At 43.1% G+C, this 141,458-nt stretch overlaps 11 protein-coding genes, 1 long non-coding RNA gene and 1 other non-coding gene across 17 annotated transcripts; 10 read left to right on the top strand and 3 right to left on the bottom strand.

The window, feature by feature from the left end:
• The first annotated feature begins 13,530 nt into the window (after positions 1-13,530).
• On the top strand, positions 13,531-20,018 carry LOC117594905 (scavenger receptor cysteine-rich type 1 protein M130-like). The gene is made up of 7 exons (XM_034294434.1): positions 13,531-13,708; positions 17,411-17,497; positions 17,971-18,276; positions 18,358-18,645; positions 19,188-19,286; positions 19,390-19,478; positions 19,836-20,018. The coding sequence occupies exons 1-7, from the start codon at positions 13,531-13,533 to the stop codon at positions 19,974-19,976; spliced, it is 1,188 nt and encodes a 395-aa protein (XP_034150325.1). The 3' UTR covers positions 19,977-20,018.
• Positions 20,019-39,439: 19,421 nt separating this feature from the next.
• LOC117594904 (CD5 antigen-like) lies at positions 39,440-46,017 on the top strand. The gene is made up of 8 exons (XM_034294433.1): positions 39,440-39,503; positions 40,646-40,675; positions 40,821-41,138; positions 43,778-44,083; positions 44,186-44,473; positions 44,900-45,226; positions 45,330-45,418; positions 45,877-46,017. The coding sequence occupies exons 1-8, from the start codon at positions 39,458-39,460 to the stop codon at positions 46,015-46,017; spliced, it is 1,545 nt and encodes a 514-aa protein (XP_034150324.1). The 5' UTR covers positions 39,440-39,457.
• Positions 46,018-55,065: 9,048 nt separating this feature from the next.
• On the top strand, positions 55,066-59,688 carry LOC117594903. Its single transcript, XM_034294432.1, has 8 exons — positions 55,066-55,087; positions 56,289-56,318; positions 56,543-56,629; positions 57,533-57,691; positions 58,388-58,417; positions 58,505-58,831; positions 58,935-59,023; positions 59,305-59,688. Exons 1-8 carry the CDS (start codon positions 55,066-55,068, stop codon positions 59,443-59,445), a joined length of 885 nt encoding a protein of 294 aa, XP_034150323.1. The 3' UTR covers positions 59,446-59,688.
• Positions 59,689-61,987: 2,299 nt separating this feature from the next.
• On the top strand, positions 61,988-73,460 carry LOC114839845 (scavenger receptor cysteine-rich type 1 protein M130-like). Its single transcript, XM_034294431.1, has 6 exons — positions 61,988-62,165; positions 71,490-71,795; positions 71,876-72,163; positions 72,706-72,804; positions 72,908-72,996; positions 73,278-73,460. The coding sequence occupies exons 1-6, from the start codon at positions 61,988-61,990 to the stop codon at positions 73,416-73,418; spliced, it is 1,101 nt and encodes a 366-aa protein (XP_034150322.1). The 3' UTR covers positions 73,419-73,460.
• A 2,071-nt stretch (positions 73,461-75,531) lies between these two features.
• On the top strand, positions 75,532-80,359 carry LOC105009207 (zinc finger protein 239-like). 2 transcript variants are annotated; one of them, XM_020044949.2, is made up of 3 exons: positions 75,532-75,661; positions 75,879-76,103; positions 79,177-80,359. In XM_020044949.2, exons 2-3 carry the CDS (start codon positions 75,926-75,928, stop codon positions 80,181-80,183), a joined length of 1,185 nt encoding a protein of 394 aa, XP_019900508.1. In that variant the 5' UTR covers positions 75,532-75,661; positions 75,879-75,925; the 3' UTR covers positions 80,184-80,359. The 2 variants fall into 2 exon arrangements, with proteins under 2 accessions (XP_019900508.1, XP_019900506.1); XM_020044947.2 differs by lacking the exon at positions 75,532-75,661 and having other exon boundaries at positions 75,711-76,103.
• A 1,296-nt stretch (positions 80,360-81,655) lies between these two features.
• On the top strand, positions 81,656-85,323 carry LOC106023788 (zinc finger protein 239-like). Its single transcript, XM_013131573.4, has 2 exons — positions 81,656-82,079; positions 84,496-85,323. The coding sequence occupies exons 1-2, from the start codon at positions 81,860-81,862 to the stop codon at positions 85,158-85,160; spliced, it is 885 nt and encodes a 294-aa protein (XP_012987027.2). The 5' UTR covers positions 81,656-81,859; the 3' UTR covers positions 85,161-85,323.
• A 451-nt stretch (positions 85,324-85,774) lies between these two features.
• LOC117594849 lies at positions 85,775-87,235 on the bottom strand. The gene is made up of 2 exons (XR_004576109.1): positions 87,120-87,235; positions 85,775-86,892 (listed from the first exon to the last, which is right to left on the bottom strand). It is a non-coding gene; the product is annotated as an uncharacterized LOC117594849 (long non-coding RNA).
• LOC105009203 (zinc finger protein 883-like) lies at positions 86,903-90,186 on the top strand. Of its 2 annotated transcripts, none has more exons than XM_029122135.2 (2): positions 86,903-87,410; positions 88,530-90,186. In XM_029122135.2, the coding sequence occupies exons 1-2, from the start codon at positions 87,098-87,100 to the stop codon at positions 89,447-89,449; spliced, it is 1,233 nt and encodes a 410-aa protein (XP_028977968.1). In that variant the 5' UTR covers positions 86,903-87,097; the 3' UTR covers positions 89,450-90,186. The 2 variants fall into 2 exon arrangements, with proteins under 2 accessions (XP_028977968.1, XP_010866927.1); XM_010868625.3 differs by having other exon boundaries at positions 88,527-90,186.
• Positions 90,187-92,642: 2,456 nt separating this feature from the next.
• Positions 92,643-94,131, top strand: LOC105009206 (zinc finger and SCAN domain-containing protein 21-like). Its single transcript, XM_034294053.1, has 2 exons — positions 92,643-93,327; positions 93,539-94,131. The coding sequence occupies exons 1-2, from the start codon at positions 93,012-93,014 to the stop codon at positions 94,102-94,104; spliced, it is 882 nt and encodes a 293-aa protein (XP_034149944.1). The 5' UTR covers positions 92,643-93,011; the 3' UTR covers positions 94,105-94,131.
• Positions 94,132-95,137: 1,006 nt separating this feature from the next.
• LOC117594848 (gastrula zinc finger protein XlCGF7.1-like) lies at positions 95,138-97,635 on the top strand. Of its 2 annotated transcripts, none has more exons than XM_034294054.1 (2): positions 95,138-95,787; positions 96,996-97,635. In XM_034294054.1, the coding sequence occupies exons 1-2, from the start codon at positions 95,487-95,489 to the stop codon at positions 97,550-97,552; spliced, it is 858 nt and encodes a 285-aa protein (XP_034149945.1). In that variant the 5' UTR covers positions 95,138-95,486; the 3' UTR covers positions 97,553-97,635. The 2 variants fall into 2 exon arrangements, with proteins under 2 accessions (XP_034149945.1, XP_034149946.1); XM_034294055.1 differs by lacking the exon at positions 96,996-97,635 and adding an exon at positions 96,117-96,380.
• Positions 97,636-105,683: 8,048 nt separating this feature from the next.
• Positions 105,684-105,755, top strand: trnam-cau. The gene has a single exon. It is a non-coding gene; the product is annotated as a tRNA-Met (tRNA).
• Positions 105,756-107,013: 1,258 nt separating this feature from the next.
• On the bottom strand, positions 107,014-125,082 carry LOC105009208 (E3 ubiquitin-protein ligase RBBP6). The gene is made up of 17 exons (XM_034294430.1): positions 123,987-125,082; positions 123,235-123,334; positions 123,017-123,053; positions 120,406-120,447; positions 120,021-120,109; positions 119,639-119,735; positions 119,380-119,516; positions 119,011-119,183; positions 118,067-118,170; positions 114,940-115,586; positions 114,763-114,832; positions 114,417-114,532; positions 113,839-114,195; positions 113,154-113,249; positions 111,521-113,051; positions 110,358-111,478; positions 107,014-108,629 (listed from the first exon to the last, which is right to left on the bottom strand). The coding sequence occupies exons 1-17, from the start codon at positions 124,150-124,152 to the stop codon at positions 107,627-107,629; spliced, it is 5,886 nt and encodes a 1,961-aa protein (XP_034150321.1). The 5' UTR covers positions 124,153-125,082; the 3' UTR covers positions 107,014-107,626.
• A 1,197-nt stretch (positions 125,083-126,279) lies between these two features.
• Positions 126,280-131,946, bottom strand: LOC105010309 (voltage-dependent calcium channel gamma-3 subunit-like). 2 transcript variants are annotated; one of them, XM_020044944.3, is made up of 5 exons: positions 131,018-131,946; positions 130,617-130,685; positions 130,035-130,118; positions 129,244-129,384; positions 126,280-129,122 (listed from the first exon to the last, which is right to left on the bottom strand). In XM_020044944.3, exons 1-5 carry the CDS (start codon positions 131,229-131,231, stop codon positions 128,548-128,550), a joined length of 1,083 nt encoding a protein of 360 aa, XP_019900503.2. In that variant the 5' UTR covers positions 131,232-131,946; the 3' UTR covers positions 126,280-128,547. The 2 variants fall into 2 exon arrangements, with proteins under 2 accessions (XP_019900503.2, XP_019900504.2); XM_020044945.3 differs by lacking the exon at positions 130,617-130,685.
• Positions 131,947-141,458: the final 9,512 nt, after the last annotated feature.

The following is a 141,458-nucleotide window of genomic DNA, read 5'->3' as shown; positions in this document are numbered from 1 at the left end:
GTTTTCCTCTCTACTGTTTACAGATGAACTCTCAGTCAGACTGGTGAATGGGACCAGTTCCTGTTCTGGGACAGTGGAAGTCTTTCATAATGAACAGTGGTCAGCTGTGTGTGAATGGGAGTATAGGGTTTACAGAGGGTGGAAGATGATTAATACTTATCAAGTGTGTAGAGAGCTGGGCTGTGGGAATGTTTTTATTGTATTAACAACACCTTGGTCTGGAGAAAGAAGAGGAGTCATAGTCGTTGGTTGCACTGGAGACAAATCTTCTCTTAGAATGTGTATGACAGGACGTTCTAGTGACTGTGATGGTGGACATTATTATCATGTGACCTGTTCAGGTAAGATGCTAAAAATACTGTTGGATTATAGGAGGAAGTGAATGGGGGTAGACTGGTAATACTGTTGGATTATAGGAGGAGGTGTATGGGGGTAGACTGGTAATACTGTTGGATTATAGGAGGAGGTTTATGGGGGTAGACTGGTAATACTGTTGGATTATAGGAGGAGGTGTATGGGGGTAGACTGGTAAAACTGTTGGATTATAGGAGGAGGTGTATGGGGGTAGACTGGTAATACTGTTGGATTATAGGAGGAGGTGTATGGGGGTAGACTGGTAATACTGTTGGATTATAGGAGGAGGTGTATGGGGGTAGACTGGTAATACTGTTGGATTATAGGAGGAGGTGTATGGGGGTAGACTGGTAATACTGTTGGATTATATGAGGAGGTGTATGGGGGTAGACTGGTAATACTGTTGGATTATAGGAGGAGGGGTATGGGGGTAGACTGGTAATACTGTTGGATTGTAGGAGGAGGTGTATGGGGGTAGACTGGTAATACTGTTGGATTATAGGAGGAGGTGTATGGGGGTAGACTGGTAATACTGTTGGATTATAGGAGGAGGTGTTTGGGGGTAGACTGGTAATACTGTTGGTTTATAGGAGGAGGTGTATGGGGGTAGACTGTTAATACTGTTGGATTATAGGAGGAGGTGTATGGGGGTAGACTGGTAATACTGTTGGATTATAGGAGGAGGTGTATGGGGGTAGACTGGTAATACTGTTGGATTATAGGAGGAGGTGTATGGGGGTAGACTGGTAATACTGTTGGATTGTAGGAGGAGGTGTATGGGGGTAGACTGGTAATACTGTTGGATTATAGGAGGAGGTGTATGGGGTAGACTGGTAATACTGTTGGATTATAGGAGGAGGTGTATGGGGGTAGACTGGTAATACTGTTGGATTATAGGAGGAGGTGTATGGGGGTAGACTGGTAATACTGTTGGATTATAGGAGGAGGTGTATGGGGGTAGACTGGTAATACTGTTGGATTATAGGAGGAGGTGTATGGGGGTAGACTGGTAATACTGTTGGATTGTAGGAGGTGTATGGGGGTAGACTGGTAATACTGTTGGATTATAGGAGGAGGTGTATGGGGGTAGACTGGTAATACTGTTGGATTATAGGAGGAGGTGTATGGGGGTAGACTGGTAATAACCTTTCATGTGGGCTTCCCGGGTTCGAAACTCGGGATGGGCTACAGGACAATAGGCAAGCAGCATGGTGAGAAGGAAACAAACAGTCTCCAACCTCTCCACAATGACCAAGACCAGAGAGCTGTGTAAGGACATCAGGTATAAAATTGTAGACCTGCACAAGGCTGGGATGGGCTACAGGACAATAGGCAAGCAGCTTGGTGAGAAGGTAACAACTGTTGGCATAATTATTAGAAAATGGAAGAAGTTCTAGATGACAGTTCTCTCACCTCGTGGGGCATCAATGATCATGAGGAAGGTGACGGATCAGCCCAGAACTACACAGCAAGACCTGGTCAATGATTTGAAGAGAGCTGGGACCACAGTCTCAAAGAAAACCATTAGTAACACACTACGGCGTCATGGATTAAAATCCTGCAGCGCACGTAAGGTCCCCCTGCTCAAGCCAGCGCATGTCCAGGCCTGTCTGAAGTTTGCCAATGACCATCTGGATGATCCAGAGGAGTAATGGGAGACAAAAATAGATCTTTTTGGTCTAAACTCCACTTGTTTGGAGGAAGAAGAAGGATGAGTACAAACCCAAGAACACCATCCCAACCGTGAAGCATGGAGGTGGAAACATCATCCTTTGGGGATGCTTTTCTGCAAAGGGGACAGGACGACTGCACCGTATTGAGGGGAGGATGGATGAGGCCATGTATCGTGAGATCTTGGCCAACAACCTCCTAATAGAAAATCTGAAAGTCTGTATTGCCCAGCGACAGCCCCAAAACCTGAAGAACCTGGAGAAGGTCTGTATGGAGGAGTGGGCCAAAATCCCTGCTGCAGTGTGTGCAAACCTGGTCAAGAACTACAGGAAACGTATGATCTCTGTAATTGCAAACAAAGCTTTCTGTACCAAATATTAAGTTCTGCTTTTCTGATGTATCAAATACTTATGTCATGCAATAAAATGCAAATTAATTATAAAAAAATTATACAATGTGATTTTCTGGATTTTTGTTTTAGATTCTGTCTCTCAATGTTGAAGTGTACCTAGGATAAAAATGACAGACTTCTACATGCTTTGTAAGTAGGAAAACCTGCAAAATCGGCAGTGTATCAAATACTTGTTCTCCCCACTGTATATATGTGTGTGTGTGTGTGTTTATATATGTGTATAGATTCCACTGATCCTAGATCAGGAGTAAACCTCACTTGTCCTCATCCCTCTAAGGTTTCTTATCCTCCTTTCTCCTTTCTCCTTCTCTCCTTTTACCTCCATCCTATTCCTCCTCACTTAATGTTTGAAGTGAACTGGAATAAGTTCCAGTTTTGGGTTTTAACAGGCCTTTCTTTGCGAGGTTGATTAATATCTTGCATATTTAATGTTGTCAAGTCAGTGGCATCCTGTAGAGATCAGTTTGCTGTAAATAGCCAGCTCTAAACACAGATTCAAGATTATGTTGCTAGGATGTTTAAATCTCACATCATATCAGTAAGGAAGTAATGAGATAGAAGTGATATAGCCTAGCAGTATTTTCCACTCATCAGTCCACTCTTCATGACAGTAGATTTGTTCAGTTCAGTGGATCTCCAGTTAGAGACAGATATGAAACCTACAGTGATACTGATGATGGTTCTTCTCTGGAACACAGGTATGATGATGTTATACTGATATACACTTGTGTTAGTGACATATAATTTAAAATGGATGGACAGTACTGTCCAACAAACTAGCATAAGGTTAATGTATTCGTACCGACCAACAATCCAAACAATGTTTGTTCTTGAGTTGCGAGAGTATACAAACTACTGGCATGTCTTAACCTCAATATTGGGTCAAAAATGGCAAACAAAAGAATCAGTTTTCTCTAGAAACTCGGCAGTTAATCATTGTTTTAAGGAATGAAGGCTGTTTAAGACATTGCCAAAAAACTAAAGATTTAATACAGAGTTGTACACTACAGTCTTCCAAGACAAAGAACAACTGGATCTAACAAGGACAGAAAGACATGTGGAAGTCCCAGATGTACAACAACACAAGAAGACAAGTACATCAGTACATCTCTAGTTTGAGAAATATACACCTCATTAAAGACAGGACTCAGGGTGCAGTGCCTTGTGGGAAGAAAAAGCCACTTTTGAAATAAGTGGGCAAAGAAACACAGACATTACACAGCAGATAATTGGAAAAGGGTGTTATGAAACATTTGAGCTTTTGTGGGATCCGCTAGACTGTAAGGTGCGTGAGAAGTGCTTGACAAGCATTCCATATTAATGCCAAGTGCTTCAGGAAGTGGGGTGAAATGTCACCTGAGTTTCTGGACAAACTGACAGCTAGATTTTCCAAAAGAGCAAAATCTGTACATTATTCCAAACTTTTGGCCGCAAGTGTAGTTTCATAAACGAAGAGAGGGAGGGGGTGAGGAGGCAAAGGGGGTGAGGAGGGAACGAAAAGGTAAAGAGGAGGGAGAGGGGGTGAAGAGGGAGGGGAGGGGGAGAGGAGGGAGGGAAGAGTAAATAAACTACTTAACCCTGACGTATAGCAAGTAAATAACCCACTGAACCCTGACATATAGCAAGTAAATAAACCACTGAACCCTGACATATAGCAAGTAAATAAACCACTGAACCCTGAAATACAGCAAGTAAATAAACCACTGAACCCTGACATATAGCAAGTAAATAAACCACTGAACCCTGACATATAACAAGTAAATAAACCACTGAACCCTGACATATAGCAAGTAAATAAACCACTGAACCCTGACATATAGCAAGTAAATAAACCACTGAACCCTGACATATAGCAAGTAAATAAACCACTGAACCATGACATACAGCAGGTAAGTAAACCATTAAAATAAAAACGAATGGTAGCAAATGTATGTCATTTGAGTACACTATTTCCATTGAATGCGTGTTCACCTCGTGAAAGGTCTTGTTGTTCACATTTGTCACTTCCCTCTCTTTTCTCTTTGACTGACGTTCATATCTCTCTTCTCTCTCTGTCACCTCTTTCTCCTCAGATCTCCAGGGTCAAAGTGTGGACCCACCAGGTTGGTAGAGTATAAATGTACCTTGATTATAGCAGTTCAATATTAGTCATCTTTATTATTCCACACGGAGGGCTGACTGGACCCGTTACATACCTAACTACATTAACCAGAACTGTTTTATAACTACTGATACCTCTGGACCGCACATTTTTACAGCTGTTAGAATAACAGACACACTGTCATATCTGTCCTCACCACTGTGTTTTCCTCTCTCCTGTTTACAGATGAATACTCAGTCAGACTGGTGAATGGGACCAGTTCCTGTTCTGGGAAACTGGAAGTCTTGGAGGAAGGAGTGTGGTCAGGTCAATGTAATTGGATGTCTGATGAGTTTTATGCTATAAGGGCGTTTTCTCGAAGATTGGGGTTTAGTTTGTTTAGTGAATGGAGATTGATAGAGTCTAATGTGGTGTGTAGACAGCTTGACTGTGGGAATGTTGTAACTACATCTAGAAGACCTCTGACTGAAGAGAGCAGACAAAGCGTTCAATATAAATGTGGAGGATCGGAGTCATCTATTAGAGAGTGTAACATCAAAAAGAGTCCTGCTTTCTGCAAAAAGAAATATTATACTGATGTGACCTGTTCAGGTAAGAGACTGGTAATATTATTAAATTAATGTTTACATTACATACCCCTCCAAGAACTGCCACCTTAACGTGGTGGAGGGGTTTGAGTACCCGAGTGACCCTAGGAGCTATGTTGTCTGGGGCTATATGCCCCTGGTAGGGTCTCCCAAGGCAAACAGGTCTTAGGCGACGGGTCAGACTAAGAGCGGTTCAAAAACCCCTTAATGATGATTAAAATTATGTGTACCGTGACGTCGCCCGGTATGGCGCAGCCGGGGCCCCACCCTGGAGCCAGGCCCGGGGTTGGGGCTCGTATGCGAGCGCCTGGTGGCCGGGCCTTCCCCCATGGGGCCCGGCCGGGCGACGTGGGGCCGCCCTCCCGTGGGCTCACCACCCACAGGAGGGACCATAAGGGGCCGGTGCGAAGAGGATCGGGCGGCAGTCGAAGGCAGGGGCCTAGACAACCCGATCTCTGGACACGGAAACTAGCTCTAGGGACGTGGAATGTCACCTCGCTGGCGGGGAAGGAGCCTGAGTTAGTGCGTGAGGTTGAGAGGTTCCGATTAGAGGTAATCGGGATCACCTCTACGCACGGCTTGGGCTCTGGAACCACACTCCTTGAGAGAGGATGGACTCTTCACCACTCTGGAGTTGCCCATGGTGAGAGGCGGCGGGCTGGTGTGGGTTTGCTTATAGCTCCCCAGCTCTGCCGCCATGTGTTGGAGTTTACCCCGGTGAACGAGAGGGTCGTTTCCCTGCGCCTACGGGTCGGGGATAGGTCTCTCACTGTTGTTTGTGCCTACGGGCCGAACGGCAGTGCAGAGTACCCGACCTTCTTGGAGTCTCTGGGAGGGGTGCTGGAAAGTGCTCCGACTGGGGACTCTATTGTTCTACTGGGGGACTTCAACGCCCACGTGGGCAACGACAGTGAAACCTGGAGGGGCGTGATTGGGAGGAACGGCCCCCCTGATCTGAACCCGAGTGGTGTTCAGTTATTGGACTTCTGTGCTAGTCACAGTTTGTCCATAACGAACACCATGTTCAAGCATAAGGGTGTCCATCAGTGCACGTGGCACCAGGACACCCTAGGCCGCAGGTCCATGATCGACTTTGTTGTCGTCTCATCTGACCTGCGGTCGTATGTCTTGGACACTCGGGTGAAGAGAGGGGCGGAGCTGTCAACTGATCACCACCTGGTGGTGAGTTGGATCCGATGGCGGGGGAAGAAGCTGGACAGACTCGGCAGGCCCAAGCGTACTGTAAGGGTCTGCTGGGAACGTCTGGCCGAGTCTCCTGTCAGAGAGATCTTCAACTCCCACCTCCGGCAGAGCTTCGACTGGATCCCGAGGGAGGCTGGAGATATTGAGTCCGAGTGGACCATGTTCTCCACCGCCATTGTCGAAGCGGCCGCTCGGAGCTGTGGCCGTAAGGTCTCCGGTGCCTGTCGAGGCGGCAATCCCCGAACCCGGTGGTGGACACCGGAAGTAAGGGATGCCGTCAAGCTGAAGAAGGAATCCTATCAGGCCTGGTTGGCTTGTGGGACTCCTGACGCAGCTGACGGGTACCGACAGGCCAAGCAGGCTGCAGCCCGGGTGGTTGTGGAGGCAAAAACTCGGGCCTGGGAGGAGTTCGGTGAGGCCATGGAGAAGGACTATCGGCTGGCCTCGAAGAGATTCTGGCAAACCATCCGGCGCCTCAGGAGAGGGAAACAGTGCCCTACCAACGCTGTTTACAGTAGAGGTGGGCAGCTGTTGACCTCAACTGAGGATGTCGTCGGGCGGTGGAAGGAGTACTTCGAGGATCTCCTCAATCCCGCTGTCACTTCTTCCATTGAGGAAGCAGAGGATGAGGTATCAGAGGTGGACTCGTCCATCACCCGGGCTGAAGTCACTGAGGTGGTCAAGAAACTCCTCGGTGGCAAGGCACCGGGGGTGGATGAGATCCGCCCTGAGTACCTCAAGTCTCTGGATGTTGTGGGGCTGTCTTGGTTGACACGCCTGTGCAACATCGCGTGGCAGTCGGGGACAGTGCCTCTGGGATGGCAGACTGGGGTGGTGGTCCCTCTTTATAAGAAGGGGGACCGGAGGGTGTGTTCCAACTATAGGGGGATCACACTTCTCAGCCTCCCCGGGAAAGTCTATGCCAGGGTTCTGGAGAGGAGAATACGGCCGATAGTAGAACCTCGGATTCAGGAGGAACAGTGTGGTTTTCGTCCGGGCCGTGGAACACTGGACCAGCTCTATACCCTCTACAGGGTGTTGGAGGGTTCATGGGAGTTTGCCCAACCAATCCACATGTGTTTTGTGGATTTGGAGAAGGCATTCGACTGTGTCCCTCGCGGCATCTTGTGGAGGGTGCTTGGGGAATATGGGGTCCTGGGTCCTTTGCTAAGGGCTGTCAGGTCCCTGTACAACCGAAGCAGGAGCTTGGTCCGCATTGCCGGCAGTAAGTCAGACTTGTTCCCAGTGCATGTTGGACTCCGGCAGGGCTGCCCTTTGTCACCGGTTCTGTTCGTAATTTTTATGGACAGAATTTCTAGGCGCAGCCAGGGGCCGGAGGGTGTCAGGTTTGGGGACCACACAATTTCGTCTCTGCTCTTTGCAGATGATGTTGTCGTGTTGGCCCCTTCTAACCAGGACCTTCAGCATGCGCTGGGACGGTTTGCAGCCGAGTGTGAAGCGGTGGGGATGAAAATCAGTACCTCCAAATCCGAGGCCATGGTCCTCAGTCGGAAAAGGGTGGCTTGCCCACTTCAGGTTGGTGGAGAGTGCCTGCCTCAAGTGGAGGAGTTTAAGTATCTAGGGGTCTTGTTCACGAGTGAGGGAAGGATGGAACGGGAGATTGACAGACGGATCGGTGCAGCTTCTGCAGTAATGCAGTCGATGTATCGGTCTGTCGTGGTGAAGAAAGAGCTGAGCCGCAAGGCGAAGCTCTCGATTTACCAGTCAATCTACGTTCCTACTCTCACCTATGGTCATGAGCTTTGGGTCATGACCGAAAGGACAAGATCCCGGATACAGGCGGCCGAAATGAGCTTTCTCCGCAGGGTGGCCGGGCGATCCCTTAGAGATAGGGTGAGAAGCTCGGTCACCCGGGAGGAGCTCAGAGTAGAGCCGCTGCTCCTCCACATCGAGAGGGGTCAGCTGAGGTGGCTTGGGCATCTTTTTCGGATGCCTCCGGAACGCCTTCCTGGGAAGGTGTTCCGGTCCCGTCCCACCGGGAGGAGACCCCGGGGAAGACCTAGGACACGCTGGAGGGACTATGTCTCCCGGCGGGCCTGGGAACGCCTCGGTGTCCCCCCGGAAGAGCTGGAGGAAGTATCTGGGGAGAGGGAAGTCTGGGCATCCCTGCTTAGACTGCTGCCCCCGCGACCCGGCCCCGGATAAGCGGAAGAAGATGGTATGGTATGGTATGATGTTAATATAAATATGATGGTCATGTGACCTGTTCAGGTTAGAGACTGGTAATATTATTTAATTATTATTTACATGATGTTAATATAAATATGATGGTCATGTGACCTGTTCATGTAAGAGACTGGTAATATTAGCTTGTTATGAGTTCAGTACCAGCATTGTTGTTGTTTTGACTCCCTCTGTCTGTCTCTCTGATCTGTCTGTCTCTCCACCTGCCTCTGTCTGTCTCTCCTCTGTCTTTCTCTCTGCTATGTTTAGCTTCGTTTGTCAATTTTCATTCAACTCAAATGGGCTTATTTGGCAAACAAAAGCAAAGAAATCTGATATTCTTAATAATTGCATACAGACATCTCTTCAAATTTATAATGAATGTTTTTAAATGATATAACATTAGTTATGGACAGTGTTGTAACAACATGGAATTGTTCATGTCACCTTCCAGTATTATTTTCCACCTTTTCCTGAGTGACAGAATGCCACAATATCTACAAACTCTTTTTCTCCAGAATCTGTGCGTCTTGTTGATGAAGCTCATCTCTGCTCTGGGAGATTGGAGGTGAAGTCCAGTCAGACCTGGGTCTCAGTGTGTGAATCTGACTTTGACCAGCAGGATGCAGAGGTGGTCTGTAGGGAGATTGGCTGTGGGGCTCCTGTAGTTCTACAAGGGGGGCTCTATGGAGAAGGTGAGGGTCAGATCTGGGATAAAGAGTTCCAGTGTAAAGGAAAAGAGACCCGCCTTCTGGACTGTGAAACCTCAGACAGAAAAAACAACACCTGTCTACCTGGTCATTCTATTGGAATCACCTGTTCGGGTAAAACAATTTATTGTCATTCAATCAAAATGTTAAGTCTGATTTTAGGAGAAAATATTATATAACTGTGTCTTTTGTCAGAGCCTGATAATGTGAGGCTGGTGGGAGAAGCCAGTCGCTGTGCTGGTGGAGTGGAGTTATACTACCAGGAAGAGTGGAGGATTGTGGGAATTGTGAGAAGTTACGATTATTGGGAGGATGCAGCTACAGTCGTGTGTAGACAGTTGGGTTGTGGCTCCAGTGTTTCAGTAATACCTGGAAACACCACTAGAGGAACGGTTCTTTACTGCAAAGGATCTGAGGCTGGATTGAGAGAATGTGCAACTTGGATGAATGCTAGATCAGCTTTATTCACAGTGATCTGTTCAGGTAATAACAAAACATCATAATTACATCCGTAGTCAAACTAAGTTCTCAGCACTTCTCATGATGTCTGTTTGAATTGTAAAGTTCAGTAGGAATCAAATACAACCTAAAAATCCCAGAATACTTCATGTTGTAGTGTTTGTTCTCAGTGAGCATCTCTATGTGTTATTATTATTTAAATGTTGTTTCTGTGACTGTAGGTCCAGTACTCATGTTCCCCTGTGAGGGAGGTCAGATAGCACTGTAACATGATGATGATATTGTCATCTATAGGAAACTAGTAGAAGATATTTTATTGTTGTATTTTATTGTTCCAGATCTCCTGGTCCAGCCTGATATTTACCTGACTGACTCAATGGGAGGGGTCTTCAGGAGCCACCAGGGACCTGAGATGTTCAAGGGCTACAACTTCACCATCACCTGCTCCACTCAGCCACAGTACCCAGGAGGCTCCTTCCTCTTCACGTTCACCGGCTCCAACAGAACCCAGACCCAGACCCAGCCAGCTGTCAATCACTCAGCTGTCTTCCTCTTCCCTGCTGCAGACGACTCCCACCAAGGGAACTACAGATGTGTTTATAACAATGATGTTTTCTCTCATAACTTCTCCTCTGAGAGTCAGCTCCTCTTCCTCACCATCACAGGTAATTGAACATGAACCAGACTTGTAACTTAATCATTGACAGTTTTCCTACAGATCTATCTGATGATGATCAGTTCCCTGATGAAATGTGTTTCTGTTTCCAGCCTCTCCTCATCCAGCCTTCATCATCAGACACGTCATAGTGCTGCTCATTCTACTGACAGTCATCATCACCTCCTGCTTAAACTACAAGGTAAAGACATTTATTTAGATGTGACTATTCATGGCAACAAAATGGTTTTATTTGTTGTTGAGGTGCCAATTTACCCCTAATCTTCATTTTTTTGTTTAATGACAGACTGTATTCATTTGTAAATTAGTATGTATCTTTGGGTTTATGTAATGTTGTGGATGTATTTTCTTGACAGAGACAGAGAGAAAGAGAGAGTTAGGGGAAAGAGAGTGAGGTTAGGGGAAAGAGAGGGGAAGACAGAGATCTGTAAATGTGTAACTCTTAGTGTTGTATCTCTCTAGTCCACCAGGGGGCAGAAGAGAGTGAACAGGGTGACCAGCATGGATCTTCATGTCAGTACCAATGTCATAGAGATGGTCTCTCTGGACTCCAGAACTGATGCCGGGCCGGGAGAGGAGACAGCAGTCCAGGAGACAGAGTAGGAGTATGAGGAGTACCAGCTGATGTTGGTCAGTTTTGTGTTTAAAAACAATCTACAGCCCAGCACTGCTGGATAAGATGTAGTTGCCTCTAATTCTAATGAAACAACTTCAGAAATCTCTGTTCTATAATCTCAGAAAGAACCCATGAAGAGTTCAACCACCAGTATCTCTTTCTGGAGTGTTTGTTCTCAACACCACAGGGTTTAGATTATAGAGACATTAACTAATTTCAAGGTTTTGCATTCCAACATTTATATATTTTTTTTCTTTGTCTTCCATTCGTTTGAATTATTTTGTATATTAGATGATTTTCTTTACACAAATAGCCATTTACCATCTGTTCATCCTTTGGCTTCAATCTCCATCATTTACAGTGAATGTGACAGAAGGATTATAGCTGTTTCAAGTAAAGATGTTGACAATCCGTTACACAACAGAATGAAGTGCAGCTTTTCAAAATCGTTGTTGCATGATGTTGTTCTCATCAAATGCTGTTATTGATTTCAGATAGTTTTGTAATGGTTATTATCTGATAATTGTATTTTTGTCATGTTATAACTAGTATATAGAGATAATGTAGATGTACAGTTGCGCTCATAAGTTTGCATACCCTGGCAGAAACTGTGACATTAAGGCATTGATTTTGAAAATGTGACTGATCAGGCAACAAAAATGTATTTTAATATAATTTGCATTTTTATGCACAAGAGCTGCGCATGGGACCCTCTTGGACTTTCCAGCATGACAATGACCCTAAGCACAAGGCCAAGTTGACCCTCCAGTGGTTACAGCAGAAAAAGGTGAAGGTTCTGGAGTGGCCATCACAGTCTCATGACCTTAATATCATCGAGCCACTCTGGGGAGACCTCAAACCTGTGGTTCATGCAAGACGACCAAAGACTTTGCATGACTTGGAAGCATTTTGCCAAGACGAATGGGCAGCTATACCACATGCAAGAATTTGGGGCCTCATAAACAACTATTATAAAAGACAATACAATACACAGTATTTAGAACTAAGGGTATGCATACTTTTGGACAGGGGTTATGATTTTTTTTATTTTTATTTGTTGCCATGTTTTGTTTCATGATTGTGCCATTCTGTGATGACCTATAGTTGAATATGAATCCCATCAGCAATAAAAGAAGTATTTTGCCTGCTCACTCATGCTTTCTTTACAAATGCTACATATATTACCAATTCTCCAAGGGTTCACCAACTCTACAACTGTATAAACAGTGCTTCAACACTGTTGTTGTTTGCTCCTCAATTTTGGGACCGCAAAGACTGGAATAGTTCATTATCATTTTGGTTGCTCATGTTGATCACCTGACTGTACCACAAAAGTATTTCACTCTAGTCACATTTCGACAGACAGGAAAATGGCCTTGCCGAATCCCCCCACAAAAAGTAGGGGGGATGTTTTCTGCACAACACCGGGATAAAGCACCAGTGGAAATGTGGCATTAGAGAGGACTCGCCATGTCTGACACATTCAGATGGCAGGTATCAGTTAAAGAGTAGGACAAACTCATGGTTAGTTGAATAAAACCAGCTAACAGGTTAACTTCACGGAGTATGTTGAGTAATAGTAAATATAGGTAACAGTAACTGACTCAGAGAAACACTGAACTGGTTCTTTGAAACCGTAAACCCAGAGTTTCCATAAACTCTCGAGTCAAAGTTTTCACTACCCCGCTTTCTGAAATACCCCCCATGAGTTCAATGAACATCCTCCCTTCTGGGAAAGAAGATTTCTGCTGGACAGAGAAAGTGGCTGAACAGAAGAAAAGGACGTGGCCGCAAATAAAAGCGTAGCGGGTGGGGCTTTTACAGTGAAAAAATAAACAGGTATTGTGAAAGAAGAGGAGGATCCGTTTTTGGACTGAAGGAGGGGGAGATAAAGGTCACGTTCCACTCACCAGAACCCAACAGAGAACCACTGGGACGTTATGTACTACTTGGGACGCCAAGTATTGCCACAGACTGTCCAGGAGCTCACTAGATGCCCCGAACCAGGTCTGGGAGGAGATCCCCCAGGACACCACCCACCGTCTCATCAGGAGCATGCCCAGATGTTGTCGGGAGTTCATACAGGCACGTGGGGGCCTTACACACTACTGAACTGTAATGTGAGTCACATTATTAGTAGCCATGATGAAAAGCACGCAAATTGGAACAGCCCGTGATTTTAATTGTTTACTTGGATTTTCTGTGAACCCGGAGTTTGAATCCAGTTCGGTTGGTGACGGTTAAAAATCGCTTCCCTCACCTTCGTTACCCACGCCAGTCAGGAGATGGCGATGTAAGTCTTTCAGATGATGACGTATAATCTAGTGGTCGAGATACTTCTAAAACATCAGCACCCACCTCTGCAGCTCGTCTACTACATTGATAAAACATTGACTTTACGACTTTTTTGTTTGTTTATAATATCCCGTTTTTGAACACACTTATGTCGCATTGTCTTGGCAAAGCATTTCGTATTTACGTTTCTGTTAATCAAGGTGATTTCTGTTTAGCCGTCCTCTTGTTAATTCAAGCTAACTACTCGCCAAATTCACCGACCATGAGCTCACTGAGTTACTCCACCCCTGATGAAGATAAGGTCACCTGGACAGAGAAGGAGGGCCTGTGGCTCAACATAGTGGTGAAAGAGGAGGACGAAGAAGAAGACGTTTTTGGAGCGGAGGAGGAGATCACTGTAATATTAAAAGAGGAGAAGACCGGAGATCTAATTAACACCAGTGAGTGTAGAAAACTAAATCTGCGGTTGTTGACATCCCTTCCCGTGTCAATTCAAGCCTGTTTTAGCACCTGAACAGCGTTATTATTCGCCAGCATACTGCTGCTGACATTCACCTAACATGTTTAATTTAGATTTGGAGGGAGAGGTGTCTCAGTTCGATTTCATTTAATACTTCGTGCTCTTCTCGATAATTTATAGCGACAAATTTCATTGATTAGTTCATTAAATAAAATGTCATTACATCACAGAGAGAAGGATGACAACACCACATCATTAAATCACAGAGAGAAGGATGACAACACCACATCATTAAATCACAGAGAGAAGGATGACAACACCACATCATGACATCACAGAGAGAAGGATGACAACACCACATCATTAAATCACAGAGAGAAGGATCACAACACCACATCATGACATCACAGAGAGAAGGGCAATGTTACATTACCATGTCAACAATAAATATGACACATGACCTTCCACCTGGTCGTCTGGACGTGTAAAGAACAATATGTCCTTAAAGGTCAAGTACCCTTATCAGATCCATTCAGAGCCTGGCTCCTATCAAGTTTTCCTCCTCGGTTCCAACACAGAATTTTCCACTCTTCAGTCCTCTCTAGATCTCCAGTTAGAGACAGATATGAAACCTACAGTGATACGGATGAAGGATCTTTTCTGGAACACAGGTAGGATGATGTATTCTCTAATCATCCTTCTCTCTCCTCCCTCCACTCTCGTTCTACCTCCTCCTGTTCCTACTTTCTGTCACATGGCCACTCCCTCCATCTCTGTCAGTTGGCAGGTCCCTCCTACTCAATGTCAGATGGCCAGTCCCTCCCACTTTGTTTGTTGGCCACTCCCTCCTTCTCTGCGAGTTGGCAGGTCCCTCCTACTCTATATCAGTTGGCCAGTCCCTCTTACTCTGTCAGTTGGCCACTCCCTCCTTCTCTGCGAGTTGGCAGGTCCCTCCTACTCTATATCAGTTGGCCAGTCCCTCTTACTCTGTCAGTTGGCCACTCCCTCCTTCTCTGTCAGTTGGCCACTCCCTCCATCTCTGTCAGTTGGCCACTCCCTCCTTCTCTGTCTGTTGGCAGGTCCCTCCTACTCTATGCCAGTTGGCAGGTCCCTCCTACTCTATGTCAGATGGCAGGTCCCTCCTACTTTGTCAGATGGCCACTCCCTCCTTCTCTGTCTATTGACCAGTCCTTCCTTTCTCAGTGAACTGGACTGAAATAGGGGAATTTACTAATGTTCCATCTTAACAGGCCAATCTAGTTTCTTACAGTATTATAACACAGACAATGTCAAAGTTTGTTGTCATGACAGTGGTTTCCTGTAGAGCTTTTTAAATACAGATTAGTTTGCTGATGCATCAAAATCACTGATGTAAGTTAAGATATTAGGATGTTTAATTCACACCACAGAAATCAGGAAGTAACAAGATAGAAGTGATATAGCCTAGCAGTATTTTCCACTCTTCAGTCCACTCATAATGACAGTAGATTTGTTCAGTTCAGTGGATCTCCAGTTAGAGACAGATATGAAACCTACAGTGATACTGATGATGGTTCTTCTCTGGAACACAGGTATGATGATGTTATACTGATATACACTTGTGTTAGTGACTATTTTGAGGATTTGGAAAGACTGTATAATTTAGCTGGTCTTTAAAAGGTTGTGGCCATCAAGGGGGCATCGATCAGAATGCAGACAAGATGTTCCCTTTAGATGATTTATTAGTATAAACATTTCAACGGGTATTGGTGGGTGTGGTTTTAAAACAAAGATACAGATAGAAATCAGTAAATGAAGACTACATAAATGCCAAATAGCCATTACATGCCTAGCTGGTATATAATAAACAAACACACAATCAAGAGATTAAATTAGAGTTTCGTTATATAACTTAAATGCAGTAGTACACTTTCTGCCTGTTCAGAGGTTAAGTGCTGCAAATTCACTCAACAATACCCAACATTCTAAATAGCTAAAACATAAATATAAGATTCAGAATTCCTCCTTAATGTAAACAATGTTACACATGGTGCAAGAACAACCTAAATATTTCAAATGTAGATATATATAAGGCTTGTAAAGCAACACCTCCATTAATATACATGCTGCGGTCTAAACAATTAAACATGTGGGCAGTGCGAGGCTCCGCCATTATACAATAAGGAACAGCAGCGTGCTGCGACCTCGTTACAGCACAATGAACAAAGCACCACTTTATAAGGTAAACGAACAACAACATCTGTTTTACTTACTGGTAGTGGCACGCACACAATTGTAAGGACTTCGATATAATGACAGTAACACTATATAATAATAACTATAAATCAACCGCACGGTCTTCCAGCGTCAGCTCCCTCTTCCTGGTTTTCTTGAAACTGAACTTAAAACCATCTTCCTCAGCGAAAGGCCGAGCGCAGTGGCGCTCCTGATTGGCCGATTCTCAAACAGCCAATGTACCTGCCTACCAGGGTCATCCTTCGTAACAGTGACATACAACTGGATGTGGACAGTAAAAATATATAGGCCAGTAAAGTTTAACTGCACTTTACTGTAGCCTATATGTTCAACTAAGGACAGGAATTAGGTTGAAATGTAATGGTGTTGTAGTATAAAACGATTTCTGCTTAGTATATCCTGAGGAGATGTGTAGGAAATTGTTTGTAAATATCCATTATCATAGGTAACCATAACATACACTTCAGATTAAATAAAGTAAGCATGTCTTTACTTCAAAACCAAGACATATAATGGACATATAGTCAGGGTCAAAACAATTACCCAGATATTATAATGGACATGTGGTCCAGGCCCTAGCAACTACCCAGATATTATAATGGACATGTGGTCTGGGCCAAAACAACTACCCAGATTCTATAATGGACATGTGGTCTGGGCCAAAACAATTACCCATATATATAATTGTGTCATCAGTAGGTCCACCTCACCTTGGCCACCACAATGAAAACAAAGAAACCAACATTCACACAAGTATTCAATTAGCCCCATCCAGAGCTAGACATCTGTAGTATGTCTCTTATAAACAGGATGGTTTGTATCCTGAATGTGGATTGGCTGTTAGCCGTGGTATATAAACCATTCACATCACAGGTATGACATCACTTAACGTTTTACTGCTCTAATTACTGGTCTATCTCGTTCTATCTTTCTCTCTCTCTTTTCCCCTGCCTCCCTGATCTGTCCTCTGTCTCTCTCTTTCTCCTCAGATCTTCAGGGTCAAAGTGTCAGCCCACCAGGTTGGTAGAATATACATCTACAATGATTATAACAGTTGAATATTGGTCAACGTTATTATCCCACATGGAGAACTGAACTCTTAGAATTACAGAAACACTGTCATAATCTGTCCTCACCACTGTGTTTTCCTCTCTACTGTTTACAGATGAATACTCAGTCAGACTGGTGAATGGGACCAGTTCCTGTTCTGGGAAACTGGAAGTCTTTGAGGAATGAGTGTGGACAGGTCGATGTTATTGGATGTCTAATAAGAATAATTTTAGAGGGGCGTTGTCTCAAAGGTTTAGGGTGATGAGTGTGTTTAGTGAATGGACCTTGATAGAGACTAATGTGGCGTGTAGACAGCTTGACTGTGGGAATGTTGTAACTACATCCAGAAGACGTCTGACAGAAGACAGCAGACAAAGCGTTCTATATAAATGTGGAGGATCGGAGTCATCTATTAGAGAGTGTAACATCAAAAAGAGTCCTTATTTCTGCAATAAGAAATATTATACTGATGTGACCTGTTCAGGTAAGAGACTGGTAATATTATTAAATTAATGTTTACATGATGTTAATATAAATAATATGGTCATGTGACCTGTTCAGGTTAGAGACTGGTAATTTTAGCTTGTTAGGAGTTCAGTACCAGCATTGTTGTTGTTTTGACTCCCTCTGTCTGTCTCTCTGATCTGTCTGTCTCTCCACCTGTCTCTGTCTGTCTGTCTCTCCTCTGTCTTTCTCTCTGCTATGTTTAGCTTTGTTTGTCAATTTTCATTCAACTTGAATGGATTTTTTGGCAAACAAAAGCAAAGAAATCTGATATTCTTAATAATTGCATACAGACATCTTTTCAAATTTATAATGAATGATTTTAAATGATATAACAATAGTTATGGACAGTGTTGTAACAACATGGAATTGTTCATGTCACCTTCCAGTATTATGTTCCACCTTTTCCTCAGTGACAGAATGCCACAATATCTACAAACTATTTTTCTCCAGAATCTATACAGCTTGTTGATGGAGCTGGTTTCTGCTCTGGGAGGTTGGAGGTGAAGTCCAGTCAGACCTGGGTCTCAGTGTGTGAATCTGACTTTGACCAGCAGGATGCAGAGGTGGTCTGTAGGGAGATTGGCTGTGGGGCTCCTGTAGTTCTACAGGGGGGGCTCTTTGTAAAAGGTAAGGGTCAGACCTGGGATAAAGAGTTCCAGTGTAAAGGAAATGAGACCCGCCTTCTGGACTGTAACACCTCAGACAGAAAAAACAACACCTGTCTACCTGGTCATTCTGTTGGAATCACCTGTTCGGGTAAAACAATAAATTGTCATTCAATAAAAATGTTAAGTCTGATTTTAGGAGAAAATATTATATAACTGTGTCTTTTGTCAGAGCCTCATAATGTGAGGCTGGTGGGAGAAGCCAGTCGCTGTGCTGGTAGAGTGGAGTTGTACTACCAGGAAGAGTGGAGGATTGTGGGAGTTGAAAGAAGATACAAATATTGGGAGGATGCAGCTACAGTCGTGTGTAGACAGTTGGGTTGTGGCTCCAGTGTTTCAGTAATACCTGGAAACACCATTAGAGGAACGGTTCTTTACTGCAAAGGATCTGAGGCTGGATTGAGAGAATGTGCAACTTGGATGAATGCTGAATCATATTTAATCACAGTGATCTGTTCAGGTAATAACAAAACATCATAATTACATCCGTAGTCAAACTAAGTTCTCAGCACTTCTCATGATGTCTGTTTGAATTGTAAAGTTCAGTAAGAATCAAATACAACCTAAAAATCCCAGAATACTTCATGTTGTGGTGTTTGTTGTTAGTGAGCATCTCTATGTGTTATTATTATTTAAATGTTGTCTCTGTGACTGTAGGTCCAGTACTCATGTTCCCCTGTGAGGGAGGTCAGATAGCACTGTAACATGATGATGATATTGTCATCTATAGGAAACTATTTGAAGATATTCTATTGTTGTATTTTATTGTTCCAGATCTCCTGGTCCAGCCTGATATCCACCTGACTGACTCAATGGGAGGGGTCTTCAGGAGCCATCAGGGACCTGAGATTTTCATGGGCTCCAACTTCACCATCACCTGCTCCACTCAGCCACAGTACCCAGGAGGCTCCTTCCTCCTCACGTTCACCGGCTCCAACAGAACCCAGACCCAGACCCAGCCAGCTGTCAATCACTCAGCTGTCTTCCTCTTCTCTGCTGCAGACGACTCCCACCAAGGAAACTACAGATGTGTTTATAACAATTATGTTTTCTCTCATAACTTCTCCTCTGAGGGTCAGCTCCTCTTCCTCACCATCACAGGTAACAGAACAAGAATCAGACTTGTAACTTTATCATTGACAGTTTTCCTACAGATCTATCTGATGATGATCAGTTCCCTGATGAAAGGTGTTTCTGTTTCCAGCCTCTCCTCATCCAGCCTTCATCATCAGACACGTCATAGTGCTGCTCATTCTACTGACAGTCATCATCACCTCCTGCTTGAACTACAAGGTAAAGACATTTATTTAGATGTGACTAGTCATGGCAACAAAATGGTTTTATTTGTTGTTGAGGCGCCAATTTACCCCTAATCTTCATTGTTTTGTTTAATGACAGACTGTATTCATTCGTAAATTAGTATGTATCTTTAGGTTTATGTAATGTTGTGGATGTTTTTTCTTGACAGAGACAGAGAGAAAGAGAGAGGTTAGGGGAAAGAGAGAGAGGTTGGGGAAAGAGAGAGAGGTTAGGGGAAAGAGAGAGAGGTTAGGGGAAAGAGAGAGAGGTTAGGGGAAAGAGAGAGAGGTTAGGGGAAAGAGAGGGGAAGACAGTTCTGTATATGTGTAACTCTTAGTGTTGTATCTCTAGTCCACCAGGGGGCAGAAGAGAGTGAACAGGGTGACCAGCATGGATCTTCATGTCAGTACCAATGTCATAGAGATGGTCTCTCTGGACTCCAGAACTGATGCCGGGCCGGGAGAGGAGACAGCAGTCCAGGAGACAGAGTAGGAGTATGAGGAGTACCAGCTGATGTTGGTCAGTTTTGTGTTTAAAAACAATCAACAGCCCAGCACTGCTGGATAAGATGTAGTTGCCTCTAATTCTAATTAACAACTTCAGAAATCTCTGTTCTATAATCTCAGAAAGAACCCATGAAGAGTTCAACCACCAGTATTTCTTTCTGGAGTGTTTGTTCTCAACACCACAGGGTTTAGATTATAGAGACATTAACTCATTTCAATGTTTTGCATTCCAGATAAAGTTTTTTTTACTTTGTCTTCCATTCATTTTAATTACTTTGTATATTAGATCATTTTCTTTTCAAAAATGACCTTATACCATCTGTTCATCCTTTGGCTTTATCCTTTGGCAATAACATGATTGACTTTGATCTTGGTTTTGTCATGAAAACCCATGTGTATTGTGAGCCCATATTATTTTACTGTTATTTTGTATTCCCTGTCCAGATAAACATGTGTTGCTCTTTAAACTGCCATGTAATAATTGTATGCTTTTAATAAACTCAGAGGCTGACACTCTTGTGTGATGTCAGTTCTTTATTTTACAACAGTCCAGTGATTACTGATGGTGAATGATTCCATCAGGGACACCAGATAACAACAGAACAGAGATCGTCCAGGGGCCTGTTGCACAAAACCAGGATAAGGGATTAAGCCGGGATATCCAAGTTATCCTGGATTAATTTTGCTTTGACTTGGTTGCACAAAAGCAGGCTGAATTAAACCCAGCCAAGTAACCATGGAGATGTATTCTTTGCAGCTAGCCTGCTCCAGAGCAGGCTAACAGCCAGGCTAAGATTAATCCTGGAGTCGTATGTGTTAAATCAGCTGCCGCTCTGATCCGAAATAAACGTATTTAACAGTCGTTCCGTTGTCTTCTGAATGTTTTCTACTTTATTGTTAACATGCATTACTTGTCACTATTGCTGTGACGAGTTTGATTTAAATCCTACTATTGCAGTTTAGATGGTTTGTAATGGTTGATGAATTTGCAACGGGGATTTCAATGAAGTCAGTGATGAGGGCAATATATGAAGTCCCATTCACCTGTGTTTCTCCCTGCACCATGGCATGCCCATTTCTGAATGACGTTTTGGATGAAGAAGCGCTGATATTTAGACGTGCTTTCAAACGTGAGAGGGTGTTTCGGGACAGATCAGACCCTTTAGCTTTTCCCGACGAATACCTGCATGAGAGGTATCGATTTCCTGGAGATGGAATCCGTTATTGTGTGGCACTGCATTTTTTTAGAAGCGGCATGTTTTTATATGCCGTGGGACATGCCGAAATTCTAAATAAAGGCACTATTTGCCGTTGTGTCAGAAGTGAGTTTGGCACTGAAATCCTTGGCACACATCTTTATTACCTTCGCAGGCCACAGAAGAATGTGCTTCATCAAAGAGATTTCTACAAGATTGCAGGTAACATGAATTACAGATTACAAAAACGTGTTACAAAAGTCACAGGATATACTCAGACTATTTTGTGTTACAGCTTTCCCTAATGTCATTGGTGCGCTGGACTGCACACAGATCCGCATTAAACGCCCCTCAGGGGCCCACAAGGGAGATTATGTCAACAGAAAATCCTTCCACAGTATCAATGTTCAGGTAAAAATTATTTAATTACTGTCAACTAGGCCAAATGTATTCTGTGCATGACATGTATACTGAATAGGAAACATTGCATTGTTTCAGATGATCTGTGATGCTGCCTGCATCATTACCAATGTGGTGGCAAAGTGGCCTGGGTCCGTCCATGACTCCCGAGTTTTTAGGTCCAGTACCATTTCCCAGCGACTATCACAAGGTAGGCCACACACATTTCACTGATAAACACAATTGTGTCAAAAGGTTTTACTTGTGTAGTTGTAATGATTACATTTTGTATTCTCAGGTGAATTCTCTGGCGTTCTGCTGGGAGACAAGGGTTATGCCTGTGAGACATACCTTCTCACTCCCCTTGCAGACCCTCAGACAGCAGCACAGCAAGGATACAATCTTGACCGTGCAAGAACAAGGGCCTGAATTGAGATGGCATTTGGCCTTCTCAAGTCACGATTTCAGTGTCTCCACCACCTGAGGGTCACCCCAGACAGGGCCTGTGACATTACTGTAGCCTGCACGGTCCTACACAATATTGCCTGTCTGAGAAAGGAAAGGGGTCCAGCAGTGGCACCGGAGATTGAGTGGGACAATGCAGCTATATTCCCAGATGACATTAATGGCAGGCTGGTCAGAGACCAATACATTAATTATTTCAGATGAGTGATTTCATTGTCTTGTCCTTCTCTAATAAAGGATTGTTTGTGTTACTCCTTAATTAGGCCTAATGTTTTATTCGATATTATAGTAGCTTACTTTGGTTTCATAACCTCAATTTTCGTCTCACCTCACTGAACCAATAACTTTGCATAGTGTAGTGTACATTCATCACACAGGGAACACCACAATGCTTCTTAAGCTTTTTATTTTAGTGCTGTCACTTGTCAGTTTGGAGCTTGGGAGAGAGAAAGAAAAACATGATTAATACATTGTTTTACAGATGAGCTAACAGTGGGGATTGAAATCACTTATTTTTCTAGTTTCTGGATTTTCCTCAGTGTTCTATTCTTGATTTCTATACCAAGGTCCAGATCCTGGAGAGTCCTTTTACTCACAGCAATATGTGCATCTGCCAGCTCTATTTGCTTGTTCAGATGTCATGTATACAGACATCTTACGGTTTGTGAATTCTGTAAACCACCCATTGATTAGCACAGCAGGAATTGTGCATAATTCAGATTTCCATTAGCCCATACTTACTATGTTGCCAGGCTGGCTGTCATACTGTACTGCGTCTGGATCCTGTTACATACAGATCCTTCCATCACAGGCCTTCCTTGGTTCAAATCTAGGGCCATTTCCTCAGCTGGGGTGAAGTCTGGAGCTGGCGGCCCCAACCCAGTGCCAGACAAATGAGTCTTCTTAACAGCTAAAATACGTTTAGATAAAATATGTGAGCAGGAATCTTGTAAGTAGTTTCTACATACCATTTGCGCACTGTTAAGAATTAAGGCACTTATCAGCTTGCAAAATGTTTTTATATTTGATCTTGACTTGTTGCCAGGTTCTTTTTTGCCCAGTCACATTTGTTCTGTATGAACATTAATTGTAGGAAGATATTTAGACTTAGAAATAGCTTCTAGAGATTTGTGCACATGGTTGTAAAACATTCTCGCATGAGAGTTTGAAATTAAGCCTTTAGGGTAAATTTCCTGAGGAACATTAATTCCCTCTGCTCACTTTTATGGCAAAGTAGGCTAAATAATATAATGTTATTTATATTGTGCTTTACATGTTAGGCTACTCAAAGACACCTACAGTACAACCAGCACATTTAGCACACAACAAGATGCAGCACTGAGACCAACACATAAAACAAGCTTTTCAAAAGCAATTAAAACAGTGTACAACTTTTCTAGAAAGTAGATATTTTTAAATCCTTACGCATTCAGTCGGTCCGCTAATGTCTGCCAGGCTTTTTCTCTCCATTTAATAACAGCCACCGTATTTCCTTTTCTGCATATTATATGCTTTACCTCCTCATAACTTTCCATAATGAGTTGCTGCTCCTCGGGTGAAAAATATGCTGCACGTGTCTTCTCCATCAGTGAATCTGTGATCGATAATGTGGTCTATTTCAGAAAGCCGTGGACGTGCACTTATCCCGACTATCTACACCTGGCTTGACATAGCTTCACCTTCTCATCCTGGCTCGGCAAACGTGCAACCGATTAAGCCGCGATGAGCGGATCACGCTAAGTCAAGCTGCGCTTTTTCAGTTATCCTGGATTTCTTCATTCTACTTTTGTGCAATAGGCCCCAGGAGTCAACAATTACAGAAATAGATGTATCTGAACTGTGATCTAAACTACAACACCCAGTAAATATATACAAACCTGTTCAACCATCCAAGCAACTCTCATATTACAAATATAAAAAACAGCTGCAGGGAATCTGGGATTTCCTCAACTGACCACTAGAGGGAGGAAGAGGAGCACCATGTCTGAAGAGGTCATGACCACAGAAAGACAGATGACTACACCACATTATTTACATCACAGAGAGAAGGATGACAACAACACATCATGACATCACATAGAAAAGGTTAATGTTTCATTACCTTGTCAACAATAAACATGATACAAGAGTTTCCACCTGGTCATCTGGACGTGTAATGAACAATGTGTCCTTAAAGGTCAAGTAGCCTTATAAGATCCATTCAGAGCCTGGCTCCTCTCTAGGTTTCCTCCTTGGTTCCAATCCTATCAGGGAGTTAGTCCATGCCACTGTGCCTTATCATTCTATTGCCTGGTTCCTCTCTAGGTTTCATCCTCGGTTCCAACCCTATCAGGTTGTTGTTCCATGCCAATGTGCCTTATCATCGTATTGCCTGGCTCCTCTCTAGGTTTCTTCCTCAGTTCTAATCGTACCAGTGTGTTGTTCCAAGCCACTGTGCCTTATCATCTTATTCCCTGGTTCCTCTATAGGTTTCCTCCTTGGTACTAACTATACCAGGGTGTTGTTCCAAGCCACTGTGCCTTATCATCGTATTGCCTGGCTCCTCTCTAGGTTTCTTCCTATGTTCGAACCCGACCAGGGTGTTGTTCCAAGCCACTGTGCCTTATCATCGTATTGCTCTTTAGATTTGATTGATATTTGACACATTTCTATGTCTCTCTGTCTCCGTTCCCCTACACTTTCTACTGCCTCTAGTCCCTCTTTCCAACTCCCCCCGTGTCCCTCTCTCCCTTCTCTCCCCTTTTCCTCCATCTACCACCCTTTTTCACTTCTCCCTCACACCTTGACAATATTCAACTGTTCACCTCTACTCCCCTCTGCTCCCCTCTCTCCTCCTTTCCCCTCCTTCTTTCTCCCTCTCTCCTCCTTTCTCCTCCTTATTTCTCCCTCTCTCCTCCTTTCCCCTCTTTCTTTCTCCCTCTCTCCTCCTTCCTACTTTTCCATTCTTTTTAAATTCTTCCTGTTCTTTCACCCTCTATTCTCTATTCTCTCTTCATGCTTGAAAAGCACTGAAATAGGAACCAATTCAGATTCTTCCTACTTTGTTACAATTTTATGGCAAATGATCTATAACATATGATATGCTGTTGTCATGACAGCAGTTTCCTGATGTTCTTTTTCACAAGATCAGTTTCCTGTAGGTTGTTTAGTTAAAATACTGACGAAAGATAAGTTAAAGACACATTTAATTCATGTCATATGAGTCAGGAAGTAATGAGATTGAAGTGATATAGCCTAACAGAATTTTCCACTCTTCAGTCCTCTCTCGATCTCCAGTTAGAGACAGATATGAAACCTACAGTGATACTGATGATGGTTCTTTTCTGGAACACAGGTAGGATGATGTTATATTGATATACACTTGTGTTAGTGACATACAACTGGAAATAAACAGTAAATAATACTTTAACTGATTAGTACACCTGCATATAATTAATTATAAATGTAGATTATTTCAGAGATCATGATCCTGGACTGACAGTTTTTAATTCTATGAACACTTGGAAATCATCAAGGAGAAGAAGAGTGTAAAGTAATTCTATTGTGATTAATGATCCCAAACCACATGTATGTTTGTTCTTCTATCGTAGATCCCAAACTAATACTTTTTCTATGTGTATTGATTGCTTAACATATATCCTGGTGCTCATTTATTACCCAGTGAAACTATGAAAGTGTTAATGAAACCAGAAGTTTGACCCACAAGTTCCACAGAGCCAGTCAGAAACCAGACCCCCCCCCCCCCCACTCTAACTGTAACTGGGATTGGTGAGTGGTGGTCTGTTTTAGTCAGTGGTTGTCTGTTTCAGTTTGAAATGACTGTAACAGGAATTGGTGAGTGGTGGTCTGTTATAGTCAGTGGTTGTCTGTTTCAATTTGAAATCACTGTAACAGGAATTGATGAGTGGTGGTCTGTTATAGTCAGTGGTTGTCTGTTTTCATCAGTGGTGGCCAGTTTGGGTCAGTGATGGTCTCTGTTGTCAGTGGTCGTATGTTTTAGTCAGTTTTGTTTGAAAAGGTTATAAGAAGGCCTGTCTTTAATATATCGTTGAAGACATCACAGCTAACAGGAGTTTGTAGTGTTTAAGTCATTATCATTGCCAGCCTGACACCTACTGTTGTAAAACACACATCTCTGGTTTTAGACATTATTCTTCCTGACATTATCATCATTACTGAAGGGAGGGAGGCGTAGAGGGAGGATGGAGAGGACTGACACACAGACTGACAAAAACGTATCATTGACTTTTAACCAGTGATGTCATTAACCTTTTCCACTCTCACTGTTGTCCCACCCAGGCTTACTGGGCAAATGATTGGGAAGGAAATTCATTAAATTACATCTGAATATTAAACATAACCATTTCTATTGAACGTTTTTACACCTGAATATTGTGAAATACCAACAACAAGGCTATGAATCTCATCACGTTTGGCTGGGTCAGTATTCAGAGAGCTCATTCTTATTTACAACATCAACCTGAGAGCAGTTAGGGTGTTGGACCTGTAAACAGAAGGTTGCTGGTTCTAACCCCAAGCTGTATTTCTCTGGGACAGAATGACAAGGTTTGTCAAGGTTCTGTATCCTTATCGGATTGAACTGTCTGGACAACTAGGCTACCCTGCCTCCCTACTTCCTGGAAGGTCATGTTGATGTCTGCAATAACCAAATCATCCATCAATCAGTTAATAAACAAACACCTCTTTCTCTCCTCTGTCTCCTCAGGCCTCCTGGCTCAAAGGTTCAACCCACCAGGTTGGTATAGTGTTAATCTACAGTGATTATTGCAATTCAATAAACTGAATGGGCCCATACATTCCATTCTAAACTAAATAAACCAGTACTGTTTTATAAGAATACTACAAATACCTCTTGACTAAAAAGTACAATGCGTTTTAACCCCAACTGATGCAGTGAGTAGCTTCTCATTTCTTAAACAACCATGTCAGAAGGCGTATCCCGTGGTTGTGGAGAATATGTTGCTGTGTTTCAGAAGGGAAACATTATTGGCTTGCATCAAGTAAAGAAAACAACTAAGGAGATGGCTGAAATTACTGGAATTGGGTTAAGAACTGTCCAATGCATTATTAAAACCCAGAAAGCCAAAGGTATACTTTGGTGTTCCTCAAGGCTCGACTCTGGGCCCATTATTGTTCTCACCTCATATGCTGCCTCTGGGCGTTGTAATCCGAAATCACAATGTATATCTTCACTGTTATGCTGATGACACACAGTTATATACATATCCATGAAGCATGGAGAAGCCCCAAAATTAGCTACTTTGGAAGCATGCGTTTCAGATATTAGGAAGTGGATGACAGAGAACTTCTTGCTCTTAAACTCAAGAAAAACAGAAATGCTTGTTTTAGGACCCAAGAAAAACAAAGAGTGTTGTTAGCAGATCTCACTGTGAACCTCGACGGCTGCATGGTCGTATCCCAAAAAACTGTAAGAAACCTCGGCGTTACCCTTGACCCTGACCTCTCCTTTGATGAACATATAAAAGAGCTGCTTATTTTCATCTTCGAAACATTGCAAATATCAAAAACTGATGCAGAAAAACTAATTCATGCTTTCGTTACTTCTAGATTAGATTACTGCAATGCTCTTCTTTTCCCTGACAAATCAATAAATAAACTTCAATTAGTGCTGCACACGGCTGCTAGAATCCTAACTAGAACAAATAATGTTGAACACATTACTCCTGTCCTAGCGTCCTTACACTGGCTGCCTGTTAGGGTTAGGGCTGATTTTAAGGTTTTACTCTTAAGCCATAAATCAATAATGGACTTGCTCCTACTTACCTTGCTGAAATGATCCAGCCATACCTACACGTAACCTTGGATCGCAAGTTGCAGGCCTTTTAATTGTACCTAGAATCTCTAAACAAACAGCCGGAGGCAGGGCCTTTTCTCATAGAGCTCCACTACTGTGGAATGATCTGCCAATTAAATGCAAACTCAGTGCAAACTGTCAAGTGTCTACTAAAAACTAATTTCTACAGCACGGTTTCTAATTAGGTGTAGTCTGGCCCGGGGGCGTGAAGGTGAACAGAAGGCTTGATTCTGTCCACCCTTGCTGTCTTTCCAGGTGGGCTCTCGTCGCCACTGGGATGTATCACTGTAGCCATTCAGGGGAAGAGTCACTGGCTTGTTGTCTCTCTGTTGCGCAATTGGGCTGTACTCTGCTGGAAATACTGGCTGGGCCCTCATTCAGGGTGGTTGCGGTTGCTGGGTGTCCCTTTGGTTGATGCCTGACAATGTGGGTGGATTGATTTCCTACCTGTTGGGCCCTGTCCGGGGCCTCCCCCAGGTAGGGCCACAGTGTCGCCGGACCCCACCTGTCTCAGTCCCAAGGTCTTACGCTGCTATACTATTGTGCTGGGGGATTGGGTCAGTTCTCCTTCCCCACTAAGTTCTCCTTCTCCACTATAAATCGTTGTTGATATGAGGAATGCATTTTCTGAATTCTCCCAGTCTCCTCCCGTTTTAAACTTTAGGAGGACATGAGGTCCTGGTCCACACCTGCAGAGTACCTGGTTTGGGGGGCCCATTGCTGTCCCTGTCCTTGTCCATTTGGTCATACTTCTGACCTACTCTAAATTTAAATAGACTCTGGATTTAGCCCACATGCATTTATAAATTATTCCAATTGGACTTAATGTCTCACCCGGCACGGCCAGAAGAGGACTGGTCACCCCTCTGAGCCTGGATCCTCTCTAGGTTTCTTCCTAAATTTCGTCCTTCTTAGGGAGTTTTTTCTAGCCACTGAAATTCAACACTACTGTTGTTTGCTCTTTGGGGTTTAAGGCCGGGTGTCTCTGTAAAGCACTTTGTGACAACTGCTGTTGTAAAAAGGGCTTAATAAATACATTTGATAGATTGATTGATCTGGAGGCAGTGTCATGATCTGGGGTTGCTTCAGTTCAATCTGTCCTCACCACTGTGTTTTCCTCTCTCCTGTTACAGATGAACTCTCAGTCAGACTGGTGAATGGGACCAGTTCCTGTTCTGGGACAGTGGAAGTCTTTTATGGAGGAGGGTGGTCAGGTGTATGTTACTCAGGTCTTAGTGGGTATTGGGGGTGGAGAATATTAGAGGCTAAGGTTGTATGCAGAGAGCTGAACTGTGGGAATGTTCTAGCTACATATAGAGGGCCTCCGTTTGGAAAAACAAGTCGTGTCTCATTCAGTGGTTACTGCTGGGGATGGGAGACTTCTTTGGTGAAGTGTGGAATGCACTTTCAAGAACCTGATTCCTGTGATGGAAAATATTATGGTCATGTGACCTGCTCAGGTAAGAGACTGGTAACGCTGTCAGATTCGTTCTTAATAGGGCTGTGAAAGTTAGTGTTAACACGCACGATTAATAAAAAATGCTTATTGACGTAATTGTTTCTGTCGTTAACACATTTTTTATTTTTGCGCCTCAGAGCCATCCATAGTTAGAGGACTATAGTGGGAGCTGCAGGGTCACTCACACTTATTGTTTGCCAGTAACCTTTTTGTTTACCTTAACCTTATTGTTTACCGGTAACCTTATTGTTTACCGGTAACCTTATTGTTTACTGGTAACCTTATTGTTTACCGGTAACTTTATTGTTTACCGGTAACCTTATTGTTTACTGGTAACCTTATTGTTTACCGGTAACTTTATTGTTTACTGGTAACCTTATTGTTTACTGGTAACTTTATTGTTTACTGGTAACCTTATTGTTTACCGGTAACTTTATTGTTTACTGGTATCCTTATTGGCGGTTGACTGACCTGCGAGCTTCACAGGCATCTTTTCAATACATCATTGAAGAGTAGACGTTCGCGTCGTGAGATCGTTACTCGGCTCTAGTTTAACAACAGCCTGAAAAACGTGTTAGTTAGTTAGTACACATTACTTAGTAAACCTTTCAAACTGCAAACTACAACCTTATATTTAAAAATGTGTGTTGAGTGTTTGACATTGTTTATCAACAAAAATGATTGAATATTGAACCAACTCTTTTTTTTCTCCAGAATCTGTGCGTCTTGTAGCTGGAGATGGTCTCTGCTCTGGGAGGTTGGAGGTGAAGTCCAGTCAGTCCTGGGTCTCAGTGTGTGAATCTGACTTTGACCAGCAGGATGCAGAGGTGGTCTGTAGGGAGCTTGGCTGTGGGGCTCCTGTAGTTCTACAGGGGGGGCTCTTTGTAAAAGGTAAGGGTCAGACCTGGGATAAAGAGTTCCACTGTAAAGGAAATGAGACCCGCCTTCTGGACTGTGACACCTCAGACAGAAAAAACAGAACCTGTCTACCTGGTAAAACTGTTGGACTCAACTGCTCAGGTCAGAAACATTTTGTCACTAACTCCATATTGTTTCTTATCTGGAGTAAAGAATATGGGGGTATTTCAGAAAGCAGGGTTAACATAATCTGAGTTGAAACCACCACTCTGGGTTGACTGACTGTGAGCTGTCAAACTCAAAGTTGACAGAGTTCGATTCTGTCAATTTTTGATCCATTAATAAAATGTATGAAACCAGAAGTCAGGGGAGAGCCATCATTTTCAGCATGAGGCTACAATGTTAATCTTCTTTCTTTCATTTTTCTCTGTCTAATGATTACAAGTTAACACAGTCCTCTATTATCCTCCAATCAGAAAGGTTTATCCTACATGATAAGCTTGTATGGTATGTTCCAACCTCCCCTATGGTCCATGGGTCTATTGATAGAATCTATGACAGTCATATGGACAGTTCCTGGCAGGAGGTGTGGTCAGGGTGTGTGGGCCTATCAGTACTGGCCACCACATCTTATCTTTTGTCCGTTGTTCAGTGTTAGTCAGCACTTATGTGTTGTGTTAAGTCTCTCATGCCCATTTCCTCTCAACGGTTTCAGAGCAGGTGATAACAATTAGTTCAGTCAACTTTGAGTTAAGTTAACCCTGAGGAAATGCACGTGCACAAGGAAACAAAAAGCCCTAGTCAATGGGATGCAGATAACATGATTCATCATGGACCCCGTACTTCTCCCAAGTGGAGTTCGATATATTAATGAATGCACATACAGAATATCAGTATAAAAACAAGAGAGAAGCAAAACAGTAGCGCGGCAGAAAATTGCTGACCGAGACAAAGCGGCAGTATCAAGTCACATCTCGAGTGTTCCACTCAAACATTTATATAATGTGTGTGTGTTAAATTAAACACCTTTCAGTGGCTACCTTCAACATATATTTAACATATAATTGTGATGTTGTTTAGCCTCCCCAACATATTTAACTGATTGGTGCTTCAAGTCTCATAGCTTCATACTAAATAAACTGATTATTGCTTAGAGATTGCTAAGATAAATTACTGCTTTGACTGCAATTATGTGGAATTTTTGATGAGTCTTCTGGGTCTGTGACTTGGGGACACAAGAAAAGTGTACAGAAAACATTTCAGTGCAAGAGTCACATCTCTGACAGCCCAACAGAGACAGTTGCCTTGGACATATGCTGAGAGTCACCGATGTTATACAGAAAACTGCAACACAAAGAATTTGTTCTGAACTGAGGGCACGCCCACCATGTATCATAGGAACGATATGAGGGCTGAGAGTATTGTACAGATAAATGAGTGATTCTGCAGAAAAACGGTAAGGCTCAAACAGATTATCATTAGGGAATGATAAAACATCCAAGAGGGGTCTGATCACTCTCTCCCGACAGAGATTTCTGTGGCGTATTTATCCTTCAATATCAACTGGCTCTTCTAGAAAAGGACATGCCCTGTCTGACACATTCAGATGGCAGTTTTTCAGTTAAAGAGTAGGACAAACTCAGGGTTAGTTGGACAAAACCTGCTAGTGAGAAGGTTAACTTCAAGGATTATTTTGCCGTAGTAACTGACTCAGAAAAACGCTGAACTGACTCTGAAATCGTAAACCCAGAGATTCCATCAACTCTTAGTCAACTAACACAAAGTTTTCACTAAATCCGCTTTCTGAAATATCACCAATTAGATCAAATAGGGTAGTTTTGCAAGATCATATTAGGTTAAATGAATATATATATATTGCAATCTCTATTTTTTCTTGTCTCAGAGCCTGGTGATGTGAGGCTGGTTGGAGAAGGCAGTCGCTGTGCAGGTGGAGTGGAGTGGTTCGAGCAGGGAGAGTGGAGAACTGTGGTGACTTTTGACGATACATTGAACAGGGACGCTGTAGCAGCAGTAATGTGTAGACAGTTGGGTTGTGGCTCCAATGTTACAACGCTACCTGGAAAGAAAACCACCAACGGAATTGGATTTCACTGTAGACATTTTGAGTCTGCGCTCAGGGAGTGTGCTGGTTGGGAATATGCTGATCCCCGTTCAATCACAGTGTTCTGCTTAGGTAATAATAAGACATTCTAATTAGTTCAACTGTTTTTCTTAATTCACTCAACCTCCTCTGCACGACTGTTTAGCTTCTACAGTAAATCACTCAGTTCAGTTGAAATCAAATCCAGCTTAATTACAGATCTCCTGGTCCAGCCTGATATCCACCTGACTGACTCATTGGGAGGGGTCTTTAGGGGCCACCAGGGACCTGAGATGTTCAAGGGCTACAACTTCACCATCACCTGCTCCACTCAGCCACAGTACCCAGGAGGCTCCTTCCTCTTCACGTTCACCGGCTCCAACAGAACCCAGACCCAGACCCAGCCAGCTGTCAATCACTCAGCTGTCTTCCTCTTCCCTGCTGCAGACGACTCCCACCAAGGAAACTACAGATGTGTTTATTACAATTATGTTTTCTCTCATAACTTCTCCTCTGAGAGTCAGCTCCTCTTCCTCACCATCACAGGTAACTGAACATGAACCAGACTTGTAACTTTATCATTGACAGTTTTCCTACAGATCTATCTGATGATGATCAGTTCCCTGATGAAAGGTGTTTCTGTTTCCAGCCTCTCCTCTTCCAGCCTTCATCATCAGACACGTCATAGTGCTGCTCATTCTACTGACAGTCATCATCACCTCCTGCCTGAACTACAAGGTAAAGACATTTATTTAGATGTGACTAGTCATGGCAACAAAATGGTTTTATTTGTTGTTCAAGTGCCAATTTACCCCTAAACCTCATTGTTTTGTTTAATGACAGACTGTATTCATTCGTAAATTAGTATGTATCTTAGGGTTTATGTAATGTTGTGGATGTTTTTTCTTGACAGAGACAGAGAAAAAGAGAGAGGTTAGGGAAAAGAGCAGAGATGGGGACAAGTCACACATGGTCAAGTCCAAGCAAGTCTCAAGTCACAGTTCAGATAAATCAAGCAAGTCAAGTCAAGTCACAGTACTAAAGAGATGAACACACACACACTGGCCCTCATTTATCAAAAGTGCGTACACCAAATTTCCAGCGTACACCTGGCGTACACCCAAAACCACGGTGACTTTGAGATTTATCAATATGGTCGTTGGCGTACGGCACTCTCAAATCCTACGCCAGCTCAGGAGGTGGTGTACGCACGTTTTGAGTTAGTGCGGAAATGCGCATGTTGAGTTATATGTTCTCATAATTTATGTTATATTATGTTGTTTAATTATGATACTGACTGTTGTATACCCAAAATTGTGCAAGAGTTAATTGTGCGCATGTGTGAAGAGACGGGACTTTTATTTTGACCTGTCTCAAGTAAAAAATGTGTAGCCGTATACTCAGCCCCTGCTGCAGTTCCCTCGTGCACTGATGTTATGCCAGTGCAGAGATGTAAACTGAAAATGAAACAGTATTAATAGTTATATTTGGAGTGATCTTTGGTGGATGGATGACAACAAAATATTGCACATGGACATGGCGGAGAGAAATGAAACCTTAACAGCGCAGAAAAGAAAATCCTAACGCACTGACAAACTAAAAGATGTGATATATTATGACCTACTGTAAAAAAACAACAACATAATTACAAACTTCAGTGTTTATTTTTGTGCAACATGGACTTCAAGGTTTCATTTGTGTGACTTTACCAAAGCATTTGACTTATATGTATTCCTTCAGATGCGAGTCTGTGCGCTTTACATGACGTTTCAGGGTTAGGCCCGGCAGTTGCACACGGACTGGGTTCAGTAATAAAAGGCTTTGAATTACCAAAATATAATTCAGACTGACAAAATAATAAAAATGACATTCTTCTTCTTTTAGACAATAATAGAAATAATAATAATAACGACATTCTTCTTCTAAATAACAATAAACGTCATTGATAAATATCATGAAATAATAAGACGAATATTACAAATTGTCATGTAGTTATTAATGTGAATGAATGGTACTCCACATCACATCATCATCTTTTATTCCGCTTTTTAAACTGCCAAATGAAACAATTTTATTTATTTCTACCTCCCTGGTGATCGTCTCAATCTCCACGTCAGAGAAGTTTCTCTTTTTTGCCGTCTTCCGTGTGTCCATGGCGTAAAATGAGGGCGTGGGGGAAGCGGAGGCTTGAATATATAGGGGCGTGTTATTCTAATGACGATCGTTTTCATCCGCGGCATTTATCAAGGGAAGGTATTGCGTACACCTGGATTTTAAAGGTACGCACAGCTTCATAAATCAGGCGGTGAGAGGTGTTTATGCAAAATCTTACGCCAACATATACGCCCGTTTCTACGCAAGAATGATAAATGAGGGCCACTGTCCTCTGTTTCTGACGTGCGCTCGGTGCGAAGCTCGATTTCAAAATCAAATATTTTTCTCCTCCGCGGTACAATTTTTTGGGGGGACGAAGCGGAGGCATCTTGAATCAGCCTGAAGGGGTTGTATTCGCTATAACAACCACCTCGCTATACCTTATCCCGCTTATTACATGGCTACCTACCAAATAAATCTATAATTTGACACAAAATATTGATTTCAAAAGGAATTTATTGATTTAAAAACGATTGTATTGCTTCCTCTAAAGAAAATAGTCGCGCAGTCCACAAACACTTGAAAATGCGCACATTTAATACAGACATTATAGCCTACGTGTAATAATATACATGCCCGCTCATTTTAAGATGCCCATCCACATTAAAATTCAGGCTATACCACTGTTACAGTCAAATTCCCTTACATCTATTTACCAGATGTATTCTTTAATGATAATGGTCACATTTCTAACAAGAAAAAAAAAGCAATATGCAACCAAGGCAAAATTATGACAAACAAAAGATGAATTCATTACATTAGTAACTTAATCATTATAGATCTTAGTGAAACTGAATATAAAGAGATTACTTTCTTACCTTTCCTTGTGGTTCTTAAAATGACGAATGAAATTTGACGTTGTTGCATATTTTGCATCTGGCAAATCTTTTTTTATTCACACGGTCCAGTTCAAAGTCCTTGTATCCAAACGATACTATTTCTGGAGCTCGACTAACGTTACTGTCTGCCGTGTTTGGCGCGGTTTGAATTGTGCAGCGTTAAAGGCACATACGCTTATTAGTGGTGCTGATGTCACAACATATAAAATAATTTTATTGCTGTTTGTTTATTATAAATTCAAGTCATTGTCGAGTCTTCCACTTCAAGTCAAGTCAAGTCTCAAGTAACTTGTTCTCAAGTCAAAGTCAAGTCAAGTCATTTTCATACTTTAATCAAGCAAGTCACAAGTCCTGAATATTGTGACTCGAGTCCCCCACCTCTGGAAAAGAGAGGGGAAGAAAGATCTGTAAATGTGTAACTCTTAGTGTTGTATCTCTAGTCCACCAGGGGGCAGAAGAGAGTGAACAGGGTGACCAGCATGGATCTTCATGTCAGTACCAATGTCATAGAGATGGTCTCTCTGGACTCCAGAACTGATGCCGGGCCGGGAGAGGAGACAGCAGTCCAGGAGACAGAGTAGGAGTATGAGGAGTACCAGCTGATGTTGGTCAGTTTTGTGTTTAAAAACAATCTACAGCCCAGCACTGCTGGATAAGATGTAGTTGCCTCTAATTCTAATGATACAACTTCAGAAATCTCTGTTCTATAATCTCAGAAAGAACCCATGAAGAGTTCAACCACCAGTATTTCTTTCTGGAGTGTTTGTTCTCAACACCACAGGGTTTAGATTATAGAGACATTAACTCATTTCAATGTTTTGCATTCCAACATTTATTATTTTTTTACTTTGTCTTCCATTCGTTTTAATTATTTTGTATATTAGATGATTTTCTTTGAACAAACGACCTTTTACCATCTGTTCATCTTTTGGCTTCATACGTTGGCAATAATATGATTGACTTTGATCTTAGTTATGTCATGAAAACCCATGTGTGTTGTGAGCCCAGATTATTTTACTGTAATTTTGTATTCCCTGTCCAGATAAACATGTGTTGCTCTTTAAACTGCCATGTAATCATTGTATTCTTTTAATAAACTCAGAGGCTGACACTCAGTTCCAAGGTGTTACGCTGCTATTTTATTGGGCTGGGGGATATGAGGAATGCACTTCTAACTTTTCTCAGTTTCCTCCAGTTTTACATTTTAGGAGGAGATGAGGTCCTGGTCCACACCTGCAGATTACCTGGTTTGGGGGGCCCGTTGCTGTCCCTGTCCTTGCCCACCTGGTCATACTTCTGACCTAGTCTAAAATCAAATAGCCTCTGGATTAAGCCCAGAGAAATGTATTAATTATTCCAATTGGACTCTTAATATCTCACCCGGCACAGCCAGAAGAGGACTGGTCACCCCTCTGAGCCTGGGTCCTCTCTAGGTTTCTTCCTAAAATTCAGCCTTCTTAAGGAGTATTTCCTAGCCACTGAAATTCAACACTACTGTTGTTTGCTCCTTGGGGTTTAAGGCCGGGTGTCTCTGTAAAGCACTTTGTGACAACTTCTGTTGTAAAAAGGGCTTTATAAAGAAATTTGATTGAAATTGATTGACTCTTGTGTGATATCAGTTCTCTATTTTACAACAGTCCAGTGATTACTGATGGTGAACGATTCCACATTGAAACAACTGTCATATTACAAAGATATAAAAACAGGTGCAGGAAATCCTGCTTTTCCTCAACTGACCACTAGAGGGAGTAAGAGGAGAACCATGTCTGAAGAAGTCATGGTCACAGAGGAGGCCAACACCACATCATTACATCACAGAGAGAAGGATGACAACACCACATCATTACATCACAGAGAGAAGGATGACAACACCACATCATTACATCACAAAGAGAAGGATGACAACACCACATCATTACATCACAGAGAGAAGGATGACAACACCACATCATTACATCACAGAGAGAAGGATGACAACACCACATCATTACATCACAGAGAGAAGGATGACAACACCACATCATTTCATCACAGAGAGAAGGATGACAACACCACATCATTACATCACAGAGAGAAGGGTAATGTTACATTACCATGTCAACAATAAACATGACACATGACCTTTCACCTGGTCGTCTGGACGTGTAATGAACAATGTCCTTAAAGGTCAAGTACCCTTATAAGATCCATTCAGAGCCTGGTTCCTCTCTAGGTTTCTTTCTCGGTTGGAACCGGACCAGGGTGTTGTTCCAAGCCACTGTGCCTTATCATTGTATTGCCTGGCTCCTCTCTAGGTTTCTTCTTCGGTTCTAACCGGACCAGGGTGTTGTTCCAAGCCACTGTGCCTTATCATCGTATTGCTCTTTAGATTTGATAGATATTTGACACATTTCTATGTTTCTCTGTCTCCGTTCCCCTACACTTTCTACTGCCTCTAGTCCCTCTTTCCAACTCCCCCTGTGTCCCTCTCTCCCTTCTCTCCCCTTTTCCTCCATCTACCTCCCTTTTTCAATTCTCCCTCACACCTTGTCTCTCCTCCCCCCTCTCTTTCCATCAAGGTCTCAGAGACAATATTCAACTCTTCACCTCTGCTCCCCTCTCTCCTCCTTTCCCCTCCTTCTTTCTTCCTCTCTCCTCCTTTCCCCTCCTTCTTTCTTCCTCTCTCCTCCTTTCCCCTCCTTCTTTCTCCCTCAGTGCTCCTTTCTACGTTTCCATTCTTTAAAATGTTTTCCTGTTCTTTCACTCTTTGTTCTCTATTCTCTATTCATGCTTGAAACAATTTTTTTTTTATGGCAAATGATATATAGCATATGGTATGTGGTTGTCATGACAGCAGTTTCCTGATGTTCTTTTTCACGAGATCAAAAAATAAGTTAAAGACACATTTAATTCATGTCATATGAGTCCAGAAGTAATGAGATGAGTGATACAGCCTAACAGAATTGTCCACTCTTCAGTCTATAAATATGAAACCTACAGTGATACTGATGATGGACCTTTTCTGGAACAGAGGTAGGATGATGTAATCTGAGATTGCAATTCCATCGATCGACACTCTTAAAGGAGTAAGAAAAGAGACAAAACTCTCTTGGCACAATTTAACCATTTATTAATATTTGCAAAATACTTACAAACATAATCGTCCGAGGAGTCTCTAACATAATACAGGTTAATCAACAGTATTTAAAGAGAGAAAAGGGGTGTGGTAAAATCCTTCACAACTGCCCCAACTCAACAGGACACATTCCCTTTGTTCTATTACAACCTAAGCTTCACACAAAGGACAAACTGTCCTTCCCCCCATAGGTAACTTCTTAAATTCTAAGAGTTCCAACCGAACCCGGACAGACAATAGATGCCCTGATGAGTCATACAGATGAGGAAATTAATGAGTACCCTTATAACCAGCTGATACCAGTCAATGATGCCCCCTAGGCAAATACCTGATCCCCCACATTCCTTTTCTAATGTGAATAAGGGGCTCTCAGTCCTTTAATCAGTGAGAATACATTGAGACTAATTTCCACAACAACTCTCTTATCATCCTTCTCTCTCCTTGCTCCACTATCCTTCTGCCTCCTCCTGTTCCTACTTTCTGTCAGATAGCCACTCCCTCCTACTCTATGCCAGTTGGCAGGTCCCTCCTACTCTATGTCAGATGGCAGGTCCCTCCTACTCTATGCCAGTTGGCAGGTCCGTCCTACTTTGTCAGATGGCCACTCCCTCCTTCTCAGTCAGTTGGCAGGTCCCTCCTACTCTATGCCAGTTGGCAGGTCCCTCCTACTTTGTCAGTTGGCCACTCCCTCCTTCTCTGTCAGTTGACCAGTCCTTCCTTTCTCAGTGAACTGGACTGAAATAGGGGAATTTACTAATGTTCCATCTTAACAGGCCAATCTAGTTTCTTACAGTATTATAACACAGACAATGTCAAAGTTTGTCATGACAGTGGTTTCCTGTAGGGCTTTTTAAATACAGATTAGTTTGCTGAAGCATCAAAATCACTGATGTAAGTTAAGATATTAGGACCTTTAATTGACACCACAGAAGTCAGGAAGTAAAAAGATAGAAGTGATATAGCCTAGCAGTATTTTCCACTCTTCAGTCCACTCTTCATGACAGTAGACTTGTTTAGTTCAGTGGATCTCCAGTTAGAGACAGATATGAAACCTACAGTGATACTGATGATGGTTCTTCTCTGGAACACAGGTAGGATGATGTTATACTGATATACACTTGTGTTAGTGACCTACAACTGGATGTGGACAGTAAAAATATATAGGCCAGTAAAGTTTAACTGCACTTTACTGTAGCCTATATGTTCAACTAAGGACAGGAATTAGGTTGAAATGTAATGGTGTTGTAGTATAAAACGTTTCTGCTTAGTATATCCTGAGGAGATGTGTAGGAAATTGTTAGTAAATATCCATTATCATAGGTAACCATAACATACACTTCAGATTAAATAAAGTAAGCATGTCTTTACTTCATTGAGTAAATGAATAGAAGTGAACGAAACGTGACCCAGCTCTTTGGGCATACAGAGACAATTACACACAAAGACAGGGGGAGCAGAGGGAACATATATACTGGGGTGAATGATGAGGATGAGGAACAGGTGCGCTAAACAGGACACAGGTGACAAGCATGATGAGATGGGCGATGGTGTCAGAAGGCCGGTGACGTCAAACGCTGGAGCCTGTCTGCTGCAGGGGGAGGTGAAGCAGCAGAGGGCGCAGTTGTCACAGGACATGTGGTCCAGGCCCTAGCAATTACCTAGATATTATAATGGACATGTGGTCCGGGCCCAAACAATTACCCAGATATTATAATGGACATGTGGTCCGGGCCCAAACAATTACCCATATATTATAATGGACATGTGGTCCAGGCCCTAGCAATTACCCAGATATTATAATGGACATGTGGTCCGGGCCCAAACAATTACCCATATATTATAATGGACATGTGGTCCGGGCCCAAACAATTACCCAGATATTATAATGGACATGTGGTCCGGGCCCAAACAATTACCCAGATATTATAATTGTGTCATCAGTAGGTCCACCTCACCTTGGCCACCACAATGAAAACAAAGAAACCAACATTCACACAAGTATTCAATTAGCCCCATCCAGAGCTAGACATCTGTAGTATGTCTCTTATAAACAGGATAGTTTGTATCCTGAATGCGGATTGGCTGTTAGCCGTGGGATATAAGACCATACACATCACAGGTATGACATCACTTAACGTTTTACTGCTCTAATTGCTGGTCTATCTCGTTCTATCTTTCTCTCTCCCTTCCCCTGCCTCCCTGATCTGTCCTCTGTCTCTCTCTTTCTCCTCAGATCTTCAGGGTCAAAGTGTCAGCCCACCAGGTTGGTAGAGAATAAATCTACAGTGATTATAACAGTTGAATATTGGTCAACGTTATAATCCCACATGGAGAACTGAACTCTTAGAATTACAGAAACACTGTCATTATCTGTCCTCACCACTGTGTTTTCCTGTCTCCTGTTACAGATGAACTCTCAGTCAGACTGGTGAATGGGACCAGTTCCTGTTCTGGGACAGTGGAAGTCTTTCATAATGAACAGTGGTCAGCTGTGTGTAAATGGGAGTATGGGGGTTACACAGGGTGGAAGATGATCAATGCTTATCAAGTGTGTAGAGAGCTGGGCTGTGGGAATGTTTTTACTGTATTAACAACACCTTGGTCTGGAGAGAGAAGAGGAGTCATAGTCGGTGGTTGCACTGGAGACGAATCTTCTCTTAGAAAGTGTATGACAGGACGTTCTAGTGACTGTGATGGTGGACATTATTATCATGTGACCTGTTCAGGTAAAATGCTAGTAATACTGTTGGATTATAGGAGGAGGTGTATGGGGGTAGACTGGTAATACTGTTGGATTATAGGAGGAGGTGTACGGGGGTAGACTGGTAATACTGTTGGATTATAGGAGGGGGTGTATGGGGGTAGACTGGTAATACTGTTGGATTATAGGAGGAGGTGTTTAGGGGAAAGTCTCCCCGGGAAAGTCTATGCCAGGGTTCTGGAGAGGAGAATACGGCCGATAGTAGAACCTCGGATTCAGGAGGAACAGTGTGGTTTTCGTCCGGGCCGTGGAACACTGGACCAGCTCTATACCCTCTACAGGGTGTTGGAGGGTTCATGGGAGTTTGCCCAACCAATCCACATGTGTTTTGTGGATTTGGAGAAGGCATTCGACTGTGTCCCTCGCGGCATCTTGTGGAGGGTGCTTGGGGAATATGGGGTCCTGGGTCCTTTGCTAAGGGCTGTCAGGTCCCTGTACAACCGAAGCAGGAGCTTGGTCCGCATTGCCGGCAGTAAGTCAGACTTGTTCCCAGTGCATGTTGGACTCCGGCAGGGCTGCCCTTTGTCACCGGTTCTGTTCGTAATTTTTATGGACAGAATTTCTAGGCGCAGCCAGGGGCCGGAGGGTGTCAGGTTTGGGGACCACACAATTTCGTCTCTGCTCTTTGCAGATGATGTTGTCGTGTTGGCCCCTTCTAACCAGGACCTTCAGCATGCGCTGGGACGGTTTGCAGCCGAGTGTGAAGCGGTGGGGATGAAAATCAGTACCTCCAAATCCGAGGCCATGGTCCTCAGTCGGAAAAGGGTGGCTTGCCCACTTCAGGTTGGTGGAGAGTGCCTGCCTCAAGTGGAGGAGTTTAAGTATCTAGGGGTCTTGTTCACGAGTGAGGGAAGGATGGAACGGGAGATTGACAGACGGATCGGTGCAGCTTCTGCAGTAATGCAGTCGATGTATCGGTCTGTCGTGGTGAAGAAAGAGCTGAGCCGCAAGGCGAAGCTCTCGATTTACCAGTCAATCTACGTTCCTACTCTCACCTATGGTCATGAGCTTTGGGTCATGACCGAAAGGACAAGATCCCGGATACAGGCGGCCGAAATGAGCTTTCTCCGCAGGGTGGCCGGGCGATCCCTTAGAGATAGGGTGAGAAGCTCGGTCACCCGGGAGGAGCTCAGAGTAGAGCCGCTGCTCCTCCACATCGAGAGGGGTCAGCTGAGGTGGCTTGGGCATCTTTTTCGGATGCCTCCGGAACGCCTTCCTGGGAAGGTGTTCCGGTCCCGTCCCACCGGGAGGAGACCCCGGGGAAGACCTAGGACACGCTGGAGGGACTATGTCTCCCGGCTGGCCTGGGAACGCCTCGGTGTCCCCCCGGAAGAGCTGGAGGAAGTGTCTGGGGAGAGGGAAGTCTGGGCATCCCTGCTTAGACTGCTGCCTCCGCGACCCGGCCCCGGATAAGCGGAAGAAGATGGACGGTGTATGGGGGTAGACTGGTAATACTGTTGGATTATAGGAGGAGGTGTATGGGGGTAGACTGGTAATACTGTTGGATTATAGGAGGAGGTGTATGGGGGTAGACTGGTAATACTGTTGGATTATAGGAGGTGTATGGGGGTAGACTGGTAATACTGTTGGATTATAGGAGGAGGTGTATGGGGGTAGACTGGTAATACTGTTGGATTATAGGAGGAGGTGTATGGGGGTAGATTGGTAATACTGTTGGATTATAGGAGGAGGTGTATGGGGGTAGACTGGTAATACTGTTGGATTATAGGAGGAGGTGTATGGGGGTAGACTGGTAATAATGTTGGATTATAGGAGGAGGTGTATGGGGTAGACTGGTAATACTGTTGGATTATAGGAGGAGGTGTATGGGGTAGACTGGTAATACTGTTGGATTATAGGAGGAGGTGTATGGGGGTAGACTGGTAATACTGTTGGATTATAGGAGGGGGTGTATGGGGGTAGACTGGTAATACTGTTGGATTATAGGAGGAGGTGTATGGGGGTAGACTGGTAATACTGTTGGATTATAGGAGGAGGTGTATGGGGGTAGACTGGTAATACTGTTGGATTATAGGAGGAGGTGTATGGGGGTAGACTGGTAATACTGTTGGATTATAGGAGGAGGTGTATGGGGGTAGACTGGTAATACTGTTGGATTATAGGAGGAGGTGTATGGGGGTAGACTGGTAATATGTGAGCAACCCGGGTTCGAAACTCAAGATGCCAACACTTTTTATTGCAGGCAGCTGAACTTGGCTTGCCAGGTTTCTTGTTTATAGTTATAAATACTATAATATATTGTCTGATTGCAATATTGGGGCTGATGGTTGGCTGAATGCAATATTGGCTGAAGTAATAAAAAATGGCCAAATCAATCAGGAACTAAAATGAATAAACAATCCGATATTCTAAGTAAACTTTACACACATTTTTATCATAATGCACTTATGCACAGTGTTTTCCCTATCCCTGTCACCATGTTGTATAGTTCTCAGTCCTTATCCTGAGTAAATAAAACACCTTGTCAGCCTTTGTCAGTTATCAAAATGACCAAACTACAATCTTTTATTTACCAAATGTGGAATTCATTCTTGAAAGTATAATCAAGAAAACTAACTGATTTTTCAACCAACACTTCTCCAGAATCTATACAGCTTGTTGATGGAGCTGGTTTCTGCTCTGGGAGGTTGGAGGTGAAGTCCAGTCAGTCCTGGGTCTCAGTGTGTGAATCTGACTTTGACCAGCAGGATGCAGAGGTGGTCTGTAGGGAGCTTGGCTGTGGGGTTCCTGTAGATCTACAGGGGGGGCTCTATGGAGAAGGTAAGGGTCAGATCTGGGATAAAGAGTTCCAGTGTAAAGGAAATGAGACCTGCCTTCTGGACTGTGACACCTCAGAAAGAAAAAACAACACCTGTCTACCTGGTCATACTGTTGCACTCACCTGCTCAGGTAAGAAACAGTTTGTCACTAAATCAATATTGTTTCTCATCTGGAGTAAATAACATGAAAGGAAATATAGGTAAGGTTTTCAATTTTATCTTGTTTTCTCAGAGCCTGATAATGTGAGGCTGGTGGGAGAAGCCAGTCGCTGTGCTGGTGGAGTGGAGTTGTACTACCAGCAAGAGTGGAGGACTGTGGGAACTGATGACAAGGACAATTATAGGAAAAATATAGCTAAAGTTGTGTGTAGACAGCTGGGTTGTGGCTCCAATGTTTCTGTAGTACCTGTAAATACCACTACAGGGACTGGTTTGTACTGTACTGGGTCTGAGCCTGGACTGAGAGAATGTGCAACTTGGATGTATGTTATACCCCATTTATTCACAGTGATCTGCTCAGGTAATAACAAAGCCTTCTCATTCTTCTGATTTACATAATTCAAACAAAGTTCTCTGTACTTCTCATGATGGCTGTTAAGTTTGTATGTCCCTCAATCCATTAGGAGTCAAATACAATCAACATTTTCCAGAATTCTTCATGTTGTAAAGTTGTTTCTGAGCAAACATCACTACTAGGGCTGTTACAAAACAATGTTATTATTATTTCAATTAGGAAAGTAGTTAAGTAGCTATGTTTTTTTCTTTCTTGACCCAGATGTCCTCTTGAAGTCAAATTTAGACATATGTTTTCTCTGTGACTGTAGGTCCACTACTCATGCTCTCTGTGAAGGAGGTCAGATAGCACTGTTGCATAATGATGTTATGGTCTTCAATGGGTAACCAGTTTTGGACAGGGTGTTTATTTATTTATTTTGTATTGTTCCAGATCTCCTGGTCCAGCCTGATATCTACCTGACTGACTCAATGGGAGGGGTCTTTAGGGGCCACCAGGGACCTGAGATGTTCAAGGGCTACAACTTCACCATCACCTGCTCCACTCAGCCACAGTACCCAGGAGGCTCCTTCCTCTTCACGTTCACCGGCTCCAACAGAACCCAGACCCAGACCCAGCCAGCTGTCAATCACTCAGCTGTCTTCCTCTTCCCTGCTGCAGACGACTCCCACCAAGGAAACTACAGATGTGTTTATAACAATGATGTTTTCTCTCATAACTTCTCCTCTGAGGGTCAGCTCCTCTTCCTCACCATCACAGGTAACTGAACATGAACCAGACTTGTAACTTTATCATTGACAGTTTTCCTACAGATCTATCTGATGATGATCAGTTCCCTGATGAAAGGTGTTTCTGTTTCCAGCCTCTCCTCATCCAGCCTTCATCATCAGACACGTCATAGTGCTGCTCATTCTACTGACAGTCATCATCACCTCCTGCTTGAACTACAAGGTAAAGACATTTATTTAGATGTGACTAGTCATGGCAACAAAATGGTTTTATTTGTTGTTGAGGTGCCAATTTACCCCTAAACCTCATTGTTTTGTTTAATGACAGACTGTATTCATTTGTAAATTAGTATGTATCTTTGGGTTTATGTAATGTTGTGGATGTTTTTTCTTGACAGAGACAGAGATAAAGAGAGAGTTAGGGGAAAGAAAGAGAGAGTTAGGGGAAAGCGAGAGAGGTTAGGGGAAAGAGAGAGAGGTTAGGGAAAAGATAGAGTGTTTGGGGAAAGAGAGAGAGGTTAGGGGAAAGAGAGAGAGGTTAGGGGAAAGAGAGAAAGGTTAGGGAAAAGAGAGAGAGTTTGGGGAAAGAGAGAGAGGTTAGGGGAAAGAGAGAGAGGTTAGGGGAAAGAGAGGGGAAGAAAGATCTGTAAATGTGTAACTCTTAGTGTTGTATCTCTCTAGTCCAACAGGGGGCAGAAGAGAGTGAACAGGGTGACCAGCATGGATCTTCATGTCAGTACCAATGTTATAGAGATGGTCTCTCTGGACTCCAGAACTGATGCCGGGCCGGGAGAGGAGACAGCAGTCCAGGAGACAGAGTAGGAGTATGAGGAGTACCAGCTGATGTTGGTCAGTTTTGTGTTTAAAAACATTCTACAGCCCAGCACTGCTGGATAAGATGTAGTTGCCTCTAATTCTAATGAAACAACTTCAGAAATCTCTGTTCTATAATCTCAGAAAGAACCCATGAAGAGTTCAACCACCAGTATCTCTTTCTGGAGTGTTTGTTCTCAACACCACAGGGTTTACATTATAGAGACATTAACTCATTTCAAGGTTTTGCATTCCAACATTTATTATTTTTTTACTTTGTCTTCCATTCGTTATAATTATTTTGTATATTAGATGATTTTCTTTGTACAAATGACCTTTTACCATCTGTTCATCCTTTGGCTTCATCCTTTGGCAATAATATGATTGACTTTGATCTTAGGTTTTTCATGAAAACCCATGTGTATTGTGAGCCCAGATTATTTTACTGTAATTTTGTATTCCCTGTCCAGATAAACATGTGTTGCTCTTTAAACTGCCATGTAATCATTGTATTCTTTTAATAAACTCAGAGGCTGACACTCAGTTCCAAGGTGTTACGCTGCTATATTATTGTGCTGGGGGATATGAGGAATGCACTTCTAACTTTTCTCAGTTTCCTCCAGTTTTAAATTTTAGGAGGAGATGAGGTCCTGGTCAACACCTGCGGATTACATGGTTTGGGGGGCCCGTTGCTGTCCCTGTCCTTGTCCACCTGGTCATACTTCTGACCTAGTCTACAATCAAATAGCCTCTGGATTAAGCCCAGAGAAATGTATTAATTATTCCAATTGGACTCTTAATATCTCACCCGGCACAGCCAGAAGAGGACTGGTCACCCCTCTGAGCCTGGGTCCTCTCTAGGTTTCTTCCTAAAATTCAGCCTTCTTAAGGAGTATTTCCTAGCCACTGAAATTCAACACTACTGTTGTTTGCTCCTTGGGGTTTAAGGCCGGGTGTCTCTGTAAAGCACTTTGTGACAACTTCTGTTGTAAAAAGGGCTTTATAAAGAAATTTGATTGAAATTGATTGACTCTTGTGTGATATCAGTTCTCTATTTTACAACAGTCCAGTGATTACTGATGGTGAACGATTCCACATTGAAACAACTGTCATATTACAAAGATATAAAAACAGGTGCAGGAAATCCTGCTTTTCCTCAACTGACCACTAGAGGGAGTAAGAGGAGAACCATGTCTGAAGAAGTCATGGTCACAGAGGAGGCCAACACCACATCATTACATCACAGAGAGAAGGATGACAACACCACATCATTACATCACAGAGAGAAGGATGAAAACACCACATCATTACATCACAAAGAGAAGGATGACAACACCACATCATTACATCACAGAGAGAAGGATGACAACACCACATCATTACATCACAGAGAGAAGGATGACAACACCACATCATTACATCACAGAGAGAAGGATGACAACACCACATCATTTCATCACAGAGAGAAGGATGACAACACCACATCATTACATCACAGAGAGAAGGATGACAACACCACATCATTTCATCACAGAGAGAAGGATGACAACACCACATCATTACATCACAGAGAGAAGGGTAATGTTACATTACCATGTCAAAAATAAACATGACACATGACCTTTCACCTGGTCGTCTGGACGTGTAATGAACAATGTCCTTAAAGGTCAAGTACCCTTATAAGATCCATTCAGAGCCTGGTTCCTCTCTAGGTTTCTTTCTCGGTTGGAACCGGACCAGGGTGTTGTTCCAAGCCACTGTGCCTTATCATTGTATTGCCTGGCTCCTCTCTAGGTTTCTTCTTCGGTTCTAACCGGACCAGGGTGTTGTTCCAAGCCACTGTGCCTTATCATCGTATTGCTCTTTAGATTTGATAGATATTTGACACATTTCTATGTCTCTCTGTCTCCGTTCCCCTACACTTTCTACTGCCTCTAGTCCCTCTTTCCAACTCCCCCTGTGTCCCTCTCTCCCTTCTCTCCCCTTTTCCTCCATCTACCTCCCTTTTTCAATTCTCCCTCACACCTTGTCTCTCCTCCCCCCTCTCTTTCCATCAAGGTCTCAGAGACAATATTCAACTCTTCACCTCTGCTCCCCTCTCTCCTCCTTTCCCCTCCTTCTTTCTTCCTCTCTCCTCCTTTCCCCTCCTTCTTTCTCCCTCTCTCCTCCTTTCCCCTCCTTCTTTCTCCCTCAGTGCTCCTTTCTACGTTTCCATTCTTTAAAATGTTTTCCTGTTCTTTCACTCTTTGTTCTCTATTCTCTATTCATGCTTGAAACAATTTTTTTTTTATGGCAAATGATATATAGCATATGATATGTGGTTGTCATGACAGCAGTTTCCTGATGTTCTTTTTTACGAGATCAAAAAATAAGTTAAAGACACATTTAATTCATGTCATATGAGTCCAGAAGTAATGAGATGAGTGATACAGCCTAACAGAATTGTCCACTCTTCAGTCTATAAATATGAAACCTACAGTGATACTGATGATGGACCTTTTCTGGAACAGAGGTAGGATGATGTAATCTGAGATTGCAATTCCATCGATCGACACCCTTAAAGGAGTAAGAAAAAAGACAAAACTCTCTTGGCACAATTTAACCATTTATTAATATTTGCAAATAAGAGAGACGCGTCAAACGCTTACAAACATAATTGTCAGAGGAGTCTCTAACATAATACAGGTCAATCAACAGTATTTAAAGAGAGAAAAGGGGTGTGGTAAAATCCTTCACAACTGCCCCAACTCAACAGGACACATTCCCTTTGTTTTATTACAACCTAAGCTTCACACAAAGGACAAACTGTCCTTCCCCCCATAGGTAACTTCTTAAATTCTAAGAGTTCCAACCGAACCCGGACAGACAATAGATGCCCTGATGAGTCATACAGATGCGCAGATTAATGAGTACCCTTATAACCAGCTGATACCAGTCAATGATGCCCCCTAGGCAAATACCTGATCCCCCACATTCCTTTTCTAATGTGAATAAGGGGCTCTCAGTCCTTTAATCAGTGAGAATACATTGAGACTAATTTCCACAACAACTCTCTTATCATCCTTCTCTCTCCTTGCTCCACTCTCGTTCTGCCTCCTCCTGTTCCTACTTTCTGTCAGATAGCCACTCCCTCCTACTCTATGCCAGTTGGCAGGTCCCTCCTACTCTATGTCAGATGGCAGGTCCCTCTTACTCTATGCCAGTTGGCAGGTCCCTCCTACTCTATGTCAGTTGGCCACTCCCTCCTTCTCTGTCAGTTGGCAGGTCCCTCCTACTCTATGTCATATGGCAGGTCCCTCCTACTTTGTCAGTTGGCCACTCCCTCCTTCTCAGTCAGTTGACCAGTCCTTCCTTTCTCAGTGAACTGGACTGAAATAGGGGAATTTAGTAATGTTCCATCTTAACAGGCTAATTTAGTTTCTTACAGTATTATAACACAGACAATGTCAAAGTTTGTTGTCATGACAGTGGTTTCCTGTAGGGCTTTTTAAATACAGATTAGTTTTCTGAAACATCAAAATCACTGATGTCAGTTAAGATATTAGGATGTTTTATTCACACCACATGAGTCAGGAAGTAACAAGATAGAAGTGATATAGCCTAGCAGTATTTTCCACTCTTCAGTCCACTCTTCATTACAGTAGACTTGTTTAGTTCAGTGGATCTCCAGTTAGAGACAGATATGAAACCTACAGTGATACTGATGATGTTTATTTTCTGAAACACAGGTAGGATGATGTTATACTGCTATACACGTGTGTTAGTGACCTACAACTGGATGTGGACAGTAAAAATATATAGGCCAGTAAAGTTTAATTGCACTTTACTGTAGCCTATATGTTCAACTAAGGACAGGAATTAGGTTGAAATGTAATGGTGTTGTAGTATAAAACGTTTCTGCTTAGTATATCCTGAGGAGATGTGTAGGAAATTGTTTGTAAATATCCGTTGTCATAGGTAACCATAACATACACTTCAGATTAAATAAAGTAAGCATGTCTTTACTTCAAAACCAAGACATATAATGGACATATAGTCAGGGTCAAAACAATTACCCAGATATTATAATGGACATGTGGTCTGGGCCAAAACAACTACCCAGATATTATAATGGACATGTGGTCTGGGCCAAAACAACTACCCAGATATTATAATGGACATGTGGTCTGGGCCAAAACAAGTACACAGATATTATAATGGACATGTGGTCCAGGACCTAGCAATTACCCAAGTATTATAATGGACATGTGGTCCAGGCCCTAGCAATTAGCCATATATTGTAATGGACATGTGGTCCGGGCCCAAACAATTACCCAGATATTATAATTGTGTCATCAGTAGGTCCACCTCACCTTGGCCACCATAATGAAAACAAAGAAACCAACATTCACACAAGTATTCAATTAGCCCCATCCACAGCTAGACATCCGTAGTATGTCTCTGATAAACAGGATGGTTTGTATCCTGAATGCGGATTGGCTGTTAGGCGTGGTATATAAGACCATACACATCACAGGTATGACATCACTTAAAGTTTTACTGCTCTAATTACTGATCTCGTTCTATCTTTCTCTCTCCCTTCCCCTGCCTCCCTGATCTGTCCTCTGTCTCTCTCTTTCTCCTCAGATCTTCAGGGTCAAAGTGTCAGCCCACCAGGTTGGTAGAGAATAAATCTACAGTGATTATAACAGTTGAATATTGGTCAACGTTATAATCCCACATGGAGAACTGAACTCTTAGAATTACAGAAACACTGTCATTATCTGTCCTCACCACTGTGTTTTCCTGTCTCCTGTTACAGATGAACTCTCAGTCAGACTGGTGAATGGGACCAGTTCCTGTTCTGGGACAGTGGAAGTCTTTCATAATGAACAGTGGTCAGCTGTGTGTGAATGGGAGTATGGGGTTTACAGAGGGTGGAAGATGATTAATACTTATCAAGTGTGTAGAGAGCTGGGCTGTGGGAATGTTTTTACAGTATTAACAACACCTTGGTCTGGAGAGAGAAGAGGAGTCATAGTCGTTGGTTGCACTGAAGACGAATATTCTCTTAGAAAGTGTATGACAGGACGTTCTAGTGACTGTGATGGTGGACATTATTATCATGTGACCTGTTCAGGTAAGATGCTAAAAATACTGTTGGATTATAGGAGGAGGTGTATAGGGGTACACTGGTAATACTGTTGGATTATAGGAGGAGGTGTATGGGGGTAGACTGGTAATACTGTTGGATTATAGGAGGAGGTGTATGGGGGTAGACTGGTAATACTGTTGGATTATAGGAGGAGGTGTATGGGGGTAGACTGTTAATACTGTTGGATTATAGGAGGAGGTGTATGGGGGTAGACTGGTAATACTGTTGGATTATAGGAGGAGGTGTATAGGGGTAGACTGGTAATACTGTTGGATTATAGGAGGAGGTGTATGGGGGTAGACTGGTAATACTGTTGGATTATAGGAGGAGGTGTATAGGGGTAGACTGGTAATACTGTTGGATTATAGGAGGAGGTGTATGGGGGTAGACTGGTAATACTGTTGGATTATAGGAGGAGGTGTATAGGGGTAGACTGGTAATACTGTTGGATTATATGAGGAGGTGTATGGGGGTAGACTGGTAATACTGTTGGATTATAGGAGGAGGTGTATGGGGGTAGACTGGTAATACTGTTGGATTATAGGAGGAGGTGTATGGGGGTAGACTGGTAATACTGTTGGATTATAGGAGGAGGTGTATGGGGGTAGACTGGTAATACTGTTGGATTATAGGAGGAGGTGTATGGGGGTAGACTGGTAATACTGTTGGATTATAGGAGGAGGTGTATAGGGGTAGACTGGTAATACTGTTGGATTATAGGAGGAGGTGTATGGGGGTAGACTGATAATACTGTTGGATTATAGGAGGAGGTGTATGGGGGTAGACTGTTAATTCTGTTGGATTATAGGAGGAGGTGTATGGGGGTAGACTGATAATACTGTTGGATTATAGGAGGAGGTGTATGGGGGTAGACTGTTAATACTGTTGGATTATAGGAGGAGGTGTATGGGGGTAGACTGGTAATACTGTTTGATTTTAGGAGGAGGTGTATGGGGGTAGACTGGTAATACTGTTGGATTATATGAGGAGGTGTATGGGGGTAGACTGGTAATACTGTTGGATTATAGGAGGAGGTGTATGGTGGTAGACTGGTAATACTGTTGGATTATAGGAGGAGGTGTATGGGGGTAGACTGGTAATACTGTTGGATAATAGGAGGAGGTGTATGGGGGTAGACTGGTAATACTGTTGGATTATAGGAGGAGGTGTATGGGGGTAGACTGGTAATACTGTTGGATTTTAGGAGGAGGTGTATGGGGGTAGACTGGTAATACTGTTGGATTATATGAGGAGGTGTATGGGGGTAGACTGGTAGTACTGTTGGATTATAGGAGGAGGGGTATGGGGGTAGATTGGTAATACTGTTGGATTGTAGGAGGAGGTGTATGAGGGTAGACTGGTAATACTGTTGGATTATAGGAGGAGGTGTATGGGGGTAGACTGGTAATACTGTTGGATAATAGGAGGAGGTGTATGGGGGTAGACTGGTAATACTGTTGGTTTATAGGAGGAGGTGTATGGGGGTAGACTGGTAATACTGTTGGATTATAGGAGGAGGTGTATGGGGGTAGACTGGTAATACTGTTGGATTATATGAGGAGGTGTATGGGGGTAGACTGGTAATAATGTTGGATTATAGGAGGAGGTGTATGGGGGTAGACTGGTAATACTGTTGGATTATAGGAGGGGGTGTATGGGGGTAGACTGGTAATACTGTTGGATTATAGGAGGAGGTGTATGGGGGTAGACTGGTAATACTGTTGGATAATAGGAGGAGGTGTATGGGGGTAGACTGGTAATACTGTTGGTTTATAGGAGGAGGTGTATGGGGGTAGACTGTTAATACTGTTGGATTATAGGAGGAGGTGTATGGGGGTAGACTGGTAATACTGTTGGATTATAGGAGGAGGTGTATGGGGGTAGACTGGTAATACTGTTGGATTATATGAGGAGGTGTATGGGGGTAGACTGGTAATAATGTTGGATTATAGGAGGAGGTGTATGGGGGTAGACTGGTAATACTGTTGGATTATAGGAGGGGGTGTATGGGGGTAGACTGGTAATACTGTTGGATTATAGGAGGAGGTGTATGGGGGTAGACTGGTAATACTGTTGGATTATAGGAGGAGGTGTATGGGGGTAGACTGGTAATACTGTTGGATTATAGGAGGAGGTGTATGGGGGTAGACTGGTAATACTGTTGGATTATAGGAGGAGGTGTATGGGGGTAGACTGGTAATACTGTTGGATTATAGGAGGAGGTGTATGGGGGTAGACTGGTAATACTGTTGGATTATAGGAGGAGGTGTATGGGGGTAGACTGGTAATAACCTTTCATGTGGGCAACCCGGGTTCGAAACTCGGGATGGGCTACAGGACAATAGGCAAGCAGCATGGTGAGAAGGAAACAAACAGACTCCAACCTCTCCACAATGACCAAGACCAGAGAGCTGTGTAAGGACATCAGGGATCAAATTGTAGACCTGCACAAGGCTGGGATGGGCTACAGGACAATAGGCAAGCAGCTTGGTGAGAAGGTAACAACTGTTGGCATAATTATTAGAGAATGGAAGAAGTTCTAGATGACAGTTCTCTCACCTCGTGGGGCATCAATGATCATGAGGAAGGTGACGGATCAGCCCAGAACTACACAGCAAGACCAGGTCAATGATTTGAAGAGAGCTGGGACCACAGTCTCAAAGAAAACCATTAGTAACACACTACGGCGTCATGGATTAAAATCCTGCAGCGCACGTAAGGTCCCCCTGCTCAAGCCAGCGCATGTCCAGGCCTGTCTGAAGTTTGCCAATGACCATCTGGATGATCCAGAGGAGGAATGGGAGACAAAAATAGATCTTTTTGGTCTAAACTCCACTTGCCATGTTTGGAGGAAGAAGAAGGATGAGTACAAACCCAAGAACACCATCCCAACCGTGAAGCATGGAGGTGGAAACATCATCCTTTGGGGCTGCTTTTCTGCAAAGGGGACAGGACGACTGCACCGTATTGAGGGGAGGATGGATGAGGCCATGTATCGTGAGATCTTGGCCAACAACCTCCTAATAGAAAATCTGAAAGTCTGTATTGCCCAGCGACAGCCCCAAAACCTGAAGGACCTGGAGAAGGTCTGTATGGAGGAGTGGGCCAAAATCCCTGCTGCAGTGGGTGCAAACCTGGTCAAGATCTACAGGAAACGTATGATCTCTGTAATTGCAAACAAAGCTTTCTGTACCAAATATTAAGTTCTGCTTTTCTGATGTATCAAATACTTATGTCATGCAATAAAATGCAAATTAATTATAAAAAAATTATACAATGTGATTTTCTGGATTTTTGTTTTAGATTCCGTCTCTCAATGTTGAAGTGTACCTAGGATAAAAATGACAGACTTCTACATGCTTTGTAAGTAGGAAAACCTGCAAAATCGGCAGTGTATCAAATTCTTGTTCTCCCCATGTGTGTGTGTGTGTGTGTGTGTGTGTGTGTGTTTATATATGTGTATAGATTCCACTGATCCTAGATCAGGAGTAAACCTCACTTGTCCTCATCCCTCTAAGGTTTCTTATCCTCCTTTCTCCTTTCTCCTTCTCTCCTTTTACCTCCATCCTATTCCTCCTCACTTAATGTTTGAAGTGAACTGGAATAAGTTCCAATACTGATTTGGGGTTTTAACAGGCCTTTCTTTGCGAGGTTGATTAATATCTTGCATATTTAATGTTGTCAAGTCAGTGGCATCCTGTAGAGATCAGTTTGCTGTAAATAGCCAGCTCTAAACACAGATTCAAGATAATGTTGCTAGGATGTTTAAATCTCACATCATATCAGTAGGGAAGTAATGAGATAGAAGTGATGGAGCCTAACAGTATTTTCCACTCATCAGTCCACTCTTCATGACAGTAGATTTGTTCAGTTCAGTGGATCTCCAGTTAGAGACAGATATGAAACCTACAGTGATACTGATGATGGTTCTTTTCTGGAACACAGGTAGGATGATGTTATACTGATAAACACTTGTGTTAGTGACATATCATTTAAAATGGATGGACAGTACTGTCTAACAAACTAGCATACAGTTAATGTATTCGTACCGACCAACAATCCAAACAATGTTTGTTCTTGAGTTGCGAGAGTATACAAACTACTGGCATGTCTTAACGTCAATATTGGGTCAAAAATGGCAAACAAAAGAATCAGTTTTCTCTAGAAACTCGTCAGTTTATCATTGTTTTAAGGAATGAAGGCTGTTTAAGACATTGCCAAAAAACTAAAGATTTAATACAGAGTTGTACACTACAGTCTTCCAAGACAAAGAACAACTGGATCTAACAAGGACAGAAAGACATGTGGAAGTCCCAGATGTACAACAACACAAGAAGACAAGTACATTAGTACATCTCTAGTTTGAGAAATATACACCTCATTAAAGACAGGACTCAGGGTGCAGTGCCTTGTGGGAAGAAAAGCTAAGAAAAAGCCACTTTTGAAATAAGTGGGCAAAGAAACACAGACATTACACAGCAAATAATTGGAAAAGGGTGTTATGAAACATTTGAGCTTTTGTGGGATCCGCTAGACTGTAAGGTGCGTGAGAAGTGCTTGACAAGCATTCCATATTAATGCCAAGTGCTTCAGGAAGTGGGGTGAAATGTCACCTGAGTTTCTGGACAAACTGACAGCTAGATTTTCCAAAAGAGCAAAATCTGTACATTATTCCAAACTTTTGGCCGCAAGTGTAGTTTCATAGACGAAGAGAGGGAGGGGGTGAGGAGGCAAAGGGGGTGAGGAGGCAAAGGGGGTGAGGAGGGAACGGGGTTGAGGAGGGAACGTAAAGGTGAAGAGGAGGGAGAGGGGGTGAAGAGGGTGTGGAGGGGGGAGGGGGAGTGGGGGGAGAGAGGAGGGGTGAAAGGCCAGGAAAAGAGGATGGAGTGGGGGTGAAGAGGAAAATATATATTTTTATATAGGTGGTCTATTTATTAGCAAGTAAATAAATTACTGAACCCCGTCAAATAGCAAGTAAATAAACATATTGAACCTTGACATATAGCAAGTAAATAAACCACTGAACCCTGACATACAGCAAGTAAATAAACCACTGAACCCTGACATATAGCAAGTAAATAAACCACTTTTCTCTTTGACTGATGTTCATGTCTCTCTTCTCTCTCTGTCACCTCTTTCTCCTCAGATCTCCAGGGTCAAAGTGTGGACCCACCAGGTTGGTAGAGTGTAAATCTACCTTGATTATAGCAGTTCAATATTAGTCATCTTTATTATTCCACGTGGAGGACTGAATGGACCTGTTACATACCTAACTACATTAACCAGAACTGTTTTATAACTACTGATACCTCTGGACCGCACATTTTTACAGCTGTTAGAATAACAGACACACTGTCATATCTGTCCTCACCACTGTGTTTTCCTCTCTCCTGTTTACAGATGAATACTCAGTCAGACTGGTGAATGGGACCAGTTCCTGTTCTGGGAAACTGGAAGTCTTTGAGGAAGGAGTGTGGACAAGTCAATGTACTAGGATGTCTGATGGGTTTGGGGTGTTAAGTTTGATTGGTGACTGGACCTTGATAGAGTCTAATGTGGTGTGTAGACAGCTTGACTGTGGGAATGTTGTAACTACATCTAGAACACCCCTGACTGAAGAGAGCAGACAAACCGTTATGTATAAATGTCGAGGATCGGAGTCATCTATTAGAGAGTGTAACATCAAAAAGAGTCCTTATTTCTGCAATAAGAAATATTATACTGATGTGACCTGTTCAGGTAAGAGACTGGTAATATTATTAAATTAATGTTTACATTATGTTAATATAAATATGATGGTCATGTGACCTGTTCAGGTTAGAGACTGGTAATATTATTAAATTAATGTTTACATTATGTAAATATAAATATGATGGTCATGTGACCTGTTCAGGTAAGAGACTGGTAATATTATTAAATTAATGTTTACATTATGTTAATATAAATATGATGGTCATGTGACCTGTTCAGGTTAGAGACTGGTAATATTATTAAATTCATGTTTACATGATGTTAAATTAAATATGATGTTCATGTAGCCTGTTCAGGTAAGAGACTTGTAATATTATTTAATTCATGTTTACATTATGAAAATTAAAATATTATTATACTGATGTGACCTGTTCAGGTAAGAGACTGGTAATATTATTTAATTAATGTTTACATTATGTAAATATAAATATGATGGTCATGTGACCTGTTCAGGTAAGAGACTGGTAATATTATTTAATTAATGTTTACATTATGTAAATATAAATATGATATGGACGGTGTATTAACAACATGGAATTGTTCATGTCACCTTCCAATATAATTTTCCACCTTTTCCTGAGTGACAGAATGCCACAATATCTACAAACTCTTTTTCTCCAGAATCTGTGCGTCTTGTAGCTGGAGCTGGTTTCTGCTCTGGGAGGTTGGAGGTGAAGTCCAGTCAGACCTGGGTCTCAGTGTGTGAATCTGACTTTGACCAGCAGGATGCAGAGGTGGTCTGTAGGGAGCTTGGCTGTGGGGCTCATGTAGATCTACAGGGGGGGCTCAATGGAGAAGGTGAGGGTCAGACCTGGGATAAAGAGTTCCAGTGTAAAGGAAAAGAGACCCGCCTTCTGGACTGTGACACCTCAGAAAGAAAAAACAGAACCTGTCTACCTGGTCATTCTGTTGGAATCACCTGTTTGGGTAAAAAAAAAAAAAATTCATTCAATAAAAATGTTAAGTCTAATTTTAGGAGAAAATATTATATAACTGTGTCTTTTGTCAGAGCCTGATAATGTGAGGCTGGTGGGAGAAGCCAGTCGCTGTGCTGGTGGAGTGGAGTTGTACTACCAGGAAGAGTGGAGGATTGTGGGAGTTTTGAGGCTTTACAATTATATGAAGAATGCAGCTACAGTCGTGTGTAGACAGTTGGGTTGTGGCTCCAGTGTTTCAGTAATACCTGGAAACACCATTAGAGGAACGGTTCTTTACTGCAAAGGATCTGAGGCTGGATTGAGAGAATGTGCTACTTTGATGAATTCTAGATCAGCTTTCTTCACAGTGATCTGTTCAGGTAATAACAAAACATCATAATTACATCCGTAGTCAAACTAAGTTCTCAGCACTTCTCATGATGTCTGTTTGAATTGTAAAGTTCAGTAGGAATCAAATACAACCTACAAATCCCAGAATACTTCATGTTGTAGTGTTTGTTCTCAGTGAGCATCTCTAAGTGTTATTATTATTTAAATGTTGTCTCTGTGACTGTAGGTCCAGTACTCATGTTCCCCTGTGAGGGAGGTCAGATAGCACTGTAACATGATGATGATATTGTCATCTATAGGAAACTAGTAGAAGATATTTTATTGTTGTATTTTATTGTTCCAGATCTCCTGGTCCAGCCTGATATTTACCTGACTGACTCAATGGGAGGGGTCTTCAGGAGCCACCAGGGACCTGATATGTTCAAGGGTTACAGCTTCACCATCACCTGCTCCACTCAGCCACAGTACCCAGGAGGCTCCTTCCTCCTCACGTTCATCGGCTCCAACAGAACCCAGACCCAGACCCAGCCAGCTGTCAATCACTCAACTGTCTTCCTCTTCCCTGCTGCAGACGACTCCCACCAAGGAAACTACAGATGTGTTTATAACAATTATGTTTTCTCTCATAACTTCTCCTCTGAGAGTCAGCTCCTCTTCCTCACCATCACAGGTAACTGAACATGAACCAGACTTGTAACTTTATCATTGACAGTTTTCCTACAGATCTATCTGATGATGATCAGTTCCCTGATGAAAGGTGTTTCTGTTTCCAGCCTCTCCTCATCCAGCCTTCATCATCAGACACGTCATAGTGCTGCTCATTCTACTGACAGTCATCATCACCTCCTGCCTGAACTACAAGGTAAAGACATTTATTTAGATGTGACTAGTCATGGCAACAAAATGGTTTTATTTGTTGTTGAGGTGCCAATTTACCCCTAATCTTCATTGTTTTGTTTAGTGACAGACTGTATTCATTTGTAAATTAGTATGTATCTTTGGGTTTATGTAATGTTGTGGATGTATTTTCTTGACAGAGACAGAGAGAAAGAGAGAGTTAGGGGAAAGAGAGAGAGGTTAGGGGAAAGAGAGGGGAAGACAGAGATCTGTAAATGTGTAACTCTTAGTGTTGTATCTCTCTAGTCCACCAGGGGGCAGAAGAGAGTGAACAGGGTGACCAGCATGGATCTTCATGTCAGTACCAATGTCATAGAGATGGTCTCTCTGGACTCCAGAACTGATGCCGGGCCGGGAGAGGAGACAGCAGTCCAGGAGACAGAGTAGGAGTATGAGGAGTACCAGCTGATGTTGGTCAGTTTTGTGTTTAAAAACAATCTACAGCCCAGCACTGCTGGATAAGATGTAGTTGCCTCTAATTCTAATGAAACAACTTCAGAAATCTCTGTTCTATAATCTCAGAAAGAACCCATGAAGAGTTCAACCACCAGTATCTCTTTCTGGAGTGTTTGTTCTCAACACCACAGGGTTTACATTATAGAGACATTAACTCATTTCAAGGTTTTGCATTCCAACATTTATATATTTTTTTACTTTGTCTTCCATTCGTTTGAATTATTTTGTATATTAGATGATTTTCTTTACACAAATAGCCATTTACCATCTGTTCATCCTTTGGCTTCAATCTCCATCATTTACAGTGAATGTGACAGAAGGATTATAGCTGTTTCAAGTAAAGATGTTGACAATCCGTTACACAACAGAATGAAGTGCAGCTTTTCAAAATCGTTGTTGCATGATGTTGTTCTCATCAAATGCTGTTATTGATTTCAGATAGTTTTGTAATGGTTATTATCTGATAATTGTATTTTTGTCATGTTATAACTAGTATATAGAGATAATGTAGATGTACAGTTGCGCTCATAAGTTTGCATACCCTGGCAGAAACTGTGACATTAAGGCATTGATTTTGAAAATGTGACTGATCAGGCAACGAAAATGTATTTTAATATAATTTGCATTTTTATGCACAAGAGCTGCGCATGGGACCCTCTTGGACTTTCCAGCATGACAATGACCCTAAGCACAAGGCCAAGTTGACCCTCCAGTGGTTACAGCAGAAAAAGGTGAAGGTTCTGGAGTGGCCATCACAGTCTCCTGACCTTAATATCATCGAGCCACTCTGGGGAGACCTCAAACGTGTGGTTCATGCAAGACGACCAAAGACTTTGCATGACTTGGAAGCATTTTGCCAAGACGAATGGGCAGCTATACCACATGCAAGAATTTGGGGCCTCATAAACAACTATTATAAAAGACAATACAATACACAGTATTTAGAACTAAGGGTATGCATACTTTTGGACAGGGGTTATGATTTTTTTTTTTTTATTTGTTGCCATGTTTTGTTTCATGATTGTGCCATTCTGTGATGACCTATAGTTGAATATGAATCCCATCAGCAATAAAAGAAGTATTTTGCCTGCTCACTCATGCTTTCTTTACAAATGCTACATATATTACCAATTCTCCAAGGGTTCACCAACTCTACAACTGTATAAACAGTGCTTCAACACTGTTGTTGTTTGCTCCTCAATTTTGGGACCGCAAAGACTGGAATAGTTCATAATCATTTTGGTTGCTCATGTTGATCACCTGACTGTACCACAAAAGTATTTCACTCTAGTCACATTTCGACAGACAGGAAAATGGCCTTGCCGAATCCCCCCACAAAAAGTAGGGGGGATGTTTTCTGCACAACCCCGGGATAAAGCACCAGTGGAAATGTGGCATTAGAGAGGACTCGCCATGTCGGACACATTCAGATGGCAGGTATCAGTTAAAGAGTAGGACAAACTCATGGTTAGTTGAATAAAACCAGCTAACAGGTTAACTTCACGGAGTATGTTGAGTAATAGTAAATATAGGTAACAGTAACTGACTCAGAGAAACACTGAACTGGTTCTTTGAAACCGTAAACCCAGAGTTTCCATCAACTTTCGAGTCAAAGTTTTCACTACCCTGCTTTCTGAAATACCCCCCATGAGTTCAATGAACAACCTCCCTTCTGGGAAAGAAGATTTCTGCTGGACAGAGAAAGTGGCTGAACAGAAGAAAAGGACGTGCCCGCAAATAAAAGCGTAGCGGGTGGGGCTTTTACAGTGAAAAAATAAACAGGTATTGTGAAAGAAGAGGAGGATCCGTTTTTGGACTGAAGGAGGGGGAGATAAAGGTCACGTTCCACTCACCAGAATCCAACAGAGAACCTCTGGGACGTTATGTACTACTTGGGACGCCAAGTATTGCCACAGACTGTCCAGGAGCTCACTAGATGCCCCGAACCAGGTCTGGGAGGAGATCAGGAGCATGCCCAGATGTTGTCGGGAGTTCATACAGGCACGTGGGGGCCATACACACTACTGAACTGTAATGTGAGTCACATTATTAGTAGCCATGATGAAAAGCACGCAAATTGGAACAGCCCGTGATTTTAATTGTTTACTTGGATTTTCGGTGAACCCGGAGTTTGAATCCAGTTCGGTTGGTGACGGTTAAAAATCGGTTCCCTCACCTTCGTTACCCACGCCAGTCAGGAGATGGCGATGTAAGTCTTTCAGATGATGACGTATAATCTAGTGGTCGAGATACTTCTAAAACATCAGCACCCACCTCTGCAGCTCGTCTACTACATTGATAAGACATTGACTTTACGACTTTTTTGTTTGTTTATAATATTCCGTTTTTGAACACACTTATGTCGCATTGTCTTGGCAAAGCATTTCTTATTTACGTTTCTGTTAATCAAGGTGATTTCTGTTTAGCTGTCCTCTTGTTAATTCAAGCTAACTACTCGCCAAATTCACCGACCATGAGCTCACTGAGCCACTCCACCCCTGATGAAGATAAGGTCTCCTGGACAGAGAAGGAGGGCCTGTGGCTCAACATAGTGGTGAAAGAGGAGGACGAGGAAGAAGACGTTTTTGGAGCGGAGGAGGAGATCACTGTAATATTAAAAGAGGAGAAGACCGGAGATCTAATTAACACCAGTGAGTGTAGAAAACTAAATCTGCGGTTGTTGACATCCCTTCCCGTGTCAATTCAAGCCTGTTTTAGCACCTGAACAGCGTTATTATTCACCAGCATACTGCTGCTGACATTCACCTAACAGGTTTAATTTAGATTTGGAGGGAGAGGTGTCTCTGTTCGATTTCATTTAATACTTTGTGCTCTTCTCGATACTTTATAGCGACGAATTTCATTGATTAGTTAAATAAATAAAATGTCATTACATCACAGAGAGAAGGATGACAACACCACATCATTAAATCCCAGAGAGAAGGATGACAACACCACATCATTAAATCACAGAGAGAAGGATGACAACACCACATCATGACATCAGAGAGAAGGGTAATGTTACATTACCATGTCAACAATAAATATGACACATGACCTTCCACCTGGTCGTCTGGACGTGTAATGAACAATGTCCTTAAAGGTCAAGTACCCTTATCAGATCCATTCAGAGCCTGGCTCCTATCAAGTTTTCCTCCTCGGTTCCAACACAGAATTTTCCACTCTTCAGTCCTCTCTAGATCTCCAATTAGAAACAGATATGAAACCTACAGTGATATGGATGATGGATCTTTTCTGGAACACAAGTAGGATGATGTATTCTCTAATCATCCTTCTCTCTCCTCCCTCCACTCTCGTTCTACCTCCTCCTGTTCCTACTTTCTGTCACATGGCCACTCCCTCCTTCTCTGTCAGTTGGCAGGTCCCTCCTACTCTATGTCAGATGGCCAGTCCCTCCTACTTTGTTTGTTGGCCACTCCCTCCTTCTCTGCGAGTTGGCAGGTCCCTCCTACTCTATATTAGTTGGCCAGTCCCTCTTACTCTGTCAGTTGGCCACTCCCTCCTTCTCTGCGAGTTGGCAGGTCCCTCCTACTCTATGCCAGTTGGCAGGTCCCTCCTACTCTGTCAGTTGGCCACTCCCTCCTTCTCTGTCAGTTGGCAGGTCCCTCCTACTCTATGTCATATGGCAGGTCCCTCCTACTTTGTCAGTTGGCCACTCCCTCCTTCTCTGTCAGTTGACCAGTCCTTCCTTTCTCAGTGAACTGGACTGAAATAGGGGAATTTACTAATGTTCCATCTTAACAGGCCAATCTAGTTTCTTACAGTATTATAACACAGAAAATGTTTGTTGTCATGACAGTTGTTTCCTGTAGGGCTTTTTAAATACAGATTAGTTTGCTGATGCATCAACATCACTGATGTAAGTTAAGATATTAGGATGTTTAATTCACACCACAGAAGTCAGGAAGTAACAAGATAGAAGTGATATAGCCTAGCAGTATTTTCCACTCTTCAGTCCACTCTTCATGACAGTAGACTTGTTCAGTTCAGTGGATCTCCAGTTAGAGACAGATATGAAACCTACAGTGATACTGATGATGGTTCTTCTCTGGAACACAGGTATGATGATGTTATACTGATATACACTTGTGTTAGTGACTATTTTGAGGATTTGGAAAGACTGTATAATTTAGCTGGTCTTTAAAAGGTTGTGGCCATCAAGGGGCATCGATCAGAATGCAGACAAGATGTTCCCTTTAGATGATTTATTAGTATAAACGTTTCAACGGGCATTGGTGGGTGTGGTTTTAAAACAAAGATACAGATACAAATCAGTAAATGAAGACTACATAAATGCCAAATAGCCATTACATGCCTAGCTGGTATATAATAAACAAACACACAATCAAGAGATTAAATTAGAGTTTTGTTATATAACTTAAATGCAGTAGTACACTTTCTGCCTGTTCAGAGGTTAAGTGCTGCAAATTCACTCAACAATACCCAACATTCTAAATAGCTAAAACATAAATATAAGATTCAGAATTCCTCCTTGATGTAAACAACGTTACACATGGTGCAAGAACAACCTAAATATTTCAAATGTAGATATATATAAGGCTTGTAAAGCAACACCTCCATTAATATACATGCTGCGGTCTAAACAATTAAACATGTGGGCAGTGCGAGGCTCCGCCATTATACAATAAGGAACAGCAGCGTGCTGCGACCTCGTTACAGCACAATGAACAAAGCATCACTTTATAAGGTAACGAACAACAACACCCGTTTTACTTACTGGTAGTTGCACGCACACAATTGTAAGGACTTCGATATAATGACAGTAACACTATATAATAATAACTATAAATCAACCGCACGGTCTTCCAGCGTCAGCTCCCTCTTCCTGGTTTTCTTGAAACTGAACTTAAAACCATCTTCCTCAGCGAAAGGCCGAGCGCAGTGGCGCTCCTGATTGGCCGATTCTCAAACAGCCAATTTACCTGCCTACCAGGGTCATCCTTCGTAACAGTGACATACAACTGGAAGTGGACGGTAAAAATATATAGGCCAGTAAAGTTTAACTGCACTTTACTGTAGCCTATATGTTCAACTAAGGACAGGAATTAGGTTGAAATGTAATGGTGTTGTAGTATAAAACGTTTTCTGCTTAGTATTTCCTGAGGAGATGTGTAGGAAATTGTTAGTAAATATCCATTATCATAGGTAACCATAACATACACTTCAGATTAAATGAAGTAAGCATGCCTTTACTTCAAAACCAAGACATATAATTGTCACGGCTTCGGGGGTTGAGAGGAGCAAGGAGGAACCGGAGAAGGCGTGATGGAATGAAGGTTTAATGTTTCTCGGCGAGAGAAATCAGTACAGGTATATAACAAAGCGTTGAACAGCTCTTCCATTTAGTAGAGACAATTACACACAAAGACAGGGGGAGCAGAGGGAACATATATACCGGGGGGAAACAGCGATGATGAGGAACAGGTGCACAAACGAGACACAGGTGAAATGTATGATGAAGACGGTGGCGTCAGAAAGCAGGTGACGTCGACCGCTGGGGCCCGCCCGCTGCAGGGGGAGGTGAACCAGCAGAGGTCGCAGTTGTCACAGTACCCCCCCCCTGACGCGCGGCCCCAGCCGCGCGACGACACCGGCCTCGGGGCCGACCCGGGGGGCGCGGAGCAGGGCGGTCCGGCCGACGCTGATGGAAGTCGCGGACAAGGACGGGAGCCAGGACGTCCTTCACCGGAACCCAGCTCCGCTCCTCCGGGCCGTACCCCTCCCACTCCACGAGGTACTGGAGGCCCCCCGCCCGGCGCCTCGAGTCGATGATGGAGCGGACAGAGTACGCCGGGGCCCCCTCGATGTCCAGAGGGGGAGGGGGCACCTCCCGCACCTCACACCCCTGGAGGGGACCATCCACCACCGGCCTGAGGAGAGACACATGAAACGAGGGGTTAATACGGTAGTCGGGGGGAAGGCGTAACCGATATGTTACCTCGTTGACTCTCCTCAGGACTTTAAAAGGCCCCACAAACCGCGGGGCCAGCTTCCGGCAGGGCAGGCGGAGGGGCAGGTCCCTGGACGAGAGCCAGACCCGGTCGCCCGGCCGATACACCGGGGCCTCCCCGCGGTGGCGGTCTGCATAGGTCTTTTGACGGCGGACAGCGAGCCGGAGGCGGGATTGTACTGCCTCCCATGTGCCCGCTGCCCGCCGGAACCAGTCGTCCACCGCAGGGGTACCGGTCTGGCTCGGCGTCCACGGCGCCAGGACCGGCTGGTAGCCCAGGACGCACTGGAACGGCGTCACGCCCGTGGAGGAGTGGTGCAGAGAATTCAGTGCGTATTCTGCCCACGGCAGAAACTCTGCCCACTCCCCCGGCCGGTCCTGGCAGTAGGACCGGAGGAACCTACCCACTTCTTGATTGACCCGTTCCACCTGCCCGTTGGACTGGGGATGGTAGCCCGAGGTCAGGCTGACCGAGATCCCCAGGTGCTGCATAAATGCCTTCCACACCCTAGACGTGAATTGGGGACCCCGGTCAGACACGATGTCCTCGGGCACCCCATAGTGCCGGAAGACGTGTGTGAACAGGGCCTCCGCGGTCTGTAGGGCAGTAGGAAGGCCGGGCAGAGGCAAGAGGCGGCAGGACTTCGAGAACCGATCCACAACGACCAGGATGGTGGTATGGCCCTGGGAAGGGGGGAGATCCGTCAAGAAATCAACAGAAATGTGGGACCATGGTCGTTGTGGAATGGGCAAGGGGTGCAACTTGCCCACAGGTAGGTGCCGGGGTGCCTTACTCTGGGCACACACCGAGCAGGAAGAGACGTATACCCTCACGTCCTTGGCTAAAGTGGGCCACCAGTACTTACCGGCCAGGGCGCGCACTGTTGGCCCGATGCCAGGATGACCGGAGGAGGGAGATGTATGCGCCCAGTAGATGAGGCGGTCGCGGACAGACGCCGGCACATACGTACGGCCCTCAGGGCATGTGGGCGGAGAGGGCTCGTCGCGCTGCGCTCCGGCGATGTCCGCGTCCAGTTCCCATACCACCGGTGCCACGATGCATGACTCCGGGAGCACGGGAGCATCATCCACTGGCCTCTCCCCCGTGTCATGCTGGCGGGACAGCGCGTCAGCCCCGACGTTCTTACTCCCCGGCCTGTAGGTGAGAGTAAACACAAACCGGGTGAAGAACATAGCCCACCTTGCCTGGCGAGGGGTCAGCCTCCTCGCTGCCCGCATGTACTCCAGGTTCCGGTGGTCAGTCCAGACGAGGAAAGGGTGTTTAGCCCCCTCTAACCAGTGCCTCCACGCCGACAGAGCTCGAACCACGGCCAGCAGCTCACGATCACCAATGTCGTAGTTCCGCTCCGCCGCACTGAGCTTCTGGGAGAAGAAGGCACAGGGACGGAGCGTGTTACGACACCCCGTCCGTTGGGAGAGGATGGCACCGAGCCCACAATCGGACGCGTCCACCTCCACGATGAACTGGAGCGACGGGTCGGGATGGGCCAGGACCGGAGCGGTGGTGAAACGGTGTTTCAGTTCCACAAACGCCCGCTCCGCGTCCACGGTCCACCGCAACCGGGTCGCCCCCCCCTTCAGAAGGGAGGTGATCGGAGCCGCGACCTGGCTAAAGCCCCGGATAAACCTCCTATAGTAATTAGAGAAGCCTAAGAAACGTTGCACGTCCTTAACCGTGGTTGGGGTCGGCCAATTACGCACGGCGTCAATGTGAGGCTCCTCCATAGCCACACCTGTGCTGGAAAAGCGATATCCCAGGAAGGACACAGACGACTGGAAAAACAGACACTTCTCGGCTTTCACGTACAGGTCATGCTCCAGCAGTCGAGCCAGCACTCTGCGCACTAACGAGACATGTTTGGCGCGGGTGGCAGTGAATATCAAGATGTCATCAATATACACTACCACTCCTTCGCACAACAAGTCCCGGAATACGTCGTTGACGAATGACTGGAAGACTGAAGGAGCATTCATCAACCCGTACGGCATCACTAAATACTCGTAATGGCCAGACGTGGTACTAAAAGCGGTTTTCCACTCGTCTCCTTCCCGGATACGCACCAGGTTATAGGCACTCCTGAGGTCTAATTTAGTGAAAAAGCGGGCCCCGTGCATCCTCTCCACCTCCGCAGAGATCAAAGGGAGAGGGTAGCGGAACGGAATGGTGATCTTGTTCAGCGCCCGGTAATCGATGCACGGGCGCAAACCACCGTCCTTCTTTTTCACAAAAAAGAAACTCGAGGAGACCTGTGACTTGGAGGGCCTGATGTAGCCCTGTTCCAACGCTTCCGTAACGTAGGCGTTCATAGTCTCCGTTTCGGTGCGGGACAGTGGATACACGTGACCCTTCGGGAGTGCGGCTCCATCAACGAGGTCTATCGCACAATCCCCCAGCCGGTGTGGTGGCAACACAGCAGCCTTGGCTTTGGAGAAAACCGTAGCCAAGTCCCTGTATTCGGGGGGAATGGGCACGGCGGGCGCACTGTCTGGACTTTCCACCGAGGTCGAGCCAACGGAAACACCCAAACACCTACCCTGGCACTTCCGCGACCACCCCGACAGACGTCGACTAGACCAGGAGATGAAGGGGTCGTGTAGGGACAACCAGGGGAAACCTAAAACGACTGGGAACGTGGGTGAGTCGATGATGTGAAATGAAATGGTTTCGCTGTGTCGGCTGTCGGTAATCAGGAGGAGGGGAACAGTGCAACTCGTGACCAGACCTGACCCTAGTGGCCGGCTGTCTAAAGCTCTCACGGGCAGGGGGGTGGCGAGGACCTGGAGGGGTATGCGTGACCGCAGGGCAAAAGACCTATCCATGAAATTCCCAGCTGCGCCTGAGTCTACCAGCGCCTTACACCGGGAAATCAGCGGAAAGCCGGGGAACCTAACAGGAACAGTGCACATAGAGAGGGAAGAGGTTAGTGGCGAATGTGCATGTGCTACCTGGGGTGACGCGGAAGTGCCATGCCTGTCGCCTCTCGACTCAGGGAGGGAGGTGCGGTGTGGTGCAGTAGTACGGCCTCGTCGCCCCTTGGAGGCACTCCGCACCTGCCCTCCCCGACATCTGCCCGGCAGTGCAGCCGTCCCCAATTCCATGGGGACGGCGGTGTCAGGTTGGCAGGGTGGAACGGACGGGCCTCTTCCGGGACGTCCTCGGGCAGCCAGCAGGTTGTCAAGACGGATGGACATGTCAACCAGCTGATCGAAGGAGAGGGACACGTCTCGACAAGCCAGCTCCCTCCGGACGTCCTCGCGAAGGCTGCAACGGTAATGGTCGATTTGAGCCCGTTCGTTCCACCCTGATCCCGCTGCCAGGGTCCGGAACTCCAGTGCGAACTCCTGCGCCGACCTCGTCCCCTGCCGTAGGTGGAACAGCCGTTCACCCGCCTCTCTTCCTTCGTGTGGATGGTCGAACACGGCTCGGAAGCGGCGGGTGAACTCGGCGTAGCTGCCCTGGGTGGGCTGCTCGGTGTTCCAGACGGCGGTGGCCCACTCCAGGGCTTTTCCGGACAGGCAGGAGACGAGCGAGGTGATCTTCTGTGCCTCGGTCGGCGCAGGGTGCATCGCCTGGAGCGCGATGTCCAGCTGTAGAAGGAATCCCTGGCAGCGGTCCGCCGCCCCGTCGAAATCCCTGGGTAAGGGGAGATGCAGTGCCCCCATGCTCGGCGGCACGGCAGGGGCAGGCGGAGAAACGGCCGGTGCTGCGGGGGTCTGCTGGCTCAGCTCTAGGCGCTGCACCGCTTTTAAGACATTGTCCATTGCAGCGCCTAGGCTGGCCAGCATCGTTGAATGTACCTGGACCGCCTCCGCAACACCGACCTCGCCTGTGGCTCCCGTGGGCTCCATATCCTTGCTGTTGTATATTTGGTGTGTAATTCTGTCACGGCTTCGGGGGTTGAGAGGAGCAAGGAGGAACCGGAGAAGGCGTGATGGAATGAAGGTTTAATGTTTCTCGGCGAGAGAAATCAGTACAGGTATATAACAAAGCGTTGAACAGCTCTTCCATTTAGTAGAGACAATTACACACAAAGACAGGGGGAGCAGAGGGAACATATATACCGGGGGGAAACAGCGATGATGAGGAACAGGTGCACAAACGAGACACAGGTGAAATGTATGATGAAGACGGTGGCGTCAGAAAGCAGGTGACGTCGACCGCTGGGGCCCGCCCGCTGCAGGGGGAGGTGAACCAGCAGAGGTCGCAGTTGTCACAATAATGGACATATAGTCTGGGTCAAAACAATTCTCCAGATATTATAATGGACATGTGGTCCAGGCCCTAGCAACTACCCAGATATTATAATGGACATGTGGTCCAGGCCCAAACAATTACCCAGATATTATAATTGTGTCATCAGTAGGTCCACCTCACCTTGGCCACCACAATGAAAACAAAGAAACCAACATTCACACAAGTATTCAATTAGCCCCATCCAGAGCTAGACATCTGTAGTATGTCTCTTATAAACAGGATAGTTTGTATCCTGAATGCGGATTGGCTGTTAGCCGTGGTATATAAGACCATACACATCACAGGTATGACATCACTTAACGTTTTACGGCTCTAATTGCTGGTCTATCTCGTTCTATCTTTCTCTCTCCCTTCCCCTGCCTCCCTGATCTGTCCTCTGTCTCTTTCTTTCTCCTCAGATCTTCAGGGTCAAAGTGTCAGCCCACCAGGTTGGTAGAATATACATCTACAGTGATTATAACAGTTGAATATTGGTCAACGTTATAATCCCACATGGAGAACTGAACTCTTAGAATTACAGAAACACTGTCATTATCTGTCCTCACCACTGTGTTTTCCTCTCTCCTGTTACAGATGAATACTCAGTCAGACTGGTGAATGGGATCAGTTCCTGTTCTGGGAAACTGGAAGTCTTTGAGGAAGGAGTGTGGACAAGTCAATGTAATTGGATGTCTGATGATTTTAAATATATAAGGATGTTTACGGTGTTAAGTGTGTTTGGTGACTGGACCTTGATAGAGTCTAATGTGGTGTGTAGACAGCTTGACTGTGGGAATGTTTTAACTACATCTAGAAGACCTCGGACTGAAAAGAGCAGACAAAGAGTTCGATATAAATGTGGAGGATCGGAGTCATCTATTAAAGAGTGTAACATCAAAAAGACTCGTGTTTTCTGCAATAAGATATATTATACTGATGTGACCTGTTCAGGTAAGAGACTGGTAATATTATTTAATTAATGTTTACACTATGTAAATATAAAAATGATGGTCATGTGACCTGTTCAGGTAAGAGACTGGTAATATTATTAAATTCATGTTTACATGATGTTAATATAAATATGATTGTCATGTAGACTGTTCAGGTAAGAGACAGGTAATATTATTTAATTAATGTTTACATTATGTAAATATAAATATGATGGTAATGTGACCTGTTCAGGTAAGAGACTGGTAATATTATTTAATTTATGTTTACATTATGTAAATATAAATATGATGGTCATGTGACCTGTTCAGGTAAGAGACTGGTAATATTATTAATGTTTACATTATGTAAATATAAATATGACGGTCATGTGACCTGTTCAGGTAAGAGACTGGTAATTTTAGCTTCTTATGAGTTCAGTACCAGCATTGTTGTTGTTTTGACTCCCTCTGTCTGTCTCTCTGATCTGTCTGTCTCTCCACCTGCCTCTGTCTGTCTGTCTCTCCTCTGTCTTTCTCTCTGCTATGTTTAGCTTCGTTTGTCAATTTTCATTCAACTCGAATGGGCTTTTTTGGCAAACAGAAGCAAAGAAATCTGATATTCTTAATTAATACATACAGACACCTTTTCAAATTCATAATAAATGATTTTAAATGATATAACATTAGTTATGGACAGTGTTGTAACAACATGGAATTGTTCATGTCACCTTCCAGTATTATTCTCCACCTTTTCCTCAGTGACAGAATGCCACAATATCTACAAACTCTTTTTCTCCAGAATCTGTGCGTCTTGTTGATGAAGCTGGTGTCTGCTCTGGGAGATTGGAGGTGAAGTCCAGTCAGTCCTGGGTCTCAGTGTGTGAATCTGACTTTGACCAGCAGGATGCAGAGGTGGTCTGTAGGGAGCTTGGCTGTGGGGCTCCTGTAGTACTACAGGGGGGGCTCAATGGAAAAGGTGAGGGTCAGACCTGGGATAAAGAGTTCCAGTGTAAAGGAAATGAGACCCGCCTTCTGGACTGTGAAACCTCAGACAGAAAAAACAACACCTGTCTACCTGGTCATTCTGTTGGAATCACCTGTTCGGGTAAAACAATAAATTGTCATTCAATAAAAATGTTAAGTCTGATTTTAGGAGAAATATTATATAACTGTGTCTTTTGTCAGAGCCTGATAATGTGAGGCTGGTGGGAGAAGCCAGTCGCTGTGCTGGTAGAGTGGAGTTGTACTACCAGGAAGAGTGGAGGATTGTGGGAGTTGTGAGCAGTTACGGTTTTTGGAAGGATGCAGCTACAGTCGTGTGTAGACAGTTGGGTTGTGGCTCCCGTGTTTCAGAAATATCTGGAAACACCATTAGAGGAACGGTTCTTTACTGCAAAGGATCTGAGGCTGGATTGAGAGAATGTGCAACTTGGATGAATGCTAAATCAAATTTAATCACAGTGATCTGTTCAGGTAATAACAAAACATCATAATTACATCCGTAGTCAAACTAAGTTCTCAGCACTTCTCATGATGTCTGTTTAAATTGTAAAGTTCAGTAGGAATCAAATACAACCTAAAAATCCCAGAATACTTTATGTTGTAGTGTTTGTTGTTAGTGAGCATCTCTATGTGTTATTATTATTTAAATGTTGTCTCTGTGACTGTAGGTCCAGTACTCATGTTCCCCTGTGAGGGAGGTCAGATAGCACTGTAACATGATGATGATATTGTAATCTATAGGAAACTAGTTGAAGATATTTTATTGTTGTATTTTATTGTTCCAGATCTCCTGGTCCAGCCTGATATCCACCTGACTGACTCAATGGGAGGGGTCTTTAGGGGCCACCAGGGACCTGAGATGTTCAAGGGCTACAACTTCACCATCACCTGCTCCACTCAGCCACAGTACCCAGGAGGCTTCTTCCTCCTCACGTTCACCGGCTCCAACAGAACCCAGACCCAGACCCAGCCAGCTGTCAATCACTCAGCTGTCTTCCTCTTCTCTACTGCAGACGACTCCCACCAAGGAAACTACAGATGTGTTTATAACAATTATGTTTTCTCTCATAACTTCTCCTCTGAGAGTCAGCTCCTCTTCCTCACCATCACAGGTAACTGAACATGAACCAGACTTGTAACTTTATTATTGACAGTATTCCTACAGATCTATCTGATGATGATCAGTTCCCTGATGAAAGGTGTTTCTGTTTCCAGCCTCTCCTCATCCAGCCTTCATCATCAGACACGTCATAGTGCTGCTCATTCTACTGACCGTCATCATCACCTCCTGCCTGAACTACAAGGTAAAGACATTTATTTAGATGTGACTAGTCATGGCAACAAAATGGTTTTATTTGTTGTTGAGGTGCCAATTTACCCCTAATCTTCATTGTTTTGTTTAATGACAGACTGTATTCATTTGTAAATTAGTATGTATCTTTGGGTTTATGTAATGTTGTGGATGTATTTTCTTGACAGAGACAGAGAGAAAGAGAGAGTTAGGGGAAAGAGAGAGAGGTTAGGGGAAAGAGAGGGGAAGACAGAGATCTGTAAATGTGTAACTCTTAGTGTTGTATCTCTCTAGTCCACCAGGGGGCAGAAGAGAGTGAACAGGGTGACCAGCATGGATCTTCATGTCAGTACCAATGTCATAGAGATGGTCTCTCTGGACTCCAGAACTGATGCCGGGCCGGGAGAGGAGACAGCAGTCCAGGAGACAGAGTAGGAGTATGAGGAGTACCAGCTGATGTTGGTCAGTTTTGTGTTTAAAAACAATCAACAGCCCAGCACTGCTGGATACGATGTAGTAACCTCTAATTCTAATGAAACAACTTCAGAAATCTCTGTTCTATAATCTCAGAAAGAACCCATGAAGAGTTCAACCACCAGTATTTCTTTCTGGAGTGTTTGTTCTCAACACCACAGGGTTTAGATTATAGAGACATTAACTCATTTCAAGGTTTTGCATTCCAACATTTATATATTTTTTTACTTTGTCTTCCATTCGTTTGAATTATTTTGTATATTAGATGATTTTCTTTACACAAATAGCCATTTACCATCTGTTCATCCTTTGGCTTCAATCTCCATCATTTACAGTGAATGTGACAGAAGGATTATAGCTGTTTCAAGTAAAGCTGTTGACAATCCGTTACACAACAGAATGAAGTCCAGCTTTTCAAAATCGTTGTTGCATGATGTTGTTCTCACCAAATGCTGTTATTGATTTCAGATAGTTTTGTAATGGTTATTATCTGATAATTGTATTTTTGTCATGTTATAACTAGTATATAGAGATAATGTAGATGTACAGTTGCGCTCATAAGTTTGCATACCCTGGCAGAAACTGTGACATTAAGGCATTGTTTCTGAAAATGTGACTGATCAGGCAAAGAAAATTTATTTTAATATAATTTGCATTTTTATGCACAAGAGCTGCGCATGGGACCCTCTTGGACTTTCCAGCATGACAATGACCCTAAGCACAAGGCCAAGTTGACCCTCCAGTGGTTACAGCAGAAAAAGGTGAAGGTTCTGGAGTGGCCATCACAGTCTCCTGACCTTAATATCATCGAGCCACTCTGGGGAGACCTCAAACGTGTGGTTCATGCAAGACGACCAAAGACTTTGCATGACTTGGAAGCATTTTGCCAAGACGAATGGGCAGCTATACCACATGCAAGAATTTGGGGCCTCATAAACAACTATTATAAAAGACAATACAATACACAGTATTTAGAACTAAGGGTATGCATACTTTTGGACAGGGGTTATGATTTTTTTTTTTTTATTTGTTGCCATGTTTTGTTTCATGATTGTGCCATTCTGTGATGACCTATAGTTGAATATGAATCCCATCAGCAATAAAAGAAGTATTTTGCCTGCTCACTCATGCTTTCTTTACAAATGCTACATATATTACCAATTCTCCAAGGGTTCACCAACTCTACAACTGTATAAACAGTGCTTCAACACTGTTGTTGTTTGCTCCTCAATTTTGGGACCGCAAAGACTGGAATAGTTCATAATAATTTTGGTTGCTCATGTTGATCACCTGACTGTACCACAAAAGTATTTCACTCTAGTCACATTTCGACAGACAGGAAAATGGCCTTGCCGAATCCCCCCACAAAAAGTAGGGGGGATGTTTTCTGCACAACCCCGGGATAAAGCACCAGTGGAAATGTGGCATTAGAGAGGACTCGCCATGTCAGACACATTCAGATGGCAGGTATCAGTTAAAGAGTAGGACAAATTCATGGTCAGTTGAATAAAACCGGCTAACAGGTTAACTTCACGGAGTATGTTGAGTAATAGTAAATATAGGTAACAGTAACTGACTCAGAGAAACGCTGAACTGGTTCTTTGAAACCGTAAACCCAGAGTTTCCATCAACTCTCGAGTCAACTAACTCAAAGTTTTCACTAAACCCGCTTTCTGAAATACCCCCCATGAGTTCAATGAACATCCTCCCTTCTGGGAAAGAAGATTTCTGCTGGACAGAGAAAGTGAAAAAATAAACATATATTGTGAGAGAAGAGGAGGATCTGTTTTTGGACTGAAGGAGGGGGAGATAAAGGTCACGTTCCACTCACCAGAACCCAACAGAGAACCTCTGGGACGTTATGTACTACTTGGGACGCCAAGTATTGCCACAGACTGTCCAGGAGCTCACTAGATGCCCCGAACCAGGTCTGGGAGGAGATCCCCCAGGACACCACCCACCGTCTCATCAGGAGCATGCCCAGATGTTGTCGGGAGTTCATACAGGCACGTGGGGGCCTTACACACTACTGAACTGTAATGTGAGTCACATTATTAGTAGCCATGATGAAAAGCACGCAAATTGGAACAGCCCGTGATTTTAATTGTTTACTTGGATTTTCTGTGAACCCGGAGTTTGAATCCAGTTCGGTTGGTTACGGCTTCCCTCACCTTCGTTACCCACGCCAGTCAGGAGATGGCGATGTAAGTCTTTCAGATTATGACGTATAATCTAGTGGTCGAGATACTTCTAAAACATCAGCACCCACCTCTGAAGCTCGTCTACTACATTGATAAAACATTGACTTTACGACTTTTTTGTTTGTTTATAATATCCCGTTTTTGAACACACTTATGTCGCATTGTCTTGGCAAAGCATTTCGTATTTACGTTTCTGTTAATCAAGGTGATTTCTGTTTAGCTGTCCTCTTGTTAATTCAAGCTAACTACTCGCCAAATTCACCGACCATGAGCTCACTGAGCTACTCCACCCCTGATGAAGATAAGGTCTCCTGGACAGAGAAGGAGGGCCTGTGGCTCAACATAGTGGTGAAAGAGGAGGACGAGGAAGAAGACGTTTTTGGAGCGGAGGAGGAGATCACTGTAATATTAAAAGAGGAGAAGACCGGAGATCTAATTAACACCAGTGAGTGTAGAACACGAAATCTGCGGTTGTTGACATCCCTTCCCGTGTCAATTCAAGCCTGTTTTAGCACCTGAACAGCGTTATTATTCGCCAGCATACTGCTGCTGACATTCACCTAACATGTTTAATTTAGATTTGGAGGGAGTGGTGTCTCTGTTCGATTTCATTTAATACTTCGTGCTCTTCTCGATACTTTATAGCGACGAATTTCATTGATTAGTTCATTAAATAAAATGTGTAAATACATTAGCATTTAAAAACACCACTTCCACTCAGAATAGAGAAAACAAAAACAAAAATCCTTTTATTGGTAATACAACAATTTGGCATAAATATTGGCATTTTGGAGACAAAAACAAAACGTTATGGACGTTCCCTAAAATATTGGTAAAATAAACATACAGGACATACTATTTAAACAAAACGTTATGGACGTTCCCTAAATTATTGGTAAAATAAACATACAGGACATACTATTTCTCGTTAGCATATTGATTACTTTTCTTGGGCTATTTTTACTATTTTACATTTGTGTCTTTGTTTTAAAGTTAATCTTAGCTTAGATGTTCTCTATGTGTTTATGGGTTGTTCTGCTGCTTTTATTTTTATATGCTTGTTCTGTAAAGCACTTTGGTCTGTCTAGCGGCAGTTTAAATGTGCTATATAAATAAATGAACTTGAACTTGATTTAAACAAAACGTTGTGGATGTTCCCTAAAATATTGGTAAAATAAACATACCGGACATACTATTTAAACAAAAGGCTTATTGTTTCAGAGGGAATGATTGGCCCATTATGGACACTACAGTCTGACAATAGACACTCATATTGCTGATTCTTTTCTACCAAAATGTATAATAGTATTACTTGTTGCCATCTGGAATATTTTTAAATAGTCCAATAGATATGGTACTGTTGCATGATTACAGGTGAGATAAGGTGATTACAGGTGAGATAAGGTGATTACAGGTAAGATAAGGTGATTACAGGTGAGATAAGGTGATTACAGGTAAGAAAAGGTGATTACAGGTAAGATATGGTGATTACAGGTGAGATAAGGTGATTACAGGTGAGATAAGGTGATTACAGGTGAGATAAGGTGGTTACAGGTGATTACAGGTGAGATAAGGTGATTACAGGTGAGATAAGGTGATTACAGGTGAGATAAGGTGGTTACAGGTGAGATAAGGTGATTACAGGTGAGATAAGGGGTGAAGAGGGGTGTTTTTTCTCTCCATTTAATGTACATTATAGGACATCCCAATTTACCATAATCAGGTGAATATGAACATGTTAAAACATTTATTAAATATTGTTTTATAAAATATGGACATGAGACAAGTTGCATTTCCTGCCAGTGGAGGAAGTTGGTATATTCCTCTAATTTCAAACACAAAAGGGTACATCTGCTGTATTGCAGGGTTTGGTTCCACCCAACATTCCCAAACTGAGACAGAAAACAGGCTAGAAAGTCAAACTGCAGTGTGCCACTTGGCATTTGCTTTGTAATAGCATGACTCTTACCCAAGCACATACTGTGGGGAGAACAAGTATTTGATACACTGCCGATTTTGCAGGTTTTCCTACTTACAAAGCATGTAGAGGTCTGTAATTTTTATCATAGGTACACTTCAACTGTGAGACGAAATCTAAAACAAAAATCCAGAAAATCCCATTGTATGATTTTGAAGAAATGAATTAGCATTTTATTGCATGACATAAGTATTTGATACATCAGAAAAGCAGAACTTAATATTTGGTACAGAAAGCTTTGTTTGCAATTACAGAGATCATACGTTTCCTGTAGTTCTTGACCAGGTTTGCACACACTGCAGCAGGGATTTTGGCCCACTCCTCCATACAGACCTTCTCCAGAGCCTTCAGGTTTCGGGGCTGTCGCTGGGCAATACAGACTTTCAGCTCCCTCCAAAGATTTTCTATTGGGTTCAGGTCTGGAGACTGGCTAGGCCACTTCAGGACCTTGAGATGCTTCTTACAGAGCCACCTGCAAAATCGGCAGTGTATCAAATACTTGTTCTCCCCACTGTATACTGTGTTGTTGTATGGGAGCTAATCATGCTGTGTTTTCATAATTTCTCAGCACATGGATCGATGCTATTGGGTCTTAATTATTTGAATTAGCGATCAATGCGTAACAGTAAATCAATAAAATTCTAATAACCTATTCAAAACAAAGCATGTGCCAAGAATTGCAGTAAATAGGCTGAAGCAAGTAGCCTATACAGGCCTACCAATGACATTTTTTTATTCAACATTAGAATTGCTATTTGATCAGTTTCCTTACGTTTAGCAAAAATATCCTATTTTAGTATCAGCAATTTAGCTTATAGTGATTGGTTGCCACTTTCTCAAGTCCTGTATCATTTGGCATAAGCCTGTGATATCAAAATAATACAGTGAATTGTAAATAATTCCTAATTGTTTGGTCGATAAACAGTTTTCAGACCTGTAGAATCTGTTCATGGCCCGCTATACACCTGTATGGTTCAAAGCTATTAAGTGAAAAAATTAATTTCAGTCTTTACTGTGGCGATTGGTCAACATGTGATTATGATTTAAGTTTTTCCAGTATAGGAAAGATGCCGATTATAAGTGTTGTACATAATCATTATTTCATTTGTTTTTGACAGTCACCATGTTTTTGTTTTTAAATGGTGGAATGATATTAGGTTGTTGAGGAGTGTACAGTACCAGTCAAAAGTCTGGACTCTTACTATTTCACTATTTTCCACATTGTAGAATAATAGTGAAGACATCAGAACTATGAAAGACCACATAGGGTTGGGTGATTGTGGAGGTCATCTGACGCAGCACCCCACAATCCTTCTTGGTCAAACAGCCCTTACACAGCCTGGAGGTGTTTTGGGTCATTGTCCTGTTGGTTGTCCCACTAAGCCAAACCAGATGGGATGCTGCAGAACCACCACACCTCCTCCTCCCTTGAATGTGTTTTGACTGGTACTGTAGTCCAGAGTAAACCTCATTAGAAGAGAGTTTTATCTGACAAAGGGAAACTTTTAATTAAGGTCTAAATGCTGTTTGTATTTGGCAGGAGACAGACCAAACTCTGAAAGTGGGAAAAGTCCTTCAAGGGAGCCAGACCCAGAAAAGGCCAAACCAGAGAGACGACACCAATGTTCTCAGTGCAAGAAGAGATTTGCCAAGTTTTTTAAACTAAAAGAGCACGAAAGGACACATACAGGAGAAAAGCCTTTTAAATGTTCACAGTGTGGAAAATGTTTTACCCAGTTAGCAGGACTTAAAACACATACGATAACACACACAGGGGGAAAACCATACCACTGCTGCCAGTGTGGGAAGAATTTTACCCAGTTAGGAAGCCTGAAAGAACATAAGAGAATTCACTCTGGAGAGAAGCCTTATGTCTGCTCCCAGTGTGGGAAGAGTTTTAGCCGGGTAAGGTATCTGAAAAAGCATGAGAGGACACATACTGATGAAAAGCCTTACCACTGCTCTCAATGTGGAAAGAGTTTTACTCTGTCAGAATATCTGAAAGAACATAAAAAAATACACACTGGTGAGAAGCCTCACCTTTGCTCTCAGTGTGGAAAGAGCTTTTTGTCTTCAGGTGAACTGAAGTCACATGAGAGGACACATACAGGAGATAAACCATTCCAATGTTCCTATTGTGGAAATAATTTTACCAAGGTAGGAAACCTGAAAGACCATGAAAGAAGACATACAGGAGAGAAACCTCATGCCTGCTCCCAGTGTGGAAAAGGATTTTTGCAGTTACAAGAACTAAAAACACATGAGAGAACACACACAGGAGAGAAGCCATTTCAATGCTCCCAGTGTGGAAAATGTTTTAGTCTTTTAGAAAACCTGAAACGACATAAGAGATCACACACCGGAGAGAAGCCCTTCCAATGCTCTCAGTGTAGAAAGAGGTTTACCCGGTTAGCAAATTTGAAGGACCATAAGAGACTACACTCTGGAGAAAAGCCTCATAATTGTTCCAGCTGTGGAGAGAGTTTTAGGTGGTTAGTGAGCCTGAAAACACATGAGAGAAAACATGCAGGAGAAGGAGTTTTATAAAGTTAGAAAACCGTGAAGTGGCTTTCAGTAATTATAAAAATAATACTCACTACCTGTTCAGGTAAAAAGCTTACATCAACTTTGTTTACAGGAGGTTGGACCTGAATAATTAGATGTAATAATGAATGTATTATGTCATTAAAGGATCCATGCATTAATCACATAATTTGAAAGGATATCGGCCACTGTGCATCAACTCCTGTTGCTTGCTCTTGGGGTTTCTATGCAGGGTATCTGTATAAGCACTTTGTGAATACTGCTGATGTAAAATACATTTGATAGATTGATATGTGATGGCTTTACTCAATGGTGCTTTAATTTTAAACTGTCTGGATGCCCCACATCAGCCTTTGACCAGGGTTAGTGCATCTCCCTATCTTAAATCATGACTTACCCATCCCTAACCTTAACCCTGCTCCTCATTAGCCTTTGACCAGGGTTAGTGCATCTCCCTATCTTAAATCATGACTTACCCATCCCTAACCTTAACCCTAACCGTAACCCTGCTCCTCATCAGCCTTTGACCAGGGTTAGTGCAAATCCCTATCTTAAGTCATGACTTACCCTAACCCAACCCTTACCTAAATCTAACCTCAATGCTTAACAAACCCTAACCGTAACCCAACCCTAACTCTAGCCTTCACTTTAAAGTTAGGACATAGACTCCATCCTCACCATTGATTCAGTCAGTGTTTTATTTTACTGCGTTCAGAAAGCAGAAGGGTTGAATGGCTGACATGTTCATGCCTACCACCACTTGAAGTGTGTTTCTGATCAGTCTTTTAAAAAAAATCAAATTTTGCTCTGCATGTTTTGTCATCCACTGTAGAGGTCTTCCTTCCCCAACCAGGTTGTTTGTGATATCGAGGAATGTACCAATATTCACATCATTACTGTTGGTGCCTGAGTGAGGAATGTACTGATATTCACAGTAATATCCTCAAACGAAATCTGATAATTAACACTTCATCCTTATAGTACTTGTTTCAGTGGAAACACAATATCTTATATCTAGTGGCAAAAAAGAAAGGGCTTTATTGTCCCAATACTTTAGAGAAGACACTTTATATGCTTTGCACACCTAACATAAAGACCAACAAGATAAACATCTTACAAACACAATTAGACTCAGCACAAGTCTTCATCTGTGCTGGTCACATCGTTAGACAAGATGTATTTAACCTGTGCTGGCCTGACTGATAATTTTGTGGTTTTATGTTATAACTTGCTAGTCTTTCGAAAATCAATGTTCATACCCATTGATTATAACCCCGTTTGTATGGAGAAACCCATTCACTGTTCCATACGCGGTGCTTTTCTTGTCACATTTTTCTATTACATTTTTCTATCACATTTGGTCTTTTATCAGTTACATTTTCAATTCTATCAGTAAATAATATAACATTATATTTCAACCTCTGCGTTGTTTTGCAGAGCCAACGTGACGTATTATCTAGTGGACGGGAAAATTCTTTAAAAATAACAATCATAAGAGCTAGGCAGCCGCCTCGCTAACAGTCTAGTCATCACAGCCGAAACGTTAAAACCTATTTAGCCCGCTGTGTTTTGAACACCACTCTGTCGTATACATTACTGCCTCTTTGCATTTACGTTTTTAATTCTCTAACTGTTCGCTAGATTATTAACATTAAACGCTTTATCTTACATTTCTGACCATGACGTCTGTAAGCTTCTCGTCTACTCCTGGAGAGGTCTGTTGGACGGAGAAAGATGGTCTGTGGCTGAACATTGTTGTGAAAGAGGAGAAGGAAGAAGAGGCTGTCACCGTACAAAATGAAGTAGAGGGTGAGGTTGCCACTGTGAAAGACGTTTTTGGAGTTAAGGAGGAAGGGATGTCTGTCACATTGGAAAAGGAGACCAGACTTCTTAACCCCCGTAAGTAGACTACGTGAGTCCAGGTTAGAGGACTTTTTGAGGTACATTGATTTCATATTTTGTCATTTCAAAAGTATTGGTTAGATTTATAAACATTTCATATACCCGCCTGGGACTGCATAGTTTTTTTAAACAGATATGCATCCACCACAGAAAGCAGGGTTGTCAAAGCTTTGCCAGTGCCCTGTTATTTGTATATTTCAAATGGCCAAAATAATGAACTTAATAATTAACATAGCTGCAAAAACATTATTTTGCCTTTTCACATGTGTATAAAACTCTTTCCCATTCATACATTAATGACATATGTATTCTAGTCTGGCAGTGGTGACATTATACTATTACCAACTTCAAACAGCTGTAAAAAATAACATTTATCTATATTTTAAATGTATTTCTCTGAAATTGAGATGGCACAATGATTGCCAATACGATTCACTTCTTTCCATTACATCCGAGGCATTCAACCCTCTGCTTAGGGAGCCCCGGTATTCATCTACCCAAACTAATTAGACATCAAGTCCTTGATTAGGGAATCAGGTGCCTGTTCAGGAATACATCAACACTGTGAGATGTCTGGGAGTTCATTAGGAGAGGGATGACCTGTTTTACATGAACAGAAATGGAGTGAAAGTTGTGGAGTTATAGGAACCTGGAAATTACAGAGTTTTTTTGTTTGATAGCTTTCATCAATGTGTGTTTTATGTTGCACCTTGTATGCACCTAAAATAATTTATTGGTGAAAAACTATTGTGAAAGACAAACATTCTACTATAAAGGCAGATATATTTTGGAAAAGGTCTAATAATTCAGTGCAAATATTTTACATGTTGCTACTTTACCAGATAATTGTTGAATTTCGTATCTAGCAAATGTATACCATTTACCTGGGCCTCACTTAGGAAACATTCCAGAATCTGCATAAGACAGTGGTAAGGACATATTCGACAAGATAGATTTTTTAAATTTATTTAATTTAAAATAGTGTCACATTCCTTTCTTGAATCGTGAAAGTTGTTGTATTCCAAAAACTCTTCCTGGGATTTCAGATTCCAATTTATAATTGTAGAGGTTCTATTGATTGATGAACAGTTAAAAATAATTCAGAAAGCCTCAGTTGCCCATAACCAGGGTTGGGCACAATTACAAGTTACCTGTCCACATTTGTAATCAGTAATGTAACTATTTGATTACTCAAACTCAACATGTAATCTGATTTACTTTTAGATTACTTTCGTATTAAGAGGCATTGGAAAACAAATAGCAATGTTTGTTTTATTCATGTTCTAAATTGCTTCAAAATATTGTTGAGAAAAAAAAAAATATTGACATGGTTGTATGTAAAAATTAAGATATCCGTAGCTTTTCGTGCATAAACTAAATCTTCAGTAGTCTAAAGATTTGCTCCACAACCAACATTGTCAAAAGTTGCAGAAAACCCCGGCACGCGAATCCACGTGATCACCTGCATAGAAATAAGATTTACCCACGCGAACGTAACCTGCAGTTATTATTGCCACCAGTGATGGATTTTCAAAACGCAAATGAAAGAAATAAACTGTGATTATAAACCTGAATTCTTAGCTTAAAGTAAATGATGTCAGCAGTCAATGATAACCAATGAACAACATTTTCAGAGATTGCAAGCAGAATCACATGGCCTAGCTGTATGGAGGGAGTTTATGTGGCCGTGTCAAATGCAAATAATCATCCTTTGGTAGAGTGCTTCCCAACACACCTTTTCTCCTCAAATGTCGTGTTCAATTCCATATAATGTTTTATCTTGAAGGCACTGCCATGTTACAGCTATCTAACAAATAGTTGCCTAATCTATTAAACAATTCCTGTAAAAGTTATTCAGTGCAACTCGTCCTGGCTGTGTTGTTCGGTGCGCATTTGACAAATATACCTTAACTTGAAAAATATATAACACCAGGTAGGCCTATTGACTATCATTGTTCTGAGAATCATGCATCGAGTAGATAACTAAATAACATTTTATATGACTCGGCTAATATTATCGAAGATATACTCAGTTTTTACCAGCAAACCATCCAACCAAAACCGGAGAAGTTTAAACTAGTGCTTCCTCCATCACTACACTGGTTATGCGCGTCCCCCTTTGCGCACATGATGATCACACACAACTGAGTTGCGCAATTCATATTTTGGTTCAAATTACAATGTTTTTATAACATTAAATAAAAAACTCAGACATGCTACTTGTCAGTATTTCACGCACCTATTCTTTTTCAATTGAAGTAATACAAATGTAATCATACATTTTTTATGAGAAGTTATTGTAACTTAGGTTTGTAGGTGGATTACCCCTTTAAGTACATATCTAAATGTAATAATATACTTTGCACTTCTTTAATTGTATGCTTAAATTCTTTAAATACTCTGCTTTTGACAGGGGACAGAGCAGACTGTCGTCCTGACAGTAGGAAGATTCCTTCCTTGGAGCTAGACCCAGAAACCCCCAAACCAGCAAGACCACACCACTGTTCCCACTGTGGAAAAACTTTTGTTAAATCACATGTCTTGAAGGAGCATGAGAGAATACACACAGGAGAAAAACCTTTTCAATGTTCTCAATGTACAAAGAGTTTTAACGTGTTAGGGAATCTTAAAAGGCATCAAAGAACACACACGGGAGAGAAGTCTTACCACTGCTCTCAGTGTGGAAAGAGTTTTACCCGTTTAGAGAGTATAAAAACACATGAGAGGACACATACAGGAGAGAAGCCTCACCACTGTGCCCGTTGTGGAAAGAGATTTAACCAATTAGTAAACCTAAAGTCACACGAAAGAACGCACACTGGTGAGAAACCTTATGACTGCTCCCAGTGTGGAAACAGCTTTACCCGTTTAAGTAGCCTGAAAATGCATGAGAGAACACACACAGGAGAGAAGCCTTACAACTGCTCCCTGTGTGGAAAGAGTTTTTACAAGTTAGGACACTTGAAATCACATGAAGGAACGCACACAGGAGAAAAGTCTTACCACTGCACCCTGTGTGGGAAGAAGTTCAGCTGGTTACAAAGCCTCAAACATCATCAAAGAATACATACAGGATAGAATTCTTACCATTGTGAAAAAAATGTGGTTGTTGCATCCATTTCAATGTAAAAACTGTACTTCATAACAGCACATTGTCTTTTATAAAATGTAACAATTTTACATCCCACACTTAGGAATCTATTGAACATTTATGAAAAGGTATTAAAATGAATCAAAAACATGTTCAAGTTATAATTCTTGCCAAATATGAAATTATATGCCTTTTGTTTTACTAATTAGTTAATGTGAAAATATACTTTTGTTAAATTAGAGGTGAAAGAATTAAGTTGTCTGATAAAGTAACATTTAATCAAAACAATCATGATTGGCAACTGCATGGGATTCCCAAATGAATTTCAAAGAATCTTGACTCTTTTTTTTTTCTCCTCTTCGTTTTCTTAATGTACCATATGGTTGATTTTGGTTTAGAGCTGACAGTCTGCAATTCAACCATTTGGTCATTTTATAATTTTAAATCCACTAAACTGGAATACAGAGCCAATATGTCGCTGTGTACATACACACGTAGGAGGTGCTCCCTAGAAGAATGCCAGAAGAAACCTCTGGATAAAAAAAAAAGAGATGAAAATACCCCTCAACAAGTAAGGAACATAAGGACCACTTAACTAAGATGCCATTTGATATATTTTTAATATATTATGATAATCTGTTCATGTCTTGTCTGCAATATACTTAACATTTTGTCTGTTCCACTTGAATAAGCATTAAGCATTCTGAATGTGCCACTCCTGGCATGTTGGGACAGCTGACCAAGATGTTGACCAACATTGGTCATCAGCTTTCAGATGAGTGTTGCATTACATTGTCAGACTTCATGTTAACTGAATTACATTACATTTACATTACATAGTCAGACTTCAGACTACACATTGACTGAATGACAAGACATAGTCAGACTTCAGACTACACATTGACTGAATGACAAGACATAGTCAGACTTCAGACTACACATTGACTGAATGACAGGACATAGTCAGAATTCAGACTACACATTGACTGAATGACAAGACAGTCAGATTTCAGACTACACATTGACTGAATGACATGACATGGTCAGATTTCAGACTACACATTGACTGAATGACAAGACATAGTCAGACTTCAGACTACACATTGACTGAATGACAAGACATAGTCAGACTTCAGACTACACATTGACTGAATGACATGACATAGTCAGAATTCAAACTACACATTTACTGAATGACATGACATAGTCAGACTTCAGACTACATATTGACTGAATGACCTTCACAAAACCCTGTGAACAATGGTCACAAAAGGCACTGCATGCTGATGAATAATGCTACTTCCAAATAACTTTACTGAGCATAATTCAGGACTTACTGTTTTATTAGGGGTCTGTACTCTTTCTGATGATCACACAAGTTTGATGCTCAAGGGACCTTTAAGTATCAAGCTTGTACATAGACAAATCAAACTATATCAATTTCAGCTTAACTATTTTAATGTAATTTACATTAAATCCTTAAAAGTTATGAACATCTTTATTTTCTCAACTGTGTTATACGCTCTCAAACGACCGTGGACAGAGCAGCTAACCAAATTATCCGAGATGGAGTTCTATGTTTCAGAGATTACCTACTCCAGTCATAACCCACTCCAGTCAGCAGGTGGCGATGTGCGTCCTGGAGACTATTCTCCCAGAGTGTGACCGATAACGTAGCCGACCGGACACCGCCAGCCACCTCGGCCTGACCTCCGTTTGCTAGGTAGCCGACAAAAACAAACAAATCGGTGCACTTCAGACCTTGTCAGTGTGTATTAGCCGATGTATTTCAAACACACTTATTTAGTATCGAATAGAAATTCAATGGAATTGTATATGAAATAACTGTTTCACAACCAGCTGGATAGTTAAGTAAGCACTATCCTTATTCTCTAATGATAGCAAGCTTGCTAACATCCCGACCATGAACACACAAAGCTACTCACCTCCTGATAAAGAAGAGGTCTGCTGGGCAGAGAAAGAGGGTCTGTGGCTGAACATTGTCGTGAAAGAGGAGAATGAGGAGGAGGAAGTGACTTTACAAACAGAAGTGGAGGACGAGGCTGTTACAGAGACAGAAGATGAAGTCACAGTGAAAGAGGAGGATGTTACGAAGGAGGAAGAGGACCAAGAAAATGAAGAGGATGCCGTTTCTGAATTAAAGGATGACGGAGGAATAACCGTCAGATTGAAAGAGGAGGAGGAAGAGGAGGAGGCTGCAGGTCTGATTATCAGCCGTGAGTACCGTCTTACCAACCGAGCCACACATTGCGGTGGTGTGAATTTGATCTGATGGTACTAGCGCTTACTGACACAAATAAGCGCGAGTGATGACATTTGGTGTTTGGAAAATGGGATGAAAACCAAATATACCTGGGGTTGTTTTGTAAAGTTATAAACTTTGCAAAACAAGATGTAGTGAATAGAAAGCAAATGTCGTCCACTGTGACAGGTAAATCACGGATAGGGTTGACACCATTATGTCAACGGCAAAAATGTCTGCCGTCACACCTCAGTGAACAATCGACTAATTGCATTTTGATCAACGCCTATCTCATCAGTCCATCTCGCTGTAACTAGTGTCATTTTCTGTTTGTTTATTCGCTTGTATATAAGACCTGAGCTGCGGGAATTCCGCGCGCAGCGGGTGCTGCTGCCGGCTGAACGGATTCCAAAAGTCCTTTCTCTCCCACACCGATGCGTGTGGATTCTAAGTTTGTCTGTAGGCTTAAGAAATTGGCAAATAACTGCACCTCAGATTGCAGCCCAAATAAACCACTACTGAAGGACACTAATAAGAAGAGACTTGCTTGGACCAAGAAACACTAGAAACGGACATTATACCGATGGAAATTGGTGCTTTGGTCAGATTTTTGCTTCCAACCGCGGTATCTTCGTGAGATGCAGAGTGGGTGAACAGAGAATCACAACACTTTAAGTGTGTGGTTTCCACGTTGAAGCATGGTGTAAATCACAACACTTAAAGTAGTGTATACGTTCATCTGGTATTAAGGAAGGGAACGAGTCACACAAACTCAAGAGATGTTTTAAATTGGTACATAAAAGGAGGATGTCATGCCTCTTAAACCTATGTTGTTTATTATATTATTACTATTAGTATTGTTATTACTACTATTATTAATCTTATTATATTATTATTAATATTGTTATTACATTATTATTACCCTGTCTGCTTCCAGTTACATTTAACATTGACACTTTTCTAATGATTGAACATATCAATAAAACTGTTTATTGAAGGATCTAGTTAATAAGAAGAGTTTTCAAATGTTCAGGTTTTATTCAGATCTCTGTTTAGTATTTACCTAATTTAATTGTTTTGCTTTTGGCAGAAGAGTCACCAGACTTTCATACAGTTGACAGTTGGAAGAGTCCTTCAGCGGAACCAGACCCAGAGACTTCAAATCCAGCTAGACCATATGGCTGCTCCCACTGTGGGAAGAGTTTTACTAAGTTAAGGAACCGTAAAGAGCATGAGAGGACACACACAGGAGAAAAGCCTTACAACTGCTCTCATTGTGAAAAGAAGTTTTCACGACCACAAAACTTAAAAAAGCATGAGAGAACACACACAGGAGAAAAGCCATTTGGATGTTCCCAGTGTGGAAAGAGTTTTGCCCAGTTAAGTACCTTGAATAGGCATGAAGGTTTACACACAGAATGGAGGAAGACATACCCCTGCGCTCAGTGTGGAAAGAGTTTCACTGAGTTATGGAGCTTGAAGATACACATGAGACAACACACTGGAGAGAAGCCTTACCACTGCTCCCTGTGTGGAAAGACTTTTTCCAAGTTAGGAAATCTGAAGTCACATGAGAAAATGCACAGGGGAGAGAAGTCTTACCACTGCTCTCTTTGTCAAAAAAGTTTTTCTCAATCAAGCGGATTGAAAGAACATGAGAGGACACATACAGGAGAAAAACCTTTCCAGTGCTCCCAGTGTGGGAAGAGATTTACCAGATTAAAGGGCTTGAAGGAGCATGAGAAAACACACACAGGAGAAAAGCCTTTTAAATGTCCCCAGTGTGGAAAGACCTTTTCCCAGCCATGGCATCTGAAAGAACATGAGAGGACACACACAGGAGAAAAGCCTTTTCAATGCCCACAGTGTGGAAAGAGCTTTTCCCAATCAGGGGAGCTTAATAGACATAAGAGAATACACACTGGAGAGAAGCCATTCCAATGTTCCCAGTGTGGAAAGAGTTTTACCCAATCAGGGGACCGAAATAAGCATGAGAGGAAACACACAGGATAAACGCCTTTTCAGTGTTCCTAGAAAGCGTTTTCCAGAATCAGGGGAAAGAAATAAGCATGTAAAAAAGCACTTTAGTGAAGCCCTATTCATTTTAAAGACATTTTCTCAACTAGGCTAATTAAGTTCACAAAATGCTGCAGTAGTTCAGAACGTAGCTAGGTTAAAAATTACAGTTTTTAAGGTGAGGTCATACGCTATGAATGTTGTAAATGCATGAACCTGTTGGAGCGAGTAACTGCTTTAAAGTTCCCAGAGAACAACAGGGTGTTGACCAGGGTTACGCCATAATTCTTTGCTCTCTAGGAGAATTCAGCTCTGACAAAGGGTCATTGCTTCTGTCTACAGTGTTATCTAGTTATTACATAAGTCACATACCAAAAAACATATTGTATGTTAATGTCGTATTAACAACTTTGGTGCTTCTCATCATCATGCCTCTTTAATGGAACATGTTTTTGTCTAAATGGTAATTAAATGTGAAGCGCCACTGGTGGATGTTTATTATACACTGCTCAAAAACATTAAGGCAACATGTAATTATAACAGCAAGTCAGGGATATCAATATTTAGCCATTGTGAATCAATGTCACCTGTTTTGGTGCAAATAAAAGTGACAACAGTTGCAATGGAGAAACAACAGCAAGACATCCCTGAAAAAAGGGAATGGTTTAGCATGTGGTGGCTACAGACAATTGCTCTCTCCTTATCATTCCTGACTGATTCTTCTCTAGTTTTGGTTTTGGTAGTGTCCTTGTCACTACTGGTAGCATGAGGCGGTACCTGCAGCCCATTCAGGTTGCATAGGTAGTCTAGCTCCTCCAAGATGCCACATCCATACGTGCCGTCACAAGAAGGTTTGTCTCCCAGTACAGTCTCAAGAGCATGGAGGAGATACCAGGAGGTGGGCCTTTACAGGAGAGCTGGACAGAAGGGCATGAACCCAGCAGCAGGACCGGTATTTGCTCATTTGTGCGAGGAGAAACAGGAGGAGCACCTGCCAGAGCACTACAAAATGACCTCCAGTGGGCTACTGGTGTACCTTTTTCTGACCAAACTGAGGGTGGCCTGAGGGCCCGACGTCCTCTAGTGGGACCTGTGCTCACAGCTCAACTGGCATTCACCAGAGAACACCAGAATTGGCAGGTCCGCCATTGGCTCCCCGTTATCTTCAAAGATGACAGCAGGTTCACACTGAGCATGTGACACACGTGAAAGAATCTGGAGACCCATGGTGAACATTATGCAGGCTAAAACTTCATCCAGCATGACCAGTTTGGCGGTGGGTCAGTGATGGTCTGGGGAGGCATATCCTTGGAGGGTCGCACAGACCTCCATGTGCAAGCCAACAGTACCCTGACTGTGGTTAGGTACCGGGATGAAATCCTCAGACCCATCGTCAGACCTTATGCTGGTGCAGTGGGCCCTGGGTTCCTCCTGGTCCAGGACAATGCCCGGCCTCATGTGGCCAGAGTGTGTAGGCAGTTCCTGGATGACGAAGGCATTGATGCCACTGACCCTCACGTTCCCCGACCTGAATCCAACAGACTGTCCCCTGATTCTGGAACAGACTGTCCAGGAGCTCACTGATGCCCTGATCCAGGTCTGGGAGGAGATCCCCCAGGACACCACCCACCATCTTATCAGGGGCATGCCCAGACGTTGTCAGGAGTGCATACAGGCACATGGGGGCCATACACACTACTGAGTCACATTGAGTTGGTGATTCTGTTTTCCATTGACCGTTGTTACGTATTTTTTTCTCAATGAATTACACAATGTACAGTAAAGATTTGGATCTTTAATATACAGTTCTGGAAAAAATTAACAGACCACTGTGCCTTTTTCTTTCCTTTCCAAAAAAGTGGAAAACGTACTTTTAGAGGGAGGAACAGAAGCGTTCAATTTGCAGTGGTCTCTTATTAAACCTTCTGTTCTTCACTCAAAACCTTCCTTTTCGACTATTTTGGAAAGCAAAGAAAAAGGTGTAGTGGTCTCTTAATTTTGTCTGGAGCTGAGACCTGATGATTTAAGTGTTCCCTTAATTTTTTTTTGCAATGTATAAATTCATCAGGTTTCACGCCAATATTAGAGCTGTTAATTCTCCTGTTGTCTGTCTGACATTACTGAATGAATGTATAATAGTCCCAATACAGATGTGCAGTAGTCTTATTAGTATATTAAGTATTCGCTAAACAATCAGCACATGCTTCTCTTCATACCTCCCTATATAATAATACAAAAACATCTCATCCCTTGAATGATCTGTAGATCAAGCAAGCGTGTCTTTTATTCCTGGCTGGAAATCCAAGACCTTATAGATCAGAATTGCTGTTGTATACTATGTTGTCTCTTTTGAGCCAGTCAATGTCGTTAAAAAAATACGGTATTTGTTTTAAAGGGGAAAAAATTATCCTAGCTTGTGTTGTATGGGATGCGTTTGTCTGGCTGTGCTTCAGCAAAAACCATTGACCGCGTCCAAAAGACTTTAATGTAATCAGCTGACTGGTCGTGTTGGCTAATCTTATGTGTTGCCTTCTTGTTTACAGCGCTGACTACACTCAGCCAAAAACTTGTCAGAAATTATTTGATTATTACCCTTTTTACATAATTATTAAAATGTTTTGTGCAAACACTTGATGACTTCTGTGCTTTTTATATAACTAAAAAGATTTAACGTGTTGAATTTCGGATTGGTTATGATAAGTATAGCGCCGGTTTAGTAGGTAATGCTAACATTCCGACGATGAGCTCTATAAACTACTTTACCCCGGAGGAAGAGGATTTCTGCTGGACGGGAAAGAGGAGTCTTTGGCTAAACATTACGAAAAATTAAAGGGGATTTCAAATGTTGAGTGAAAAAAGTGAAATAGTGGATAGAGAAATCCCAAGGGGTGAAGAACTTAAGAGTTACGTTCTCGACTGAACGCATGTATTGAATTGTAGGGCTTCATTATTTGATTGTTATGAAACAATTATACATTATTATATTTATGTATTGTGATGTTTTTATTCTAACCGTAAACCTCTTGCCAATAGTTGTGTTGTTTAATTTGTGTAGTCTAGGCTAATGTACAGCTAATGTACAGCTAGGTTAATTTTTGTATAAGACGTTTCTAAAAATGAATGTAAAATATCCCCAAAAGCAAATGTGTAATTGATGTAGAGTTTGCTATAAATGTTAATTAATACCTACTTACGCTTATCTTTGTACGTCTCAATGTAATTATATTTATGTCTTGCCTGGTCTGGTCAGCAGGTGGCGAGATGCGTTTTGTGTGCGATATCCCATTGACGTAAATTGTAATGGACCAGACGTTTCTTCAGAGAAAAACAACAGCTAGGCAGCCACTACATTAGTGTAGTTTTTAAGACATCTGTGTCGTTCTAACTATTTTTAACGGCGTTGTTACATGTTGTATTTACGTTGTAGCAAAGCTAGTTATAATCGGCTGTTTATTTGGCAGATAACAAAGCACAGCAGAAAACACACGTAGCAGAGCAGTCATAACATTCGTCGCGACAAATCTTTTCCTACAATCTTCTTTACATATGTAGTCCCAACATGAGCACTGCAAACTACTCTAATGTCAAGGAAGAGGTCTGCTGGACGGAGAAAGAGGGTCTTTGGCTGAACATTGTCGTGAAAGAAGAGAAGGAAGAAGAGGACGTAACAGTAAACAAAGGAGTTGATACTGTTACAAGGGAAGGAGAGAATGACCAGAACCGAGTAAAAGAGGAGGATATTACTCTGAAAGAGGATGTCACAGTAAAAGAAGAGAACGCTACTGTGAATGAAGAGGATGACGTATTTGGAGTGAAGGAGGGGGAAATAACCGTCACATTGGCGGAGGACGAGCCGGGAGACTTTATTTACACAGGTACGTGCAGTCTTCATCTTCAGAATAAAAGCCCGAGTTATTGGGACAGTTAAGTATTTTTGTTTAATTAGGGGTCGCAAAACATTCATATTACAAGAAAAATAAAGCTGTTTATAACAAAGAAATAAGCTGGCATGACGTCTGTAATTAAACCTGTGAAGTTTCCTTCATGTCTTTGTATTCAATTTAATCCTCTGTTTGTGATTTGCAGGAGAGAGACCAGACATTCACTCTGGCAGCAGGAAGAGTCCTTCAGTAGAACCAGACGCAGAGACTCCCAAACCAGCGAGACGACACCACTGCTCCCAATGTGGAAAGAGTTTTATTACATTTCGGAACTTACAAGAGCATGAGAGGACACACACAGGAGAAAAGCCTTTTCAATGTTCCCAGTGTGGAAAGAATTTTACACAGTTGGGGAACCTGAAATCTCATTGGAGAATACACACAGGAGAGAAGCCATTTCACTGCTCCTACTGTGGAAATAATTTTACTCAGTTAGGTACCCTAAAAGATCATGAGATGACACACACAGGAGAAAAGCCTTTCCATTGCTCCCAGTGTGGAAAGAATTTTAGCCGGTCGAGAAACCTAAAACAGCATGAGAAGACACACACAGGACAGAAGCCTTACCACTGCCCCCAGTGTGGAAAGAAATTTATCCACTCATGGCACCTGAAAAAACATGAGAGGACACGACACACACAGGACAGAAGCCTTAACAGTGCCCTCAGTGTGGACAGAGATGTTTCATGTCTTCTGACCAGAAACACGTGAGAGTTTAAGAAGCTGTGGTCCAACATTTTCTCTGCCAGGCAGGTGGGCAGAGGGCAGGACAAGTCAACAGTCACCTGAAAAATGTCTTTCCCCATAGTGACCCTCAGCAACCAGCCATTTGTCCCACAGAGACTTACAAGACAATGAGCTCTAGATCAAGACCCATACCAACACAGACACCAGTTTAACTAACAAGACAATGAGCTCTAGATCAAGACCCGTCCCGACACAGACACCAGTTTAACTAACAAGACAATGACCTCTGGATCAAGACCCGTCCTGACACAGACACCAGTTTAACTAACAAGACAATGAGCTCTAGATCAAGACCCGTGCCGACACAGACACCAGTTTAACTAACAAGACAATGAGCTCTAGATCAAGACCCGTCCCGACACAGACACCAGTTTAACTAACAAAACAATGAGCTCTAGATCAAGACCGGTCCCGACAGAGACACCAGTTTAACTAACAAGACAATGAGCTCTAGATCAAGACCGTCCCGACACAGACACCAGTTTAACTAACAAGACAATGACCTCTAGATCAAGACCCGTCCCGACACAGACACCAGTTTAACTAACAAGACAATGACCTCTAGATCAAGACCCGTCCCGACACAGACACCAGTTTAACTAACAAGACAATGACCGTCCCGACACAGACACCAGTTTAATTAACTGGATAGATGGAAATGTGTACATTAACTGTAAATTCATATATATGATATGCTCATATCCTTATATAATTACTGTGTATATTTAAGTCTTTGCAGACATTTAGTGGGTTCCGTTCATATGCAGCACCACTACATCATGAAAATTAATGTAAACATTGTTAATGTAAACTACTAATAAATCAACACGTGCATTTCTCTTTATGTTTCAATGTAATAATATTGAATGAAAGACATTCAAAAAAATAATCTCTCCTAATTGATAATTCAACTGCGTTGCCGACTCCAGTCAGTAGGTGGCGTTATGCTTCTTTTTCACGATATGTTGTCAGTGACGTATAACTTATTGGACGGGACGCTTCTTCAATAACAACACAGGCAACCGCCTCGGTAGTGTAGTTTGCTAGCCAACATATAACGTAAACATTGAAGCGCTTTGAAATGTTTTATAGTAGTTAAGCCATTGTGTTTTCAACACATTAATGTATTTTTACTAATTACCCCATTTAATTGTATGTTTACGTTGCTAAAGTTTGCAGGCTTGGCGCCACTAGTCGCGCATGATATTTAACGATAGCTTACTAATATCTCCGACCTTTTCTATATTACGTTTATTTGGCAGGCACAGTGCACAACAAAAACGTACTGAGAAATTATGTGTCCTGCCAGATTCGGCTAATAACGTATTTTCATCGGTTGTCTCACCATGAACTCAAGAAACTTCTTAGAAGGTGGTGGGCCTTCTGAAAAGGAGGTCTGCTGGACGGAGAAAGACGGTCTGTGGCTGAACATTGTCGTGAAAGAGGAGAAGGAAGAGGAGGCTGTCACAATAAACAGAGTAGACGGTGATGCTGTTACAAGGATAGAAGAGAAAGAACCGGCCCTAGTGAAAGAGGAGGATATTACAATAAAAGAAGAGGAAGAGGAGGATGGCGGTTTTGGAGTGAAGGAGGGGGAGATAACGGTCACACTGGAAGAGGAGGAGTCAGGAGATCTGATTAACACCGGCATGTGCATTTTCATATTTGTCATTTAGCAGACGTGCTTGTTAGGAATGAATTACATGGGCAGTTAAGATTAATTGCCTTGCGCAAAGACACAAATAAAAATAATAATAATGGTGTCTGACCTGGGATTTGATTCAGTAACCTGATTATATGCCTTTATTGTGTTTTTTTTTACCGTTATTTAACCAGTTCAGGTCAGTTGAGAACCAATTCTCATCAGTTAACCTGGCCGAAGGCATTTCATTGTTGTGTCAAATAATTTTTGCAGGTTTAAGAGAGCTTTCATGAATAAGCATGATCTTAATTTTAGACTTTGTGTGCCTTTGCAGTTTGATATTGGTGTTTGTCAACATATGGACCAGAGAGGTGTCAATTAAAGTTAAGGAAGTCTTTATGATGCAGAAATATCTGAGAAAAAAAATCTGATTCATATCCACAACAGCAGTTATCGTCTGAAAAAAAAAATGATGCTCAACACTCACAAACCTACGGTTAGTCCAAGGAAGAACTCTACAGCAGATGTACTGGTAGGCCAAGACTCTACAGCAGATGTACTGGTAGGCCAAGACTCTACAGCAGATGTACTGGTAGGCCAAGACTCTACAGCATATGTACTGGTAGGCCAAGACTCTACAGCAGATGTACTGGTAGGCCAAGACTCTACAGCAGATGTACTGGTAGGCCAAGACTCCACAGCAGATGTACTGGTAGGCCAAGACTCTACAGCAGATGTACTGGTAGGCCAAGACTCTACAGCAGATGTACTGGTAGGCCAAGACTCTACAGCAGATGTACTGGTAGGCCAAGACTTTACAGCAGATATACTGGTAGGCCAAGACTTTACAGCAGATGGCCAGAGAGTGCTCACCATAATAAAGAGGTTGAGTCAATGGGTCACAGGTACTGCAAGCAAAGAACATGCAAAAAAAACACTAAATATAATTGCCTAATTTGGAAAATGATCAGCAGTACTTTTGGTGCCCTGAAATATGAGGACATGTTTATAAAGTGTTATTTCTTATATTATAAAAAATAAATATGGATGCAAATAACCTCAAATAAAAGCTGATACTCTATACTTTAACAACCAGCCAACAACTGGATGACATTCTTGATTAAACTTCATTAAAAGACATGTTGTATATTGTTTATTTTTCAATAATGTCTCTGCTTATTATTCTGTGAAATCCTCTGTTTGTGTTCTGCAGGAGAGAGACCACACTCTCACACTGGAAGCAGGAAGAGTCCTTCAGGGGAACCAGACCCAGAGAGCCCAAAACCAGCAAGACGACACCCTTGTTCCCAATGTGGAAAGAGTTTTACTAAGTTTAGAAATTTAAAAGAGCATGAGAGGACACACACAGGAGAAAAGCCTTTCCAGTGTTCCCAGTGTGGAAAGAATTTTACACAGTTGGGGAACCTGAAATCACACTGGAGAATACACACAGGGGAGAAGCCGTTTCACTGCTCCTACTGTGGAAATAGTTTTACTCAGTTGGGTACTCTAAAAGATCATGAGATGACACACACAGGAGAAAAGCCTTTCCATTGCTCCCAGTGTGGAAAGACTTTTAGCCGGTCGAGAAACCTAAAACAGCATGAGAAGACACACACGGGACAGAAGCCTTACCACTGCCCCCAGTGTGGAAAGACATTTATCCACTCATGGCACCTGAAAAAACATGAGAGGACACGACACACACAGGACAGAAGCCTTAACACTGCCCACAGTGTGGACAGAGATGTTTCTGGTCAGAGGACATAAAAAGACCTGAGAGATTTAAAGATGCATTCCTGGACTTTTTCGATAGAACAAGCTTAAATATATATATATATATATATATATATATATACACATACATACATATACACACACAAACACACACAGAGTGGGGAGAACAAGTATTTGATAACCTGCAAAATCAGTGTATCCCACTTAAAAAGCATGTAGAAGTCTGTCATTTTTATCATAGGTACACTTCAACTGTGAGTGACGGAATCTAAAACAAAAATCCAGAAAATCACATTGTATGAAGTAATTAATTTGCATTTTATTGCATGACATAAGTATTTGATACATCAAAAAAGCAGAACTTAATATTTGGTACAGAAACCTTTGTTTGCAATTACAGAGATCATACGTTTCCTGTAGTTCTTGACCAGGTTTGCACACATTGCAGCAGGGATTTTGGCCCACTCCTCCATACAGACCTTCTCCAGATCCTTCAGGTTTCGGGGCTATCGCTGAGCAGTACAGACTTCCAGCTCCCTCCAAAGATTTTCTATTGGGTCCAGGTCTGGAGACTGGCTAGGCCACTCCAGGACCTTGAGATGCTTCTTAGTTGCCCTGGCTGTGTGTTTCGGGTCATTGTCATGCTGGAAGGCCCAGGCATGACCCATCTTCAATGCTCTTACTGAGGGAAGGAGGTTGTTGGCCAAGATCTTGCGATACATGGCCACATCCATCCTCCCCTCAATACGATGCAGTCGTCCTGTTTACTTTGCAGAAAAGCATCCCCAAAGAATGATGTTTCCACCTCCATGCTTCACGGTTGGGATGGTGTTCTTGGAGTTGTACTCATCCTTCTTCCTCCAAACACGGCGAGTGGAGTTTAGACCAAAAAGCTCTATTTTTGTCTCATCAGACCACATGACCTTCTCCCATTCCTCCTCTGGATCATCCAGATGGTCATTGGCAAACTTCAGATGGGCCTGGACATGCGCTGGCTTGAGCAGGGGCACCTTGCGTGCGCTGCAGCATTTTAATCCATGACGGCATAGTGTGTTACTTATGGTTTTCTTTGAGACTGTGGTCCCAGCTCTCTTCAGGTCATCGACCAGGTCCTACCATGTAGTTCTGGGCTGATCCCTCACCTTCCTCATGATCATTGATGCCCCACGAGGTGAGATCTTGCATGGAGCCCCAGACCAAAGGAGATTGACCGTCATCTTGAACTTCTTCCATTTTCTAATAATTGCGCCAACAGTTGTTGCCTTCTCACCAAGCTGCTTGCCTATTGTAGTGTAGCCCAGCCTTGTGCAGGTCTACAATTTTATCCCTGATGTCTATACACAGCTCTCTGGTCTTGGCCATTGTGAAGAGGTTGGAGTCAGTTTGATTGAGTGTGTGGAGAGGTGTCTTTTATACAGGTAACAAGTTCAAACTGGTGCAGTTAATACAATGAGTGGAGAACAGGAGGGCTTCTTAAAGAAAAACGAACAGGTCTGTGAGAGCCGGAATTCTTACTGGTTGCTAGGTGATCAAATACTTATGTCATGTAATAAAATGCTAATTCATTATTTAAAAATCATACAATGTGATTTTCTGGATTTTTGTTTTAGATTCCGTCTCTCACAGTTGAAGTGTACGTATGATAAAAATGATACAAAAACCTCTACATGCTTTGTAAGTAGGAAAACCTGCAAAATTGGCAGTGTATCAAATACTTGTTCTCCCCCCTGTATGTGTGTGTGTGTGTATATATATATATATATATATATATATATATATATATATATATATATGCTGGATGTGTAATATTTTATTTGTGTATAATCTATAATTTGAGCCATACATTGTTGCCAATTATTTTCTCACTGATATGTGTCTTTATCTTATGAAAGTTATAATCTTAAATTCATAACAAATAAAATTAGTTCTGGAATATAGACTTCCAATAACAATTTAATCTAATCCACAAGAATCTAGAGGATAATTTAAGAAAAGAACCAGAGTCCATCTGTACATTCCTCAGTGGCTACAGAGGAGATGCAGTTAGTAGCTTTGTCTGCAGGAGAGCAAACCTTTGCTTTATATTAGAGACATTTTAGCAGACATTTGTAGGGATTGCATTCAGACATGTGGGCTCCGTTGGATGTTATATTTGAATGTGGAAGGCACTATGTAACGGATTGTGGATCGGATTGAATCCAGGCATAACTGTATAATACTTTCATAATTGTATTAACATACTGTCATTTTAAAAATGTATAATTATTTTAGTAATTCAAGTTAGTATTTGATCAGACTAATACCTTCAAAAGTCTCTCATATCTTAAATGTATTGAAGTTTGAATGGTTGTCATCATTTACGAGTCAGAATATTTGGAAGAAAAAATGTCGGTTATTTTAAGCTGTAGGACCATGAAATAACATGAATCATTCAAGACCGCGTCCAACCACCTCAATTGGCGGACAGGGGTCTGGATCCAGGGGAGGGTCAATGAGGACCGAACAGCAATAATTTTATACAAAATTAATACATTCTATTGACAACTTAACGGTGCACCTCAACTAGTATTCCGCCAGCAGCACCAACGATGACGCCACAATCGTATGGTAATGAGAAGGGGAAAAAAGTACCCATGATCATATATTGCATGTGTTAAATCTAAAGATAGTAAATTGTACATTATTTTCAAATAAATGCAAAGACCAATTAATGGAAATATATATCTATATATAGGTCTTTTAAAAAAGCATTTTTAAGAACAATATTAAAGTAGAATAGGTACAGACCAGTGTGTTAAATACATGGCCGTATAACCAAAAAAACGACACTGTGAAGTGGAACATTGATTTCATGGGGTAAAATTGACGGCGTGGCTAACAGCACATTTACTCTCCCACTTATTTGATGGTCACGTGTCGCCACGGCATATGGGAAAGCCCTCTTGGAGGCCAAAACAATCTCCTTCTATTGCCCTCAATCGACAACTCTTAATACTTTTACTAGTTGTACTTATACTAAATGCCATATAGTTGCAGGTCCATTGCGCTAACCGCATATATATTGTATTTGCAATCGTATCTGAATGTAATCAGTTTAATGAATGACGTGATCTGTTTTCATCTGCACCGATGCAACCAACTCCAATGAGACCAGAAGGCACGCAAGATGGCGACCGGTGAGAAGGTAGTTTTGAGATGCTGAGGATAAAAGTTTGTTCCTTCACCTCATATCGTTCTTTTTGTTTTATAAATTGACCACTCCGACATCTGAATGTAAGATTTTAATATTTACCAGACAATTAACACGGAAAGTTGCTGTAAATTGATTTTGAACTTTATAATTAACCCGGAGAGACTGCACTGAATGGTGGAAAAACGAGAGAGGGAGAGTAAGTCAAAAAGAAAAGCCTAACAAAGTCGCTGACAAAGATGAAGGATAAAGATGATGAAATGCAAGTTTGCAGCACTGACATTCAAACAGAGCACTCGTATGTAGTGCAAGGCATCACAGTTTCTTTACCGGATTCAACGCCTAGCACTCCTGATCCGAAGAAAAGTAAAAATGAACCGTCTCTGTCTGAAATTCAAGAAAACATCATGCGTTGCATTAATGAAAGAGTCAACGGATTAGAGGAGCTCTTAAGAGCAAATACGGTGAGCATTGAAGCTTTGAAGAAAACTACGGAATTCCTCTTCAATGAAGTAAAGGATGTCAAAGATGAGGTGAAAATTTTGAAAAAGGACACGAAGGCGATGCATGAGGTCAGTGATGCGCATAGCAAGAAAATGTCAGAGTTCGATTCCAGACTTAACGAGGTAGAAAGGTACAAAAGAAGATGGAATTTGAGATTGTACGGTCTGACTGAGCAGACCGGTGAGGATGTAAAGGCGCAAGTGGTGGATATCTGTTGTGCAATTCTTCCAGAGCTAACCACCAAAATACAACAAGATGTAGACACAGTACACCGACTCTGAAGAAAACTTGATGGAAACGTCACGAGAGGGAGAATCGTCATCATCCAATTTGTGTCCAGATCCGTACGTGATATGCTTTGGAAAGCGGCGAAAACCAGTACCTACCTGAGGTCCAAGGAGTTACGGTTTGGAGAAGATTTGACTACTATGGACAAAGCCATACGCAGACAACTGTGGCCAAAAGTGGAGGCTGCTCGGCAGGTAGGAAAGAAGGCTTACTTCGTCGGCGTACGAGCCTTCGTTGATGGAAAGGAAATACCTCCCTAAGGTTTTGTATATGATTACGCGCATAATTCTTGATAAAGAACTGCACATGGACACAATTCTGCACGTGTTAGTATACGGTTACAAGTGCAGTTATAATCTGGATGGAATTTTGTGACATTTACGACGGAATATTTCTGTCAGTTTACGGCCAGAATGGATCCAAGTTAACTGAAATACTACGATATATTCCACTTGCAAGTTGTGCTGCATAGTTTTCGAAAGGTTTGATTTAGTTCAAGTAATATTAAGGTCAATTTGGGTTGTAAGTTCTACTTTTGAGGTGTAGGAACATGTTTTGTTTCATATTTGTTAAATCTTAAATTGCTAATATAGCATACTGGTATCTTTGTCATTTTTATCTTTAAATGTCAGGGGAATTCGAGATTTGCTGAAAAGGAAAGCAGTTTTTTTGTTTTGCAGGAAATGTAAATGTGATTTTTATTTAAGAAACACACGCATCTTTGTCAGATCATAATTTTTGGAAGAGCCAATGGGGAGATGATTTATGGATGTCATATGGGAGTAATCGATCAGCTGGCGTTGCAGTATTAAAAGGTACATTTAAGGGGAAAATAATTAAAACCAAAATGCATGATTCAGGTCGATGGGTGATACTGGTTATAGAAAAGAATGCTGAAATTTTTATTTTGGGGAATATTATAATTCACCAAGACAAGGTTTGATAACTTTATTACCAAAGCCCAATAAGGATATATTATTTTTAGAGAATTGGCGTCCAATTACCCTAATCAATAACGATGCAAAAAATTTTGCACGAATATTTGCAGAAAGATTGAAGAACTGTCTTGATCCCATAACTGATGAATGTCAATCAGGATTTATGAAAGGTTGTCACATCTGTAATAATATTAGGCTCATTTTGGATTTAATTGACTACAGTGAATTTATTACAGATAATAGTATTGTTTTATTTGTGGATTTCTTTAAAGCATTTGATACTATCGATCATAATTTTATGTTGGAGACCTTAAATTATTTTGGATTTGGAGTATACTTTAAAAAAGCTATTAAAACACTGTACAATGACTGTAACAGCTCAGTTAAGTTATCATATGGAACGTCATCCAGATTTAAAATCAATAGAGGTATACGACAAGGCTGTCCCATTTCGCCATTTCTTTTCTTACTTGTAACACAAACCATGGCCATACACATTAAAAGAGATGCATTTTGTGGTATTAGACTTTTGGAGAAAGAGTTAAAATGTTCTCAATTAGCGGACGACACTGCTATTTTTTTAAAAAGTGAAACTGAAGTTAAAAAAGCTATTGAGTGCCTTAATATTTTCTCTTCTGTATCTGGTTTATGTTTAAACATAAAAAAATGTGTGTTATTCCCCTTGAAAACATGTAATCATAACAACATTCTTGGTATTCCAGTAAAGGAGGTAGTAGATTATTGAGGTATTAAGATCTGTAAAGACCAAAAAGAGAGAAATCTTTTAAATTTTACACCAATTATTAGGAAAATTAAACAAAAATGTAATTCATGGTTAATGAGAGATCTTTCATTAAAAGGAAGAATATTATTATCCAAAACTGAAGGATTGTCACGCTTGGTGTATACAGCTCTTGCATTAGATATTCCACAATCAGTTATAAAAGAGGTGGATACTGTTTTGTTCAATTTCATTTGGAAGAACAGACCACATTATTTAAAAAAAACTATTTTATGCAATCCAATTGAGGATGGTGGTCTTAATGTACTTGACTTTAATACTGCTAATTGTGTATTTAAGAACAAGTGGATAAAGAACTACTTGAACTCTAAAAGCAAAATTTGGAATATTATGCCTGAGTTCATTTTTGATAAACTGGGGGGCTTAGAATTTTTTTTGAGGTGTAATTTTGATGTAAATAAGATTCCGATAAAGCTTTCTTCTTTTCATGAACAGGTTTTTCTATTATGGATGCTCATTTATAAGCATAATTTTTCTCCACACAAATCTGTCATTTGGAACAACAAATATATTACATTTAAAAATAAATCTTTATTTTACAAAAAGTGGTACAATAATGGTATAATTTTGGTCAGACAGTTATTTAAGAATAGTGGATATCTTTTTAATTATTGCGAATTCCTTAACTATTATAAGATCCCTGTAACGGCTAAGGAATTTGCAGTAGTATTTGATGCTGTTCCTAGTGGCCTCATTCAACTTTTATCAGGCAATGTATCTTCTGAAGCTATCCCCATATATATTAATAAACAGTTAAGTATTGATGGTGTGAACATTATAGAAAAAAAATGTAATAACTTTTATATTAGAGAATTATGTAGAATTGCATTAGTGCCTAAATGCAAACCTTTTTGGAACTCAATGTATAGTCAGATTGAATGGAAGGAGGTCTGGAACTTACCCAATAAATACTGTCTGACCAATAAAGTTAAAGAAATTACATATAAGATTATTCACTTGATTTATCCAGTGAGACAAGTAGTCTCAAGATGTTTTAGAGACATGGAAATTACATGCAGCTTTTGTAATACAGAAGAAGAATCAATAAAACATTTATTCTTTGAATGTGTATTTACCCAATTGTTTTGGATTGAGGTTGAATATCTTATATTTAAATTTACAAAATTAAAGATTCAACTATCTGGTAAAGATATTTTTTTGTTATACAAAAATGAGAATGTGGAGCAAAATGTTGTTGTTAGCTTGATCATTATGTATGGAAAATACCATATACACAAGCAGAAATGGACAAATAATAAACCTAACATCATATTATTTAAAATTGAACTTAAACATTATATTGAAGCCCTAAAAGAAGCAAGAAATAAAAAAGCAAAACGGATGTATAGAATTTTTGAATCCTTTTCTGTGTAAATTTTTATTATTTTTTCCCCTGTGTAATTTTATTTTATTTATTTTTATTTATTTTTCTTTGTTGTTGTTCTGAATAAAAAAAAAAAAAAAAAATACAACTCCAATGATCTGGCTAACGCGTTAGTGAGGCTAGCTAAACATCTCTTGTTAAACATCTAAATATGTTTGCAAATATTTGCTAAAATATTTCAAAAAACTAAAATCCATAGATTGTAGCCCATCCTCCCTAGTGACCGAATAGACCACTTTTGTTGTCACGGCACACTTTTTGTAGACGCTATTGAATTTATAAGGACAATCTCAAATATTAGCTAAAATATTTCAAAAAACTAAAACCCATAGATTTTAGCCCATCCTCCCCCGAGTCCGAATATACTACTTTTGTTGTCATGGCACACTTTATGTAGACGCTATTGAATTTTAATATCATTATAAAAAAATTATTTTGAAAAAACAAAAATATATAAAACATTCTTGATTGATAGATTGAAAAGTGTGGATTGTAGTTCACCTTCACCTGATTAATAACCCATACTTTTTTCGTTGTCCTAATTTAGTTGGTTTTGACGGGCGAATATGAATGTCCATAATAAAACTAACTTTACCTCGCTGCAGTTTGCTTAAGGGGATGGATTCTCCACAAGTTGTATGTGCACATCCTCAAAGTTCAGCTCCCGCAGGGTGTCGCTTGTTTTTAACGAAATATACAACCCTGCGGGTGCTGTATATGGGTCACAAGTGCCTAAAACTTCAAGTTTGTTTGCGTACCTTTGTATGGCATGTTTTGTGAGATGAGCTAAACAATCATGGGCTGTAAAGGTGTAACATTTTTACTCCTCTGACATAGTATAATGTGGTACCTTTAGGCACAGACTGAAGAGCAAACGAGTTGGATATTGTAATTTCCAACAGATTTGTAACACAATTCCTCAACAAGTGTGAGATACGCTTACCACGCCGACAAATTCTTAACGGATAAATGACGACCTTCGCGTCTGTTTATCGAGTGGTTAGAGTATAACACCGAAACGCATGACAGTTTTTGAAAATGTCCGAAGCTTCGTCAGCAGCAGAGTGGCGCAGCGGAAGCGTGCTGGGCCCATAACCCAGAGGTCGATGGATCGAAACCATCCTCTGCTAGGTGACTTTTGCCCTTCCATTTAATACATTCCAGCTTTAAAATGTACCCAGTACACGATAGTACTATTTTGTATCGTCTTCTTGTTTGTAATTCTAATGAATACTTGCAACAACGATTATATAGCCTATAGCCATATAGCCTGTTCAAAATATATTTTCTAAAACTGTTAGAACTTTTAGAATGTTAGCCATAGGGTCCAGCGTAGATTACAAACTAGAAAACGCATTATGAAACGAAAATGCAAATTAATTATAAGTGACTGACAACATATGAAAACTATCCTGGATAGGTAATTGAGTAAAATATATTTTCATAAACTGCTCTACCATGTTCGTTCAGTAGATGGCGCTGTCTTTCATTAGTTATTGTTGGGTGACGTAAAATACACTCGACAAAGGGATCTTCGACCAAAACAGTACTGTTACTGATTCATGCATCACAGTAATCCTCTGGGCCAAGTAAAACACAAAGTGTGTTCAATAACCCAAGTGTAAAAACCACCTCGTGTCTTTACTGATAATCAGCTGTTGAGGCGTCTGTTTCTCTAACTGGACAATAATGTTATTTGTCCTGGACAAATACATTGGTACACTGATGTATTTGTCCTCTTGCTCAGTTATGCACTGGGACTTATTTCTATTCTGGTTAGAGCCATACGTTTTCAGCGGTGCTAACATAATCGCAAAATCTACAGCCTTTTGATATGATAAACCTGAATTAGCAAACACAACGTGCCATTGGAACACAGGAGTTATGGTTGCTGATAATGGGCCTCTGTACACCTAGGCAGATATTCCATTGAAAACATTCTGTTTCCTACTACAATAGTAATTTACAACATTTACAATGCCTACACTATATTTCTGATCAATTTGAAGAATTTGCTATTCTTTCAAAAACAAGGACATTTCTACATGACCCCAAACTTACAAATGGTAGTGTATATCACAAATTGCTCATACTCTCACAATTTAATCAAGGGATTAGTAAAAGCTCAACATGCAGCTTTGATCTTTATCTCCAGTCAGTTGTTTCTTGGATTCACCTCGTTCAATTATGAGAATAATTATTAAATATTCCAGAATGTCTAGATTCAGAGCATTACTAAACATTCCAAAATGTCAACAATTAGAACATTACTAAACATTTCAGTCATTAGAATAAAAGCAGAATTCTGATATCAGTGCCAAAAGTTAAAGATTATACTTATTTTTTATTAACCAAACTATTACAAAAAAAAAATCACCAGTCAAGAGATTGAGGAAAAAAACATTTTTATTAAAAAACAAAAAAGTTAAGAACAGTAACTTCCAGTGGTCACCATTCAGTTAGCCTGAGTTCAGATCAGTTCACATGAACATGATGACATAACCTCCATTCCACCCAAATGGCACCCACTCCCTTCATCGTGTACTATTTTATTTAATCAGAGTTCCTATATCGGCCCGCTGGCTCCCTAGATCCAGTCTAAGATTGTTTATGTGGAGCACTGTGATAAGTGTGCCATGTCGGACCCACCCACTTTCAGACACCTTCTAACCATGTCAGAAGATATAGAAAATACTGCAGCGTCATTGCTCTGTACAAAAACACATTCAGAAAAACCCTCCATCTTATACACAGAAAACAGACCAGACAGCTGGGTCACATTATGTCAACAACTTACAAATATCTGAGGTGATTTAGTACTTGTGATGTTAAGCTTGATACTTAAGGGACAATACCCTAGGTTTCATTGTACATAAACTATATCCAGCTCAGCACAAGTAATTAAACGTATCCTGCAAGAATGATGAGTCCAGTCGTAGCCATTCGCTAGATGCTAATGGAGCTAGCATAAGTTGTGGCCGTTGGGTAGACACTAGCAATCTCAGACGGCGGCTGACTTCTGTCCAGTCTTATCTATCATTTCATCAACCCTCCTTCCCTTCTCCTTGTCTTCGCCTTCCTCCTTTGTTCTATTCTTCTTGTGCTTCTTCTTCTTGTGTTTGTGTTTATGTTCATGTCGGTGCTCCTTCGTCTCTCCCGTGGGAGTCTCAGGAGCGTCATGGCTGTCATCCGCGTGGGCAGAATGCTTCCTATGCTTCTTGTGTTTTTTGTGTTTCTTGTGTTTCTTCTTCTTCTTCTCTGCTGTCACGGTGGAGCCGCTGTGGTTGCTAGGGGAGACAGCACCCCGGCTGGCAGCACTCTGGGAGGCGGGGCTTTGAGTGTTGAGGGAGGGGCTGTGGCTCAAACCACTACCCCTCTCACCATCTGACCCCTCCCCTTCACTATAGTCTGGGACAAAGGCAGCCTCGTCAGTCTCTCTGCCCAGGTCGGAACACAGACGCTGTCGCCTTGGCTCTGGCCCCGCCCCTCGACTTCCCTCCCTCATTAGCCCGGCCCCTCCCCGTCCCTCCTCCTTTAGGCCTCTGGACTCTGTCTTAGCTGGTTTACTGGAGTCAGACGTAGCCTCTTTAACCACTCGCCCCTCCTCCCTCCCCCTCTTCCCTTCTTCCCTCCCCCTCTTCACCTCTTCCTTCCCCCTCTTCACCTCCACCTTGGTTGATTTAGAGACACCACTCGGCACCTCCCTTCCTCGTCCTCGAGGTAGAGTTTGAGAGGTTTCTCTCCTCAGAGGTTCTCTGCTCCGGGCAGATGGCTTCACCACTACCTCGTTTTCTCTGGACGTCGATGAGGAACGCTGCTCCTCCACATCCTGTTCCTCCTCCTGATCATCCCTTTCCCATTTGGAGCGAGGAGGAGGCTGGATGAGGACGCCCCCGGCCCCACGCTCCTTCTCCCTTCCTGGGCTGGGGAAATGAATGGGGCTGACTCTGCTCTGGACCTGGGCGCCCAGCTGGTTTCCCTGGTCCGGACACGGCTCTGACCTGCTTCAGAATAACACAGGTCAGGAGGTCAGAGGTGTTCAAGCAGAACCATTATAATAATGTGATATAACAGACCAGCAGTTAGAGATCATTATCCATTACACCGCTATCATTTATGTCAACAAGGCTCTTCGACCTGGCCAAACCGACCATCCTCATCCCATCACTCATCCTCAACCATCCTCATCCCATCTGGCAAGAGGTTGGTCACCTCATCCCATCTGCCCAAACCGACCTACCTCATCCAATCTGCTCAAACCAACCAACCTCACCCCATCTGCTCATTAGCAGACAGCTGTCCAGAGCTCCCTTAATAACTGCATGTACAGTGGATATAAAAAGTCTACACATCCCTGTTAAAATTCCTGGTTTTTGTGATGTAAAGGAATGAAACAAAGCTAAATCATGTCACAACTTTTTCCACTTTTAATGTGACCTATAATGTGACCAATTAAATTAAAAAACTAAAATCTTCGAGGGGGGGGGGGGGGGGGGGGTGAAAAATAAAAATCTTACAATAACCTGGTTGCATAAGTGTGCTCTTATAACTGGGGATGTGGCTGTGTTCAGAATTAACCAATCACATTCAAACTCATGTTAAATAGAAGTCATTACACACCTTCCAAGAGGTATACAGCAACATTACAGGAACTGCAGGAATTTCTGGCAAGTACTGGCTGTGTGCTACATGTTTCCTGTATACAATTTCCAGTATTCTTCATATGAATGGGCTATGGGGTAGGAAGGCAAGACAGAAGCCTTTTTGCAAAAATAAACATCAAGTCCCCCAAAATCATGTGAAAAAATGTGTTATGGTCTGATGAAACCAAGGTTGAACTTTCTGGCCATAATTCCAAAAGGTATGATTGCCACAAAAACAACACTGCACATCACCCAAAAAACACCATACCCACAGTGAAGCAATTTTGGCACAAAACCTTCAGGCGTCCGTTAGAAAGCTGAAGAGGAAGTTCACCTTTCAGCACGACAACGACCCAAAGCACACATCCAAATCCACAAAAGCATGGCTTCACCAGAAGAAGATTAACGTTTTGGAATGGCCCAGCCAGAGCCCAGACATGAATCCAATGGAACATCTGTGGGGTGATCTGAAGAAGACTGTGCACAGGAGATGTCCTTGCAATCTGACAGATTTGGAGCACTTTTGCAAAGAGTGGGCAAAAGACTCCTACCCAAAAAGACAGTGCTGTAATAAAACCAAAAGGTGCTTCAACAAAGTATTAGTTTAAGGGTGTGCACACTTATGCAACCAGGTTATTGTGAGTTTAATATTTTTCCCCCTCAAAGATTTCAGTTTGTTTTTCAATTGTTCACGTTATAGGTCACATTAAAGGTGGAAAAAGTTCTGACATGATTTATCTTTGTCTCATTCTTTTACAACACAAGAACCACTGAAATTTCTATACTAGTCCCTGGTGGGAATCAAATCCACAACCTTGGACTTGCAAGCGACAAGCATTACCAACAGAGTTTCATGGTAACACCTGTGGGCTCCAACAACTGTGGGTGACCCCTGGTGACCCTGGACAACATCCTGTGGTTCTCAGCAAACATAAATGCAGTGACTCGCTCCTGCAGGTTCATGCTCTATGACCTAGTACAGCAGAGTCCCAGGTCATTTCCCGAAAACATCTGAAACACTTTTCAACGTCTAAATTAACAGTTGAACTGTCCTTACATTTCATGTTAACAGTTTAAATGTTCACTCACCTCACTGACCCGGTGGTTCTGGATCGGTCGACCGTGTTGTCAGAAGAGCTGTCAGCGGTTGTGTTGCGGTCAGTAGCGGTTTTCCTGCTGATCTTCCTGGTCTTGTCAGTCTTGACCTTCCCCGACCTCTGACTTGAACCAGAGCCCTGGGTGACTGCTGCTGGCCGGTCTTTAGCTGCAGTCTCGGTCTTGGTATCAGTCTGCTTTTCCGGCCCGGAGACAGGTCTGTCTACGGAGGGCGAGGTCCCTCCTCGCTGGTCTCTCCTGGCTGATCTTTCTCTTGACAACGACCGGTCCTTCGTGGAGGCCTGGTCGGTTACTTCTGGTTTCTCTGTAGGCGGCGTGTGCTTGTTTGCCACTCTTTCCCCGGCCGGATCAGGTTTCTTAGCGATGGCTGAGCGCTCGGCGATGGTCATACGATCCAGGGAGACCGATCTGCCCGCTCCTCTGTCCGACCTCCCGGGCAACTGTTCCCCTGAGGACGGCCGGTCTGACCTCACAGACCTGACCTCTGACCTCTCGCCAGACGACCTTCGCTCCACCGTCAGCGCCACTCTCTCCATCCCTCCATCCCCCTCTCCTCCTTCCGTTACGGTCCGGCTCACCCTGTCTCCTCCTCTCTCCTCTTCTCCTCTCTCCTCTTCTCCGTCTCGGCTCTTGGCTCGGTCGGGACTGGACGCTCCAGTGTTAACCGAGGAGGCGGTGTGAGCTAAAGGTTTCTCCTCGGTGCGGGCCACGCTGCACCTCCTCCCCAGGTCTCGGTTCAGTTTGATTCTCCTCTGGGGGAAGGGTTTCACCTGGAGGCCCATGAGGGGCCAGATGGAGCCCTCAGGCCGGCCAGCCTCAGAGCTCCCAGGGATGGGCAGCAGCCCGTCGCCTCTCCCTACGTCCATGGAGGAGCCCAGGCCAGAGATGGGGATGGGGAGCAGACCATCTCCCATCCCAGACTCCCTGCCTGCAATGGAGGGTAGATGCAGCTTGGTAGAGAGGGCAGGAGGTCCCCTGTGGGGGTACATTTCAGCACGGCGCAGCTTAGCTGGAGGACCAGCCATCCCTCTGTCCATTCCCCTCTCCATCCCTCTGTCCATCCCTCTGTCCATCCCCCTCTCCATCCCTCTGTCCATCCCCCTCTCCATTCCCCTCTCCATCCCTCTGTCCATCCCCCTCTCCATCCCTCTGTCCATCCCCCTGTCCATCCCCCTGTCCATCCCCCTGTCCATCCCCCTGTCCATTCCTCTGTCCATTCCTCTGTCCATCCCCCTGTCCATCCCCCTGTCCATCCCCCTGTCCATCCCCCTGTCCATCCCCCTTTCCATCCCCCTCTCCATTCCCCTCTCCATTCCCCTGTCCATCCCTCTTTCCATTCCCATCTCCACTCTTCTCCTCTTCTCTGCTGGAGAGTGGGGTGCAGACTGGGGGGGTCGTGGGGGCGGTACCCCAACACTTTGAAGGGGCTCTCTCCTCCCCCCTCGGGTGTCAGCGAGGTGTTTAGGAGGGTCGTGGGAGTGAGAGGGCTGGGGGCGAGAAAGAGACACTTTAGCCACACCTCCTTTGAGAGTTGTGGTGCTCCGCCCCTTCTCTTTCTTGTTGGTCTCCTCGGTTTTGACCTTGGTGACCTTGGTTGGTTTAGGAGCTGAAACATCTTTCTTCTTGGACGCCGTGGCTGCAGAGTCTCCGGTCTTCTTCTTCACCTTTCCCCCAGTCTCCTTCCTGCTCTTCTCTGACTGGCCCTTGCCAGACGCAGTGGGAGGGGTTTTTCCAGACAACCCTGCAGCCTTATTGGTTGAAACTTTGGTGGTGGGGGCTTTGCTGGGGGTCAGACTGGGGAGGTCATCCATCGGCTCATCCCTGACGGGGGTGGCATCACCTCTGTCCACTGATTGGTTGGCTGACTCTGGCTCCTCCCCGCTGTTCTTCTTCTTCTTCAGTTTCTTTGGTTTCAGAGCCTTCGCCCCCCCCTGCGCGCGCTCCTTCCCTGCGTCCCCCCGGCCAGAGGCAGCAGGCAGAGCGGCCGGGGCTTGGTGGGTCCTGTGAGGGCCTGGGGGGCCACCCCTCTCCCCCCTCTTCCCCCGTCCTGGGGGGGAGTAGTCTCTTGGAGGAGGGCTGAGGCGATCCCTCTCCCTGCTCGCCCGGCCGCCGCGGTGATGGTGGTGCACAGAGGAATGCTGGGTACTGTAGTCTTTGTAGTACTTGTTATACCAGTCACGGTACTCTCTCTCCCACTGCCTGTAGCTGTCCCTCTCCCACCTCTCCCGTCCCCCCGGGGACAGGTCTGGACGACCTTTGGGTTCACAGGGGGGCGGCTCCCGAGGGGGGGGCTTATGGTGACCTCTGACCCCCCCTGGAGTTCTGCTCCGCCTGTACCCCCCCGGGGAACGAGATCGTGGCCTGAACCCACCACCCGCTCCCTCGCCCCCTTCCCAGCCCCCACCACCGCGGTACGGAGGAGGGGAGCGAGGAGAGCCAGAGCGCCGGTAACCATAGGAACGGGAGCGTGAGCGCGAGCGCGGCGAACGCCCGTAGGAGCGGCTGCGTCCCCCTCTGCCTCCGTTGCGCCGGGAGAAAGGGGAGCGTCCATACGACCGGGACCGGGAGCGGGAGCGGCTGGGGGTGTAGGAGTAAGACCGGGACCGAGACGAGCGCGAGCGGGAGAACGGGGACCGGCTGAAGGGGGACCGGCTGAAGGAGCGAGATCTGCAGAGAGGAGGAGCAGTCTGTAGACACCCTGCACATTGACAAGAACCACGCCCAGAAACAGTGTGTTTGTGTGTGCGCGCGCGCGTTTGTGTGTGTTACCTGGAGTAGGAGCGTGGTCGCCTCTTGGGGGGCGTCCTGTATTTCATCAGCTCATTGGCAAAGTTTTTTGTGAATTCATCCAGCTTGGACGTTACCCTGGCAACGCAGAACAGACAGGAGGGTTTCTAACTCCATAATACAATGACATAACAGATAATACGTGAGCATAGAAAAGACCTGCAGGTTTCTCAAATGAGGCGGTTCACTGTGTCATAGAGGGAAGATAGGAGCTAGAGAGACTCATACCTTTAATATAAAAGGTCATAACTAATAGTTTTAAAACCTCGAGCCAAATTAGTAAGTGCCAAATGGAAAGCACTTGTTTTGTGTCAACTGCCCAACAGCGGACATGGACGGCTACATACTCAACCCGGCTTTATGGACTAAGCTTCACAGCAACGAAGAAGAAACAGTCAAAACCGGCAGACTTGAATCCATCTCTTGGTATTTTGTTGCAAATTATTTAATGTTACAAATAAAGCTAAGATATAGGCATTTTTAAAAGGCATGAATATGGTCACCATTATACAAAACACCAAAACATTATTTCTGTATGGTTCCTTACAGCCATTCAGAACCTTCAGAAACCGGCGACCCGGGAAACACCAGCCTGATGACCCAGCTTGAGTCAACAGCACAGGCTCATTGAACCAGCCCCACCAGCCAATCAATGAAAGAGACTCACTCGTCCTGTCTGTGTCTCCTCTGCCGGTAGAATTCCTCCTTGGAGAGGGGGGGTCCAGGTGGGAGGAGGGGCGGGGGCCCCAGAGGTGGGGGCTGGGTGTTGGGCGGGGGAACCCAGGGGGGGTTTACCCCCGGAGGCATCTGCCCAGGGGGGTACAGGGGCTGGGGCGGGTAGTTGAGAGGGGGGGCGAGGCCACTGGAATAAGGAGGGGGGTAAGCCTGTGGAGGGGCGGCGTGGGAGTGAGGTGGTGGAGGCGGATAGAGGCCGGGGCCAGGATAGAGGGGAGGGGCCAGTCCCGGGGCCGAGGGAGGGGGGTGACGAGGGGGCGGGCCGTGCTCAGAACGAGGTCGGTAGGGCCTAGGGAGGAGCGAGGGAAGGAGAAAGAGGTTGTTATTTGTAGATCTGACAGTGAATTTACCCACAATGCATCAACTTTTTTGTAATATTACTTGTAATCAGAGATTTACAAAATCACTAAGCGACCCGTTTTGATAAGTTTTCTTTAACAGGACGGCTTAATGAAGTTGACTTGAGTTGGTTTGTTTTTTGTTAGTAGTTCTAACAGGGGGGGGTCCTACCTCTCCCAGGGGGGTCTGGGTGCTGCCCTCTGGGAGTGGGAGGGGCGTGGAGGCGGACCTGAGGGATGGGAAGGCCTAATGGGTGGAGGGAATCCAATCACACCCATGTGGTAGCCCTGGGGAACCAATCAGAGACAGGTCAGAAAATTAACCAGGAAATACTTACTGCATTTCGTTGTACTGTTCAATAACAAAGTTGAAGGTAATCTAAAAATGCAAAAGAGCCTATAACATAACATTGGAGCTTGTCAACCTACTGAGGCCATGACTGGTGAATGTAGTCTACATGACACTTCATAGGAGCCTAATTTAAGTAGATTTAGCAGTTCATAGCAGTTTCTCTCACCTGGGTTCCGCTGTCAGCTGCCCTGATTGGTGGCTCTGATATCATGTGAGGCCCCGCCTCCACCTCACTGCTGAAACACACAAGAAGTTATCCATCAAGTGGATGTGTGTGGGTGAGTGAGTGAGTAAGTAAGGAACGAGTGAGCGTGTGCGCGTGTGTGTAGTCACGGCGTCTCACCCTGGTGGCGGCGGCTCGTTCTGATTGGCAAAGAGCTGTGTCTCCACCGGGCGTGGTTCGGGGGCGGGGTCAGGGGCGGTCGACCCCTCTGGCAGTGCAACTGGAGGGTGCTGAATGGGTGGGGCCGATGTCTGATTGACCATGGGAGGGGTCAGGGGAGCTGGGGGGCAGGAGGCTTTGGCCAATAGGGGATCCTGCTGGCGAGCATTGGCCAATAGGGGATCCTGCTGTCGAGCACTGGCCAATAGGGGATCCTGCTGGCGAGCACTGGCCAATAGGGGATCCTGCTGGCGAGCACTGGCCAATAGGGGATCCTGCTGGCGAGCACTGGCCAATAGGGGATCCTGCTGGCGAGCACTGGCCAATAGGGGATCCTGCTGGCGAGCACTGGCCAATAGGGGATCCTGCTGGCGAGAATTGACCAATAGGGGATCTTGTTGGCGGGCATTGACCAATAGGGGATCCTGCTGGCGGGCATTGACCAATAGGGGATCCTGCTGGCGGGCATTGACCAATAGGGGATCCTGCTGGCGTGAGCCGAGAGTTCTGAATGGCTGTGGCCTTGCTGGGGGTGGGGCAGACTGTTGCAGAGTTTTGTTGCGTGCTGGTTTGGTGTAACCAGACTCATTCTTGAAGTTATTAACCGCCTGGAGAAACCAAGGAACAGATTAGAATTCTCCATAAAGATGTGTTCTCCAGACAAACACCAATAAGAAGCGATCCGTTTTGGTTCTGTGAGATCTTCTGGGATGCACCGATTCAGGGTACTGTACCGCTAGTCTCTGCCAATACCAAGAACCAGTCCAATAATTACCTTTTCATTTTGTTATGTTCTTTGATTGCCATAATTCGTGTACATGATTGAATGTTCTCTCAAAAATCTAATTTCTGTTTCAGTATTAACCTTTTGCAATTTTCATTAAAGTTTATACCGGCATTTATTAGTTTTTGGTTAAAACGTGAAATGGCTCGTGTAGCATGTGTATGTCCACCACAACACAATTAAGGCTGTTCAGGAGATAACCTGTCTGGATAAACAACTGAAGATGGACATCAATGGAAAGTTTACAGCCCCCATCAGGTACATTTTCTATTTAGTTTTGAATCTGAATGATTAGCAGATTAGAAATCTCACAGTTCAAGTGTTATATTCTCAAATAGCCTGGCGTTAGCTAGTCGCAGCTAAACTACCCTTCTCTGATGTCACCCCTTGAAACACTCGCTTTGCCAAGTTTGCAATGACAAGTTTTCCTATTGGGAAGTAATTCCAGACTGCAGACATCACTGAGGTTGAGTTCACTAGGCACAGCACGCCTGTTTCCAATCTCCCGTCAAGAACTACATCCGTGTTTACGGCACCTGGTCAGGATAATCTGTTCTGTGGCATCGTCTCATCAGACTCGCTGACGCCGATAAAAATGCACATAGTGACCGCTGTGATGTCTTCTGTTGACCGGAGCGATGGAAAGGTGTGTGTTTCTGTGTTTCTGTGTGTGTGTTTCTGTGTGTGTGTGTGTGTGTGTGTGTGTGTTTCTGTGTGTGTGTGTGTTTCTGTGTGTGTGTGTTTCTGTGTGTGTGTGTGTTTCTGTGTGTGTGTGTTTCTGTGTGTGTGTGTGTTTCTGTGTTTCTGTGTGTGTGTGTTTCTGTGTGTTTCTGTGTTTCTGTGTGTGTGTGTTTCTGTGTGTGTGTGTGTGTGTCTGTGTGTGTGTGTGTGTCTGTGTGTCTGTGTGTGTGTGTTTCTGTGTGTGTGTGTTTCTGTGTGTGTGTGTTTCTGTGTGTATGTGTGTGTGTGTGTCTGTGTGTGTGTGTGTGTGTGTTTCTGTGTGTGTGTGTGTTTCTGTGTGTGTGTGTGTGTTTCTGTGTGTGTGTGTGTGTGTGTTTCTGTGTGTGTGTGTTTCTGTGTGTGTGTGTGTGTGTTTCTGTGTGTGTTTCTGTGTGTGTTTCTGTGTGTGTGTGTGTGTTTCTGTGTGTGTGTGTGTGTTTCTGTGTGTGTGTGTGTGTTTCTGTGTGTGTGTGTGTGTGTTTCTGTGTGTGTGTGTGTGTTTCTGTGTGTGTGTGTGTGTGTGTGTGTGTGTGTTTCTGTGTGTGTGTGTTTCTGTGTGTGTGTGTTTCTGTGTGTGTGTGTGTGTGTTTCTGTGTGTTTCTGTGTGTGTGTTTCTGTGTGTTTCTGTGTGTGTGTGTGTGTGTGTTTCTGTGTGTGTGTGTGTGTGTTTCTGTGTGTGTGTGTTTCTGTGTGTGTGTGTTTCTGTGTGTGTGTGTGTGTGTTTCTGTGTGTGTGTGTTTCTGTGTGTTTCTGTGTGTTTCTGTGTGTGTGTGTTTCTGTGTGTGTGTGTGTGTGTGTTTCTGTGTGTGTGTGTGTGTGTGTTTCTGTGTGTGTGTGTTTCTGTGTGTGTGTGTTTCTGTGTGTGTGTGTGTGTGTTTCTGTGTGTTTCTGTGTGTGTGTGTTTCTGTGTGTGTGTGTGTGTGTGTGTGTGTGTGTGTGTGTTTCTGTGTGTGTGTGTGTGTGTGTGTGTTTCTGTGTGTGTGTGTGTGTTTCTGTGTGTGTGTGTTTCTGTGTGTGTGTGTTTCTGTGTGTGTGTGTGTGTGTTTCTGTGTGTTTCTGTGTGTTTCTGTGTGTGTGTGTGTGTGTGTGTTTCTGTGTTTCTGTGTGTGTGTGTGTGTCTGTGTGTGTGTGTGTGTCTGTGTGTGTGTGTTTCTGTGTGTGTGTGTTTCTGTGTGTGTGTGTGTGTGTGTTTCTGTGTGTGTGTGTTTCTGTGTGTGTGTGTGTGTGTGTGTGTGTGTGTGTTTCTGTGTGTGTGTGTTTCTGTGTGTGTGTGTTTCTGTGTGTGTGTGTTTCTGTGTGTGTGTGTGTTTCTGTGTGTGTGTGTGTTTCTGTGTGTGTGTGTGTTTCTGTGTGTGTGTGTGTTTCTGTGTGTGTGTGTGTTTCTGTGTGTGTGTGTGTTTCTGTGTGTGTGTGTGTTTCTGTGTGTGTGTGTTTCTGTGTGTGTGTGTTTCTGTGTGTGTGTGTTTCTGTGTGTGTGTGTTTCTGTGTGTGTGTGTTTCTGTGTGTGTGTGTTTCTGTGTGTGTGTGTTTCTGTGTGTGTGTGTTTCTGTGTGTGTGTGGACAAAAAGCCCTGCAGGTCTCTACCTGTCGTAGGAACTTGTTAGCAATGAGGGCATCAGGTGAGACATCGGATTGTTTACAGGTAAAACAGGTGTGTTCCTCAGAGTCCAGCAGACTGGTCCGGATGCCTGGGGGTTAAAGGTCACATGCACCGGGTTAGAGGTCAAAGAGACAGAGCCCAGCTTTCCATCACTACTGCATTTACTTCTCCAAGGTTGCAAAACAGATTTATAACATTTATCGTTTAGGGACATACTTCGTTGGGACCCCCCCCCAGGTCATGAGTTGAATATCTCGGGTCACACTGGTAACTGCCCTTAAATACATTTGTACCAATGTTTTTATTTGAGGGGTGGGGTAAGGTACAGCCTACTGTTATACCTGGCATTTGTCCAGGATTAAAGCAACGCGGGCAGCTCTGGACTGTAGTGAATATATAACCCTGATGAGGCAGGTTGAAAGCAGGCAGCTCCATGGACTGTAGTGAATATATAACCCTGATGAGGCAGGTTGAAAGCAGGCAGCTCCATGGACTGTAGTGAATATATAACCCTGATGAGGCAGGTTGAAAGCAGGCAGCCCCATGGACTGTAGTGAATATATAACCCTGATGAGGCAGGTTGAAAGCAGGCAGCCCCATGGACTGTAGTGAATATATAACCCTGATGAGGCAGGTTGAAAGCAGGCAGCTCCATGGACTGTAGTGAATATATAACCCTGATGAGGCAGGTTGAAAGCAGGCAGCTCCATGGACTGTAGTGAATATATAACCCTGATGAGGCAGGTTGAAAGCAGGCAGCCCCATGGACTGTAGTGAATATATAACCCTGATGAGGCAGGTTGAAAGCAGGCAGCCCCATGGACTGTAGTGAATATATAACCCTGATGAGGCAGGTTGAAAGCAGGCAGCTCCATGGACTGTAGTGAATATATAACCCTGATGAGGCTGAATCAGTGTTGACACTCACATTCGTCGCAGTAGGAGTTTCCACAGCAGGGGATGACCACGGCATCAGCCATCAGGTCGTTGCAGATGGGGCAGAGCAGCTCGTCCGGGATGGGATCAGCCTCATCCTCAGAGGACGACGCTTCGCGGGGAACGAATGGAGGACGCTCTTTCTTACCCAGGGCATAGGCCTCTCTGGAACACAAAGGGTGATTTCACATAACAGCACACACGCACAACAGCACACACGCACAACAGCACACACGCACCACAGCACACACGCACCACAGCACACACGCACCACAGCACACACGCATAACAGCACACACGCATAACAGCAAGAAGGCCGATGAGTTAACGGAGAACAGACTGATAGAAACACTGCACATACGCGTCAATGGCAGGTATGGCGTATTCTCCAGTACTGGTCAGCATGGCCCCTTTAGTTCCCGGTTCGGCTTTCACCATGAAGCTCTGAGGAATCCCTTTACTGGTCCTGACCGGCTTGGGAGGCTCCACACTCTTGTCCTACGACAGAGACATACCATGTTGTTTGGGGTTATGTCATGATATGTAGAAATAAAGCAGGCTTCACACTCATATGTACTCATAGCTATGTCGTGGCAGTGCAATATTGTCTATATACATACCATCTGCAAGGGGCAGTGTTTGATGTAGTGTCCGTTCTTGCCACAGCGGTAACAGATGTACTGGGCAGGAGGAGGTCCTATTGCCTTCTTAGAGTAACTAAAGAATGCAGAACAGTTACTGCAATCAGCGGTTATTTCAAGAGGGCAGGAGAACAGGATTAACGAGGCAACTTCAACAGATCACTGTGAATATACAACTTTCAGTGCAAAAACAGAAGATGTTCCATTCCACAAGAGGTGCTGGTATATGGAACCGGTGTAAAGCTGAGAGCTGTGGGATGGAGTCCAGATCTGAAGGTCAAATGGCTCATTTCCACACTACACCTTAGAAGTCTCACTGATGTGAGTTATATACCACAAAGGCTCCCATGTTTCTACTCACTGTATGGGGTCGTAGTCGTGGTTGGACTGAGACATCATGGCTCTGATCTTGTCATCCTCTGATGCGTTCGCCTCCGCTAGGTTGGCAGTCTGGGAGAAAACAGGGACGAGGAGAGCAAGAACAGGAGGAACAGAATAGGGATTAAAGAGGAACAAGAGGAGATACGGGAGGTCATGGGAGGGAGAGAGATGAGAGGAGGCGAGGAAAAGGGAACGGGAAAGGAGAGCACAAATTAGGAAGAGAGATTGGGATAAATAAAGGGTAGGATAAATGTGAAAGTTGATGAAACCAATTAATTCCCACATTTAAATGCATCTGCAATATTCAGTTTGGAAAGAATGAAATCCAATCTGATCCTCAATGACCAACACACACACACAAATACCTTGGACAGCTGTGCCAGGGAGATGGAGGGAGAGGAGTCGGTCTGCAGGAGAACAGCAACAAAGAACAGAACTGAGTCAAGGTGACAAGGAGGCAGTCTACCAGGGAGGACACTGGGACAACCTCAAACACAGCTCCTCCCTTCCTCGCCTCCTCTCCCGTCACCTCAAAAGACACGGGAGGAGGAACTGTTCCTCCCCCCTCCTGTGTCTGTAGAGGTGGAAGCAAGGGAAGAGGAGACGAGGAGACAAGGAGATTCAAAACCCAGAGAAGCTCAAACACATCCAGTCAAGTCATATTAGTTCTGACTGTTGGCCGGGTCCGGTGGTGACCGGGTGAAGGTTCAGCGCTACAGTCTCCCTCCTGGACACTGACCCAGGGTCAGTTTGGCATTTCACCCACTGAGATTTAAGGTTAAGTCAGCGGAAGGCAACGCTGATTCTAGATCTGTTCCCTGGAGTGTCGTCACCATAACCAGCAGAGCCTTACCAACTCCTGGCCTGGCATCATAGTACTTCTCCACTGATGCGCTGGGAGAAGGCGAGGACAGGCAAACCGTTTCCACACACCCAGTGACAGTGGCTTAGGGATGGGTGGGAGGGGGGTGGTCTACAGACTGGCCAGATACACGATAGCGGCTGTATTGGGTGGTCTACAGACTGGCCAGATACATGATAATAGCAGTATTGGGTGGTCTACAGACTGGCCAGATACATGATAATAGCAGTATTGGGTGGTCTACAGACTGGCCAGATACATGATAGCGGCTGTATTGGGTGGTCTACAGACTTGCCAGATACATGATAGCAGCAGTATTGGGTGGTCTACAGACTTGCCAAATACATGATAATGGCAGTATTGGGTGGTCTACACTCCAGACTCCCCCAACAACAGGGTTCCAGCGGTATGTTTCTTATCCTACCCCTCCTCACGTTTTGTGTCCTCCTGTTCAGTTGTTAAACTATTTTAATGGTAGTTTGTACAGGATGACCTCCAGAGCTGGCCTTCTTTACCTGTCCTGCCCAGGAATATAACTTAACTGGCGCCCAGGGGAATTTCCCCACACTGCCTGGCACATGTGCAGGAGGTAGGAGATTGAGGTCCACTTAAAAGATCTGTCGTTTTTTTCCATCTATCTAGGCAAGGGCACTCCAACCGAGTTCCTGGAGATCTACCCTCCTGTAGGTTTTAAGTCCATCCCTGTGCCTGGAAATCTACCCTCCCGTAGGTTAAGTCCATCCCTGTGCCTGGAAATCTACCCAACTGTAGGTTTTAACTACAACCCTCCCACTTTGCAACCAGAAAAACTTATTTTCAAAATACTGTGCTATAAGGCCTGTCCCTGTCGAGCTACTTCCTTTTGGGTTTGAAATCCAACACTGATCTGTATTCCTCCTGTTTTTAAACAGGACAATGAAATGCATTTCTTATTTTAACCGACAGCAGTCGTAACACTGGTCAGGTGGAGGAGGGAGCTGATGATGGGTTGGCTGGGGGTCAGAGGTCACTGTGAAGGGAAGACACAGGGGTCTGTGGTGGTGATGTAACGTGTTCACAACAGAACACACAACCTCTTTATTGACAGTTCTGCAGCTTACAGCAGGAACCACAGAAACACACAACCAAACCTGTCTCCGTGTGTCCGTCGCCACGGGGACGCTCGTACAGTCAGACCCAGTCATGCCTACATTGGATCATTTCTGTGATGTCATAACGAAGCGTCTGTGACCTCAAAATGGACTAGCAACTCAATCACAGGAATGATGGCATAATAGTCCATATTTCACCAAACAACATGGTCATGGATAAGCTCCGCTGACATCACAGTGAATAAATGCAGTTTAGCACTACAGGTCAAACTCAAGACTAAATAGATTGCCTTGATGACCAGCATTTCAAAGAGGATTTGTTGTGTTTAAGATGAAGAGATTAATGATATCCAGACCATATTATTAGCAGGACAATAAAACAAAATAACAAGGAAACATCCGCTAGTGTCTTTAGGTTTAGAAGTTTGTCGAGCCACATCAACACATTTACTGATAACCCCCAACACACAGACACACACACACACACACACACACACACACACACACAGTCACACAAACCCAGAAAATAAATGCATTAGTCTTACAGTAAATGTCACAGTAAAAGTAATTGCTATAACAGCAGGTGAAAGACAGGTGGCATTTCCATTTTTATGAAATCAACAGGCAGTAAATAATGAAGTCATCATAAATCATCAACAACTTTGTAGCAATAGAAACCCATTTACCATGTAACATTAGCACGTAAAACCGTGACAACCGTTTGATTCAATATGAAATACAGTGGGACTGTTACCACAGTAACCGTTTGTTTCAATACACAGTGGACAGTTGGGTTCAGATCCATCAAGACATTGAACAATCAAAACAGTGAGTTACACACAGAGAGAACAGTTTAACCACCAAAACATAATATTATCACCATAACAACACAGTTAAAGATAAATTGACCCCCTGGAGACTAGTTAACCCTTAACCAATCAAAACACAGTATACAGTTTCATGAACCAACGAGTGTGTAAGCAGGACAGAGGCAGTAAGCGAATGAGAGTGTTTGTTACATACGGGTCTGGAGGATCCGGCAGCCATGTCAGAACGATCACTACAAACAGAGAGCAGCATGTCAGTCAAACCCACAGTGAATACAGAATCACAACTCAACTAACGCTTACTGAAGGACGGCTGGGTTTTCAGAACCCCCATTCAGCTACTGTCTGTTGGTGGTTTCAAAGGGACATCTAGAGGACAGCCTCTGTGTACAGCAGATCAGAACACATACGTACACAATGAACGTTCTGCCTGCTGGTTTGACTCCTCCGATCGGAGTGCGTCGGACGATGACAGAGGAGTGCTTGGGGATATGGACCTCGTCGTCGGTGTACTCTGTGGAACCAAACGTACCAAAGGTTTAGAACGGGGCATGTCATAGATAATTACTAAATAAATGGACATGGTTACGTTAGTCAACTTGTAATATCCATTTAAATATTTAGTAATAGATACTTTATGGCGCTACATGTTTATTTTAACATGATTTCTTTATGAGCACAAATGGACAGTTACTTTCATAAGGCAAGGTCACCCTGGAGGAGGTTTTGATAATAATGGATCCTCTGTAGGACACCAGAGTCCAATAGAGGTAGTTCTCTCGGGGCAGAGGGCCAATTGTGTTATGTCAACAACACATACTGACTTTGAGCCAAATAGGGATATCTTGAAACTGAGTAAATATATGTTGTGCCAAATAGGCTAGAGAAATTGTTATATTTGATTCCTGTAACCAATTACTGAAAAGCACAGCATGGCGTAAAACTAGGTATAAATGTGAAGTAAGTTTGAGAAAATAATGAAGCCATCAAAGACCTCTCCCAGACAGTGTCTTGCTTGTTTTGTCATATGATGCACCCGCTCGTCATTAAAGCCCATCATACCTTAGAACCAAATCAACAACAATACTGACTAACCCTGTTCCGTCTTATTTACCAACATGCCCTGCATTTCCTTCAGATCGCGGCGGCGGCACATTGGCTCTTACCTTCGCGGGTCTGCGCGTTGGTGATCTGCAGGTCACAGTCGGTGGCCTTCAGTCGCTCTCGGCCCATGATCTGCCGCTTGAGCTCTGCCAGAGTGATGTGAAGCCCGTCGAAAGTGACCGTGTTGTAGTCCAACTTGGACGAGAACTTATAATGAACACACGACATTCTCAAAACTATGACTTACTCAAACTGGGAAAAAACACAAGTTAGTTATGACAATAACCAGTACTGTTTATCTAAATAGTGACGAGAAAGGTCTCAATCTAGACTAAGATCTGACGGTCAGTCAGTCAGCCATTCACAAGCCCAAGCTGATCATATCGAAGGGAAAACAGTCAACGAACTAGCTAAGAAGAATTATTCACAGTGTGCCCTCGTAGTTTCACGTGTCATAACACCAAACTATTAGTGGTGAAAGATTAGGCCGGGACACCAACAAGCAAAGTCAATAGGCCGTTCAGTTCGTTAGAGTCCGGTAGAACACAAGAAAATCAACATTCCAGAAATGTCCATGTCTGTTTTCACGGTACATTTAGTCCAGTAGTGTCTCTCGCGCAAACAAGGGCCTTTTTCCGCTGTAAGCAGCGAGGCACCAAGTTCGCGGTTAGAAGTCCATGCAAGGACGCGAGGTTTCGCTCTTCCGCTGTAAATGGCGCAGTCCAAAATCCTCAATCAGTCCGAAAACCGATATGAAATGCAAGAGTCTTCACTATGTCCCTTTCGGAGTCGCAGTCCACACAGAAGCGATGTTTATCCCTTTATGATCTACGATAAAATTGTGAAACAAGGAAATTTGAGGCCTACGTCGGCCTACCTACCACTAAAAACAAAAACAATAGCCGCAGCTAAATTTAGCTTACATGGCTAGCAAGCTTATTAGCAAATGGCCGCTGCTCTAATAAACAACTTAAATAACCAGTTAGCTTAGTCTATTTCCAAAACCTATCGTTAGTAGAATCTTACAACGATGACAGCTATGCATCCACACGCTGATTTTCGGTGTTTAAATCCCATAATATCCATTTCGACGGTATCCTCGTTGTCTTCAGAACATCATGGCGGGACCGGAACCTTGTCTGACAAGAAAACGGAAATAATTTTTCTTCAGCGGTAACATTTTGGTCAGGTTGCATCGTACGCCCTCTAGTGGGTTGTAGGTGGGAACTTAATAAACCTAAACCGCTACAACGAGTTTGACCCTCGGGTTCGACATCACGCTGTGAAGATAAGATGAAGCAGGATTGGACGACAGTTTAAAAGAACGTAAATCAGAGGAGACTGTTTTAGTAAATAAAACTTCGGGTGATGACAGTACCCCACCATACGTTGTAGGAGCCCGTCATAGATTTATCAAGTTTTACACATTGAATGGATGGTGAATAACGTCCATATACACCTGCCTGTGTTCAGCGCTTCGGAACGGAGTGATAAGGAATTAAAGGGACATTCTCAAATTAAAGCAGTTTTTACATAAGCAGTGGTAGCTTTTACAGATGTTCTGATGTTTTTGAAAGGGAGTTCCGTTGCCCATTGGAGATGTATATGTTTCTGAAATGTATTTGAATATGTTATATCTGTAAAAAAAGAAAGATCATTCTTTTTTACACCATTCAAATAAACTTTTATTTGTCACATGCTTTACAACAGTTAGTAGACTAACAGGTGTAGACTAACAGTTGTAGACTAACAGTTGTAGTCTAACAGGTGTAGACTAACAGGTGTAGACTAACAGCTGAAATGCTTCCTACAGGCCCTTTCGTGAAAATTCAGACAGAAATAAATGTTTAAAAAAATACAGCAGCAGAATTATGACTTCAGCTTAAATACAAATATTAATATTGGGAATATTAACTAAAACAATAATTAGCAATTGAATCGTGGCTACGAAGGTGCTGTAATGGAAATGCTCAGTCCTGCAGTGGATCTGATCCAGTGCAGTAATGCAGTCAAAGCTAAAAGCAGGGGAATCACTCAATCTCGAACAAACACATCTCCATCCATGATGAGCATAGATGGAGAAGTAATATGCCTGTTCTGGACGTGTTTGTTCACATGCGTATATGTGTGCGAATTTTGTCTGGCGGCTAAAAGCTGTCTTCACCTGAGGAGGCACAGATTAGGTTTTCACACTACGCAATGTCAGGACACACATGCAATACTGTCTGCATGATATACAAAAAAAATAGCAGGCTTGCTGCAGATTCATGTTTTCTCAGATCTTTTTCCTCCAGACTGAAGAAGCTTCTGAATTCTTAGCATTCTAATCTGAAGATTGATGCTGTAGTTTTAATGTTCTAATCTGGATATTGGTGCTGTATTCTAGTGTTGCATTCTAATCTGGTTATTGGTGCTGCATTCTAGTGCTGTATTCTAGTGCTGTATTCTAATCTGGTTATTGGTGCTGTATTCTAATCTGGTTATTGGTGCTGTATTCTCCTTTCATTTGAACAGAACTGGCTAGTGAACTAATGTGTGCTCCTTTAATGAAGTTTGATCAAGCTTTTTCAATGTCTGCAATATCACATATTTATAGTGTTTTGCGAAACAGAATACAATTTCATTGTAAAATGCTAAGAATGTAAGACAAAAACAACCGTGCATGTGGACTGAAACTCAACAATGTCCCCCACCAGGCAGAGCACCAAAGTAGGTTATGCTTTAATTTGTTAATACCATCTGCTCTAAAATTCACTCGGTGTACATAATTCAAAACAAACCCGTAGGCTACTTCAAAACAACACCTAACTCAGAAAGACCTAAATACATCTCCCCAAGACACTGACTGAGAACAGATGGTTGGTGTGCAGATACTGCATGAGAATCTCACTGGTAAACATGTCTTTTAACTTACCGGTAAAGAACATGTATTTTATATTATGTGTAAAGGTTTCTTTTACCTTCTGGGACAGACAATTATTTATTTATTTTTAAAGAGAAACGTGTGTTAAGAGCTGCCTTTTGTCGATGTGCTCTAGTGACCCCTGTGGTGGGTCAGACACCTGCAGGCTCCACGATGGATGTCAGATGGGAAATGTGTTTCCATCAATGTGCCGGTGAATACTTTATGGTTAAGCGGGCAACGTGATAAGAAGCAGAACGGCTTTGTGCATCAGTGGGCAGATTTACATCTAAGTACTTTTTCAGACACTCCTATTCCACCACAGGAGAAATATTTGGATATACTGTCATTGCGCTGGTGTTCCAAGCGCCAAGCTCTACTGGGGTAATGCTCAAGGCTGGGGAGTTGCTGAGATGAGGCACGGTCATTATTACTGAAAAAAGTATTTTTCACAGAAACGTCTTTAACTGGTAAACTATGTAACAGTTACTCAAGGCAGTAGAGTTTAGCATTTCAGTAAGAGTTTTTTCCTGCTTGTTTTATGGTAATTATGTAAATCTTCCAAACAGGATTTTTGGAAAACCATGTAGTTCTGTTGTAGTTACTGTCATTTTGCAACCTTAGATGAGATTGTGATTAAGTTCGTTCCTCAAGGGGCAGATCAACATATTTTTCACCTTGTAAGCTCAGGGATTTAAACTAGCAAACTTTCAGACGCTGCCTCAATGCTCTCACTGGTAGGCTATGGCCCCAGGAATTAATGGGAAAGTTGTTTTTTGATGTCATGTCAGGAAGCTCTGCAAGCACTGGGTTTCCAGGCAGATGGACAGGGAGTGGAGGTCAGGGGTTAACCAGAATACATAGAGAGACAGGAAGCATTTGACACGACTGACCAATTTACCGATTACTTTGCATTCAAACCTTTCTACCATTAACCCTCAACTGTTCTACCATGAACACAACCATTAACCCTCAACTGTTCTACCATGAACACAACCATTAACCCTCAACTGTTCTATCATGAACACAACCATTAACCCTCAACTGTTCTACCATGAACACAACCATTAACCCTCAACTGTTCTACCATGAACACAACCATTAACACTCAACTGTTATAACATGAACACAACCATTAACCCTCAACTGTTCTACCATGAACACAACCATTAACCCTCAACTGTTCTAAATTGAAACACAACCATTAACCCTCAACTGTTCTAAATTGAAACACAACCATTAACCCTCAACTGTTCTACCATGAACACAACCATTAACCCTCAACTGTTCTAAATTGAAACACAACCATTAACCCTCAACTGTTCTAAATTGAAACACAACCATTAACCCTCAACTGTTATAACATGAACACAACCATTAACCCTCAACTATTCTAAACTGAAACACAACCATTAACACTCAACTGTTCTAAATTGAAACACAACCATTAACCCTCAACTGTTATAACATGAACACAACCATTAACCCTCAACTGTTTTACCATGAACATAACCACAAATCCTCTAAATTTCTGGAAATTTCTGAAATGTTTTGTTCTTTCTTTTCCGTTTTCTTTCGTTACAATAGAACTCAGCAATCCCATGACAAGCTGCAGTCCATTGCTCTGTACTCATCTATTTCACCCTCCCTCTAACTCCTTGTCTCCCTCCCTCTATCTCCTTGTCTCCCTCCCTCTATCTCCTTGTCTCCCTCCCTCCCTGTCAGACAGGTGTAGTCCTCCGGTTAGTGTTGCTAGGCAATGTCTCCTTGTTGTCGGGCATGGCCATCAGTGGCGACAGAAAGTTGCTCCTCCCGACCTCTACCCCACTTCCTGCGTCAGCTGTCTTGCTATTGGGCGGAGGCAGTTTGGGCGGGGCCAGCGTGTACAGGGTGAACTCTGACCCCGCCGGTCCAGCAGCCACGACCTTCGACATGGACAGTGCCGCCGACGAGGAGTCGTGCGGTTGCGGCTGCCCCGCTGTCGACAACGAGTAGCGGGTGTCCATGTTGCCGCGGTAACTGGAGCGGCGCCGGTAGCGGTTGTAGCGGTTGTAGTAGGAGGCGGAGTGGACCAGGGAAGGTTTGGTGAGGGACGGCCTTCCACTGGTACGCAGCCGGCGATGGCGCTCGATGAAGACGTGTACGGTCAGGACGCCCACCATCTCAGCCAGGACGAAGGACATGGCGCCGAAGTAGAAGGACCAGCCGTAGGAGTAGCTCTTCTTACTGTCACTCTGGCCGGGGTCGCCCGAGTTGGCCGAGATGTAGACGATGATGCCGATGATGTTGCTGAGGCCTGGTGGGAGATCTGTCTGTGAGTCTCCACAAGACTGACAATACTGGGCGCAGGTGTGTGTGGGTGTGTGTGGGTGTGTGTGGGTGTGTGTGGATGTGTGTGGGTGTGTGCGTGCGCTAACCTGCAGACACGAATAGTATCCCTGCACTGAGGATGACGTTGTGTTTTGACTTGTGGAACTCGCTGGCAGCCACACACACTCCTCCGAGAAAGAGGAGAAACACACTGAGGATGGGGAAGAGGCTGGATGCGCGCACCGCTCCTAAAGAGACAGAGAAACACACACACACACACATATATATATATAAACACACACACAGCTAAGTACACAATGTACATCTCTGTGTGTGTTTGAGAAGTCCTCACCAGAGTAGTAACACATAATTACTGGGGGAAAGTGAAGACTTTTTGCCACCCATTACTTAAAAAAAGGCTGGGGTTAATGTTATGGTTAATTTCAGGATTAGTTTCACATTTGGTTTTAGGGTTAGTTTCAGGGTTGGTTTCAGGGTTAGTTACAGGTTTGGTTTCAGGGTTGGTTTAGGGTTGGTTTCAGAGTTAGTTTAGGGTTAGTTTCAGGGTTAGTTTTAGGTTTGGTATCAGGGTTGGTTTCAGGGTTGGTTTTAGGTTTGGTATCAGGGTCGGTTTCAGGGTTGGTTTCAGGGTTGGTTTCAGGGTTAGTTTTAGGGTTGGTTTCAGAGTTCGTTTCAGGGTTGGTTTTAGGGTTGGCTTCAGGGTTAGTTTCAGGGTTGGTTTAAGGGTTGTTTTCAGGGTTAGTGTCACGGTTGGTTTGAGGGTGTTAATAGAAAACAAGATTATGGGGGGAATACATTTAAAAAAGGTCCTCAGAACTATAGTAAAACATATGTGTTTGTACTCAGGAGGTATTCTGCAACTTGTGTGTATACTTACTCAGGAGGTATTCTGCAGCATCCTGCTCATAGTCTGCATCCTCCAGGAAATGATCGATTTCTTTACACACACCTCTGAATACACCTAGACAGGGACAGCGCAGGTCTTCAGGTGCGTGTGTGTGTGTGTGTGTGTGTGTGGGTGTGTGTGCGTGTGTGTGTGTGTGCCAGGTAGCAAGTTGTGATAATGGGACCATGATGATATGAAGGCACCGAGGTTAACACGCTTAAAATCTCTGTCATGGGGTCTTTAATGACCAAAGACAGTCAGTCATGTAGACACTGATTTTTTGGTTTGTTTACATTTGGAGATTGGGGAAGCTGTTCCAGATTCTGTTCCAGAACACTAGAGATTTCACTTTAGTTCTCAGGTCTGTTCCATTTCTCAAAACATTGAAATATTTTACACAGCACTTATCCACACATCAATGATGTCCTTTAACAGGGACCCTCTAATTAGTTCTCCATTAAGCCACTTTGATATTTGACTGGGTGTGTGTGTGAGTTCCCTAGGGGGTGGTTGGGCTGTTAAACTGGAGTGAATCGAAGGCAGAGCCAGAACCATCCGAGTGGACGGACACACCTGTTCGTATGGGTTCAGCAGGGTCTTCTGGACAGCCTCTCTCCAACAACACCTGATCCTTCTGAACATCTTAATGTTAGGCAAAAACATACGCATGTACTCACAGTGCACGCGCTGACCCAAAGCACGTTTACGTCACACCTTTTTGTTAGATATAAAAAAGTATGAAAATTAAACTGTGAGAAAAACCTTTCCTCTTCGTTGTGCGCGTATATAAATCACATTTACCACAAGTGTTGGGCACATTCTTTTGTTTTTTTGTTTTTCTGTCCTACAACTGAAGTTGGATGATGTGTTTTCTCTTTTTCTAATGTAACAACAAATTAGCCACGCAAAACTAATTTAAAACGCTTAAACCTTAACCGAAGGTTCTCCAGAACAAACGAACCGTGGACGTTTACCTTCTAGACAGCATGTGCGCCACAGGCCGGAGTGCGTCATCACCTCTTCGTTTTTATGGATGGTCTCATTGTCGTGGATGGAGGTCTTGGAGCGGCAGACGCCGGGGGAGTAAAGCCAGTAATCCGTTCCAACCGCGATGGTCATCAGGCTAAATGCTATGAAGGCTCCCGCCGTGGTCACGAGCATCAACGCCCCGCTATTGCAAAACTTCATTAGGGCAAGTAAAGCTATAGTTGATAACGGTTTCTGTAGCTAGTTTTAAGTTTTAAAAGCACTTGGTAACAGTTGTATTAATTTAGTCTGAATACGTTGTGTCTTTGAAATGGCTTAAAAATTGTCTTTATGAAGTGAAAATAAAAAAATTGTGAAAATCCATGAGATGTTCTGCTTGAAGAAACGCGCTGAGATTTCCTCATCAGCGCTGTTCAGAGGGTCGGATAACAGTTGACAGCTTTCTGCTGAGAACGCGACGTGAGTTTCAAAGGTTCACAGCGTAGTCATTACTCACAATATGTTTTGAGGATTAAAAAAAAGAGATACAAGATTGTCTTTTTATAGCGTTATAGTCGGATAAAGTGCAGATAAATACCAACAGGCGTTAAATGTCCACTTGGATTTGAACAGAGTGACATTATAATCTAACTGGATCCAAGATGGTGACACAATCAGAGTATAAACGTAAAGATAGATAAAACCATAAAAACGGTTCATTTTTCAATAAAAACATAACAGAAGGACCTTTAATATGACCTTAGGTTCTAAGAGCAGCAAAAAAGAAAAATAATTATCCAATGGTCTCCAATCTCCTAGGCAGGTCAGTGGTCTGTCTGACTGGATTTTTAGCAATATGGAAAACATGAGGCATTTCCCCCCCCTCTCTGCTCTCCTGTTCTCTACTCTCCCTTCTGTTTCTCCTGTAACGTTTCCCTCCTCCTGTTTCTCTATTCTGTCTTCGGTTTCTCCTCTGCTGTCTCTCTATTTCCTGTTCATTGCTCCTCTCTCTCTTCTGTCCCTCTCATCTTCCATTGTGTCTCTCTCTCCTCCTACCCCTCCTCTGCCTCTTTCAATTAGTCCTCCTTCATGTTACAATTACAACTACAATGAGCATACAATGGTACTTAGCTTCGGTTAGGGGAGAGCAGGCGTAATAATACTTAGCTTCGGTCAGGGGATAGCAGGCGTAATGGTACTTAGCTTCGGTCAGGGGATAGCAGGCGTAATGGTACTTAGCTTCGGTCAGGGGTGAGCAGGCGTAATGGTACTTAGCTTCAGTCAGGGGTGAGCAGGCGTAATGGTACTTAGCTTCGGTCAGGGGAGAGCAGGCGTAATAATACTTAGCTTCGGTCAGGGGATAGCAGGCGTAATGGTACTTAGCTTCGGTCAGGGGTGAGCAGGCGTAATGGTACTTAGCTTCGGTCAGGGGTGAGCAGGCGTAATGGTACTTAGCTTCGGTCAGGGGAGAGCAGGCGTAATAATACTTAGCTTCGGTCAGGGGATAGCAGGCGTAATGGTACTTAGCTTCGGTCAGGGGTGAGCAGGCGTAATGGTACTTAGCTTCGGTCAGGGGTGAGCAGGCGTAATGGTACTTAGCTTCGGTCAGGGGTGAGCAGGCGTAATGGTACTTAGCTTCGGTCAGGGGTGAGCAGGCGTAATGGTACTTAGCTTCGGTCAGGGGTGAGCAGGCGTAATGGTACTTAGCTTCGGTCAGGGGTGAGCAGGCGTAATGGTACTTAGCTTCGGTCAGGGGAGAGCAGGGGTAATAATACTTAGCTTCGGTCAGGGGAGAGCAGGCATAATGGTACTTAGCTTCAGTCAGGGGAGAGCAGGCGTAATAATACTTAGCTTCGGTCAGGGGATAGCAGGCGTAATGGTACTTAGCTTCGGTCAGGGGTGAGCAGGCGTAATGGTACTTAGCTTCGGTCAGGGGTGAGCAGGCGTAATGGTACTTAGCTTCGGTCAGGGGTGAGCAGGCGTAATGGTACTTAGCTTCGGTCAGGGGTGAGCAGGCGTAATGGTACCTAGCTTCGGTCATGGGTGAGTTGCTCAATTTGTTATGTCATGGTGTGGAAACAATGAATACTTCTTTTGGGATTGGATTAAGGAAAAAAATTACACCTGTAAATAAATTTAATCAAATCAGTTTATAATAAGTAAATAGTTTTGTGCAGATGGCCAAATAGGTTACAGTAAGCTGTGAACAGCAAGTCAACAGAACCCTTTTAAAGGATTCTTGGAAGATCTTATAGGGGTCCTCCAGAGTTCCTATGTGAAGAACCCATAAAGGACCCTCCAAGAACCTTGTTGAAGGGTCTAGTGCAGAGTTTTTGGGGAGTAAGGATATATTTGAATTTGAACCCTAAATACCTGATCCAAAAATACCCTTTCCTTTTTTAAATTGAGGACCAGTCTAAAGCTCCGGTCTGGTCACTATTTTCCTTAGCTTACTTGGAGGACATTGAAGGAGTTCTGATACTTATCAGTACAACAATATAAGACCACACACTACCCTCTCGCCCCACCCGCCCCCAGACCCCTCCTGTTCATCCCTTTTACTCCTCCAATATACAGAAGTCTCATCTCCATCCCTCACCCTCTTCCTCACTTGGAAATAGGTACAGTTGTGCTCAAAAGTTTGCATACCCATGGAGAATTAATTATATATGTACCGTTTGTAAAGAGAACATGAGTGAACAGGCAAAACACGTCTTTTATTTCTTATGGGATTCACATTCAACTGTACGTCATAACAGAATGGATCAATCATAAAACAAAACATGGCAACGAAGAAAAAAATGACCTGACTCCTGTTCAAAAGTCTGCATACCCTTAGTTCCTAATACTGTGTATTGCCCCCTTTAGCGTCCATGACAGCGTGCAGTCTTTTGTAATAGTTGTCTCTGAGGCCCGAAATTCATGCAGGTGGTATAGCTGCCCATTCGTCTTGGTAAAATGCCTCCAGGTCATGCAAAGTCTTTGGTCGTCTTGCGTGAACCGCACATTTGAGGTCTCCCCAGAGTGGCTCGATGATATTAGGGTCAGGAGACTGTGATGGCCACTCCAGAACCTTCACCTTTTTCTGCTGTAACCACTGGAGGGTCAACTTGGCCTTGTGGTTAGGGTCATTGTCATGCTGGAAAGTCCAAGAGCGTCCCATGTGCAGCTTTCGTGCAGATGAAAGCAAATTGTCCACTAGTATTTTCTGATAACATGCTGCATTAATTTTGACATCAATTTTCACAAGATTCCCCATGCCTTCAGAGCTCACACCCCCCCAAAACACCAGTGAGCCACCACCATGCTTCACAGTGGGGATGGTATTCTGTTCACTATAGGCCTTGTTGACCCCTCTCTAAAGATAGCGGTTATGGTTGTAACCATAAACCTCTATTTTGGTCTCGTTACTCCAAATTACAGAAGCTGTGAGGCGTGTCAAGGTGTTGTCGGGCATGTTGTTACCGGGCACTGGTGCAGTAAAGGCTTCTTTCCGACAAAGCAACCATGCAGCTAATTTTTGTTCAAGTATTGTCATATTGTGCTCCTTGAAACAACCACAACATCTGTTTCCAGAGCAGCCTGTATTTCTCCTGAGGTTACCTGTGTTTTTTTCTTGAACAGTTCTTCTGGGAGTTTTGGCTGCAATCTTTCTTGGTCTATCTGACATTGGCTTGGTATCAAGAGATTCTCATATTTTGCACTTCTTAATAAGTGATTGAACAGTACTGACTGGCTTTTGCAAGGCTTTGGATATTTTTTTATATCCTTATATTTCATCTTTATAAAGTTCCATTACCTTGTTACTCAGGTCTTTTGACTGTTATTTTCTGCTTTCCTTGACTCAGTATCTAGCCTGCTCAGTGCATCCATGTGAGAGCAAACTCATTGAATATTTATACACTAATTGCAATTCAAAAAGCCACAGATGTGGTAAATTCACCTTTAATTGCCATTTTCACCTGTGTGTGTCACCTTGTGTGTCTGTAACAAGGCTAAACATTCAAGGGTATGTCAACTTTTGATCAGGACCATTTGGGTGATTTCCATTATCACTATGATTTCAAAAGGAGCCAAACAACTATGATAATTTTTGCATGATCAGTCATACTTTCAAAATCAATGCCAAATTTTCACTATGTCTGCCAGGGTAGACAAACTTATGAGCACAATTGTATGTTATTGATTGGTTGATGAGATGTCAGTTCATTAGATGGGCAGTTGAGGGACGCTCGGCATAACCTTTACTACAGGACACAGCTGTATTCAGCCAAAAACCCCAGTTAATACAGGATACAGCTGTATACAGCCAAACCCCCAGTTAATACAGGATACAGCTGTATACAGCCAAACCCCCATTTAATACAGGATACAGCTGTATACAGCCAAACCCCCAGTTAATACAGGATACAGCTGTATACAGCCAAACCCCCATTTAATACAGGATACAGCTGTATACAGCCAAACCCCCACTTATTACAGGATACAGCTGTATACAGCCAAACCCCCATTTAATACAGGATACAGCTGTATACAGCCAAACCCCCACTTATTACAGGATACAGCTGTATACAGCCAAACCCCCAGTTAATGCAGGATACAGCTGTATACAGCCAAACCCCCAGTTAATACAGGAAACAGCTGTATACAGCCAAACCCCCAGTTAATACAGGATACAGCTGTATACAGCCAAACCCCCAGTTAATACAGGATACAGCTGTATACAGCCAAACCCCCAGTTAATACAGGATACAGTTGTATACAGCCAAACCCCCAGTTAATACAGGATACAGCTGTATACAGCCAAACCCCCAGTTAATACAGGATACAGCTGTATACAGCCAAACCCCCAGTTAATACAGGATACAGCTGTATACAGCCAAACCCCCAGTTAATACAGGATACAGCTGTATACAGCCAAATCCCCAGTTAATACAGGATACAGCTGTTTGTGTTTTGTTGCAGTTTGTGTTTAAGTTGCTGGAGAAAAGCATGAATGCATTTGAAAATTATGCTGGTTATGGTTTCATCTGTTAAATGTAATGCACAACCAAGACCATTTGTTTTTATCACTTTACACATTTATTCTGGGGTCCAACGAGGAACTAAAAGCTTCTGCTTGATGATAAACAAAAGGAGAAGAATGTAATTTCAAAAAAACATTTTCATGCATGGATTTTCTCTTCAACCACCTTTGACCTTTTTCAAAAGGTGCCAATGAGAGGACGGAGGCCAACTAATTTATAGCTGGGAAACCATCTCACCTTTGAGAATACATTCCAATTCTCAAGTCTATTGTTGAAAACCATGCCTTCTTTTAGAATATCTTTCTATTTTAGAGTTAGTTCCACAATAATTCCACCACATCCAGATGACAGAGAATAGTGCAGGTGTCCGATAGGCCGTTCTGAGAGATGGGGAGGGGCTACCTACACTAACCACACACCAAAAGAGGAGGGGGTTGGGGCTGTAATTGTAGAGCACCAATAGAAGACAGCTATCAGACTGTAAGACTGCCATCCCCTTAATCTTCATACAGTATAAACATATTAAACAGCCCTGTCTCACATACCTCTCTACAACACAGGAAACACCTCCCTCCAGGTAACAGACATACCTCCCCACAACACAGGAAACACCTCCCTCCAGATAACAGACATACCTCTCCACAACACAGGAAACACCTCCCTACAGATAACAGACATACCTCCCCACAACACAGGAAACACCTCCCTCCAGATAACAGACATATCTCTCCAGAACACAGAAAACACCTCCCTCCAGATAACAGACATACCTCTCCTGTCACAGGAAACACCTCCCTACAGATAACAGACATACCTCTCCACAACACAGGTAACACCTCCCTCCAGATAACAGACATACCTCCCCACAACACAGAAAACACCTCCCTCCAGATAACAGACATACCTCTCCTGTCACAGGAAACACTCCCTACAGATAACAGACATACCTCTCCACAACACAGGAAACACCTCCCTCCAGATAACAGACATATCTCTCCAGAACACAGAAAACACCTCCCTCCAGATAACAGACATACCTCTCCTGTCACAGGAAACACCTCCCTCCAGATAACAGACATACCTCTCCTGTCACAGGAAACACCTCCCTACAGATAACAGACATACCTCCCCACAACACAGGAAACACCTCCCTCCAGATAACAGACATACCTCTCCACAACACAGGAAACACCTCCCTCCAGATAACAGACATACCTCTCCTGTCACAGGAAACACCTCCCTACAGATATCAGACATATCTCTCCAGAACACAGGAAACACCTCCCTCCAGATAACAGACATACCTCTCCTGTCACAGGAAACACCTCCCTACAGATAACAGACATACCTCTCCACAACACAGGAAACACCTCCCTCCAGATAACAGACATACCTCTCCAGAACACAGGAAACACCTCCCTCCAGATAACAGACGTACCTCTCCACAACACAGGAAACACCTCCCTCCAGATAACAGACATACCTCTCCTGTCACAGGAAACACCTCCCTCCAGATAACAGACATATCTCTCCACAACACAGGAAAAACCTTCCTCCAGATAACAGACATATCTCTCCTGTCACAGGAAAGGATAAGACATCCACCCAAAACGAGAAACTCCTCTCCAGATAAAAGACATCCAAACAATACGAGAAACTCCTCTCTAGATAAGAAATTCGCCCAAAACGAGAAACTCCTCTCCAGATAACAGACATCCACCCAAAACGTGAAACTCCTCTCCAGATAACAGACATCCACCCAAAACGAGAAACTCCTCTCCAGATAACAGACATCCACCCAAAACGAGAAACTCCTCTTCAGATAACAGACATCCACCCAAAACGAGAAACTCCTCTCCAGATAACAGACATCCACCCAAAACGAGAAACTCCTCTCCAGATAACAGACATCCACCCAAAACAAGAAACTCCTCTCCAGATATATCAGACATCCACCCAAAACGAGAAACTCCTCTCCAGATAAAAGACATCCACCCTCAACGAGAAACTACTCTCCAGATAACAGATATCCACCCAAAACGAGAAACTCCTCTCCAGGTAACAGATATCCACCCAAAACGAAAACTCCTCTCCAGATAACAGACATCCACCCAAAACGAGAAACTCCTCTCCAGATAACAGACATCCACCCAAAGTAGGCACAATATACATAACATGTCAGTTGGTCTACATAGTACGGTTGATCAGAGGTCACTAGGCTGTTGACCAGACTAGGGTAAAATTTGGGACATATAAAAAAAAAAGACAGGAAATACACCCAGTCTCATATCTATATATTCAGATATATTCATATGCCATATAGTTAGTCAGTAACCTTGGTAACATTTGATCTGACCCTTAGGTAATTAGTCAGTAAACATGGTAACACTCAATCTGATCCTCAAGTTTAGTCAGTAAACGTGGTAACACTCAATCTGATCCTCAAGTTTAGTCAGTAACCGTGGTAACATTTGATCTGACCCTCAGGTAATTAGTCAGTAAACGTGGTAACACTCAATCTGATCCTCAAGTTTAGTCAGTAACCGTGGTAACATTTGATCTGACCCTCAGGTAATTAGTCAGTAAACGTGGTAACACTCAATCTGATCCTCAAGTTTAGTCAGTAACCGTGGTAACATTTGATCTGACCCTCAGGTAATTAGTCAGTAACCTTGGTAACATTTGATCTGACCCTTAGGTAATTAGTCAGTAAACGTGGTAACACTCAATCTGATCCTCAAGTTTAGTCAGTAAACGTGGTAACACTCAATCTGATCCTCAAGTTTAGTCAGTAACCGTGGTAACATTTGATCTGACCCTCAGGTAATTAGTCAGTAAACGTGGTAACACTCAATCTGATCCTCAAGTTTAGTCAGTAACCGTGGTAACATTTGATCTGACCCTCAGGTAATTAGTCAGTAAACGTGGTAACACTCAATCTGATCCTCAAGTTTAGTCAGTAACCGTGGTAACATTTGATCTGACATGCAGAGCAGTCAGAGTGTAGTTAACGACTACTATGGGGGAGGGGCTATCTACCTCTAAAGGCATGCATAGTGAAGCTGGTTCTACAGTTATGGTACACACCCATGGACACACACACACACACACACTTATAGCTAACAGAGAAGACAGAATTACAGAGTATAATAGGTAGGAGAGGGGGAGAGAGGGATAGCAAAAGACAAAGAGAGAGATAGAGAGAAGAGATATAGAGAAGAGAGAGATAGAGAGAAGAGAGATATAGAGAAGAGAGAGAGAGAAGAGAGAGATAGAGAGAAGAGAGAGAGAGAAGAGAGAGATGGAGAGAAGAGAGAGATAGAGAAGAGAGAGATAGAGAGAAGAGAGGGATATAGAGAGAAGAGAGGGATATAGAGAGAAGAGAGAGAGAGAGAAGAGAGAGATAGAGAGAAGAGAGGGATATAGAGAGGGACACACAGTCTTCCACTGCAGCAGTCAACAGATCTGTCAGACTGTTTTTTTGCATTATATTTTGGAAGACCCAGGACATCATGAGTTAAATTATTGGACAAGACATGAGTTCTATAACAATAAGATGTTAGTTCTAGAACACCACGGCATGAGTTCTATAACAATAAGATGTTAGTTCTAGAACACCACGGCATGAGATCTATAACAATAAGATGTTAGTTCTAGAACACCACGGCATGAGTTCTATAACAATAAGATGTTAGTTCCAGAACACCACGGCATGAGTTCTATAACAATAAGATGTTAGTTCTAGAACACCACGGCATGAGTTCTATAACAATAAGATGTTAGTTCCAGAACACCACGGCATGAGTTCTATAACAATAAGATGTTAGTTCTAGAACACCACGGCATGAGTTCTATAACAATAAGATGTTAGTTCTAGAACACCACGGCATGAGTTCAATAACAATAAGATGTTAGTTTTAGAACACCACGGCATGAGTTCTATAACAGTAAGATGTTAGTTCTAGAATACCACGGCATGGGTTCTATAACAATAAGATGTTAGTTCTAGAACACCACGGCATGAGTTCTATAACAATAATATGTTAGTTCTAGAACACCACGGCATGAGTTCTATAAAAATAAGATGTTTGGGGTTTCTGGTCTAAAGACTAGGGGTAATTTACTGACCCCTCGAAATTGTTGGGACAGTAATCCGTTTTTTCTTCTTTAGGCTCAGTACATCAAATGTTTGGAATTAAAATCAAAAAATTGCGATTGTGAATTCTGGTTTTACAATATACAATTGAAAGCATGTTTAAATACATATTTTGAGATATTAGGACAGGAAAAGTAAAGCAACAGGCTGATGAGTTTGAAGGCTGTTGTTTGTACATTAGCAGACAAGATTTTATTTATTTCCAAAAAAAATTACCAGGGAAGTTGATTGACAAGGGGTATGCTGTGCCTTAATTTGACATAGTGCAATAAACATGTACCCAGATACCCTCAAATAAAAGCTCATTATCTATATTTCAAACTCACAGTAACTGTTTGATTTCAAATCCAAATGTTTGGAGTAGCCAAAAGAAAATTAATGCTTACTGCCCCAAGTTTCCTATAGGGCACTTCACGGAAGACATTACTGTACATCACTGGCATCCAACTGATTCTGAGGAGGGCTGAGTCGAGACGGTTTAAAAACAAATTCTGGTCTTCTGTTGACCATTGGATACAAAGGTATTTTGTTTTAGCAGTTTATCAACCTTTTTTCATCCAAATGATACAGTGAATCTCTCTCATTGAAATTCCTGATGTAACTGTTCACTGTGATGCGCCGTTGCCATGCCAACGTCTTAATCCACAGCTAGACACTGTTGTCACCGGTAGCCATTTCCTGGGCAACCGCTAAAATTTGGTAGCCTCGCACAGCCACCTGTTCCCGCAAGCATACAGCTAAATGCTACACGGATATCAGTCTGGTCGGGCGCTAGAGTACCATCCCGAACAGACTGATATCCACATAGAGTTAACATGTCCCAGCCACATCCCAGCCACATGTAACTCCAGCCAGGCTCAGTAAGCTAACGGGATCCCAGCCACATGTATCTCCAGCCAGGCTCAGTAAGCTAACGGGATCCCAGCCACATGTATCTCCAGCCAGGCTCAGTAAGCTAGCGGGATCCCAGCCACATGTATCTCCAGCCAGGCTCAGTAAGCTAGCGGGATCCCAGCCACATGTAACTCCAGGGAGGCTCAGTAAGCTAGTGGGATCCCAGCCACATGTAACTCCAGCCAGGCTCAGTAAGCTAGCGGGATCCCAGCCACATGTAACTCCAGCCAGGCTCAGTAAGCTAGCGGGATCCCAGCCACATGTAACTCCAGCCAGGCTCAGTAAGCTAGCGGGATCCCAGCCACATGTAACTCCAGCCAGGCTCAGTAAGCTAGCGGGATCCCAGCCACATGTAACTCCAGCCAGGCTCAG

This window comes from Esox lucius, chromosome 9 (assembly GCF_011004845.1).
Source record: "Esox lucius isolate fEsoLuc1 chromosome 9, fEsoLuc1.pri, whole genome shotgun sequence".
Classification (NCBI taxonomy): Eukaryota; Metazoa; Chordata; class Actinopteri; order Esociformes; family Esocidae; genus Esox; species Esox lucius.
The sequence above is the reverse complement of the archived record's forward strand: the minus strand, read 5'-3'. Positions and strand labels throughout refer to the sequence as shown.

What these genes read in the sequence shown, in the direction of transcription:
- LOC117594905 (XM_034294434.1), top strand. Translation starts at nt 13,531, where the DNA reads ATGAGCTCACTGAGTTACTCCACCCCTGATGAAGATAAGGTCACCTGG. An exon ending in AATCACAGTGATCTGTTCAG is followed by an intron (nt 18,646 to 19,187) that starts GTAATAACAAAA and finishes TCTCTGCTGCAG; the next exon opens with ACGACTCCCACCAAGGAAAC. An exon ending in CCTCCTGCTTGAACTACAAG is followed by an intron (nt 19,479 to 19,835) that starts GTAAAGACATTT and finishes TTGTATCTCTAG; the next exon opens with TCCACCAGGGGGCAGAAGAG.
- LOC117594904 (XM_034294433.1), top strand. Translation starts at nt 39,458, where the DNA reads ATGAAACCTACAGTGATACTGATGATGGTTCTTCTCTGGAACACAG. An exon ending in GGTTCTTCTCTGGAACACAG is followed by an intron (nt 39,504 to 40,645) that starts GTAGGATGATGT and finishes CTTTCTCCTCAG; the next exon opens with ATCTTCAGGGTCAAAGTGTC. An exon ending in CCTCCTGCTTGAACTACAAG is followed by an intron (nt 45,419 to 45,876) that starts GTAAAGACATTT and finishes GTATCTCTCTAG; the next exon opens with TCCAACAGGGGGCAGAAGAG.
- LOC117594903 (XM_034294432.1), top strand. Translation starts at nt 55,066, where the DNA reads ATGGTTCTTTTCTGGAACACAG. An exon ending in GGTTCTTTTCTGGAACACAG is followed by an intron (nt 55,088 to 56,288) that starts GTAGGATGATGT and finishes CTTTCTCCTCAG; the next exon opens with ATCTCCAGGGTCAAAGTGTG. An exon ending in AGGAGTGTGGACAAGTCAAT is followed by an intron (nt 56,630 to 57,532) that starts GTACTAGGATGT and finishes TGCGTCTTGTAG; the next exon opens with CTGGAGCTGGTTTCTGCTCT.
- LOC114839845 (XM_034294431.1), top strand. Translation starts at nt 61,988, where the DNA reads ATGAGCTCACTGAGCCACTCCACCCCTGATGAAGATAAGGTCTCCTGG. An exon ending in CGGAGATCTAATTAACACCA is followed by an intron (nt 62,166 to 71,489) that starts GTGAGTGTAGAA and finishes CTTTTTCTCCAG; the next exon opens with AATCTGTGCGTCTTGTTGAT. An exon ending in AATCACAGTGATCTGTTCAG is followed by an intron (nt 72,164 to 72,705) that starts GTAATAACAAAA and finishes TCTCTACTGCAG; the next exon opens with ACGACTCCCACCAAGGAAAC.
- LOC105009207 (XM_020044947.2), top strand. Translation starts at nt 75,812, where the DNA reads ATGTCGCATTGTCTTGGCAAAGCATTTCGTATTTACGTTTCTGTTAAT. An exon ending in CGGAGATCTAATTAACACCA is followed by an intron (nt 76,104 to 79,176) that starts GTGAGTGTAGAA and finishes TGTATTTGGCAG; the next exon opens with GAGACAGACCAAACTCTGAA.
- LOC106023788 (XM_013131573.4), top strand. Translation starts at nt 81,860, where the DNA reads ATGACGTCTGTAAGCTTCTCGTCTACTCCTGGAGAGGTCTGTTGGACG. An exon ending in GACCAGACTTCTTAACCCCC is followed by an intron (nt 82,080 to 84,495) that starts GTAAGTAGACTA and finishes TGCTTTTGACAG; the next exon opens with GGGACAGAGCAGACTGTCGT.
- LOC105009203 (XM_010868625.3), top strand. Translation starts at nt 87,098, where the DNA reads ATGAACACACAAAGCTACTCACCTCCTGATAAAGAAGAGGTCTGCTGG. An exon ending in TGCAGGTCTGATTATCAGCC is followed by an intron (nt 87,411 to 88,526) that starts GTGAGTACCGTC and finishes TGCTTTTGGCAG; the next exon opens with AAGAGTCACCAGACTTTCAT.
- LOC105009206 (XM_034294053.1), top strand. Translation starts at nt 93,012, where the DNA reads ATGAGCACTGCAAACTACTCTAATGTCAAGGAAGAGGTCTGCTGGACG. An exon ending in GGGAGACTTTATTTACACAG is followed by an intron (nt 93,328 to 93,538) that starts GTACGTGCAGTC and finishes TGTGATTTGCAG; the next exon opens with GAGAGAGACCAGACATTCAC.
- LOC117594848 (XM_034294054.1), top strand. Translation starts at nt 95,487, where the DNA reads ATGAACTCAAGAAACTTCTTAGAAGGTGGTGGGCCTTCTGAAAAGGAG. An exon ending in AGGAGATCTGATTAACACCG is followed by an intron (nt 95,788 to 96,995) that starts GCATGTGCATTT and finishes TGTGTTCTGCAG; the next exon opens with GAGAGAGACCACACTCTCAC.
- LOC105009208 (XM_034294430.1), bottom strand. Translation starts at nt 124,152, where the DNA reads ATGTCGTGTGTTCATTATAAGTTCTCGTCCAAGTTGGACTACAACACG. An exon ending in CAACGCGCAGACCCGCGAAG is followed by an intron (nt 123,335 to 123,986) that starts GTAAGAGCCAAT and finishes TTGGTTCCACAG; the next exon opens with AGTACACCGACGACGAGGTC. An exon ending in GCCATACCTGCCATTGACGC is followed by an intron (nt 119,184 to 119,379) that starts GTATGTGCAGTG and finishes TTTGTGTTCCAG; the next exon opens with AGAGGCCTATGCCCTGGGTA.
- LOC105010309 (XM_020044944.3), bottom strand. Translation starts at nt 131,231, where the DNA reads ATGAAGTTTTGCAATAGCGGGGCGTTGATGCTCGTGACCACGGCGGGA. An exon ending in TGCTGCAGAATACCTCCTGA is followed by an intron (nt 129,385 to 130,034) that starts GTAAGTATACAC and finishes CTGTCTCTTTAG; the next exon opens with GAGCGGTGCGCGCATCCAGC. An exon ending in GATACTATTCGTGTCTGCAG is followed by an intron (nt 129,123 to 129,243) that starts GTTAGCGCACGC and finishes ATCTCCCACCAG; the next exon opens with GCCTCAGCAACATCATCGGC.